The following is a 143210-nucleotide window of genomic DNA, read 5'->3' on the forward strand; positions in this document are numbered from 1 at the left end:
ATGAACATGGTGTGCAAATTTGAGCACCTCACTTTCTCTTCATCCATGTAAACCATCAGTTTTTCCCTTTCCCCCTCTGCCTGCTTTTGATATATTGCAGTGTGAAGGTATTTTTTCTGAGCATTTATTTCTGTGTTGGAGAAATAGTCAAATCTCCTCCCCAGAAACACCCAGAAAGAGGAAGAAGGAATTTCTTGAGGGAAAAAAACAAGAGGGGGAAACATCTAGATGGGCAAGTAGTAAAGACTTATTATTCATCCTGGCAAAATGCCAACAGCAACACTTAAAGATGCCTGTTTTTCTACAGTCTGTACAATTGATAAATGGGTCTAATCTTTGCTCAGGTGCAGTCAATCATCCCAGATAGTCTTTAGGGTAAATAATCTATTGAAAGTGCACATCAAACATTGTGCCTTAGACATCTTTAATGCCAGGTCTCTGTTTACAATGATTACTTCATTTTTAGTCCCCCCTGGCAAATATATGTTAATAGTCTGAGTCACACCTGGATTAACTTGCACTGTCCTCTCAGCTCTCTTCTTTCTCCCTGACTATAACAGCCAAGTTTTACCCTTAGGGCCAAAACCTCCTGCTGCTTTACATTTAGTGTCAACAGTTGTGCAACTCAGGCGACATAAATGCTATACAAAGTTCTCTGGTAGATTGTTGTTATCAGGGAAACACAGGCAGGCTTTCTGCAGAAAGTGTTTACGAATTTGTGTTTATTACCCAGTAAGTACAGCTGGAAAAGAACTGGTTTGGTGATGCCCCCCCCAACACACACACACACACACACACACACACACACACACACACACACACACACACACACACACACACACACACACACACACACACACACACACACACACACACACACACACACACAAACACAAAAACAGAATTTCTTTTTGTGAGCTCCACACATTTATTTTTGGCATAGTACAGTATAGTGCCTATAAACCTCACTAGACATCCTTCCTCTAAGTCTATGCTGCTTTTCCGGCCTCTCTGGCCTGCATTAGGGGGCAGGGAGCTTGGCTACAGACATATTCTGTTACAGAACTGCTGTTTGACTCATAGAGTACATGCAGGCAGTTTACAGGTCTCAGTAGTCTTTTATCAAATGATGAATCACTGTCTAACGCCTGCACACTGATAGCTACAAGGGCTGTTTTACTAAAGAGCAACGAAAATGCACAGATAAACTGCATGCACTTCAACATGCTCCTATCATTTCATGCTCACTCTGTCAGCCTCTTAGACATGTATGAGTTTATGTATATTTCTGTATAATTTCTATTATTATTATTCCCAATGATCACTACTCTTTTGGGTTTTGTTTTGTATATTTTTACAAATATTTTTATATGATAATATTTTCCAGCAACCAATCAAAGCAATATTTTTTTTCTTCTTAAATGTCATCTATACTGTATTTTAGACAGCGTGACGCCAAAAAAGATGAAAGGTGGGCTTGTTTGCACAGGCTTCTGAACCGTTAAGGCTTGTTGCTCCCACATGCTAAGAAAGCATGGTGGTGCAGTGGTAAACAATGCCAACTCATAGTAAGAAAGGTGTGGGTTGTCTGAGGAATTTGCAGCAGTGCTGAGGACGAAGAGTGTGCTTTCACTTTTCCACCAAAAAAAGAGGGCATGTTTTTCTGTTTGTCCAAGTCTTTTTTTTTTTCATCAACCTGAAAATTTTTATCTTTTGTTTTTAACAAAATCTCAACTGCATTTAGCCATTTGGCAAAATTGTCTTTTAAGCAGTTTTGCTGGATGGGTAAAATCTAAGGGAAAATGACTGGTCATCAGCTCACATCTGTCTTACAATCACAAGTAGTTTCATAGCAAAGTGACTCTATTCCCTGATTATTCCATAACAAACTTTGCAGTCAGTGATTCCCAGTGAGTGTTGAACTTGCATTTGGGAGCATGTTCAATTCTTGGAACTCTCATATGAGGCTCAAAGAGATGTTGATGCAAGTGATGGAATTGGTATTTAGACTGAAAAATCCAAACGAATATACAGCAAAAACTTTAGGACTTAGGATTGGCCAAATAATTCTCAAACAGAATTAAGATCAGTTAGACCAAAACTCCTAGAAGAAAAAGGAAGATAGCTAAAGTGAATGATCGCCAAATTTGTTCTTTAAGAAAACCACTTTACAATATGTCAAAACAAGTTGAGGACAGTCTCAGTGAACTGTTATTGTTAAAGTCTACAATGAAGAGACACCTTTATGAATTGAAATAAAAGTTTATACAATATTTGGTTTACAACAAGGTCCAAACCACTGCTTACATTCAAGTACAGAAAGACCAGATTAGACTTTGTCAGAACAAATCTAAAAGAGGTTGTACTGGCTCTTCTTTGGACAGAAGAAACTAAGATTAACCACATTATCAAACATGTTGGAGGAGGCGTTACGGCATTGGTATGTGTGGCTGCAAGTAGAACAGGATCTCTGGTATTTACTATTATGTGACTGCTAATAGAAGTAGAAAGATAAAATTCGGAAGTGTACAGGGTTATACTCTCTGCTCAGATTTAGCTAAATGCTCCAAAAAGCGATTAGCTAACACTTCACTGGGCAAATCAATAATGAACCAAAGCAAAGACCAAAAGCAACCGATGAGTTTCTTGAGGGAAAGAAATTGGATATTATTCAATGGTCAACACAGTCACCTGACTGCAGCCCAACAGAGCATGCTTTGCAGTTACTGAAGACAAAAATTAAAGGTGGGCGGTAGAGATCCACAAGCGAGCAGCAACTGATGGTTGCTGTAGTAAAGACCTAGCAGAACATATTTGGTGAAGTGCACAGATTCTAGACTTCAGGCAGTCATTGACTGAGTATTAAAAGCAATCCTCATGTCTGAAAATTTAATCCACTGTGATTACAAAATTGGAAAAATTATGCCATTCTCCAAGTACTTACAACCTAATATGCATACCTGTATGTTGGCTGTGAGGTTCAGGCGGGGAAGTATCTCTAGAACAGCTTTTGTATCTGTCAGACAGGACTTTCTTGCTTACCGTATCACACCTCCGTAACTGAATCTCTGTCTTGTGATCTGTCATGTGCCTCCGGCTGTATGCATTGTGCTTCCTTTTGTGCAAAAAATAAATATTCTTAACTGGTATCTCCTACCTTTGTTATGCAGGAAATATTTAATTGCACACCTCAGACAAGCCTCTGATGATCTGTATTAACTCTATATAAGATGGTAAATACTTTTCTTACACCTAAAAATTTTCAAGACATTGTTTTAAACATGATGAAAACTACTGTCTCTTTATCTTCTTTCATTAAACTTACCCAGGCTTTGAATTTCAACAATCTTGTGAATTGCTTATTCCCTTCTATTTCTGCCAGGAAAGGGATATTGCTAAATTCACACTCTTTATCTAAAGGTGAGATAACTTTATATGCGTTTTATTTTATTGTTTAACCTATTCTCATACAGGCAATTCCATTGAGACTCAATGTCTCATTTACAATAGAGGCCTGTTTTAGACAAGTTTTACTCCAAGTTTGCAATACCCTGTCCTCTGCCTTGGCAATGCTTTGTCCAGATTCTGCTGCCAAGCTTTTGGCTACATCATCCAAGAGGTCTCATGTAACACAGGTTTAGACTGTCGGTTAAAGATGGTCTTCATTTGTTTGGAGCCTTGTGTGGCAAAAAACACTGGCTACAAAGCAGCAGAATTCAAATTTTGCATTAAAAAAAAAAAGTCACTCTCTGCTCTAGTAGCCTTGTAGTAGCTCTCATAGCTGCATCTAACTTTAGCTTTAGAAAGCCGATACCCTTCCCATCTTTTCCTTGTACGCATGCACACAAACATGGTGTCATGTCTCTGAAACTCCGGGCTTTCCTGCACAAGGTTATTAACAGACAGACGTGCAGAAAACAAGTCACATAAAGATAAAACATAACTTTAAGAAGGTTGATGTGTCATCCTGTCTCTTCCTGTTGTTTGGAATCCACTTTGGAGTCAGTGTAGAGCAACACCACCCTCTACAGGTTCTTTAACCTCGATTTCATCTCTCCGCATCTAAGAGTAACATTTTTATGAACTATAAGTTCATCCAGTTCTTTTAATCATCTGAGTCTCATATGCATCATTTATTCTATTGTTATTATATATTATTGTGATTTCTTTTAACTGAAAAAAAATAAATCATTCTACATCTGATTTAATGATCACATAGTTTGTTGTGTATGAGCCACTTTCTAAAATGCAAATATTTTCACCTTCTCTCTAAATCCAAAGAAGAAACTAAGGTTTAACTAACCAACCAACAAACAAAGGATATTTAAGCTCAAATGTAATTTTTAAAAACATTCATACTTTTGTGTAGCCAGAGCGCAGACTCAAAACAGACTTAATGGCTCCGAATTAGTCTTGAAACCAGACATAATGGAGTCAGATAAGACCACTTTTACAGTATGTTCTTCAACAGTTTGCATCAAAACACAATTAAATCCAAATGACCAGCTGTGACCTTTCCATTAGTTTAATAAGAGGATATTTTTGTTTGTTTATGAACAAGAAGCATGTTGAGTGTTTTTTAAACAACTCACGTCTTAACAAGTGCCATTACTTTAACAGTTAGAGTCAGTTATGAAGATGATTTTATTTATTTCAAACTGTTTGACACATACTACGTGGTACATATTACTATTTATTCAGAAATGATGGGGATATATGTTGAAGAAAGTGTGTGGGAAAACAGTTTCATTGAACTGCTGGGTATGTAAATAAAGAAAATCGGAACCCTTTACCCTCCATGAATCAAGGGTCCAGTTTACTTCTCGGGTGGGCAAGGATCTGGAGCTGGTGTATGAGGTTGAGAAATAGTGGCTAAATATAGTTGTCCTCGCCTCAGTGCAGAGCTTAGGCTCTGGAACCAGTTTCCTGTAGAGGGGCTGAATTCTGTTCCATTCTGGAGTTGGTTTAGGTAGTGGAGGTAATCCCACAACCAGACTGTGGACATCAGAGGTGAAGGGAGCTGTCAGGCTTATTGGGCTTATTGAACCCCAGGGGCAGCTGACAGGTACTGGCACAACAAGTGGAGTGCACCTTTAGTCGTAGCTGGGGCGAAAATTCAGGTGCATGAGAAATTCAGTAAGACAAAGGAACAAGACTTGCAAGACAAGATTCAGCCTCATTCTGACGATCTGTCAGATGATTCAGAATGGGAAAGTGGTGCTCTACTCACACTGTATATAATGGTGATAGTGAGGATAGCCTCAATCTTCCTTTCACTCTTTCCTTAATGGAAGCAGAGTCTGGGGATGAGGGAGAATGACTTGTCCATCACTGAGGACGAGGTCATTGATGTAGTTTGGTGGCAGGGCAACTTGGGTGGACGAGATTTGCCCTGAGTTCCTTAAAGCTCTGGATGTTACGGAGTTTTCCTGGCTGACACGTCTCTGCAACATTGCCTGATGAACTGGGGTGGTGATTCTGGATTGGGAGAATGGGGTGATAGTTGCTTTCTTCAAGTAGAGGGACCAGAGGGGGGATATAGGGGGATCACACTCATATATAGGGGGATCAATATAGGGGGGATCACACTCATCATTTTCTCCAAGGAAGTCGATCCCAAGGGAGCCAAGGTACTGCAAGGGAGACTCAGGAGGAGCAATTCGGTTTGAGCCCTGGATGAGGAACACTGGACCAGGTCTTAATCATCTTGAGGATATTTAAAGGTGCTTTGAAGTTTGCCCATCCAGTCTACATGTGTTTTATGAACTTGGAGAAGGCTTTTAACTGAGTCCCTCTGGGTATCCCGTGAGAACTGCTTTGGAAGTTTTGGGTTTCTGTGCTCTTGTTACGGGTCATTATGGGCCATTATGGGCCATTCACTGCAGTTGTAAAACTGCAGTGAGAGCTTGGTCCAACTTTCCAGCATGAACTCATTCCCAGTGGGTGTTGGACTTCTCCAGGGCTGCCCTATGTCACCTATTCTGTTCATACTACACCATCAGACGTAGCCAGGTGGTATAGGCTCTAAACTTTTGGTGGCCTCAGGATTTCATCTTTGCTTTTTGTGGATGATATGGTTCTGTTGGCTTCATCGAGCGATGACCTCCAGCTTGCAGTGGAGTGGTTCATGGCCAAGTTTGAAGTGTCAGAAATTCAAATCACCAATTCCAAAAAAATGGAAAAACTCAAAGTGGAGAAGTTTGAGTATGTCTGGGTACTGTCCATGATTGAGGGGAGAGTGGAGCATGAAAAGAGAGACATGCACTTCAAAGTGTTGCTAAAAGTGGTTGAAATTAGTTTCTTTCAATAGGTGGCTTGGTTCTTCTTTAAAGATATCAGAATCAGAATACTTTATTGATCCCTAGGGGAAATTATTTTTCGTTACAGTGCTCCATTATAAACAAACATTAACAAAGACAGACAATACACTAACTAAGAATAGCACAATATATACAGGCATATATATATACATAAAAGGTAATAGAATGAGGAGCTCAGTTATCTGACAGGGACTGTCAGATAACTGGAGTAGAGAGTAGGTGGTTCAGGCATCTGGCTAGGATACCTTCTGGGCAAGGTTTTTTGTCGTACTGGGAAGAAGTCCTGGGGCAGACCTAGGACTCACTTGAGAAATTTTATCTCTCAGCTGGCTTGGGAATGACTTATCGTCCTCCCAGATGAGGTGAAAAAGGTGGTTGGGGTGAGGCTTCTCTGCTGAAGCTGCCTCCACGACATGAACGCAGGTAAGTGGTAGAAAATGGATGGATGGATGGAATGCTTTCAGGACACTGATAGATATTGGTATTGGTAGTATTTTCAGGTATTGTAAGGTGAATGCAACTTTTTAAACGTCACTTTTCCACTTCTCACTGAACCCCAGCAACTCAATCACAATGAAATTACACAAAGACATATGTCAAACAGTACTGACCTTCACTTTGGCTGGCTGCTCAATTAACCCCCTCTGCTTTGGTCTTTCCACCTGCATAGTTACAAGTACACACTTGCTCATAAACATTCACACACAGCCACATAAAGGAAGTCATAACTGTTTTGAATAATTGATTGCTAGTGAAATTGTGTGGCTCTAGGGTTTCCAGGCTATCAATGTCCCTGTTTCGGGTCAGTGGGTGGCAAGGAAAAAGTAAACTTCTCATGCGAATTACTCATCATGTACCAGCCCTAAACACTCACCCCCCCCCCCCCCCACACACACACACACACACACACACACACACACACACACACACACACACACACACACACACACACACACACATTTGGATAAGTTGCATCCTCACCTGAGATGCAGAAGATGTAAAAGAAGGGAGACCAGCGTAAGACCACTGAAACACTGTAGCTTTACTCTTTTTCTAGCTTACATGACCTCTGGATGGTGGAGAAATTCTTCCAGGACCATGAGAGGAAGATGCCTCGGGACAGTCTGATCACCTCTGAGAATGACAGTAAGCCCATGAGCATGCTTTTATATATTCTTTAGAGTTGTTATGACAGCAGTACATTAATTCTTTGTGGCTGGGATGATACAGGTCGATTAGATTTACTTAATTTACTGGGAAAAAAAAATCTAATTTCTACACAAATATCAACATGTTTATTAGAGAAAATGCTGATATTGGTAAATACTCATTAGCTAAATAGAGGAAGACTTTTGGTCTTTGTGGTAGTTGTAGCTGTGATAACTGATTTGAGGGTATTTTTCTGACAAAAAACATTCTAATTTGTTGAGGCTTATGTTCAGTAAGATAAAGTACAGTTACTTGATGTCTGCCTCTAATTAATAAAATCATTAAAACGCCAGCTATTGCCCAGCACAAAGATGTTTAATCACCCAGTTCTTGCCTCCTGTTCACTCTGCTGCATATTTGGGAGCTGGCCTCTTGCCCTTGGCTGTCTCCCCCATCCTTGTGGGCTTAGTCATCCCGTCTCCCTTCATTAAGCCATTGTTTGCCTCTTTTGTGCCCTTCTGCTGCACCCAGCCATAATGACCCATGTGCTGGCCACTCCGGTTACACTAAGGACACACATCAAAAGGCCGACTACATAAATATCTGTTCAGTCTGTCAGTGGTCCTCTTTGTTTTCCTCTTTATCCCCCTTTAGTGCACAATAGTTCGAGGTGCACAATGAGGTAGGTTAAGCTCCACCAGTGAAAGGGTTCACTGTGGTATTGGAGATGTGAAAAAAACAAAAGGGCTGGATTTATAAAGCGGTTATAAAGAGGTTATCAAAGGATGAAGGGTTTAGTTATGTTGTAGAGAAGTCAGATGTATTTATCTTAAAAATAACAAACGTAAAGCCGCATGAAAAACACAGCATGGTAATGTTAAAAATGTTTTATATCATAGGATACAATATTCAGAAAGAGAAAAAATAAATATTACTCATCTAGCTGCAAACCTAAAAAAGCTCTTAAAACAACATCTGGTCTGTGAAATAGCAGGAAGCCTACACGTCTTGTTTTCAGCAAATCTTTCTTTTCTTCTTTCTTTTTGTAGTTTCTGTGGTTACAATATTACTTTATACTAAATTTGCACTGTGAAACCTCATTATACTGTATCAATTATGACTTAACATGATCAATAATGATACACATTTGTCAGCTTTTAACCAGGACATCTTAAACTTTCCAGTAATCTAATTATGATCATCACTCATGTTGATTAACTTAAAAAAGTTGTCTAAGACCTAAGTTTGTCTTTTTATGTGGTCCCTTAAATTAAAGGCATCACTTAAAAAGGCACATTCTTTGCTACAAATATGCTCCCATACAACTAAACTACAGTCTTAATTTTCAAATTCATATATACTCAATGGACATGTTATGGACACTTATCCTACTGGAAACAGCCATCAGAAGATGAGTACACTGTGGTCATAAAAGGATGGACATGTTCAGCAACAATACTCAGGTAGGTTGTGGAGGGTGTTTAAAGGATGATATTTAAGGGGCCATGAAAAACCTGAACTGTCGATAAAAGGCAGGACGGATTCATGCTTTCGTGTTTTTACAACAAATTTTGACTCTACCATCCAAACATCACAGCAGAAATCAAGATGCATTAGATTAGGCAATTTTTTTTCTAGTCTTCTATTGTTTTACTTGGTTTTTGGTTTTGGTGAATTGTAGCTTCAGTTTGCTGTTCTTAGTTTACTGGAGTGGCACCGGGTGTAGCCCATCTGCTTCAAGTTTTGTTGTGTTGTATATTCAGCGATGCTATTCTGCATATCTGGGCTGTTATGAGTTTTTATTGAGTCACAGTTTCCTTGTTATCAAATTGAAGCAGTCTGGCCAATCTCCTCTCACCTCAGACATCAACAAGGCTTTTTCACCCAGAGAACTGCTGCTCACTGGATATTTTCAAACCATTCTCTGTAAACACTAAAGCGTCTCTGAAACACTCAGACCATCTGGCACCAATGACGACGACACATTCAAAGTCCCTTAGAGCAGCTTTCTTCCCCATTCTGATGCTCAGTTTAAACTTCAGCAGGTCATCTTGACCTCATCTATGTGCCTAAATGCATTGAGTTGGTGCCATATGATTTACTGATTAAGTATTGACTTTAAAAGACAGCTGAACAAGTGTAACTAATGAAGTGGCCACTGACTGTATTAAGCTGGGACTCTGTAACAGTAAATAGAGGGGAGCCTCAACGTCATTGCAAAGACTTAATGGTTTCCAATGTGATGAACCCTTGTCTACTTGTAGTGTGGTCACATCAAACTTCCCTTGATGATTAAAACAAAGTTTAGTTTGTGTGAGAACATCATTTTTAAAGGACATGATACCACAGATTATCGAATTTAAAAGCGAAGCAAAAGATAAACTGATTATGAGGCAAATGCAGTTATCATGGCTAAGATGAAAAATAACAAGGTATACTCATCTTTAATTAATTTTCATTGGTAAAATATCTCTCTCCCATTGTTCACACTGCACTGGATTTTGCAGGTACTTATGCATGGTTAGATGAATCCCTGAAAGGCCCTAGTCTTCAGCTCGTTTATAATGGTAAAGTTAAAAATACCTTGAATAAGCAAAATTACAAAAAAACCAAACCAAAACAAAACAAAACAAAAAAACTTTATGGGCAGAAAAAAAATTCCAGACACGTATTTTGTTTCTTCACACAGATGCTTCACTACTGTTGCCTTCAACACACTTTGAAAATCATTTGAAGTTCATTTGAATTTCCTCAGTCATCACAGTACTATCATGCCTTAAAACATGTGATAGCATGAGAGAGAAAAGGAAACTATTTAATTTAACACGAGCCAACTTCACAGTATCAAAAGATAACTTTCTGTGAGCATTGCAGTGAAAGGAAAGCAACAGTACTGACAGATCGACAGTGTTATGTGAGTATAAATAGTAAGAAGTTAATAAAATTAATGTTTAAATGTCAACTGCAGGTGAACAAGATGCAGGTTTGTCCTTGCAAGAGGAACATGAGAGTAAAACACACAGAACAAAAAGAAGAGATGGTGACAGACAGAAAAAGAAGAGGAGAAATGAGAGAAGAAAAGGAGGAACAAGGGCGGGAGAAGGGGAAGAGGACTTACAGGCCGTATCTGAGAAAAGAGAAAGAAGCAAGCGAAAAAGAGCTAAGAGTAAACAAGAAACAAGCAGAAGAGAGAACAATGAAGAGGAAGAAGCTCAACTAACAGGTGGCAAGGGAACAAAAGCAAGAAAGGATATCAGAAATGAAAAAACACGCAGAATGGAGAAGGAGGAAGTGCGAGAAGTTGAAGAAAATGTTGATAAGGGAAAAAAGAAACAGGGAAGTACCAAAAAGGGAGAGAAGAAAGAAGATGGAGGTAAACAGCTGGTAAAGGGAAAAGCCCGGGAAGTAAAAAAGAAAAAGCACAAGAAGGCTGAAACAAGGTAGTGTATCATCTTATAATTTCACCTTATCTATGGAAAACTCTGTCATTTAGACAAAAAAGGGCCCTAAAAGACATTAAACACAGTACTACTTAATGCTTCAGTTCAGAGCCAGAGACAAGCGAAGAGGACGATGATGAAGAAGAGGACAATGACAAGGATGTGGTGAGGCTGGAGTGTCTCTCTCCAGAGGAGCTGGAGAAGCTGAAGGAGGCAGTGGATGAGAGGAAGAAACTGATCCAAAGTCTAAGGGGAAAACCCTGGGCGATGAAAAAGAAACTTGTCACTTTAAGGTACTTCATACGGATAAATCATGTAATTCAAAATACCAGAAGTATTTTGGACTCTAATATTTGCTTTTTTATTACAGGGAGTCTCAGGAGTTTGTGGAAAAATATGAAGGCGCCTTGGGAAAAGGAAAAGGCAGGAAGCTCTATGCATACAAAGTCCTGATGACCAAGGTGAGGACTTACTTTTACTTCTTTATGTAATCATTAAATAGCATAAACAAATACACGATTCATTAAAAAAATCATTCACATCATTAGAAATGGATGAAATTCCAACGGGACTTTGAAAACTTCAAAACTGCATGCATCCCATGGGAGATGAAAATAAAGGAGATTGAAAGTAGGTGTGCTTTTATATTTTAAATAAAGGGCTGCTCAATAGTCACAGGTATCATTTCTAATTTCCAAGGCCTTATCTTTTCTGTGAGAAGCAGGATAGCTTGCATTGTGGTTTTATAGCAGATGCACATATGCACATATTTGTTCATATGTTATGTTGTACTCTGCTCTGCAGGTCATTTTGGCTCCTCAGTTGCCTCATACTTTCTCTTTCTGAGGTGGATGTACGGCATCAACATGATCTTGTTTGGCCTGACCTTTGGCCTGGTTATGGTACCGGAGGTATGCTGTCTTTTTTTTCATGCACCGCACCTGAATTTTGTCTTTTGCATTTTCCCCCAAAAACGATGTAGTCCTTCTCCATGCAATTTGCTAACAGGCATTAATGGGGCGACCTTATGGGAGCATGCCAAGAAAGACTGTCCCCAGAGCTGAGGAGGCCAGTGCGATGGACTTTGCTGTTCTTTGGGACTTTGGGGTCAGTGGGTATTATTTTATTTGTCTTTTTTGGCAATTTCTCCTCTGATGTAGTAACAAATAGTCACCCTCAATTAAAGTATTGTATCCACAGGGTTACGCACAGTACTCGGTCCTCTTCTATGGCTACTACAACAACCAGCGTACGGTTGGCTGGCTCAAGTTTCGCATGCCTCTGTCTTACTTCCTGGTTGGTGTCGGTACAGTGGCCTATAGCTACATGGTAGTCATCAGAACGTATGTTTGCTATGTCTATATACAAATAACAAATCTCTTCTATCCACAGTGTTTTAGTGAATCATGTACTCATTTTAAATTAAAGGATGGCACGTAATGCAAATGAATCAGGGGTCGGCGATGATAACAGCTTCAATTTCAGCTGGAAAATGTTCACCAGCTGGGACTACCTGATAGGAAATGCTGAAACAGCAGACAATAAGTTTGCTTCCATCACCACCAGCTTCAAGGTTAGTGCAGCTCACTGTCTGCTTTCCTGATTCATGGAAGTCAAGTATCATACAGTACATTACATTACACTCTACCACTTCTTCTACCACTATAGGAGGCAATCTTAGAGGAGCAAGAGAGCCACAAGGATGACAACATCCATCTGACTCGATTCTTGCGTGTGCTGGCCAACTTCCTGGTCTTGTGCTGCTTAGCAGGAAGTGGATACCTCATCTACTTTGTAGTGCGCCGTTCTCAGAAATTTGCCTTAGATGGACTGGAGAATCATACGTGGTGGGAAAGGAATGAGGTAGACGCGAGAGAAAGAGAGAGGGAGAATGAATGAGAAATAACATTTACAAAAGGAAGTTTATGAATAATTTTGGCAGTAAGCAAAACTTGCTGAGGTTTAAATGTTTTGAACACACCATAACATTTAGAATTTGTCCAGCAGTTCTTGTCCAAGGCCAAAATAGTGATAATAAAAAGTGCAATCCAAACCCAAAGAAAGGAGTTTTATAGTTTAACATAGTCACTAAGGAGCATTCTGGGAAAGTGATCAGGTCATTTGGAGAGGGGCGTGGTGGGTGAGTCCAGGTAAGATTCTTTACACAAGGTGAGAGCAGGTGAGAGTGCGATGAGTATTTCTGGAGGAATGGACCAGTTTGACTGTGCCAGGTAAGTTAATCTGAGAAGTGACCTGCTCTTTGGGAACTGGGGAACACTGGAAAGCATCGAAATAAAGGCATTAGACTTTAGAGTTTACAGGAGAGCATAAAGAAGCCTGCTTAGCAGTCAGGAGGAAAAAAACAGAGGACGTGCAATCTGACTGGATGTTGGAGCTGTTCCTTACCTGAGTAAACTCACCTAGACCCAGAGAGGGTTAGAGCACCAAAACAAAAGCAAACCAGTGCGAGTCCAGGGCAGTTACATTTATTTTCCAGCTTGAACACACCAAAGTATTGTGAAATAATGTTTAACCTAGGAGGAAAAAGCACAGGTGATGTTTTTGTATTGTGGAAGATTATATAATACAAGAACTCTTGCTCACAAGTGAACGGGTTGTTTTAAATTTTTAAATTATCACTTAAATTTGTGGTGTCATAAGAGATTGAAAAATCTGATAAATGTCACATTGTCATCCTACAAAATTCAAAAATAGATCTAAATGTTGAAGTTCATTAGCTGTAGCACATACCATGCGCTGCAGCTAACTACATAAAGCTGTTTGACGTGAGTTGTTAAAATATTCTCAGTTTACTCTGTGAATGACACTGAGGAAGAAATTTTAAACTAACATTTTGAGTTATGTGAAAAATAACGTTTTCACAAGACTTTATGTAGACCTGTGAAAAAAGTAAAGGCTTACTCCTTCCACAGGAATTAAGAGGGTGAGTAGAGGCCAGGTACTGCTGATCAAAAACCACCTGAATATCTGAACATCAGCAAGTGTGAACACCTCCATAAAAGGAGAGGTTTTGGTAGTAGACAGGCCTCAGGTTGCTTGTTAAATTTTAAAGTTCATGACAGTACAGTAAATGGTAAATGGTAAATGGCCTGCATTTGTATAGCGCTTTTCTAGTCCATAGGACCCCAAAGCGCTTTACACTACATTCAGTCATTCACCCATTCACACACACATTCACACACTGGCGATGGCAAGCTACATTGTAGCCACAGCTGCCCTGGGGCGCACTGACAGAGTGCGCCCCAGTACAGTGAGAAGTACAGTGAGAAGAGGACCTAATAAGTATGGCTTGTTTTGAAGACAGCAACACAGTTTACGTTTGTAAATTTCACCTGAACAAACCACAAGACAACTGGAACAATGTCCTCTGAACTGACAAGACCAAAGTGGAGATGTTTGGCCATAAGCGCCATGTTTGGGAAAAACCAAACACAGAATATCAGCACAAACACCTCATACCAACTATTAAGCATTGTGGTGGAGGGCTGATGATTTAGGGTTATTTCACAGCCACAGGAACCAGGACCTTGCAGATATTGAACTGAATAAATGCATAGCATACTGAAGTATTCTAGAGTCAAATGTTCCTCAAAAGACATCTGTCTGAACATCTGTCTGGAAAGCTAAAGACCCGCCTACAAGCTACAACTCTACAATCATGGGGTGTACTTAGTTTTCACAGGACTGCACACCATTCACGTCAATGGTAATATTCTGCCCAGATTTACAGCGATCACAGCCACCAGCTATTCAGTTGCATCAAATGTCATTTTTGTAAGGCGTTATACAAAGTTACACGCTAAACAAAAACCCATGCACTCCCAAATTGTCCTCAAAGTAATTACATTAGTTTTCTGATGTATTTCTCAGGTGAACATGGTCATGTCATTACTGGGGATGTTCTGTCCGATGCTGTTTGATGTAATCAGCACCCTGGAGAATTACCACCCGCGGGTTGCCCTGCAGTGGCAGCTCGGTCGCATCTTTGCCCTCTTCTTGGGAAATCTCTACACCTTCATTATTGCACTCATGGATGAGATCAACCTTAAAGTGAGAAGTCATTGTGTATCGATTTATGAGATTGTAATTTTACAGGATGATTAATCTGAAGTGTCTGTCTTAGAGGAAAGAAGAAAAGATAGTGAAGTTTAATATAACCACGTGGGAGGCCAGTCTTTACAATGGCACCGTTTCAGAAAACAGCACTGCTTCACCCGTCACGATCCACCCTGCTGATGTGCCCAGAGGGCCTTGCTGGGAGACAATGGTCGGCCAGGTCAGTGTGCATGTGTGTGTCTGTACTATTAACTAAGTGATGTAATTGTTGTTATGGTTTGGCTGTGGATACCAATAAATAAAGAAAGGATAACATTAATGACAATATGAAACAATCACATGAATATAGTGGGTAAAATAATTATTTGATCCCCTACTGAATTTGTAAGTTTGCTCATTTCCAAAGAAATGATGAGTTTCTATTTTTTTACGGTAGTGTCATTATAATGGCGAGAGACAACCCCCCCCCTAAAACACATCAATCAGTCAATCAATCAAGCACACCTGTCCACAGAAACAGCTTCTCCCATTCTAACCTCCACCACTGTGGGCGGGACCAAAGAGCTGCTAAAGGACATCAGTGTAGACCTGCACAAGGCTTTAATGGACTACAAGAGCATCAGCAAGAAGGTTGGTGAGAAGGTGACAACTGTTTGTGCGATTATTAGGAAATAGATGAAATATAAAAGGACTATCACTCGTTCTGGAGCTCCATGCAAGAGCTTGCCTGATGGGGTAAGCTTGATCATGAGAAAGGTAGTGGATCATCCCAAAACTACATGGGAGGAGTTACAGATCTAGGTGCAGTTGGGACCACAGTCATGAAGAACGCCATTGGGATCCCACTACACAGTAATGAAATGATTTCTTGCAGCACCCACAAGGTCCCCATGTTCAAGTAGGCACATGTACAGGTCTGTTTGAACTTTGCCAGTGAACATTTAAATGATTCAGAGAAGGCTTGGGGGGAAGTGCTGTGGTCAGATGAAAATAAAATCAGTCTTTGGCACCAACTCAACTTGCTGTGAGAAATGATTATGAACCAAAGATCACCATCCTCACAGCCAAGCACGGAGGTGGAAGGATTATGCTTTGGACCTGGTTTTCTGCTAAGGATACAGGACAATTTAACTGCAGTGAGTGGCCACTGGACGAGGCCATGAAGTATTTAGCCATGTTTTGTTTGGAGATCAAATCCTTATTTCACTCAATGACATGCAAATAAATTAATAACTTTTAAGATATTATGTCTCTCTACCATAAAAATTAGACTCTGTGCATTTCCAAAGAAATGAACAAAATTACAAATTCAAATAATTATTTCCACCGTTATTATAATGCTTCAGTTGAAAATCAAAGTTAACATTGTGGATGCAGTGTGTTTGGCTTTGTACTTTAGTTAACTTTGTATTAATGGAAGATTTCTGTTGGATTAACTAAGGAAACACACTCTGATCTTACTGTTAAAAGCGATAAACATTACAAATGTTCAGGTGTTTTTATGTTAAAATAAAACTGTTGTTTTCAGAGTGGGTGATGATGTTAATTTTGATGTTGACAAGAAATTAACGCTAAATGATTTCTTCATTTGTAGGAGTTTGTTCGCCTGATCATATCTGACACAATGACAACTTACATCACACTGCTGATCGGTGACTTCCTGAGAGCGGTTCTTGTTCGTTTTCTCAACTACTGTTGGTGTTGGGACCTAGAGGCTGGGTTTGTGAGTCATCTTTTCTATCACTTATTTGTTACTTGAATTTAAAAATGTCGCTCTTTGGAGATAAAAAAAAAAAGGGTGGCAAAAGTAATAGTTGCCTTTAATTTCTCATTTGTAAAAGCCATCCTACTCTGAGTTTGACGTCAGTGGGAACGTTTTGGGCCTGATCTTCAATCAAGGAATGATATGGTAGGAAAGCAGCAATTGTTTCACTCAGAAGATTCTTATTTTAGGATGGTGTTTTACTTTCAGCTAGCTTCAACATGGTTTTCATAATGATAAAAGCCTCTTAGTAGCTCAGCATCTGTCCTGCTTTTTCTAATCTTTGCTTTCAGGATGGGTTCCTTCTATGCACCCTGTCTGCCTGCCTTAAACGTCATCCGGCTCCATGTCTCCATGTACCTGCAGTGCTGGGCTGTTATGTGCTGTAATGTGCCACAAGAAAGGGTCTTCAAAGCCTCTGGCTCCAACAACTTCTACATGGCCATGTTGCTGGTCATCCTCTTTCTGTCCACACTGCCTGCCATCTACACCATTGTCTCCATCCCCCCTTCATTTGACTGTGGACCCTTCAGGTAATCACACTAGTTCAGGGTATCTTTCTTTTAAATATAAATGACTTGGGTTTTTATAACCACTACCATCTTTTGATAGTGGTAAGAACCGCATGTTTGATGTGATCCACGAGACTCTGGAGTCTGACTTTCCTCCATGGTTTAGTAAAGTTTTCAGCTATGCCTCTAACCCTGGTTTGGTGCTACCCTTCATACTTCTTATGGTGTGAGTTAACAGCAGACTATGTAAATCCATAAATAAATATATTTCACAATGCTGTCATCATTTTCTTTCAGTGGTAAAGTGTTAAGAACTTTGGTGGTAATCATGTGTTATTTTATCTTTCAGACTGGCCATTTATTACTTGCAATCTACATCCAAAAGCTACAGAGAAGCAAATGTGGAGCTGAAGAAAAAGCTACAAATGGTAATTTCAGTTTTGTTTTTCCTCTAATGTAGCACTTGCTAATGCAATGCTGTGGCTGTTCTGTGGTTTCTCTGACCAGAAGTTGCACCTGAATGGCATTCAGAATCAAGTGAGGAGTTTTGAGAGTAAAAAATATCCCAAGAAATTTCATGTATGTAAGTTGGATGTTCTCTAGGTTTGTTTTCATACTTAAGTTTAGCAGTTGGTATGCTTTCAAACAGCACTGAAGTTCACAAAGAGATCGCCTGAGGTCACTGTGGTGCATGACTGCTGTCACGCAGTTGTATTAGTGTTATCTCTCCAGCAGAGAGCAGCAAAGGCTGACAGTTCAGATCTATCCAAAAACCCACTACAGGGTCCACCAATAACAAATCTGCAGAAGAGATGCTGGGTAAATGTACGTGTTTGCTCTGAGTGATCTGAAAAATAACACGTTTTTTTTTTGTTTTTGTTTTTTCTGTCTCTTTTTTTTAAGCAAAATGAGGAGAACAAGAGGAAGAACAAACGAGCAGCGCTGAAAGCTCAAATGGATTTGGAGGAGGCCAGAATGACTGCACAAGAGCAACAAAGGAACAACAATGCTTCAGTACAGGATCAAGAAAGTGGGTCTTTGAATTCAAATATTAATAAAGAATATTAATAAATATTAATAAAGAAGGTAAACCTGAAGATTTAAGATGATTTAAGATAATTCACAGCTTCAGGAATCCTGAAGCTGTGAATTATGGGAAATTTAGGAAATTTGACTTTGTTCTGAAATTAACAAACGTAAAAGTAAAAGTTGGGATGTTGTAAAATGGAAATTAAAAACAAATATTAATAGCACCATCAGTGCTATATTAATATCAAATACTGGATTTTTTTTTCAGCTTATATATCAGCTGCTTATTTTGAATTTGATGACAGCAACACGTCTCAAAAACCTTGGGGCAGGGCCACGTCCCCTGTTCTTTTAACAACTGTCTGTTAACTTTGGAGAATTGATGAGTGCAGCTGCTGGGCTTTTGGGAGAGGAATGGATGCTAGCTGCTTAACAATCCTGGGTCTTCAAATGTCTTTAATGGGCAGAGGTCTGGACTGCAGGCAGAGCAGTTTAGCACCAGAATCTTCTACTATGAAACCATCCTCTCCTGATAGACTGTCATGCTGAAATATGCAAGGTTTTCCCTGTTGCACTAAAACCGGTATGTATCTTTCAGCATTGATGGTACCTTTCCTGAATATGTAAGCTGCCATTTCCATAGACAGCGATGCATCCTCATACCATCAGAGATGCAGGCTTTTGAACTCTTTAATGATTAGGGTCAGGGGCGATTCTAGGTTCAAACTTTTAGGGGGGCTCAGTTCCCAGGCATAATGTCCTGCAGAGAATGCCTTGTATTTAACATTATTGTAATATGCTGTTTACAAATATCGTCAACCCTTTTCACCTTTTCAACCCCAAGTTACCTAATTAGTTGGATGATCTATTGTTGTGTTTAAGAATAATTCAGAGTGAATAATCAGAGATTTCAATCTAATCCACCCATTTTAAAGTGGAGCCTTAAAGTGATCAAACCAGGGGCAAAGACTCAGTTTAAGAAGTAAGATGAAAAACATGCACAACATTATGTCAGTCTCTTAATTACATAGAGGCAGTCCACCAAATCATCAAGCACTTAAAGTAGCATTATTCAGTATAGACGCTGGAAAATCACCCTGCCACTCCATAGACTTGTACACGAAGCAAACTGTAATAGTTGTTTTATATTAAAGTTTTTGAATTCATATAAATACTCCCTTTGTTATGCAATCTCAGCACAGAGCAACTTGTGACCCAATTTCACGAGTGGAGAACACATTTTTATTCTGTCACATCAATGTAGTGGGAGTCATCCTGTGCGAGCCATGTTTAGAGTGGAGTGAATCCTGTAAAATGCTGCCATTCATACCGATATACTCTCTTTAGAATCTCTCTGTCTTGTCGCTCGCTCTCTCCATCCCCTTCACTCAACTAGAAAATAACAAAAATATCATCTTATAATAATTATTATAAGAGCAAGTAAGGGAACCACAATGGCCAACAGGACAGCACACAGCTGTGAAATTATCATTAATGATTGTGGGTAAAACAGAAGCTACGGCTTTATACTTTTTGATAAATTTGACCACATGTTCACTCTGACCCGCTTCTTTTTGCTCTCTCTCTCTCTTTGCTGTCATCATCCCTCTCTATCCCCTTCTCTCATTCTTTGTGCCATCACCAAAAAGTTAAATGTGAATGAAAGACATAAACTGATCCACATCGGTTTATAGCAATATTAAGACTTATTTAGGGTATTGATGACAAGCCACACTGCTGAAGCAGCAACACCTCTGTATGAGTGCGCTGTAACACCATGACAACAACAACAACACTGGATATTAAACCTGTTTTCATTCTATCCTGTACTGCTGTCAATAGAAAACTTACGAAAATATAACATCTGAAGATAATTAAAAAAAAAAGAATACTTAGATATGCTGTTATCACAGGTATTATTTTAGTTACTTTCAGGGGTGCTCTGATTAAATCTGGGGGTGCTTGAGCACCCTCAAAGGTCTAAAATTGCCATTGCAGTGCTACAGCATCCATGCTTTCAATTCATCTAAGCACAATGCTGTTGTCCACTTTGGCTCAGTCTGTTTTGAATGAGTTTTGACCCAGAGAAGACAGCATGTCGTCTTTGCATGTGCTTTCAAGTAAAAGTAAAAAGGTACTGGCTCTGAAATATAGTCAAACCAAGAAAGTAAAAAGCAGCTCTTTGGAGGAGGTTTCTATTTTTTGTGCAAAGCTAACTGAACCTTGTGCTATATTAACATAGTGATAAAATAATGTCATTAGATGTGAATACAAACTATAACTCTATTTATATAGTATATATAACATATATATATATATATCTACATGTATCTATTTTCTGTTCCCTACATTATAGAGGTTGACCTTGCTTCTAAACAGTAAAATATACACATGAAAGTGCTTGCAGTGTCATGTGAGAAATTTGGAAACACAAGTTTTTTTTGCAGATGGGTGAGCCTCTGTTTATCTTTACTTCTTTTTTTTTTTTTTTTTTTTTTAAATAATTTTCCGTTTATACAAAACAAAACAAAGATCAAAACAGAAACAATAAAAGGAAGAAAAAAACCCCCCCAAAACAAACAAAAAAAACAAAACAAAACAAAAAAACAAACAAACAAAAAAAAAAAAAACAACCTCAAAGCAGATCAAAGAAAAACCCCACAATGTGCAATCTGAGACATGTAGACGGGAAACTGATACAGTATATATAATTCGGTCTACCAATCATTTACATATATCTCCTGACAAACTCAACCCGCCAGTGAAGTGGGGTTGTGCCTATCAGTATGGTTTTCTTCAGATCATCAGGTAAGTAATCCAATAGCGGGCGCCATATATCCCAAAAAATATCATCATTGCCACTTAATTTTGCACTCAGTCTTTCCATTGGTAATACTAAAAATTTCTTTATACCACTGAGTTATTGTTGGTGGTTTTTCATTAATCCAATTAAAAGAATACATTTTCTTGCCAAAAACAGTAGTTTGCATAGAAGTATATGCTTGTTTTTATCTGGAAATTTGTTCGAAATTGGCAGCCCCAATAGATACTGAGCTGGATCTCTTTGTATTCTCCTTTTAAATATCCCTTTTAGTTCTTTAGTTACACAGAGCCAGAATTTTGAGATTTTTGAGCAAGTCCAAAGACAGTGCACGTGGGACCCCAGCGCAGATTTACATTTAATACATTGTGCAGACCTGCTCGGATCAATTTTATTCAGAAAAATAGGTGTTCTATGCTGTCTATGTAAAATTTTATATTGAATTTCTTTAAATCTGTTACTAAGAAATAAAGAATGCACAGATTGTATGGACTCACTCCAGGCATGATCATCACACTGACACTGTAGGTCACCCTCCCAGCTCCTAATCAGTTTTCCAATATTGTGTTTATTATAACCTTGTAGTGCATTATAAAACTGTCTTATAGTACTATTATCTGCACTTAAATGTAGGAAGAAATTTTCCATGGGTCCTAGTTGCATTGTATTATGCAAAGCATCATGACATGAAGTAATTAGGTGGCGAGCCTGTAAAAATGCAAAAAAATCCGTTTGATGTATAGTATATTTCTTTTGGACCTGCTCAAAAGACATACAAACATTCCCATCAAACAGATCACCCACCACACGTATTCCTGCACCAAACCATCTCTGAAATACTGCACTTTCCATTCCCGGTGTGAAGTGCTGATTATTTAAAAAAGGTGTTAGATAACTAAGTATAGGATTACTTTCAGTGTATTTACTCATATCACGCCATGTTTTTAAATAAGTATCAATCATTACTTTATTATGTTTTTTATTATATTTACTCACTAGTTCACTTAGAAGATTAAATGGCTGACATGTCCAGGCTTCAAGGGGATCATCTGTGTCTTTTAGATATGTGTGGATCCATTCATGTATAACTCTACTATGACATGACCAGTTATACAGCAAGATGTATCTTTACTTCTGAGAAACTCTACCTCTCCAAGACACTCTTAGAAAGAACCCAATCAATGTTACTGACCTGTTGCATGTTAACCTTCTGAGATATTTTCCTGTCATAAATTTGTCATCATAAATTCAAAATAAGTCAGTATTTTCCTTAAAATTGTACATCTTCTCAGTTTAAACATATGATATATTTTCTTTCTTCTATTGTCAATAAAATATGAGCTGCAAAATTGAGTGAGCTTGCAAATCATTGCATTCTGTTTTTATTTAGATTTTACATAGCATGACAACTTTTGCTGAATTAGCTAATGAGAATTTTTTTTCAAGAATAGAGATTAATCTGGACCACAGAAGCAGTATTAGTCTTTGTAATATTAGCAGTAAGGGTTTATAGTGTGAACTGTCAAATGTTATTTTCCCCACTGGATTATACTCTGTGTTGATGGTGGTTAGCAGTGTCATTGTTTTGTCCCCACACCTGAAATCATAGATTCCTCTTATTTTGATTGCAGATGATACAGATATCCATGGCAGCGGTCAGAGGCCGTATCAGGAAAAGTATGGATGCAACCCTCCTCCTCCTGTTGGAGGCAGAGGACGCCAGATGCCATCCAGCAGAGACCCTGGCTCAAGGACCTACAACCGTGGCAACCACGGGCCTTCTGGATACCTGCCTGGTTTTGCTCGGCAAAGTGAGCCCAGGATGTACAGGGTGCCGAGCCTGCAGAGACACTGACACAACGACACAAAACAAATATGGGAAAATCAAGCACTTTACTGAGAAATTCATGCTGGATTCATAGTACTTAGTGCACATTAATTGCTTCTCATGAACATATTTTTTTTTCCTTTACAGTCTGTGTATATAATGAAAATATAGATGAACTGAACTGTTTTGTTTTCTTTTTAATTTTACATTACAGTTCTCATGCAGTCCTTGTCTTAAAGCTATTAACCAAATAAAAGCACACTCTGGATCTGCAGACTTCCATCAAAGTCAACAGTCCACTTCTCTATGATGTGTAGAACCATGTTTTTAGCCTGGAAATTTCAAATGCTGCAAATATCATCTGTATTTCCTAAGAATGGCTCCAGAGTCCAGTAATCTAGTTTTGTTTTGGTAGATCACGATAAAACCATACTTTCTGTGTTGCAGCTTAAGCCAAATTTGACTGTATTCCTGTGGACTGATTTTATTGAATGTGGGGAAAAACTAGATTGTGAAAAAACCTCTTAAGCCTTTTTTAAATAAAATTTCAGATGCCTTGCTTTGAAATTATCTTGATCTGTGGAATCCAGCAATTCCTCATCTGGACATATATGAATAAAACTCAACCCTTTACTGGTGCTACAACACCAAAATATAATGGGGTCTTCCTTCATTTCTTCAGCCTTCAAAGTAACCAGCCTGGTAGTTTCTTAGACCTGTGACTGGGCCAAAGTATTAAACAATTCATTAGACATGGAGGCCATTTAACCTAGCTACCAAGGTTTAAATGAATCATTCACCTCTTGCTGGACCTAGATGCTCAGCTTGACTCTAATTTTTTATCTACATGTGGTAAATATGATACAATCAGGGAGTTTTAATAGCCACATCATAAGCCAGGTTATTAATTTTTGCCAAAGCAAAATGAACAAAACTGTGCCAAAAATTCAGATTTGACCCTCATCATGTAGCAGAGATATCTGACTCGTATCATCTGACAAATGAGCGGCCTTATCAAGTGTCCCGACAGCTAATTGCACTCTGCACTTTGCTGGACACTGAACAGTCCTGTCAGTCAACCTGACATTTAAATCAATGACGTAACACCGTTAGCCAAAACTAACAGTGATGCATCATTTATTGAACCTTAGTAACATGACAGTCTATATGTACGCTGATTCATCTCAGTTTTGTGCAGATTTGATTAAAGTTTTAGATCTGTACAATTTAAAGGTGGCTGCTGAGGAATAACTGATGTTTCTACATTATTTATGACAACAGGCTAACAAGCTCATAATGCAACAGACTTTCAGTGTCAGTCAAATCCACTTCTACTGATGCTCATGATCAATTCATGGCGAGTAAGCATTAAGTATTAATTCTGCAGTTATTTGAGATCCTGAGAATTGAGTAAGTCCCTATGCTTTGTTCTTTCACCGGCAGCCAAGGGCTGTCAATCACAATATTTAGTGAAAGCTGACGCAACTTTGATAAGCAATAAAGAATCTGCATCCTCTCTGTACACCAAGACTCAGTCATAATCTGCCCCGAACTCTATTTGTCCAGGTAACTCCAGTCCTCTGATGCCCCCTGTTTCACCCTCCTCCTGGAGCTGTGTTTTGGCTCTGTCCCAGTGTCCCTCTCTTCTGGTGTCCCTCTCTTCAATGTGGCAGAAAACTGAGCCATGACGGGTTGCACATCACCGGATATCTCAACGTCAGGTGATTGCAATGGGCATCTTTTATTCAATATTGACAGAGAAGGAAGAAGTGAGGCATTGTGGTAGTATAAGCACTGATTTGATTCCTTGGAGGGTGTCCAGTTTTGGGTTTGAGAGCAAAGGTCAGTACGGTTGTCTCTCTAGCCCTGCCTGAGTTTTCACAGAAGACTCAAATACTTCACAGAAACATGAAATTGTTGAGACCAAGCATAGGCAACGCTCAAGTGCCAAAAAACTGCACTTCCTAAAGGGGCCACTTGAGACCAGCCCTTTAAACAAAGTAAGGCCCTAATAAAGAGCAGTGTTTCACTAGAAATAAGCATATGTACAGAAATGTTTACACAGGAAGTGGAAGCTCACTTCAGCTTCACTGAATGGACCTGCTGACTGTGTTTCTGCTATCAGTGCCTTTTGGAGCATTTAATTAAATGATCAATTCTATGATTGCTTTGGGTGATAGCCTGGACTTTGAGCTTGGGTGGTTCTTTACTTGTAGATGCTGCCACAGAACCTGAACCTGGTTACATATACCTGTAATTGCTGAGAATTACCCGCTCGTGCTTTGCAGAGACCTTTACAAAATGGCGAAAAATTTCTTGGTTTAAGTTTGAGCCACATGTATCAAATGTAGGCTAACAGGAAGTTCACTATTTAGAATTAACTGAAATCTATCTGTCCGACAAACATTCAGCAGTGTCAGTTTAAGGAATTCTTTCAGGCAGTTTTATCTCAAACGACTTGTTAAAACACTGAATAAATTTAACCAATCAAAAATTGCTACTTCCTGTTAATTTAGAAGTAGGGACCCATCATTGAATTAACAGCTTGTGTCTTGCTGTTAACTAACTGATTTTTACTTCACTAGTTTGCTCGTTCTACACCCTAGAGGATATTGTGTATAGTATTTAAATACAGCGACTTGTTTCACTCAGGCTTACTTAAGCTTTCATCCAACTTTAATGTGGCCCGACCTTTATTTCTGCATTTGCTCGGGTGTCTCCTTACTGGGTGGCCAGTAAGTGAAGGCGACCATCGGTTTTCCTTTTCAAAACGGTTTTGTTGCATTGCTAGATGTTGTATATGACAGTGACTCAAGATATTGGTCATTATCCAATTCAAATAAACTTGAGTGTTAAAGCACCTAAATGTATATCTTCTTATAAGTCTCCCCTGTATAATATCAGCTAACATTTTGATAGACAAGTCCATTGTCTCTCAGATTCTGTCGTGCTCCTGATTATCATCTAAGGGCTGGGTTTCTTTGGCTGTTGTCATGGAGCCCAGCCTTTGAGCAGCATAAACAGAGGTGTGTGTGTGTGTGTGTGTGTGGTGTGTGCCTGTGCTTATGTGGTTATGTATACTGACTTTCTTTCTGTACCTTCACAGTGTACTGTGTCAGTGAACTGAGTGACTCATGGATGAAGATGAGGCTGAGTCGGAAGTGAGTAGGGGAGAAAAAGAATATATAAATAACTAAAAGCTCACAAGGATGCCTCCAAAAAGGAAAAACGATGCTATAATTCAGGCTGAAGATGGTGAGAAGATGTTTTTAATGCTATTATAGGGAAAACTGACTCATTCATTCATTGCTATATTTATTTAAACATTTGAACCTAAATGGTTGTTTTCATGCACCTGTTCAGTTGGGATGGAGGTGGATGCTACGTTGGACAGTGGGAGTGAAGGTAAGCCATATGGGACAATATTCTGTTTGTGTTTTAAAAAATAAGTGAAGTGAGAATGTTTATACTTGTAAATTGCAACAATATGATGACGTGAAGGACAAAATGATATAAATTACAGTCATCCCTGTCTTTAGTTTAATTTGTTTTTTAATGTTTATAGCTTTTAAGGCATTTTCTGTCCTTTTTGTCATCTTATTGTTGATGGTTGTATTTGTTCAGTGACATTTTATTGCATTTTCAATATCAAACCTTGTCTAAAAACATATACATATATATAAATATATATATATGTGTGTGTGTGTGTGTGTGTCTTAGATGAGGCCAGAAGGAGAAGCAAAAACAGAAGAGCCAAAGCACAGCGTAAAAAAAAACAGGTCAGTGATGATGAGGATGATGAAGAAGATGAAGATGAGGCACCAAGGAAAAGGGGACGAAGGAAGAGGACCAAGCCCCAAGACAGTGACCAAGACGATGAGGAAGACAAACGCAGTGTGAGACAGAAAGGAGCCAAAGCTTCCAGGAGAAAAGCTGCAAATGAGGAGCGTGATGAGGAGAGCGAAGAAGATCAGGGTAAAAGGAAGAAAGGAGGAAGAGCGGCTTCCAAACAGGAGAAAGAGGATCAGAATAAGGAGAAGAAGGGAAATGTTAAAGGGAAAGACGAGACAAATAAAGGCAGTGAGAAGGACAAGAAAAAGAAGAATGGAAAGCAGAGCAGGTGCAGTATTCTCTGAGAGCCGTATTTCATCTACGGTTACGTCCATAAATATTTGCAGATATAGATATAGTTTTTTTTTTCTAATTTTGGCTCTGGAAATTACCACTATGAAATTTAATTCAAACAACTCAGATGGAGTTGAAGTGCAGACTTTCAGCCTTAATTCAGTGGGTTGAACAAAATGCACAAAAATGTGAGGAACTAAATTTCTTTAAACACAATCCCTTCATTTCAGGGTCTCAAAAGTAATTGGATAAATTAAATAACTAAAAATAAAATGTTTATTTCTAATACTTGGTTGAAAACTAAGTATTAGTCTTGAACTCATCACCAGATGCTGGAGATCCTTTTTAATGCTCTGTCAGGCCTTTACTGCAGCGGTTGTATGTTTGTTGTCTTTGTTCCATTGTGAATAAAATATTGTCTTTATGAGATCTGCTACTCAATGCATTGTGTTTTTGTTTACATTTTACACAGAATCACAGCTTTTTTGGAACTGGGGTTATTAAGTGAACACTGCAGCGTGTGGAGTTAGATTTAAATCTACTAATTAACACGACCAGGAAAGCTTTTCTTGAGGTGATGAATCATGTGAGAATTACGCCTTCTCAAAGTCATTGCGGGTGACGGTTGCTTCCCTTTGGCAGCTCTCCTGTTTCTTCCTCTGAAGACGAGTCTGATGAAGAGTCGATGTCAGAGGGAGAGATCGCTGCCCTGAAAGAACAAGTAGAAGAAAAGAAGAAGCTGATTGCTACATTAAGGAACAAACCTTGGCGGATGAAGAGGAGGCTCGTACTGCTCAAGTAAAGAAACAAAAAACTCTGGCCAACTCTTAATTCTCATCTTCGGCCTGCTTTTTGTTCCAACCGTAACTTCTGTTTGTTAATGATGCCGTTTGTTTTGAGTGCATTTTTAAAATTGCTTATTACTCCATTTTTGCTCGTGCACATTTTCTTTTAATACCATGTGAAGTTGGGCATTTATTATTAAATCTTGCTTACTTCTACTTTACCTGTTTGGTACTTCCACTCATCGATGCTTTACTATACAAACAGAAAAAATACTTTAAAAAAACGAAAATGCTTTTAGACAGGGCAAAGCATATTTCTTCTTTTGAGTCTTGTTTAGATCCAGGCGTTTATTCATCTACAGTGTATCTGGAAAGTATTCACAGCACTTCGCTTGTTCCGCATTGTGTTATGTTACAGCCTTATTCCAAAATTCCACCATCATCTGTAAATGGAAGAAGTTTGGGACCACCAGGACTCTTTCTAGAGTTGACTGCCTGGCCAATCTGAGTGATCGGGATAGAAGGGCCTTAGACAGGGAGGTGACTGAGAACCCGATGGTCATTCTGACAGAGTTCCAGTATTGTTCTGTGGAGAAAGGAGAACCAGACAGAAGCCACCTGAATGTCAGCTTTTTGGCCCGTCATGTCTGCATCATCATGCAGGCACCTTTCATCACCTGGCCAATACCATCCCTACAGTGAAGCATGGTGGTGGCATCATCATGCTGAGGGCGATGTTTTTCAGCAGCAGGAACTGGGAAAAATAAATGCAGCAATGCACAGAGACATGCTTGATGATAACCTGCTCCAGAGCGTTATGGACGTCAGACTGGGGCAAAGGTTTATGTTCCAGCAAGACTACGACCCTAAACGCACAGCCAGGATAACAAGAGTGGCTTTGGGACCGCTCTGTGAATTTCCTTGAGCCCAGACATCCAACCTGATGGAGCTTAAAACGTTCTGAAAAGAAGAATGGGAGAAACTGGCCAGAAATAGGTGTTTCAAGCTTGTAGCATCATACTCAAAAAGACTTTAGGGTATAATCGTTGCTAAAGTATTGAGCAAAGTGTGAGAATACTTACATGCATGTTATATGTTACATTTTTTATTTTTAATAAATTTGCAAGAATTGTTCACTCAACATCACAATGGACCTATAGAATGCAGAAAACGAACTTAACATGACAAAATGTGAAACAAGTGAAGTGGTCTGAATACTTTCTGGATGCACTTTATGGAAATTCTGCCCTTTGTGGAATTTGTATACACGACAACAGGTTCCTATAAAATCTCAGCACAAGCCAAGCTGGCTGTATCTCAGCCTGTTAGATATGTTAGAAGACAGCAAACTGTTCTGGCTTCCCAGCCAGGGCTAAGGCTTGTGTAGGCCAGTGTGTGTTCGTGAGGTAAGTGTGTATGTTTGTTATGTATGTAGGTAAGTTTCTGGGAAGGGAACATGATAGCAGAGTTGCCTTAACTTTTCATGAGCTTGACACTGTTTAATGCATGTTGTTGTGGTGGGCTGACCTCCTGCTTGCCGTGTCTTCCTGCCAGTGCTCTTAACATATGCAGCGTGTCATCAATCAGTAAATCATTCCAAACCTGTTGTTTGTACATCCTGTTCACTAACTAAATAATTAACTGACTGAGTAGATCATGACTTTCAGTTGGATGGTATTTCATTGCTGTACATTTGTGTTCTGCCTGAAACAGGGAGGCCCAGGAGTTTGTTGAAAAATTTGAAGGTGCTCTCGGGAAAGGAAGAGGCAAGAAGTTGTATGCGTTTAAAGTCATGATGACCAAGGTAATATCCTCACTGAGCAAGATGCCATGATTTATAATTTGAGCAATATTGTTTAAGTTTGCTTCTCTGCACTCTCCCCTAGAAACTTATCAAGTTTAATCGGGACTTTGAGAACTTCAAAACAGCATGTATACCCTGGGAAAGGAAGATAAAAGAAGTAGAAAGTTGGTACCACAGAACCAAATAATCACTAAGCTATAATCTTACATTTGCTAATAAGCTGTCCTCACAATTATATATTTTCACCCCAACCCCTTCCCCCCAGGTCATTTTGGATCATCGGTGGCATCTTACTTCATTTTTCTGAGGTGGATGTATGGCCTGAACCTGATCCTGTTCGGGTTCATGTTTGGTCTGGTGGTGCTGCCAGAGGTAGGCTTTGTCTTTATATATGCTAGCAGGCGATAGCTAATGTGGCAAATGCTGAGCTCTCTCCATCCATCTCTCCATCCCTCTCCTCTGCATTTAGGTTCTCATGGGTCTCCCCTATGGCTCTATTCCCCGGAAAACTGTGCCACGATCTGAACAGGACACAGCCATGGACTTCTCAGTGCTCTTTGACTTTGGTGTGAGGATCCTAGCTTCATATATCCCTTAATTCATTTTTCCTCACACATGAGCTCTCTTTTTTTCCCCAGACTGGCTAACGGTAGTTTTTGCCCTTATACCAAAGAAAAGAAAAATACAGAATTATTTTTTTTTACTATTGATAATGTTTTGGTACAAGTTGCTTGTACATGAAGTTAACAAGGTGCTGGAAACATTCCTCACAGATTTTGGACCACATTGACATGATAGCCTCATGCAGTTGATCTCGGTTTGTCGGCTGCACACCCATGCTGCAAATCTCCCGTTCCACAACATCCCAAAGGTGCTCTATTGAACTAAGATCTGGTGACTGTGGAGGCCATAAGAGTACAGTTAACCCAGTGTCAAGTTCAAGAAACCCAGTGCTGGTAATTGCGTGTGAATGGTAGCCAACCTGAGTTTCTTGTTCTTAGATGAGAGGAGCAGCACCTGCTGTTGAGGCTCACCTGCTTCAAGGTTTAAGATGCTGTGTGTTTAGAGAGGCTTTCTGCATATCTTGGTCATAACAGGTGGTTGCCTATCAGCTTAAAACCTTCTTGCCATTCTCCTCTGACCTCTGGCATTGAAACAGCATTTTATCCCAGAAAATTACAGCTCACTGGATATTTTCTCTTTTTTGATCCATTCTCTATAAACTCTAGAGATGGTTGTGTAGGAAGGCACAAGTTGATCAGCAGTTTCTGAACTACTCAGACCGGCCTGGCTGGCACCAACAAGAATTCCAGGATCACTTAAATCACTTTCTTCTGAATTCTGATACTCAGTTTGAACTTCATGGCACCACGATGGTGGTTAGCACTGATACCTCAAGACAAGAAGGGTCATGAGTTTGACTATACCATCTGGGTGGGGTTGGGTTAGTTAGCACTTCTAAATTGCCCAAATGTGTAAGTCTGAATGGTTGTCTGTCGCTCTGTGTTAGCCCTGTGTCGGGGTGGCAGCCTGTCCAGGGTGTACCCTGCCTGTTGCCCTATGGTAGCTGGGATAGGCTCCAGCCCCCTGTGACCCTGATAAGCAGAAAAGAATGAACATTAGCATGTTAGCAACATAGATAGCAGCCTTTACACCCTCAGAGATGAGATCAGAATTTTTATATTTTCTAATGTTATTTATACACTGGTGAGGTGAGTACAGACTGTATTTGTATGTATGCATGACTATATCTTTCTCTATCTCATCAACAGGGATACTGCAAGTACTCTATTTTGTTTTATGGCTACTACAACAATGAACGAACCATTGGCGTGCTGAAGTTCAGACTCCCTCTCTCATACCTGCTCACTGGTGTTGGAATATTTGGATACAGCCTAATGGTTGTCATTAGAACGTAGGCAAGACATATGCGGGCATTCAGATTAACATCATGTAGAAGTTTTTTCTTTTGTTTTTTTTTTAGGGTTTCTTTATCATTTCTTTTTGTTTGTCTCTTCAGGATGGCTCGTAATGCAAATGAGGGAGGAGATGGGGGTGATGAAGGAGAGTTCACCTTCAGCTGGAAGATGTTCACCAGCTGGGACTACCTTATAGGAAACCCCGAAACTGCAGATAATAAGTACGCCTCCATAACCACCAGCTTTAAGGTTAGCATGTGTGTGTGTGTGTGTGTGCATGTTGGAGGATTTTAAGAAGGAAGTTTTGATATGTGGTGTAAATAAAATAAGTCCATGTTGGGCATGTCGTTCCCACTGCCAGCAAACACATCCCACTTGTTAATTTGCCACTGATCTCTCCATCCCCTATAGTCTTACAGCAGAGAGAGAGGTGCGAGCATAATGTACTCTACATTAACATTTTCATATGCTGAGCCCCAATTTAACATGGTTAATCATAAAAATCTACTTAATAAGGAAAGTGAGGAAAACTGTCCTGGCACCATCTGCTGGGAGATTTAAACTTTTTAAATGTGAAAGTGCTAAATTGTGTAACTTGAAACTGAAAGAGATCTTAAGTGCTTCTTTATTTGATTATTTATTTGTAATGCAGGAGTCCATTGTAGATGAGAAGGAGAACCAGAAGAATGAAAACATCCATCTCCGACGTTTCCTCAGGATTCTGGCAAATATTATGATCCTGTGCTGTCTCGGTGGCAGTGGTTATCTCATCTACTTTGTGGTGAAACGTTCTCAGGATTTTGCTAAGATGGATCCAGCGTCTCTCACCTGGTTTCAAAAGAACGAGGCAGGTTTACACTGAGCACATGGTGTTCTTTTACCAAATTAGGTTTCCAACACCAGGAGCAATGAAAAGTTGGGAAAGTTGAGGCTTGAAAAATAAATGTCTACATTCTCTCTTGTCTTTTGTATCAGGTGGAGTTTGTGATGTCTCTATTGGGACTAGTGTGTCCTCCACTGTTTGAAACCATCGCAGAGTTGGAAGATTATCATCCCCGTATTGCCCTTAAGTGGCAGCTGGGGAGAATTTTTGCCCTCTTCCTGGGAAATCTTTACACCTTCCTCTTTGCTCTCTTTGATGAAGTTAATGCCAAGGTATGGCTGATGTGCCTCCATGCATTACTTACAGTTGCATTTATACACTGCTGTGAAAAGTTATGTACACTGCAGATGTCTTGGTTTTTTGCATAACTGTCACACGTGTTTAGACACATTTATGAGGACAGAAAATTTGCATGCCACTATACTTGTGTTGACCAACAGTCATTTATGGGGACTAAATGTGCGTCCCCACAACGTTGAAGGCATTTTTGAGGCTCGAATTGTGGTTTTAGTGTCAGGGTTACAATTAGGTCATGGTTAGGTTTAGGCTGAGGATTAAGGTTAATCATTCATTTATTGATGATGGCGGTTAGGGTAAGTGGCTAGGGAAAGCATTATGTCAATTAGGTGTCCTCGCTAAGATATGAAAATGAGTGTGTGTGTGTGTGTGTGTGTGTGTGTGTGTGCGTGTGTGTGTGTGAAATATTGCCCCCTAAACCTCATAGCCGGTTATGCAGGTTTTGTTTTCCTCAGTCAGATCCTGGCTACTGTTTCTGTGTTTGTGCTAAATTAAGAGACAGTGGAATCGGACCTTTAACTCACATCTTAAGCAGAAAGTGAACAGTCCTTCCCAAATTCCCAATAATCAGTTATTTTTTAAATCCTGGAAACTACATTTATGTGTGTATGAAATATGCTACATGAACACTGACACCTTAATTTTTCTTTGATGCATTAAATGTTTTTCAGCTGGAAACGGAGCAGGAGCTCAAGAATGCCACTGAATGGGCTATACACGAGTACAATGCCAACTACAGCTCCTACTACAACACGACGGATGTGCCTCCACTGGTGGTGAACCCTGCAGATGCTGTCAGAGGACCCTGTTGGGAGACTGCAGTGGGAATAGTTAGTAGAAGCTTAATGTATAACAGTGCTGAGGAAAACACATTACAATGTACTGCATTACTGTAATTACACTACATTGTATGTAACGCAATGATCACATTACAGTTACTCATAAAATCAGCGGTCACAATTTGTGTTGCACAAGTTCATTAATAACCTGCAGAGTTAAAAAATAAATCTCCAAACAGGGTTAGGGTTATTTATCTATGCTAGTGCAGTAATCAGTGCAACATTGTTTAAATTTGGTAGGGGTCATAGACTCTACATATGTTCTGCCCATGATGTTGACTAATTTAATTACATGTACATGTTCCATGTAATCTTGTTACATAGGTACATTATAAAATGTGAATGTTCTGATCAAACGAAACTTATTTGATTGGTATACATTTAGTTCATACCGAGCATATTTCCTTAAAAATTAAGTATTTGAATAAATAAACATTTGATTTTAAGTATTTGGGGACATTGACAACATCACAATTCTTTCTTTTCTTTCTTTCTTTACTTTTTCCTTGCAGGAATTTGTGAAACTTATCGTGTCAGACATGCAGGTAACCTTTTTGACTATCTTGATCGGTGACTTTGGGCGAGCTATCACTGTCCGCTTCCTCAACTACTGCTGGTGCTGGGACCTGGAGGCCGGAATCGTGAGTACTCCTAATTGTGTGTCAGTGGGTCACAGTGTCCCGTGCCCTTTACATATGTTTGTCTTAGTTTGTTTGACTAAAATAATCAAGAATGTTCTTACACATATGTCCTGCTCATCACCAATGTTTGCAGGGAACAGGCCTCAAAACTGATTGTTGCTTAATTGCCGTTAACACAATTAAAATAAATAATTAAATAAAACTTGTAAGTCTGCACTTGCACCACTTGTCTCAAGTCCTGCATGGGAATTTAAGGTGAATGTGTCAGTTTAAGTAGTGGTTATGTCATTATCATTCAGGTATTAGTGAACACATGGACAGAGGAGAAGGTGCAGACTTTCTGCTTTAATTCAAGGGGTTTACCACCGCAGTTCGTAATGCATCTACATCAACCTGATACTTTGCATAGACATCTGGCAAGACAGGTGATCCTGAACATAGAGTGAAACAGGACACTACAGTGAGAACTTAATTACAGAGTGTGAGAGAGAGAGAGCAACAAATGCAAAGTGTATTGACCTGCTGTTTATTAATTCAGGAGAACATGCGAATCATCTTGTTTGTGTGTTTATTCCAGCCATCATATGCAGAGTTTGACATCAGTGGGAATGTGCTGGGGCTTATCTTCAATCAAGGAATGATATGGTGAATTACTCCATCGATGATTTTATTTTCTGACTCCTTTCTGCTTCACCGGAGATTCTCTAATGAGATGAATGGCTCACTAATAAGCTTCCCTCTGCTGAAACACATCTCATGTTTCTATCATTAATGCCGCCTATCATTAATGCAGCAATCACAAAATCTCTTATAACACTAATTACAATATTCAGTGGCTGATTAGTTTGAAATTGCATCGTGATCTTTTTTCTTTTTGAACAGTGTTGCTTAATATGTTGTTTTTCTTAGGATGGGAGCATTTTACGCTCCAGGTCTGGTGGGTCTGAACGTGCTGCGTCTCCTGACGTCTATGTACTTCCAGTGCTGGGCAGTGATGGCCTGTAACGTTCCTCACGAGCGAGTTTTCAAGGCATCGAGGTCAAACAACTTCTACATGGGCCTGCTGCTCCTCGTGCTCTTCCTTAGCTTGCTTCCTGTCGTTTACACGATAATGACCCTGCCCCCGTCCTTCGACTGCGGCCCATTCAGGTCAGTAGGAGGTTAAAATAAGAGATCTAAGGTGGTGCATGAAATATCTTTTTTCTTTTTCTGCAGATTAAAATTTTTTTATTCAGTTAATAATCTCCATGAACAAGCTTATTCAGATTCACTAGATGAACATTAAAATAATTATTAAAGAGTCAGCTTAAAGAATGAACATAATAAAAAAATTTAATCTGCAGTGTCTTGGCAGGTTTCTCAAGCATACTTCTGCATGCATATGTTTTGGGGTTTTTTTTAAAATCCAAGGATTAGTACCAATAATGATAACAGTAACAATATCCCCCCAGTGGTCAGGACAGGATGTACGATGTGGTTATGGAGACTATAACGCAGGATTTACCAGCTTTCATGGGGACCATTTTTACATACGCCACAAATCCTGGACTTATCATGCCTGCCGTCCTCCTCATGGTGTAAGTATAATTTAAATAATAAGTCAAACATTGCTTCTGTACCTGCTAAATTAAGATACATTTTTACATGTTGTGTATTTTTAAGCGTGCATGATAAATGTAAGAAAACAAATGAAACCTTTTGTGCACTGCTAATATATTTAAGGTTGCCTACACAATCTTATTATTTATTTAGAAAAACAGACTGTGTGCATTTCAGTTATCTCTATCTTAGTTAACACTGATAATGTGGTGATGTTACCCTTACACTGTCTTTTTTGACACTACCACACAGTGGCAGCAAAGTCAGCCTTTCTTGGAGGAGTATAGTAAAATGTGGGCCGTGATAATCGGAGGGTTGTCTTGGTTGGTCTCTCTGGAATGTGTTTGTCAGATACTCAACCAGATTGGGATCTGAGGAGTGGAGGGAGTTTAAGGTCTCTATCTGTTCTGCCTGATTTTGTGGTGTTGGCGGATCACATTGTCCTGACTGAGGGGCACTGCTTTTGAGGAATTCACTTTAGCCCGAACATCATAAAAAGAGTCCCCTAAGGTGCTTTATATTGGAAGGTAAAGACCCTGCAATAATACAGAGAAAATCCCAACAATCAGATGATCCTGTTTGAACAGGCACTTGGCATCAGTGGAAAGGAAAAACTCCCTTATAACAGAATGAAACCTCTGGCAGAACCAGGCTTAATGAGGGGCGGTCATCTGCTGCAACCGACTGGGGATGAGGGAGGGAAAGAGGACAGAAAGCAATACCAGTCGCATCTATAGTTGTGGTGAAGATGTGGTCAAGTAAGCAAGCACCTTTTACAGCTAGCAAAGAATCTCTTGTCTTAATAAATTCAATTACTCTGGTCAGCTGGCAGGTCTGGTTTCTGTACAGGTGCTCCTAAAGAAAGGACCAGCTTTAATCCTCCATGGGTGGCCAATTTAAATCCACAAATAAAACATGTGTGCTGTCCTGTGGATTTTTTTGTTAGTCTTTATCCTTGTTATAGCTCTTTATGGGGAAAACACATGCTTGTGAATATTTTTGTGGTAGTTTTTAATCATTTCAGGTACAAACATCTCTGTCTATTTTGTTATTTTGCCATATCTGAGTTCTTCTCACAAGCAACAAGTTTCCCTGCAGACAAACCCAACCTAGCTTTCCTGCTTTTTACACCTGGCTCAGTATTGTGAATTTTCCATTCTTCCATTTCATTTTGTGGCCTACCCCGTGGCAGGTGGCTACAGTGGATACTTTTTGTGCTATCTTTCTCATATGCGTGTAGCTGGCCTGAGCCCTGGAGTGGTATATCTAAGCAGGCAGCTTAAGTTGCAGCAGGCTATTCATTAGCTGCTTTTCAGTGTAGTGGCATTTTATTTGCTCACCCTAAGCTTTCTGGCAAGAAAACCAGTGTTTGTGAACAGTGTTTTGTTTCCACTCTGACATTATCACATTACGTTTGGGTAGATAACAAAGAGCAGATAACCTACCTGTGCAGCTTATGAATTTAACAACAGTTCTTTTAAACTTGTAACTGATGAGGCAAAGCAACACACGTCTTGGCACCCAGACAAAATATAAATTTGCCTAAAAATTCCATGATCAGTGCATGTACATAAACACAGAACAAAACGACAGAACAATATGATCTGTCACTGTGTGCAAAGCCTGACTGTAATCTAATCCATCTGCAGTGGGACAGTAAAAGACTTATACTGTGTAACAGGTTGGCCATCTACTACCTTAACACAGTGTCAAAGGGATACCAACAGGCAAACCTGGACCTTAAAAAGAAGATGAAAATGGTCAGTATGAATTTCTCTTAATTTCCCTTATTTAAGCAAAAGTTCAAGATTAGATTCAAATCAAATGACTGTCGGGTTTGTTGGTCATCGCTTTAGGCCCGAGACGAGGAGAAGAACCGCAGGAACAACAAGGACAGCACTAATCAAGTAATGAAAGACTTGGAGGACCTCCTGCCAAACAAATCTCTAATACCGCCTCCCACTGAGGAAGAGCCGCCTCATGGTACACTCACAAACATCTTCAGCTGCATATACTGTAGGGTAATTAACATCCGACTGACCTGACCACGTTTTCCAACTCTCAATCTGTCTTTTTAGATATTGTAATTGAGAAGGGAAGCAAGTCTACCAAAATGAAGCCAGGATCTGCGGGGAAAGGGGTCAACCTACAAAAGGAGGTGTCACTGGCTGCCCCAAACCCCAGAAGGCCAGTGGCCCATCCTCCTCGGGCACGGGGCGGGCCTCCTGGACATCTCAGGGGCCCTCTACCTGGGCCTGGCAGAGGGAGAGGTCGGGGCGCTCCTCCGAGGACATAAGAAGCATGATTCACAGTTACAGATATCTGCTAGGATGGCTCCAGTCTCATATGGAGGAGGAATCAATTTGGGGTTTACTGCAATGATGCAAATGAACACAAATTTCATTACATCATTTTTTATTGTAATTTTATTATATGAATGAAAAGCATTCAATTAGTATTTTCAGCATGCTAGATGAGACATCGGTCATACCTAACACTGGAAAAAGTCTGTAGTTACTGCAGCGACTCAGTTAAAAGATACAGAAATGGCATGTTATCTGTGTCAGTAGTATTACAACTGCAAAAATGTCAACAAACTCTATGGCTCAGCAACTTCTACCAAGGACTGGGCTTTTTTTCCTGTTTACTACAGTGGAATCAGTCTACAGTTTACTGCTTATCTATACAGACGACTGATTTCATGTGGAAATCCCTGTACATAGTTTTTAAAGTGACTTTCTTATTTTTTGCATGACATCTATTAAAATGTTCGATTTATGAAAAATTGCCATTTATGGTGTAACTAAACTATCAAACACACGAGAGGCAACACTTCAAAGAACAATCTGTTTACAAACCTGTACACTGGAGGACCACCATAGATAAAAGTCATGTAACCTTGGGGGTATATGATAAAAATAAAGAAGGTCTGAGCAGAAAATGGAATAAATATTCACAAAGTGGCTACAAAACATGCAGGTGCAGCATGATCTAATGATCTGACTCTGGCTGATGGTTTAAACAGGAGAAATGTAGTCTGGCAGTATCATGAGCTCTTCTGTGATATTCTGATGGTGACTGCCTTGATTTCAGTGTACTCCTGCAGTGCATATTCCCCCCTGAAATAAGAAAAAAAGCACCACTGATTAAAAAGAGAAAGAGTTTACTAGTTAAGTTGCAGTGCATTGTTACAAAGTCTCAAAGCAACGATTACACAGTTGTTTGATAGACATTAATGCAGCAAGTGTAAAGATTAATTTCCTTAGATTTCAAAATGGCAACACTCACAGTTCTCTCCCATTCCCAGACATCTTGAAGCCACCAAACGGACACTGAATACTCATGGCATTGTAGCAGTTCACCCTAGAAATAAAGCAGCATTAGTTTCACCTTATTCCTTAAAAACAGGCATACAATAGTAGTAGCTGCACTATTCCAAAGTCTAATGGGACTTTAAGAGAGGCTTCAGTTATCGTGTTCTGTGCAGAGGATGTGATCCATACCAGACCATGCCGGCTTGCAGAGCAGAGGAGACTGTAAGGGCTTTGTTGATGTCATTAGTGAAGACTCCTGCTGCCAACCCGTATTGTGTGGCATTGGCTCTCTGGATGACTTCATTGATGCTGCGGAAACACATAATCTGCTGCACCGGGCCAAATATCTGCAAGAGGATAGTAGGGAAATCTTACAAAAGGAAAAAAACTAGCGGTAGAATTAGGAGACAGACCACACATTTTAATATGTGCTCCACCGTTGGCGGTGTGAGTACCTCTTCTTTAGCGATACGCATATGGTCTCTGACATTTGAGAACACGGTGGGTTGGATGAAAAGTCCCTGCTGACCCCCCGGAGAGCCACCGCACTCCAGAGTTGCACCTTCTCTCTTCCCGCTTTCTATTAGCTCCATTATCTTATCAAACTGCTTCTGGTCGATCTGAGGAAAAAATAAACAAAGCTCATATTATTCTGACCTGTCTGACTTGTTAGTTGGTGTAACAGTATTCAGATAAAAGGTGGCCACAGTATACCTGTGGTCCCTGGTCCACGCCTGGCAAGAGTGGGTTTCCCAGGACTTTGGATCTGGCTTTCTCTACACTGCGGCGGACAAACTCCTCGTAGATTGGTTCCTCTACAAACACCCTGGATCCTGCCAGACAGCACTGGCCCTGATTGAAGAACAGCCCACTGTGGGCCTGCTCCACTGCATACTCTACTGCAAGACATATACACAGAAAAGCCACCTTTAACTGCTGGTAGTTGGCAGATTTCTTTTTAACAACAGATGCCCTTCATGACACAACCTCAAAGGGATTCTTCTCCTCCCAGGTTCAAACGAGGGATCATTCACTTGTTAGGGAAAACCACTACAGCATGACACTACTACAAGACATATCATATAAAGATATACAATCTAAAAGAAAGATTTATACATCACAAGGGTGACTTAATATGGTGCTGCACTTTATTTATTCAATTCAGAAATGGTTAGACACGGTAAAGGTATAAAAGAATAAGACATTTAAAGATAGAAATGTGACGTAATCAAGTGAAAAAAAAAAAAGGTCCCACTCACAGTCACAGTCTGCAAAGACAATATTGGGATTTTTTCCACCAAGTTCCAGTGTGACTCTCTTCAGGTTGCTTTCACCTGCAGCCTTCTGGATGAGTTTTCCAACCTGGCAACCAGTGACAACCATGTGAGCTGCATGGTTACAGTAAAGTAGTTCATTTATACATGAGCGAAATGCACAAAAACAGAAGAGAGCAAGCTGTTCACACAGACACACTGTGCTGAGATTTATACTAACAGCAGTAGATCCGGTAAAGGCTACTTTGTCTATATCCATGTGGTGAGAAATGGCACAGCCTGCTGTCTGACCATAACCAGGCAACACATTCACCACTCCTGGAGGAAACCCAGCCTGAGCACAGAGAGTTGAAAAGAGAGCTACTCAGTCATCTTCTTTAAGTAAGAAATGGACTTGCGCCAGTTTTTGCACTTATATAATTGTATATAATTGTTGTGGGTGATTAGTAATTTGAATCTAACTACCTCTTTGATGAGTGCAGCCATATGCAGAGCTGATAAAGGGGTCTGTTCAGCTGGCTTGATGACTACAGTGTTCCCACAGCACAGAGCAGGAGCAATCTTCCACACGAACATCATCAGCGGGAAGTTCCACTAAATGCCAAAGTGCAAACTCAGTTTTCAGGTTTCGCTTCATAAGGCTTTTTGGTTTAAAAGCTTTATGTGATAATGAATGTGACACAATCAGAACCAATCAACAAATTATCTTAGGTTCAGCTAAAAAACAAGTTAAAACATTTTTCACCACATTCAGGATGATTACTTTACTCACAGCTGGCTGAATGTAAACACTGAAAAAACACAAAAACTTGGTTACATAAAAGCTGAATGTTTGCCATCCTTTAGTGTCTATTTCACTTACAGGAATGATCTGACCACATACTCCAATGGGCTCATGCCGTGTGTAGGTAAAATATTCTCCATCTAAAAAACAAAAAAAGTTATCATAGCACTGAATGCATCCAATTTTTGTTGTGCTGATGGTTTCAAATTTGGAAACACGTGTAACGTCTGATCTAAATCAAAAAAATGAATTTAACTCACCTACGGGGATGGTTTTTCCATGAATCTTATCTGCCCAGCCGCTGTAATATCTCAAGGTCTTGATTGTAGCCATCAGATCTACAAAATATGCCATGAGGAAAACTTTGCCACAGTTTAGAGCTTCTAGTGTCTGGAAAAAAAGAAAAAAAGCACACACAGCGTCATAATAAGCCAGTCGTGATGTTTCGTGGAGCAACATTTACTGATGATTTACTTCAGGTACGTGTATGTGTGTTTCTCACTGCTAGCAAGAGCCGGTCTCGCTCCACCAAGTCAGCAAGTCTGTTAAGTAAATGGCCCCGGTCTGAGGCATCCATGGATCGCCATGGTGATCCCATCTGGAAAGCAGCTCTGGCACTCCTCACTGCCTTGTCTACATCGTCCTGTTATTAGCACAAGTTAAGGAGGTTGCCACCACAATCACGCCAGATCAAGTTTATGTGTTTACTTGAAAGATTTGCTTTAAGGGGATTCCCAATCTACACAGCATACAACACGTTAAACATTGTAGTGCTCACAATTTAAGTCATAATAACTCTCCATCATCATTACAATTCAAAATTATTCCTTGTAAAGCTTTAAAAGAGCACATCTAACTTACTAGCGATGTGTAAAATACTCACTGAGTCGGCCTCCTCCACTTCACACAGCAGCTTCTCAGTGGTGGGATTATACACAGGAATCTTTCTGCCACTGCATGACTCATGCCACTCGTTACCGATGAACACCTGAGGGTGAAAGAGAGGAACAAAGATTGTGTGATGTATCCCCCTCACTCTTTGACTTTACAGTGATAAGCACACAGTGCAGGGTATCATCTCTGACTACTGTTTCAGGTAATTACTGTATCCTAACTGATAAAGGACTGGTAAATATTTCCCATATTCAAATTATTTCATCTTATAAATATGCTTTGCTTCTTGCCTTGTGGCTTACCTTAGTGTAAACAATTTGTGGGTTTGCAATTGGAGTAGGCAGTGCATTTGTCTCCAACCCATCTGCATTCTGGGAATTGTGGTCCTGGTGGTTGAACCCATTGCCAGACTGATGTTCATAGCCATTGGCTGGCTGGGAGCTCAAGCTGTAATGCTTTCGCTCTGAAAAAACAAAAAACCCGAAATGGAACACAATGTTGTTCAAGTCTCTTTGTCTGATTAGGTGTGTGAATACACAGATAGACACACACACACGTGATTGCGAAAGCTAACATTTGGGTCACTGAATGAGGATAGTAACCCTGTGCACACGATGCTATCCCAACCCATTGGAGTAAATAGAAACTGTGCCAAATTAGTTATTGGCATTGTCAGCTTTTTTAAACCGGACGGTCAAGGGTCATGACCATGCACTGACATGGTTTGCTGGCTCAGAAGAATGGACTAGACCTTAATTAAACTGAGAGAATCTGAGAACATCAAGTGCTGTGCCAGGGCAAAATATGAGCAGAGGTGCATGTCACTGTAATTGCTGAAAAACCTGATCATGCATGGGCTCATATGGAAGAAACAAGTTTAATTAAGGCATTGTGGATTTCTGTGTCAGATAAAAGACAGTTTGAATATGTTACTATGTCACCTGTATAATTTTGTGCAGAAGCCAGACAACAGATTATGTATACATAACTATATGTAAATATGGCATTTATAAACTTTGAAATCTGGCAAATTACCTGTTTTATTTAAGCCTGTTATTTTTGAACATTTATGTCTGTCATGTGACATACTTATCAGCCTATCAACTTAAATCTTATCAACAATATTAGGATCAAGTAATTCTGATAATAATAATATTTATTATTCATATTTATTATTATTATCATCATTATTATTATTATTATCATCATTATTATTATTATTATTATCATTATTATTATTATCATTATTATTATTATAAAAGCACTTCTATCTGGTCTTAGAAAATGGGTGTGGAATTACATTATGTAAACATAAAAAATTGTGCTACCTGTGGGTGATGCTGATGCAGTCCCCCCAGACTGGTGCATTCCCACTCCGATCACAGGCATGTTGCAGCTGCTCTCTCCTTCCTCTCGGCGTCAGCTGACTGGAGAGTGTCCGAGCTTCTTTATATACTTTCAGCTCTCAGCGTCAGAAAGCAGAAATGTGCAGGATTGCGCGCTGTCACAGAAGGATTTCTCCTGGGTCATTTGAGGGTCTGCCTGCACGTGCAAAAAACCATTAAGATGGACCCAATCCCAGTTCACCTCATGTGTCCCGGGAGGCGGCAAGCGCACTAATCATCTGATGTGACAATGGAAGTACAGTATGGTTAGACACATTTTTAATTATTAGCCATTTTTGTTATAAGCGGGAATTTATCGACTTGACAGTGTTTTAATTAAATTTTCTACTTCACTATTTTTATTCCTTCACTACAATTTGAATCCGGCAGATTTACCATTATTGCTTATTAATATTTTACTCAGAAAGCTTCTAGTACACTGGCTATAAATAATAAATAAATAATTAGCACCATCTATATCAGAATACTGATTGGTGGTAATATAAAGGGACTTTGTGGATAATTTTAACACCCCTGAGTTACATTTTTCTGGTATTACATTTCTGCCAAGCTAAGATAATTAGATGTTATCTTACCTTGTTAAATCTTTGTTAAATCTTTCTGTGCATAAATCTTCCATTTCAAAATCTCCTTAATTTAAGCACACTTCTAAACATTTACCAAGATAATTTGACCATACAATAAACTCTTTAGATGTTAAAGAGGAAGAACCAAGCCCTAAAATCTTGAAAATCTTGAATTTGGCATCTGTATTACTTCTGTCTTCTATGAATCAGTTCAGCCCAGTTGCCTGGTTAGACCCACCTCCAAGTCAACAAGCATAATTGGGAAGATGTTTGCTTTGATAAGGGGCCTCCTGCTGCTTCACTGTCTCCCAGGAACAATGTGATCACATAATTTTGTCTGGTGTGCCCATTTTCTGTCTCGATGTACACACATCCTTTTGAGAATTATCCCCTGTGACAACACAACCTGATTTAACCCTCATTAAACAAAGAAAAGATTTGTAGAGCTGCATCTAGGGAGTGTTGAAAACATAGTGAAAACCATCCTCCCATACTAATGCGTTCACCTCTTATTTGTCACACACTTGACTTGAAGCCTTTTTCTATGAAAGCGTTTGGATTGAAAATACAGCACACTGTAAATAAGTAACCCAGATTCTGTTGGTCCATTTATCTCCAAAGGTTTTGTTCCTCATTAGGGAAGCACATAGTAAATCTTGATCAACACATACTTGATCCTAGTGTCAGGTGGGGTCTGCGTAGGTTAGCTATACATTGAGCACGTACACAAACTCATTCGGATGTTTTGAATGGAGTATTAGATCTGTAATTCGGGTCTTGTTTTAATGTTAGGACAAATGCAGCACAATTGCTTCAGAGAAATTCCACCATCCAGAGAGTCAGTATGTGTCTGCCAGAGTTAAGGACAAAACTGGACTGCCTCTGTCTACACAGGATGTGGATCACCAGGTCAAAGGAACTGTCGGTCGGCCTGAGAGCACCGTGTGTCCCACAGCTGAACTTGACCTAAATTGACAGTTTGATAGAGGGCAAGAAAAAAGAAAGGGAATAAAAAATGGAAAGTAGGAGATGGTGAGAGAACTGGAGACAGTGCAGTCATGCATAAAAAGGGAAAACAAGGAATGGAAGAATGAGAGAAAAGGTGAGTGAGCAGACACTGGAAGGAGTTAGGGCTATTTATTAGTCAAATATATTAGAAAGAGGAGTAAAAATGGAAAAATGAGAGGTAGAGGAATGCAAAGACTTGTGTTTGTAATTTACTACATTGTTCTGAAATCAGGTGTATATGTCATTATCTTAGGATTAGTAAATATTCCCAACATGAAGCACTAATGATTTAATTCACAGGTGTATGAACACTGACTTTCACAGTAGCCTAAATATATGCAGCTACATGTAGTAAGCAGCAATGATTTGGGAATGCATGTCACTGGACAATCAGATGGAGAGCGCTCCCTTGTGACACATTACAGAAATTACATTGTTCATACCAGGGGTCCAGTGCAGGCAGAACACATAGTGTCATAATTCATTCTCAGTAAAAGTCTAGAATTTGCATTTAAACGGTTGTACTGCTCACTTCAGTGTGTAAAAACAACACATGTAGTATGGGATACTGCAACCCCCACATGGCCTAGGTATAGACACTTCTCACTCTTTTAATAATGCAGATGACCAGTGATGACATAAACACAGTGAAGTACATGTCCTCTTCTATTTCTATTACCTATGGCGTGCCACAAGGTTCTGTTTTAGGCCCTTTCTGTTATATCTGATGGCTCTTCAGCACATTTTGAGCATCTTTAAGGACATTTTTTTAATCACTGCTACATTCAGATGACATTCAGTTATATATCCCTTTTAGGTCCCAAGATGTTTCTAAGCTACAGATCCTACATAGGTGCTCCGACTTAATGAAGGAAAACCAGAAGTCCTTATTTGTCCCCTGACAGATTTAAGTCTAAGATAATGGAAACTCGGTCTTGTGCCACATTTGCTAAATCTTCTCTCTGGAACTTTTGTCACGGCTGCAGTGGCAGACATGTGGAGTGGTGAACGAAGGACCCAAAAGCAGGCACTGGCTTTGATGAGAGTGAGCTTTATTTTCAAAATGGTGAGAATACAGACTGAGCTGAGATGGGAATGACAGAAACTAAGATAAACCTAAACTGGGAAAAACTTACTAAACAAACCTGAAACCATGACTCGCAGAAGAAGATCAGAAAGTCACGCAGAATGATATGCAGGATAACACCCAGTGCGAAACATGGGATGACACGCGGCGGTAACACAGACAGACCAATAACAAGCAGAAGACAACACAGGGCTTAAACACACGGTGGAGCAATCAGGGAATGGGAGACAGGAGGGAAACACAGCTGATGAGACAAGGGGAAGCAAAACCAGACACACTACACACAGGATGGGGACTATCAAAGTAAAACAGGAAATAGAAAAGGCACGCACAGACACGAGCTTAACACTAAGACATCAGACATGGCAACAGGGAGGGAACACAGAGACGTAGGACCAGGGCAGGCACAGAGACACAGAACAGAAGGAGCTCAAAATACAAAACAGAAACCAAACCATAAGAACAAGAAAATCTTAACAAGAATTAACCTGAAACATAAGATAATAATCAAAACCACTGAGTCCACAGACTCAGGACCATGACAACCTTGGTTTAACTTTTGCATGTTGGACATTCATGTCAAATTGCTTGCTTGTATTACTTAGGAAATATTTCCAAGTGAAGTCTCATTGTGTCACACTCTGAACTGGAAACTGTTATGCATGCATTTATTTCATCATGTATAAAATATTGTAATTCATTGTTTGCTTGTCAGAGCAAGTAAACAATGAATTACTGAACTGGAGATCTGTGGATCTCCTTCATAAAACAGCTTAAACCTCATCTTTTTACACTTGCATTTGGTTAACCTTTGTTTTTATTCTCTGGTATTTTGTTATAAAGAATTCTGTCATTTTTATGTAAAAATGTGCTATGCAAATACGTTCTTACACGTGAGTCCACGCCGGCACATGACCTTCACAATCTGTCCCCATGTTTAAGGTCTTCCCCTCATCAAGAACACCTCAGCTAAGTCGGGCTTGTGAGCTGTTGCTAGTTAGCTTTGTTGTCTTCCAGCTTAAAGTTAGCTTATATGACCCTGTTGGTTATAAGACTGTAGGTGATGAATATGCTGTCTGTGACACCCAAATTTTGAGGGTTTTTTTGTTTTGTTTTGTTTTTACAGTTTATAATCTTTCTGCTTTTTTATGAGCACTAACCTGAGATGGATGGTGGATAGTATTTAGACCTGACACCACTGAAAAGTCTGGCTTGATTAATTTACTGACTCTGGAGCCATCCATGGCAGCTTATCTAGCACAAGATGTGCACAGCACTGTATGTTTTATTGAAGCTTGTTTCTGCCACTGAAAAAACTTTTTGTTGGCGTGGAGTAACATCATCTTCCCTCAAGAGGGCAGTGTCATCTGCCACTGGGGAGATGACACTGCTCTCTTGTGAGACAGGAACCACTCTCTCAGTCAGAGAAACTAGTTGGCTCACTCACCTCCAGGCCTCTGGAGAGAATGTGTATTAAATATGGTTCAAGGTCACTGGGTAAATGTTAATGTTACATACTTTAAAGAAAGCATCCTGCATTTGCCTAACTCAAAAAAGATCTGAGACCTCAGGTAGAGACACGCATTCCTGGGAGTGCTGCATTAAGAAATGGTATATAATAAAATCAAAGAGACCAGGAAAGACACGGGACATTCCCATCAGGGACGCCAGAAGGCGACAGCAGAAGATTAACCTGGGGGTGCTTTCTCAGTTTGCTATTTTCTGCAAAGTTAACAAAACTTTATTTTTATTTTCTATCTGATTCTATGCATGCAGTTTTTAACTCAGCACAACTTCAGAATCACTTCTCTTGCTTGTGTTCAGTCACCTTTGCTTAGTGACCTGGAAGCTTCTGCAGCTTTTCAAATTCTCAAAAAGCTGCTTCAGCACCTCCTTTATTACTTCCTTCAGCAACAGAACTGGACTATCCTTTGTGAAAGGGAAGGAGAAAAATAAATGAGTATAACTGATGAGTGATGCAGCTTATCCATCTTATTAGTGTAATTTTACAATTTTGTGCCATCCCTCCTCCTGCCTGTAACCTGGAAATCAATCTAAGTGCACCATCTTGGAACAGGCCAGTTACTAAAATGTATCTGGAGGCCAGTGGAGGGGCAGAGTGGAGGTGAGGGGAGCTGTAATGCATACTTTGCAGAAAAGATTAACAGGATCAACAAATCTTGAGATCCTTTATGTTTGTAGATTATCTTAGTTCATTGAAACGTTCAGCTGTCTGATCATATCAGTTTTGTATTTCATCAAACTGTTATATTTATCTGACATCTGAGGTCACCAAATTCAGTAGCAGGCGGTTATAGCAAACCATAATTCTATATACTTTAAGCAAAATATCTGTTACCACCCACTCCTTTCTCTGGATGCCTCTTCCTCAGCTCCTCGGCTTGCATGGGAGGGATTAAAACGCAAAGGAAAGTAGGATGTACAAACTGAGAGATGAGGAGGGGAACGCGTCTCTGAGTAAATCTGCAGCAGCTGCTTGAGGAAACACTGTAAATAAACTGCAGAGCGAGAGCAGTGCCGGTGGCCCGTGCATCGGAGACAAATAAAGGTTGGTACAGCCGTTATTGATTGCTTCCAAGAAGTGCAGGGGAAGAGGGGTGGGCTTGGTCCAATTTTGGACCTGAGGGTATTAAAGAAATGTGAACGTATAGATTCAAAATGCTCAAACACTCTTGCAGCTTCTGAACGCAGAGACCGGTTAATAGCAACCGCTCTCAAAGATGCGTAAGGTCGTTAGCGATATATGCGCACCACAGTCAGGCTTACATTTGAGGAAACCCACACACTTTCCGCCCTGTGACCGCCAACCAGCACCTTCACCTAGTGCTTCAAAGCTCCCCTCCCAGAGAGGGGCGTCCACTCCGTAGCCTATCAGGGCGCTCGAGCTTTGATAGAAGTGCCGATGTCACATAATCAAGCAGTGGGCTTCTGAGTGAATTTTCAGGAATAAGTAAATAAATAAATGAATAACTCCCAGCAGAGGTTGGTCGCTGTTCACCGCTGAGTTTCTCAAATTCACCGAGGAGCTAATTTACACACAATGAGAGCCTAACTATCCCCGCAGTGGCCTCCAGCAGTCTGCTCTCACCGACTCTGTGCTTCTTGTCCCTTCAAGAAGTGGATGGCAATTATTAGTGGTTCCACTGACTCTATATAAAACATGGACGTAGCCACTGTGCCGTCACAAATTCATTATGGAAACAGTGGTAATTAAAAAAAAATTAAAATGCAGTAAAAAAAAAAGAAGCTTGTTTTAGATTCTTTGTCACTGTGTTGTTTTATGTTCAGGTTCGGGTTTTCTCTCCATTATTGTAGGGTCTTTAGCTTTAAATTATTAAGTGCTTTGAGATTTTGTGATTTTGATGCTATGTAAATAAAATGAAATTGATTTAAACTGAATTATGAAATCTACTTAAATATGAACACCCTTTTCTAAAGCACTTTCCCAAAATTGCAAATTGTTGTACAGCTTCATAAAAATGAGATTTGAATAAAGTCGTGTTGTGTTTAGGCATCAGCCATTAGTTTAACACATTTTTAAAAGGTTAAAACATACAAAGTTATGGCAAAGATGGAAAAGCAGTAATTTCTGATGACTGACGTCACTTGTCGTCAGTTATGTTGATCATTTGTTTTTGTTAATGGTCGGTTGCTTTTTTTCTTTATATCGTGAGACAAGAAATGATGGTCCAGTGGATCCTATGAGAGAAAGTAATAAAGGGAACACTGAAGTGGCTTTCCTCAACATTTAGGGAATTTAACCAAGAATTGGTGTTCTCAGCAAACTTAGCGGGCTGGATAAAATACAGAGACCCACATATTATAATAAGTAATATTGTAAGGCAACAAGCCTCTTGGACTGTCCATAGCACACAACACAGCATATTAGTTGTCAACTACTTTAAATCTAAATAGGTGGAAAGAAACCATTTCAGTGATTCAAATTAGTAGAGATGAGCCCTGGCGACTAGCTGCAGCTTCCTGTGTTGGGAAATCATAGTGTATCCACTATGGCTTAAAGTACACAGTGGATAGTTATTATGAAGGGAGAAACTATCCATAGAAGCCCAAACCATTTTTTTGTACTAGTCTGTAAAAAAGCTCTTTAATGATATAAAGTTAACATTTTACACTGGACTGTATGGGGACTGACTGGATTGAAGGCTGAAGCGCCTGTGTGATGGTGTGGCAGTGAGTGGGGAGGGCTAGACTTCTGGAAGCCATTTGGAGTTGCTAAATACTTTCCTAGCTCAAAAGAGTTTTTTGGGGTGGTCCAGCATGTTCTGACCAGGCAACACATAAACAGGCAGGGTGGGACACAGTCATTTCCCATTGTTAAGCTGTTTCGCTCAATGCTGCTGTGTTGCAGTCTTCATTTCCTGCCTATCAGACAGGAACAGGCAGGGCAGCCTAAATCTCACATTTTCTCCACTTATAAGTGAATGAAGATCTGTTGGTGTGGGTCAGGTATGGGATCCTTTTGGCAGGGTTGAAATCCATCTCTTTGCTTTCAGGGCATTCACCCATTACACCACTTCTCTTTTCTTCGACAGAGGTTTGGAATACATGCAGTTGCACATCCATTTCCTAATACACTCCATACATTTCACTTCACTCTGATACTACTGGTTCTGGAGAGCAGTGATCCTCAACCTGGTGGCTCCTTGGTGATGATGAAATCCTGTTATGTCTAAATAATCGGACCACAGGCAGTGGGGCCCTAATTTGTCCTCTATAGAGTGTGGGGAGGTTCAAAATTAACAGTGGAAGCTTTTCTCTCTTAGTCTGGCAGTTTATTTTCCAGTCTACAGCCTGAAACATCAAGAGAGAACTGAATCATGCACAGCGAAGAATGGCTTAGCATACAATAATTTGTAATTGGTAGACATAAGTAGTCAGATTTTAGCTGAAGAGGCAGTGCAGTATTAAATTATAAACAAATCATCCAACTAACAACTAACATTGTTTCTATAAGTGTAAAGTTTTTATTTAAAAACATCTCTGGTGGTCAGGGCCAGGAAGCTGGTAATAATACCACATAATGAGTTTGAAAAACATTTTTAGCCTATGCACTGCATCAAACAGCCTCCATGTATGAAGTGCTTTGGCTGCTCCAGTGGAGTAGGAAATGTGCTATATAAACCCATTTACAATTTACCTTTGGTAGTCAAGGTAAGAACTGGCGAGGAGGAGCCCATGCTGTGTAAGGTTCCAGTCTGTGGTTAAATGGGCTGATGCAGTCCTTCGGCTGGCTCAGTCGGACTCATCCAAAACCCTGAGCCAAGTTTCTCACTATGTGTGCCTCTCTTTTGTGAATGGGCAGCAGCTCCCTCTGCAGGGGGCCTGGCTGCTGTTGCTGCATGGGACATCCCATAATGCAAGCCACTCTCATCACAAGTTCCCAAGGGTCAGACCTCAAACCTCTGACTGCCTAATATTTTGGTGTCTGCTCTCTGCTGTCTAAATTGAGCTGCTATTTTTTTTCTCCGCCAGTTACCGAGGGCACTGTATGGTGAGTTTATCTTACTGTATGCCTTTCTTATCATTTCTTTGTTTTTTAATATTCTTTCCTTGTTTGATTTTTACAGGACACAGTATGAGACACATTTTCTTTTATTTTAATGGGATCTGTTTCCCCCCTTTCAAGGATAAAAATGGGTTTTTTTGTTTTGTTTCTTCACTTTCACCTTTCTCTCTCTTATCTCTCAGTATTTCTACTTGCAACATGAGGCCGCTGCTGTTTGGGATTCTGCCAATCAAGGAGAACTCTTGTGGCTCTCTATCTAGTGTAACTGTTGCACTCTGTCTTTTAACCCTCCTCCTGATGGTTATCTGGGGTCGAAAGAGTAAGAGATCCTTCTTCCACTTCCATCATGACTCCCAGCTGGACCACACAAAATACCCCCCACCTCCTGGCCCTAAACCCTGGCCCCTTGTCGGGAATCTGCTCCAGGTTGGGGAGCAGATTCATCTCTCTTTAACTGGGTTGAGGCTTCAGTATGGAGACATCTTCAAGGTACATATAGTTACATATAGTTATTGTATGATTAATTTCAGATGAACAGAGTGAGCATGAGTTAATTTATTTGTTTGTGTCATGAATCCAGCTCCGCCTTGGCTCTTTGACTGTTGTCGTTCTGAGTGGGTACAACACCATCAGGCAGGCTCTGGTTCGACACGGGGAAGCTTTTGCGGGGCGACCTAACCTTTTCATCTTCTCTGCTATAGCCAATGGGACCAGCATGACTTTCAATGAGAACTACGGGCCTGTGTGGCTGCTCCATAAGAAGCTGTGTAAGAATGCCCTCAGGTCTTTCTCCCAGGCTGAGCCAAGGGGTTTTGGTGCCACCTGCCTCTTAGAGGAGCACATATGTGCAGAGGCTGCAGGGATGGTGCAGGTGATTCGAGAAAAAGCTGCTAAAGAGGACATGGAGGGTATAGACCCAGCAACGACCTTGGTAACCTCAGTGGCAAATGTCGTCTGTGCGCTCTGTTTTGGGAAACGGTATGACTACAGTGATAAGGAGTTTCTCACTATTGTTGATGTCAACAACGAGGTCCTGAAGCTCTTTGCAGCGGGGAACCTGGCTGATTTCTTCCCCGTGTTTCGCTACTTTCCGAGTCCATCTCTGAGAAAGATAGTCCAGTACGTTCGCAGGATGAACAGGTTCATGGAGCGGAACATCGAGGAACACATTGACACCTTTGATAAGGTAATTAAGTATGCAGACTCACTTGTAGGCAAGAATTTAGTTTGAATGGGGAAAAATGACAGTACAGTCTGTGCCATATAATCACTGTTTGCTTAAGTTCGATTTATTTCATTTTTACACATGAACACTTAAGGACTTACTGACATAAACTTCAGTTTCATAATAATCAGCAACTAGGCTTCTTAATGATTCGTGAATATTGCAATTTATTAATATCAAATAAATTTTTAAAAAATAACATCTTAACTTTAGCTGATCTTTTGCACAGTGACCTTAAAAAAGATGTCACCACAGCCTTATGTTGTAAATAATGTGTCTGTTGGCGTTGTTTTCTTTAGATCTGTGCCACTAATTTGTATCCCGGCTCTTTAATCTGACATTGAACTCATACATTGGTAGCTATGAGCGTAACTGTAGCCAAAAAAATAACAAGTTCCATGGGATGGACCTTTTTTGTGCAGAGATGGCTAAAATGTTCGCACGAACTCTAATTAGGAATTAGCAACTCTACTGGAAGACACGCGTCTTACCGCAATTGATTACTGTCCCTTCCCCAATTACTTTAAGGTTTAAAGCAAGCTAGTAGTTAAAGTAGATAACTTTATATTTGAGCAGTGACAGCTGCATTGAAGTTGGAAGGAGTAAAGTTGTCTGTGTTTGCAGAACCGTATCCGGGACATTACAGATGCTCTAATTGCTCTTTGTGAAGAAAGAGAAGAAAGCAAGGATACTTCGATGCTCTCTAACGACCAGATCATTCACACTGTCATAGACATCTTTGGAGCAGGTTAGGGAAACTACAAATTTCACATTATGATGCGATTACGCCAGTAATCGCATCATAATGGTGATAATGAATTTTCCCCCTTTTTTGTGGTTTTCCAAAGGATTCGACACCATCATCGCTGGTTTGCAGTGGAGCCTGTTGTACCTCATCAAGTTTCCTGACATCCAGGATAAAATACAGCAGGAAATAGGTGATGCCTTATGCTCCAATAAAACAAACTCATATGCTGTACAGTGTGCTCGGTTCTTCACCAAAGTCACCCACTGTTAGAAACTGGCAAATACACTGCTTACAGAGAATTCAGGGTATGCTAAATAGGAAAGTCCTCTCTTGTTCCTGCTCTGATGACTGACTCATAATCATTCTGTTGCTCACAGACCAAAAATAGGAGGCTGCTCCTTAATCGTTTTGAGTTCCACATCACTGATGAGCATAAGTTAGTAGTAAATGTAGTTCTTATCTATTAAAATATTCACCACAAATGGGATTCACACAGTTTACAAGAAACGTGTGGAAATGCACCTCTCATTAGCAGCTATGCACAGGCCATACAGGAGCGTGCAGCCGTCTGTGATGTCTACAGTATCAGGGAGAATCCTTATTGAAAAGACTGAACAACAGCCAACCGGAGCACGCTTTCTGGAGAGACAGAATCGGACCAGAGAAACTCACAAAAGATCAGTCCAATTTGCTGACGCTTTTTAAAGTGGGCTCAGAGAACTGGTGCTGTCTGTTCTGAGGCACGTTGTATTTTCACAGAGGGCGAGATGAAGCGAGAGAGAGACAGAGAGAATTAAGAGGAGGCAGGATGAATCAGAACAGGAGAGGGGTTAGAGTTCCCGGGAGACACAAAGGCGCTGACACGCAAGGCAGTGAACAGACATAGTCTGACATTATTCCCCTTTTCATCTCTTAAATTTCATTTAATTAAGAGACTTTTATTCTGTTGTTTACAGTACCGGAAGCCTTATTAGTGGAGCAATATTTGTAAAGTAATCTAAAGGATCAGCATATTTTAAATTGTAATTTTTTTATGATGCACATGTGCATAAAGTTTTTACAAACTGAAAGAAAGCAAACCACAGCCTGGAAATAAGTTTATGTTAAGTTTTAATTAAAAAATTAATAATATGACATATTAGAATAAGAGAATAAAAATGAAAATAAAAAATGTAAATAATGTTAAAACAATTACAAGTTTATCACCACTTATGTCACATTTTTTTAGACCCAAAAGTTGAGATACAGATTATGTTTTATTATTTATCATTATTTTTTTAAGATGAGCATATCGGCAAACCCCAGCTGCCCAGGTTTTCCAACAAGGCCAAGATGCCTTTCACAGAGGCGTTCATATATGAAGTGTTTCGTCATGCTTCATATGTCCCTTTTACCATACCACACTGGTAAGACCTAAAGTTTTGATAGCAGAAAATTAGTTTTTTTCAGCATGTAGATTGTTTTTTAACACTTTCCTCTGATTTTGTTTTCCTCTCCAGTACCACGAGAGACATCACATTTAATGGGTATTTCATTCCCAAAGACACGTGTGTCTTCATTAATCAGTATCAAGTCAACCATGACATGTGAGTAGCTGAAAGCAGTTGAAATCAACGTTGTCTCTTTCTTTTTGTCTTATAAGACTGTTTGGATTTAAAAAACAATTATTTATTTGTTAACATTTTCATTCTTTCCCAGTGATCTTTGGGGCGATCCTGAGAAATTTCGTCCCCAGCGTTTCTTGAATCCATGTGGACTCCTGAACAAAGAGCTGACAGAGAAGGTCCAGATCTTCGGCATGGGAAAAAGGCGCTGTCTTGGCGATGAATTTGCACGTTTGGAGATGTTTGTGTTTCTCACCACGCTTCTTCATGGGCTGCGTATTGAAAATGTTCCAGGGCAGGAGCTGGATCTCAGCACTGATTTTGGTCTAACTATGAAACCACGTCCATACAGGATTACAATTTCCCAGAGATTTTAGACCCTCTGAAAACGCAAATGATGATCTTGCGGAAGTTTTGAAAATGTCACAGCGGAAATTAATTGTAGTTATTACTATTTTGTGCTCAGTTTGGCAAATGTGGTCAAAGCACAGACACAAAGATAAATATACACAGTGAACATAAGGTCATTTTACAGCATTCAGTCCATCTGCCTGCTACATTCAGATCTTAATTTACTGGTCACAGATGTGTCACTGATCAGTCTTTCAGGCCTCAAACTACATTCATGCAGGGTTCATCCCCATTTGAATCAGCCTTTTATCCCTCTTCTTCTTCACACCTCTGTCATGTCCTTGTCTGTTCTTTGTCCTCCATTCCTTTCCTCTTCTTCCTCCTCTTAATATAGCTTTAGCTCACACCCTGTTAAGCTAACTCATCTACTCTCAGTACTCCTCCAGTACTGATTCACAAATTAACTACACGTCCTTCTCTTTACCATCACTGCAACCTGCCACACAGCCAGATTAGAAACAGTACCCCAAATATATGAGAAGCAAAGAGTATGAAATTGAGCAGTGCTAATTTCATGAGCTAAATGTGATGTAGCATGGCAGCAGGGTAAGTCACAACTTTTAGCTGTTGGTAAACTTTTGTTTGTGAACATTTGATGAGTGCCTTCCTTTGGAAACTATGAAATACAGACTTCAGCTGTTAGCTCTTACTGAACTGTTTCACCTGAATATTACAAGATGAATCACTTAATCTTACGCTAAATATCCGACCTATATACGCAATGTTGAGGTAAATTAATATTACATAAAAAATGTGTGCTATAAAAACTCCAAACATATTAACAAATATTGACATTATCTCAAAGCACTAATACCACTGAGTTTAATGCCATTATTGTTTATAATGTATGCATAAAATGTTAACTTTCGTACTATTTTTGAAAGAAAAAGTAGAGCTGATGTTGGGAATTGTTTTTTGTTTTTTAAAAAAAGCATATACAGCCTAGAGTTTGTGGTGATTAAAGCTGATAATTATAAAAAGAGTAAAACTGAGTCACATAAAACAGCTGCAGACAGTGGCTTTGTATAAAACATGCAATTTGAAAATAAATAAATGCTCAATCTTTGTGTCAACTTTTTATGAATGAATGCATTACAATTTATGGGTGCCACACACACAAATGAACCGACAGATCTCCCAGAGTCTGAACAATACAAAGTATGAGTTTGTACTGCACACATGCCAAAGTCATTATAAGAGATCCAATACACTGTGTAGAAAACTGAGCTATGGGAATGTATTAAGGAAAGTAGAATGACAGACAATCTTTTAACCCTATTTAATTTTTTATTTTAATTATAAATATTAACTAAGGATACATATTAAATAATAAATATTGTTTTCCTCATGAGACCTGTGTCACAGTGCCGTATTTAGTATGAAATCTTATATTCTATAGATTTTTGTGTACAAGTGGACAAATTTTCTTTGATACATTAGCAGATTTGAACCTTTCCTAAAATTCCCCTGACCTTTGAACTAAAGCTTTTATTTTACAAACTCATCTGTATGACTCTTGTCAACAACAGTGTAACATTGCGTGCTATTGCATGTCTATTCACAGCCACTGAACTCACTGCCACACGCATGTTAGCTTTTACCACACGCAAAAACGTGCAAACTGAATGACCTACAGACTATTCACATCTTCATTTACACATGGAGCCTCTTATTGTGGGGGCCTCTTTCTATACATTTAGGCGGCAGCATTCATTAAGAAACCACACGCAATCCTCACAGCAACTGTCACCGCATTGTGATGTCACCCTTTCTTCTGTCCAACTAATTAAGTAATGGCTAAATTAATATGTGAACATCTCTAACAATCTTTACTCATAACTTTATTCACTATTACGACGCAGAACGGTTCAAACATCTTCCTCTTCCACGCTCTGCCCAGATCTCAATTTCATGATCACCTGGAAAAAAATACATTCACATTATTTTATGGTTTAATTCTAAATAGAAATGTATATATTTGAATAGCTGGCTGTGAAAGTGGCATGCACCTCTTTCAGCTGGGCAATCTCTTTGCTTTCCACATTTCTCTGAGCGTTGTTGGTTATGGCCTTCACTCTTGTTGCATAACTGCAAAGTTCAGAGAGTTCAAGTGTTATTCTGTTGAGTTTTTTTAGTGCTAAAATAAAATAAAACACTGTTTTTTTTCTCTCTGTTACATAAGAGATGTGAGCGTCTCGTCAAGATTGTATTCTGTAGGAGAGATGTTGACGATCATCAGAGTTTTGGCATTTCCACCCAAAGAGTCCTGCATCACCTGAAAGAGATGAAACACATTTTGGTTGACCTGCTTGTCTACGTTGGAGTTCAGAACTGAAAAACTAGAATACTGCCTTTTTAATTTATTACCTGTGTCAGCTTGCTATTCCTGTATGGCACATGGGGCAGTTCAGCAGATAAAGCTGAGATCACATCACCCAGTGCACTCAAAGACTTGTTGATGGAGTTTGCCTCCTGCACAGAGGAGAACATGGAAGAATTTAAAGAAGTCATGACAAACCACTCTGACCCATTAAAACATAAGATAGGAGCAGACCTTCAGCTGGTGGTCCTTGGCACCTGTTTTGGCTGCTCGCTCACTGCCTGCCAGGTCTACAAGGCTCAGCTTCCCACTGCTTACACTCCCGTTTGTCAGATTCCTGCTCTCCACCATGATGCCAACAATAAGATGAGAGCGGGAACTCTCCATGTTCATCTCTTAAAAAATGACAAAATACAACAGGATAAAGAAAGATGGATTTTTATATATTTCTGGTATTTTAAGAAGTGTGACTTCAGAAGATGTTGATTAATAATCAGTCCTCAGATTCTCTCTCTCTCTATATATATATATAACAAAGGTTTAGCATCAGCGTATTATTGTTCTGCTGCTTTCCAGATCTGTAATGATGTACCTAAATGCCACCCCACTGCTATAACTGTAACTAACACGATTAATCCAAATCAATTAGCAGAACCCTATTTGAACCAGGTGGCTTTTGCACGGCATTGAGAGCTCACTGGTGGCAGAGATGTGTCGGTTTGCGCAGGCCTGCTGGAACAGAGCGTAGAGCTCCTGGGCACTGGAAGCCTCTTTTGTCTCTGCTCCTTGGGCGAACACAACCCCCTTTCTGTTCCTCTTGATCTCCACCCGCCTGGCCTGGCCATGGGATTGAGTGTGTCCGTGGGCCTCACCAGCCTGGCTCGCAAAGAGGTCCTGCAGCCTGTCATTGTACAGCTCCAGCATATAGGCTGAAACCTAAAAGGAAGCACAGTAACCAGGAAGAGAGGAACAAGGGGCAGTGACGTCTTTTCTCTCCCAAACATGGTTTGTTTATATGCTCGTGAAATAATGTCTGCTACCTTGAAGCTGAATTTAGAGTTGTTCTTGCGCATGATATCAAACATGGCATTGAAAGCTCTCGGGATGATCCCTGGATTCTTCTGTTCCTTGTCCCCAACCATAGTGAAGGTCTTCCCTGAGCCCGTCTGGCCATACGCAAAGACGCAAACGTTGTAACCATCAATAGCTAACTGGATGAGCCTGTGGGAAACACATTTTCTTCAGTTGAAAGCATCAAAATATATGGAAGTCTTGATGTTAAGTTACCTCAGGAGCAAGAGGTAACATAAATTGGGTTTCACTGTTTCTACTTTTCCATCAACTCTTGAAATCTGCTTTTGAACATAATTTGCTCCCTTTTAACGTTACTAAATAGCCATAACATTGCACAGCAGCAGAATCCCAAACTGAGATAAACAGTCTACAGAGGTGGCACAGCAGCATGAGCGAATGCAGCATGAGCAAATGCAGCATCAGCTGTCGTCTGTGTACTGGCAATGAAGGAATTTTATCTTCTCTAACGGAGAAGAGCCCCCACTCATCACAAATCCCAATTTAACCCAAGCTTGAGTGCCTCCATGCAGCACACGTTAGGTAACTGTAGCTTTGGTTAGGCTGAGCTGGTACCTTAAAGTTACTTTTTAGATTCACAGCAGTTGCTATGATAGAAATTTGGGACTCCCTGTGTCTGTTATGTTACATTGAATAAACAGGGCTGGGCCTCTCACCTGCTGGTGTCATGAAACAAGTCTTCCTGAGAGGCTTCAGCACTGAACACCTTGTCAAACTGAAACTCCCTTGGTCCACGAGGGGTTTCTACGGTGACAGAGTATTCGTCTATTTTTTCCACAACGATGGCCCCACCCTGCGCAGCTTCGGCTCGGCTCACAGGGCGAATCCGACAAAACACTCTAATTTTACCTGAAGAAACAAGTTGTTTTTGTTGTTAGTTTCGTCAGGTCGAAACTAAAATGCACTACATACAGTACACATGCATACCTTTCATGTCTTCAACCATATTGTAATATTTTTTCCTCAGGGTCCTTTCTGAAGTGTAGTTCTCAATTATTATCTTTTTCTCTTCTTTTTCTTGCTTCAGCTTGAAAAAAACACAATGATAAGGAAAGCGTTATCGGAATGCATTAAATAAAATCATGTATTTACAGCACTTTGTGTTAAAATATTCTATAATCAGTGTTTAGAATAACAGTGGTGCTGCTTTGGTACCCTGCTGGACTGTTGATTTATAATATAAGTGATACCTAATGAGCAGCATGTATCTGTAAAAGCTCACTGTAGACAGATTCATGCCTCTGTCTGTGGTTTCTGTAGTGTTTGGGTGGACAGATCTGACCTAAGACATTCACCCATGTGGTAAAAAAAACAAAACAAAACTAACCTGATCCTGCAGCAACAGAAGCTGCTGACCGGCACTCTTAACTCCACCCGTGGATTGGCTTGCTTCCTGACCCAGGATATCCTCCAGTTCTGAAACTGCACAGTCTGAGCGGAGATGGAGTGATGTGTAAAGGACTGTTACTTATATATCATGACAATAAGAGGTAAATAAGAAATAATGTTTTGTTATATAAAAGAAGTGAAGAATGTATGTGATGTGACTACATGAATTCACTTACGATTACTGGATGGAGCCAACATATTCAGGAAATATAAGATGTACTTACCATTCATCACGGGGCTCTCTCCATTTTTAATGCAGCCTAAAGCAATTTGACAGACCTCAAATTCCCTTACTGTTCCTTGCAATAGAGACAGATTTGTCTTGTATTTCTCTGACCTGTGAAATATAAGAAAAACTCTAATGTAAGTGTGTCTTAGTTTAACCTGATATTTTAATATTAAGGAGTTATTGCAACCATTAAGAAACCATATGTTTTTTTTCTCCCTTTTTTCATTTTTTTACCCCTCCCAGTCAGTGGCATCCTCTCTGTCATTGCTTTCTTCTTGAACATTCTTGAGTTGGTCCAGTTTGTTTCTGGCTTCAGCCAGAGCAACCCGATTGTCCTCAATCATCTGGTCTAACAGGGCTCTGGTTTCAGGCACTGCACTGCAGATTTCACGAGCCTAAAGGAAGAGAAATCGATGCGACAGCCTTAATAAATCAGGGAGGAAAAGAGAATTTGCTTTGATTTTGTAGCTGGCAGTTGGTTTTACACATAGTTTAATATTAACTAATGTGTGAGTAGCACCTTGTGTATGACGGTGGAAAGCAGAACGCTGCAGGGTGGCTGAGGCACCGGAGGAATGGGGCTCCTCTCTGCCTCCAGCAGTTCAGTGATCTCCCTCTCCCTCTGGTACAGGCTCTCCTTTAGCTCCTCTAGGCGAGCTTTAGCGCCCTCCAGTGGTTGATCAGAATCACTGCAGTCCTTCATTAAAAAAGGGGCCTTAGTCCACCAGAAATAAACCAAAACAAAACAGAAAAAACACCACTCTAAACTTTTCTTCTTATTGTCCTTTTCTTGTTTTTGTTTTTTTATTTTAATGCTGTCACAATAACTAATTCAAACCCACCCCTGTCTGTTGCTGTGCTGACAGTCCTTCATTCTCCAGGTTTTCACCTTCCCCTGTGGTTTCCTGCTGCTCCTGTGTGGAGACCACCAACATTTCTTGGACGTTTCCTATTTCTTGTCGGGCCATCTGTAGCTCCTGCAATGCTGCTCAATGCAAAATGGCATGAATAATTTGTTAGGCACAAAAATTAGTTGTTTCACAGACTTTAACATCATGGCAGCTAAACTCACTGGAGGCCTGGTGGCTGTGCAGGACATCCAGCCTGTTGGAGAACAGTTCCAACATTTTGCTCTAATTGAAAGTAAAGAAGAAAATCTATGTGATTATATTGTTAAAATAGACTCAATGTTCTTCTCAAATATAGCCACAAGAGTGTGCTCTCATTCAGAAGATGGATAACTGATGTAAGAGGTCATGAATTCTGCCAAACTGCTATGCAACCTTTTCTCTGTGCCACTGCAGGGCCTCTTCCACGCTCCTCTTCCTCTCAGCTCTCTGCTCCTTCAGCAACAGCTCGTTTTGAGCTTTCAAGCTCTGCAGGAAACAGGACCACGAATGCATGTAAATATGCATCCGGCCACTCAATATTTCAGATGTGGATTACAAGGAATATGAACTGGAAAATTAAAAGTAGAAATGCACCATAACAAATTTGCAGTAAAATGAGCAAGATTAAACTAATAGAGGTGAACATGTATGACAAATAGGAGGACTCTGACCTCAACTTTAGCCTCCCAGTCGGCTTTCTTCTTCTCCACTTTCTCCTGGTAGACATCCAGGATTTTTCGCAGACTGTTTAACTTGTTCTGATAGTGAGATCTGATCTTCTGTACGGTACAGTTCTGATAAGAGAGGACCGTTGGCAGTACTGTTTTGTTTTAGTAGAGACCCTCACACAGACACTCACACACATCATCACCTGGTTCTCCCGCACTGTCATCTGGAAGTTCTCTTCCAGCTCCTGGACCATTTCCAGGTGCCTTTTACTCATGGTTTCCATGTCCTTGGCTATCTGTTTTTACAGCACATAGTCACTAACAGATATTAGATAAACAGAAAAATGCATCCTGGTATCACGATCCTGATCAAATGCCTTCGAGGGCAACAGTGGCACTATCAAGGCACCCATGTGAGTGTGAGTGAGAGCAAAACAGCAGTGTTTGACAGTGTATTCATTGTGTGTCTGTATGCCTGCAAACAGGCAAAGCACTAAGTAAAAGGTCTGAAGAAATATTTATTGTCCACTGAGAAAGAAGAATGAGCTACTTTGTCTGCTTTGACCATGCTAACATGCATCATAGGCTGGTTGAGATTATGATGTTAATTCTTTGTTTATCTTCTTCTTTTTGCTATTTCATGTTGGAGTCACTGCAGCAGGTCATATGTTTCCATCTGCAAGTTCAAAGAAACTAATTATCTCCCTTCTTACTTTGTCCCTGAATCATCCAACCTGCGCAGTCTCTCTAACATATTAATCTGTGATACGGTACCTCCACTAGTGTAAAACTGGTTCTACTTTAAATAAAACTACATTGGTCTGCACGACTGTCCTGTGATGATCCTCATTATTTTACCTGAGCAATGCAGAGTTCAGCAGACTCATAGGGGATGTAGATCTTGCCACCTGGTGACTGCTCAGCTTGATCTGCATCACTCCTGCCTGGCAGCTGAGATTCAGATGAGCCTGCAGAAAGAGCACACTGCAAATGACTGTTTATTACAGAGAATGGGGCTTAGTTAAAGTGATAATTAGTAGCAAACCTATCTCTAGTGCCATGCACAAGGAGCATGATTTTAAATCTGTACACAGGTAAAGTTCTCAAAGTATACTCGGAAATCATGTTAAAATGATGACTAAGCTTGTAAAAGCAAACGCACATAGACTTAAACTAGATAGACTGCACTGATCTACCTGTCTGCCAGTTCATGTTGGGCAATCAGTATGTGGCACATAAAACTTCACTGAAACAGTTTCTAAAAAGGGATCAACAATGCAGCCATGAATAATCTCCTAGTAGTCCTATGTTAACTTATGCTCTGTTTGTCCATTTATGTATATTCTATAGATAGTCAATTTAAGGTCTGCCTAGAGAATGAATTACAAATCAAATTATGACATGAATGCAGGGGTGTGTCGTAAGATTCACATTTCATACTCCTCCCTGTATTAAAACGAACAATAATAAAAAGTAACTTTTTCACATTCCACCACATCCACTGTCACACTCGTCTCACAGCAGAGACAGAAACTAAATTGCAAATTTAAAGTACTATAAAATTAACATTTCAGCATATGTTTTTGCTCTGAATCTGTGGTTCCCAACCATTTTGTCCATGAACTCCTTAAAATGAAATTGTTTTTTGTATTTTTCGCATGTATTTCTTTTTTTTTTTTGTACTTTGATGTTTTTTTTATTATTATTCCTGTCTCAGCATATCAGATATGATTTAGCTTTTGAGGTTTGCTGGCCTTAGTTTGGGATTTATTAAACCTAGCTACTCTTCATCCAAATGCAACAGTGAGATACTGCTTTAACACCGATGCTTTAAAAATGTAATAATGTCGTGCACTATAAAACACGGTCACCATCACCAGTGCTTTTATTATTGCTACTTTAAGTATTTTTTATTTTTTCTTGATTTGTCACAGACTGTTTTACATTGTTGCATTTTTTACTTCAACACAATTACTGTGTAAGCAGAAACTGAACACCCATACTGCAGGGAAACACGCACACACTATAACCCCCATTTCCTCTTTTTTTTTTTTTTACAGCACCTTGGTTGACCTCTTGTCCATTGTGTTTCCTTCGGTCGGCAGTGATCCAGCGCCTGAACGCAGCCCACCTCTTCATCCAAAGAGTTTGTGGATAAGCAACAGCTTAAACAGTTAAGCAAAAGAGTTTGGAGAGTTGGAATCAAAACTGAATAGATATGAAAAAGCAGAAGGCACAGGTTCTGTAAGCACATATTGTCTATTGGAAGCTTTTTTTTGTAATCCCTGTGTAAACATAAATAGTGTCCCTAATTTTTTAAGTCGCTTAAGTGAAGAAAATTGTAAATTTTCACCCAATTATCTAATTATATTTATATAATATATATATTTATATATACAATTTTCTTTGGATACACCTTCTCATTTAATGGTTATACTTTATTTTCATGACTCTTTATGTTACATTTCTCACTGAAGGTACAAAAACTGTGAATGAACACATATGGAAATATGTAGTAAACAAAAACATGTGAAATAACTGAAAACAAGTTTTATATTCACTCTGCAGTCCATCTCATCCCGAACCATCTCCACTGGGTTTAGGTCAGGGGACTGTGGAGGCCAAGCCATCTTTTGCAGCACTCCATCACTCTCCTTCTTGGTCAAATAGGCCTTACACTGCCTGGAGGTGTGTTTGGGGTCTTTTTCCTGCTGAAAAATAATTGATGATCCAACTAAATGCAAAGTTCTGCAGGATGCAGTGGTAGCCATCCTGGTTCAGTGTGCCATCAAGTTTGAATAAATCCCCAACAGTGTCACCAGCAAATCACCACCACACTATCACACCTCCTCCTCTATGCTTCATGGTGGGAACTAGAGACTATCCATTCACCTTTTCTGCCTCGCACAAAGACATGGCAGGACACTTTTCCTTAGTAGTGGTTTCTTAGCAGCTATTTGACCATAAGGGCCTCATTCACACAGTCTCGTCTGAACAGTTGATGTAGAGATGTTTTGCAATTTCGGAGACTGGTAACTCGGATGAATTTATCTTCACCAGAAGAGGTGACCCTTGGTCTTCCTTTTTTGGGGTGGTCCTTGTGTGAGCCAGTTTCGTTGTAGCCCTTGATAGTTTTTGCAGCTGCAATGGGGACACATTCAAAGTTTTAGCAATTTTCCAGACTGACCGACCTTCAGTTCTTAAAGTAATGATGGACTGTCGTTTCTCTATACTTAGCTGATTGGTTCTTGTTATTATATGAATTCTAAGAGTTGTCAAATAGGACTGTCAGCTGTGTACTAACCTGACTTCTGCACTACACAACTGATTTCCCAACCGAAATTAAGAGGGCAAGAAATTCCACAAATGAACCCTGACAAGGCACACCTGTGAAGTGAAAACCATTTCAGGTGACTACATCATGAAGCTCACTGAGAGAAGGCCAAGGGTTTGCAGAGCTGTCAGCAAAGCAAAGAGTGGCGACTTTCAGAAATATAAAATTTAAAACATATTTAGAGTTATTAATCAGATTTCTTTCCGACTAGTTTCATAGATCTTGCTTCATGTATTTGATGTCTATAGTTAGTATATACAATTTAGAAAGTAGTAAAAAATAAAGAAAAAACATTCAATGACAAGGTGTGTCCAGATTTTTGACTGGTATTGTATGTATATATAGAATTAAATAGTCATGATACTTTACAGGTGGAAGCTTGTGACATACTTTCATTGTTTGCTTGTGTAGTTTTTTTTTTTTTTTTTTTTTTACCCAGCATGCTTGTAGACCCACATAGCAAGCAGGTCTGGCCCAGATCAAGCTGGCACTGCTGGCTGACTTCTGGCATGATAAGACGTATGCCACCCACATATGGGCCAGGCCTGCCATAGATGGCACTGTCCATGTGATGGCATGCCACATCTGGCTCGATTGTGGTTTGGTTTATGTGGCCCGGGCCCATAGAAAACAGGTCTTCCCCGGATCCGGCATCAAGCTGGCACTTCTGACTGACCGGTGTCATGGCAGAGTGTATGTCAACCAGATGTGGGCCAGGTCTGGCAATGATGGCACTATCTATGTTCCTATTTTCCTATTTTAGTTAGAAGAAGCAAATGCCATGTTGCAATATTATACTGCTATGGTAGCCAACGTTTCAAATGCAGATTTGACAGGTTTGTGAGTGTACACTATATCCAAAACCTAGTGACGGTTTACTTGTTGCTGCCAGTAGGTGGCTGTAGCTCAGGAGGTAGAGCAGGTCACCTACTGATCGGAATGTTAGTGGTTCGATCCCTGGTTCTTCCAGTCTGCATGTCAAGAGTATGAATGTAATTAGGAAGCACTCAGTTTAGAGAAAGTGGGTGAATGTGGCATGTTGTATAAAACACATTAAGTAAACTGGGAGCATAGAAAAGTGGTATAAAAGCATCAGGCCATTCACTGTCCGAACGGAGTTTCGTCATGTTACTGTTGCACTATTATGTTCCGGCACATGTTGTTATTACATGGCTTGCAGCTCGTGGCTGCACACAACTTACACATGGCCCACATACCGCAAAGAATGACGGCCATTTGGTGGCCCAGATCAGGTTTGCCAGAGGTAATCCACACATGGGCCAGCACAGGACCACCAGTGTGCCTGCAATTGGCCTTGTGCTGGCCCATGTGCGAGCCACCTCTGGCAAACCAGATCTGGGCCGCCAAAGGGCCGTCATTCTTTGCGGTATGTGGGCCATGTGTAAGCACATTGTGTGGGCCAGATCCGAGCCATACCAATTTTGCTATGTGGGGAACTGAGTTGAAATGCTAGATTTTAACAATGAAATGAATCATATAAACTAAAAAAAACTGCTCCAAAAGTCCATCCATCCATCCATTCGCTTCCGCTTATCCTTTTCAGGGTCGCGGGGGGCGCTGGAGCCTATCCCAGCTGTCATAGGGCGAGAGGCGGGGTACACCCTGGACAGGTCGCCAGTCTGTCGCAGGGCCAACACACAGGGACAGACAACCATTCACACTCACATTCACTCGCACATTCACACCTAGTGGCAATTTGGATTATCCAATTAACCTATCCCCTCAAACTGCATGTCTTTGGACGGTGGGAGGAAGCCGGAGTACCCGGAGGGAACCCACGCAAACATGGGGAGAACATGCAAACTCCACACAGAAAGACCCCGGCCTGATGTTGGAATTGAACTCCAAATAAATTCATTTAGCTTCTTTCCACGTGGATGGAAACTGTATTTTTGTTACCTTCACCCAGGAGGTTATGTTTTGGTAGTGTTTGTATGTGTGCTGTCATTCTGTCTGAATAACATGGTAACTCGAAAAGTTTAAATGAATTCTGATAATTCTGATCTTTGTAGGGGTGTCGAGTGGAGTCATGTTAACAATCCATTAAAATCTGGCTTACATCTACAAAGGTTTTCAAGGTCAATGCAATGATTCATTGGTCAAAAATTGACAAAAAGCCTTATAACTGAAAAACTAAGATTCTTACAAGCATGGTGCCTACTGTTAACATATATATATATATATATATATATATATATATATATATATATATATATATATATATATATATATATATATATATATATATATATATATATATATATATATATATATATATAAAGTAGCATAGAAAGGTTTAAAATATTATGTCACATTTGAACTCTGACCTCTCGTTCAAGCTCAATGCATTGATCTCAAGGTCAAAGTGATAATACAGTAATGCCATAAAGAGCATTTAAAAATGTTTCTTACTGTCATTTTTTGCATTGACAGCATATATGCATTAATGGAATAATATATGGGGATTCTTAATATAACATTACTTTGGACCGTTGACCTTTTCTTCAAGGTCAAATAAGGTTAAACCTCAATAAAATGTCTTTTATCGTTTTCATGAATGCTTAAAATTCTACTGCATCGGTTTGTATTGGGAGCATTCAGATTATGATACTGATATATGGGGATTCTTACTGTCACATTTAAGCTGGTATTCAAATATCATGTGAAATTGGACCTCTGACCTCACTTTTGAATTTCACATCTGCCTTTTTTTCAAGTTGGGCCCAACATGTTTTCTATCTTTACACAAAGTTGTGTCAAGAGAATGAGCTGCCTAGATAGAAAAAAACTGTAGGCCTCCCGGTCTCCAGCCACCTCCTCCAGCTTATCCCGGGGAACACCAAGGCGTTCCCAGGCCAGCCAAGAGTTATAATCTCTCCAGTGTGTCCTGGGTCTGCCGCGGGGTCATTCCGGTGGGACATGCCCAGAACTTCTCACCCAGGAGGCATCCTTTTCAGATGCTCAAACCTCCACAACTGGCTCCTTTCCATGTGGAGGAGTAGTGACTCTACTCTAAGGGAGCGTCCACCCATACAATACTATTCTCCTACAAGTAAATACTGCTCAGAGTGAGCTAACCTGGTTAAGGTTTGTACTCTCATGGCGCCTCTTTTTATAACGCATTTATGATCATTTTATTGCACTTACATGGAAGGACTCTTGGGGAAAAGAAAACACATAAATCACTTGGAAACATTTCCATTTTATTTCTAAGATTTCAAACATGCCTTACATTTTTTTTTTAGCGATTCATGGCATTCAGTTTAATGTCTATTTACATTTCTGAAGGCTGCAATCAAAAAGTAGATTATAACACAATTAATATGTTCTAGTTAACTAAAAAGTTAGTTCTGGCTTACTTTCTCTTTCAGTTCGAAGCTTTACCACTCTCAGCCTTATCTAAAATATTCCACAAGTTGGCCCTGTTTGACAACTTCATCATTCTCCGTGTCATGCAGAACCCATCCCACCCTCTCCTCTCTTTTATTCCTCGTACAGGAATGTGGGTGTGTTGTCATGTTGTAACTTTCCTCACAGAAACACCTTTCAGCAGAGAAACAGAAATTATGTCAGGAACTGGAGAGAAAGTTACTGGAATAAAAGCACAGTTATCCAGTTGAATGAGTCTAAAAGCAGGTTGTAGAAGAGCCCAAAGGCAAAAGACAGAAAACAGGGCAAAACTAAAAGTCAGCTGTTCTGACCTGCTGTGGTTTTCTCAAACTGGTCAAGCTGTGTGTTGTGAATAATCGGGCATGGCCTTTCATCTTGAAGCTCTGGTACACTGCCTGGTAGCTCTTCCAGCGTCTGCGCTGCCACAGGGACTTTAGCAGCCCTCGAGGACACCACGCGGTCCTCGGGGCAAGCAGACCTGACAGTCGTCTCCCAGGCAACTGAGAGAAACATATTACATATGAACTATAAATACAGACAGTGAAATGAAAAGATGAGGTATGATCCTTCCCTCCACTGCCATTACTTTGGATAGACTTTTGACGGTTGTGGACAGAGAAAAGGTGAAAGAACAAAAAGGAGGTGCAGCATGAGGACAGGCAGCTTTAAGGTACTGATAACATCTTCATGGGACATAAGGACCTTTAAAGCCATGAGAATTCAAATGCACATAAAAAATAACTGTGAAAAACACACCTGGTGTATTTTCTATTCAGATGTAGTGGCTACCAGTTATTAATGCCGCTGCCATATAAGTCTGTGCACTTGTCAGTCAGTATGTGAGCTTGCATGTGCTTCAATCTGGTTCCACAGGTTCTCATATCTAGATTTTCAACCAGGTTCTTTTAGGAACAATGCGTTCTGTTTTTTTCAATGCACTGGCTGCTTCAATGCTTCACAAAGGAGGCAGCCAAGCAGCTGAAATATTTAACCCATGTCCAACTTCATCTGTCTGCCCACAATCCCCTCTGTCAGCTCTATTCTTACATGATATCAGATACAACAAAAAGATGGGGATGCTGTTTTCACCATGCATATGAATAAAAGCCATTAGTTATGGGACTTTGTTTTTAAACTCACATTGCTTGCCTGCAGGAGCTACAGATCGATGTCTTCCTACTTTCTTTCCCAGGAAGGTCAGTGAATAGGATCCACTCTCAGCTCCGGGAGAGTTCACGTACATTGTGTATATAAATATGCGGTGCAGGTCACTGCTATTCTTTAGGTTGATCTCTGTTAAGTTGACACATGAGAGTGGACACGTCTGAAACACACAAAAAGGAAAGATCATGTTGAGTTTTGAAAGCTAAAAAAAATGAACTTACAAACTGAAAATCCTCAAATATTTTAATCTATATCTTGAACTTTCTATTGCGCCCTCAAACTATGTGCAGATGTCAAAATGCCCACTCAGCAGTTTCACTCAAGGAGTGTAATCCTTCAGTCAGCCTCTCCAAGCTACTATAAGCTGCAAGCTTCAGAACAGGAAAAACTGAAAATCCCAAACTTTCAGTGTGGACCTATTTTTATTTTCAGATTCTCTCATTTCACAGTGCCGTATCAGAACAAATCTTCAGCTTCCTTTACTAAACTTGTGCAAATTTACTATAACAGCATCCACTAAAGTGTAAAAATATGCAAATGAATGTATATTTAAATACAAAAATGTAAAAAAAGAGAGAAAAAAAAGCAGAACTACCTGTTTGTCAGAGCAGCTCAGATCCCTTCGATGTGATTCAGGCCAGGATGCTGCTGTGCTGATCAGGAGGAAGAGATGACCCTGATCTCTTATGGGAACCAAACTCTAAACAGTCTTTAAATATTAAACCTGCAGAGATGGAGTTTCACTGGGTACCATCTTAAACTCTGCACAGCCAGAGGGTAAAAAGATGCCATAAACAGTCCTCAGGTTTCCCGTGTGTGAGATAGAGATTGTAACTGGATGCTTCCTCATACTAACACACACATATATAGTTTACACACACACACACACACACACACACACACACACACACACACACACTTCACTTGGGCTCTGTTTTTTCTCTTTCTTTTCTTGGAAACCTACAATTTCCCAAATAAAGTTAATAAAACTAAAACATACCACCTACATCCAGAAAACAAGAAGAGAATGAAGAGAACATCAGAAAGTCTTGCTAATAAAATTTATTTTGTAATAAAATCATATCAGTTGCAGCTGCTACTGCTGTCCTGAGGGTCTCTGTTACAGTTTCCTTTTCTTTTTTGTCTTTCTTAGACTGAGAAACTCATTTGGAACATTTGGTCCACAGCTTGAGCATCTGTTTAACACACCTTACTTAGAGGTAAATCCACCCGTGATACCACTTTAATGAAAATGCAGCTTTGCCTGCCGTTTCCCTTTATTTCTCCACATTCGCAACCCTAACCCTGGATATCAAACTGACCCTTTTTCTCCAATCTGGAAACTCCAACCAATTAATCACACAAGTCTTTCATCACCGGAAAATATCAGGACATCTCGTATATGTGACGGAGCTTTTATTGCATGTCGCCACTAGCCTCTGGGAATTCAATTGTTCCGTCTGATTACAAAGTCTGACGGGGTTAAAATATTGTAATCACTGACAGCATTAACACTCTGTTGAGACATGCAGACTGCAAGGAGTATGACAACCTGGCCCTGCTGTCATGACAACACAACACACCTCAGAGACACGCATTATCTCATCACTCCAACGCTTAGACCTTGGAGGAATTTTGAGGTGTTGGTTAGCTTGGTTATTCATACAGACAATGTAATGCTGGACTCCCACATAAACAGAGATGGGCAGTAACGCGTTACAAGTAACGCGTTACTGTAATCTGATTACTTTTTTCAAGTAACGAGTAATGTAAGGGATTACTATTGCAAAAACGGTAATTAGATTACCGTTACTTTCACGTAGGAACGCTGCGTTACTGCGTTACTAAAACCGTGATTTTTTGCGAGAATGTCTCATGACAGTGACGTAAGCGAGTGCGACGTTCGTGACAACAGCTGTGTGCAGATCATAATATATCAAGTGCGAGAGAGTATGAGCATGCAGCGTTCAAAGCGTGGAAGTACTGACCTTATTTTGAGTTTGATTCCATAAAAAGTAACAAAAACATTAGTGTCCATTGTGCGTGGGAAGAAAACTTCTTTTTACAGCGAAAAAAACCCCTAAACTTCCAAGCAAGCACCGAGTGCGCTACGACTGTAATGGGAAATTCACAGAGAAACTCGCGGATTCTTCCACTGACCGCTGCGGCACACCTGCACCAGGGTAAACCTCCGCCTAACCCAGTCCTGCTTTACAGGTGAAAATAGAGCAACAGGACCGCTAGTCTTTGATTTTATTTATTTTCTGCTGTGTTTTACTTTCATCTATTTGAAAGAGTGAGTGTAAACACAAAAAAATATTTTATTTTATGTGCTGGAATGTGCAGAAAATAGGTTTAATTGTTAAACAAATTTCTTCCAGTCAGAGAATGTTGCATATAATTAAGTTTTTGCTTGATGCATAATGTTAAAAGATTTAAAGTTTAAAGTTTTAAAAAGAGACGTTTCCATTTGATTACATTTTGTATGATGGATTATGCAGAAAAAGTAGAATTGGGCTGAAAGATCTATCGCTTTATCACCTATTCAGGTTGTAAATCGTGTTTTTAAAAAGTAACTAAGTAACTAAGTAATTGATTACTTTTGAAAATAAGTAATCAGTAAAGTAACGGGATTACTTTTTTGGGGAAGTAATCAGTAATTAGTAACTGATTACTTTTTTCAAGTAACTTGACCAACACTGCACATAAATACATGACAGTAGTGCTGTCATGCTGTTTAACATCACCGTGGATAACCTTGTTGCAAAGACAACAGAAAACAGCAGGAACGTCAAAGACAGATATTGATCTACCAACCAGTAAGACCAGTGGCGGTCATAGCCTGTTTGGTGCCCCGGACAAACAGTCCCTTTGGCGAAACACACACACACATATATATGAAGAGAGAGAGAGTACGCATAGTATGCAAACACTTAACAAACAGCCATTATAATTTGTCATACAATGAGAATAGGACAAATCAACAACTGACAATGACTAATTAATATTGTGCTGAACAAAGTCCAAAAGATTCAGTAAGCTACATCAGTGTCTACAGTACAATCATGGATAATACCTCCCACCCACTCCATGACATGCTGGCTACTAACAGGAGCACGTTCAGTGAGAGACTGAGATGACCAAAAAGCACCACTGAACGACACAGGAAATCATTCCTGCACGTGGCCATCTCCCTGTACAACTCCTCCATCTAATACACTGTAAACACTGCAATAGTTACAGCCTTTTTACACATACTCTTTTCTACTCTGTAATATTCTTGTCCATTTTCTTGATATTTATTTATAATCACCTCTGTTAATCCTTGATATTTATAATTGAGTGATCTGTATATATTAGTGCTATTTCTTAAATGGGTAAAATCTGTAACATAATGTATTGTTTGGAGTTTAGTCTGTTACTGTTGCTATTTTTACAATTTCTTCTTGGAGCAACTGTAACCCACATTATTTCCTTAGGGATTAATAAAGTATTCTGATTCTGATTGTTTCAGGATACATGACCTGCCATTATCCAATGACACATCTGCTTACCTGTATCTTTTGCTCGTTTCTCCTCCTCTTCTTTTCTCTTTTTTCTAAACTGAGCACCTGATGGCTTTGACCTTTTCTTGTCCATCTTCCATTGGTTTTAATTTTGCACTCCAGTATGAACACCCATCCCCCAACCAAAGGATCACCACAACATAACCTAATAGACCTACACCTTAGTTCACAGATTCACTTTGTCTAAGGTTTATTTCTGGGATTTCGCACAACCCAAGAGTCAAATTATAATTATAATGGGCTTGGATTCACAACATTATGAATGAAATGTGCTCTTTTTGGACCCCCCCCCCCCTACCGACAGGTTGTGTGAGACTTTAAATCATCAAACTGTAAATTATAAATTTTAAATTGTTATTGATCCCTTTACCCCTGGTCCTAAAGTGTATATTTATTTTCTTACTCTTCTTATATTTATTGTTTGTTTACTTGCACTGTTGTAACTGGAGCCTCGTCGTCTCGTCTCTGCACTGTATATTGCGGAGATGACAATGAAGTTTACTTTGACTTCAGCACAGCAGCAAGCAGGCGCACCGAGGGCTCTCGCGCTCACGAAATTTTATAGAATTTCGAAAAAACATCGGTGCAAATTATAAGTCTGTATCATTATGTCTCGTGTTTGTTGGTTTGTTTTTATTTTGTTTTATTTTGCGGGTTGGTTATTAGATGCTGCTCCAGCCAGCCAGAGAATCCCCCGCCGCCCCGCCCTCTCCTCCCTGTGCCGCAAGCAGCAGGCGCAGCTCTCAAACGGAGGGCGCCCTTACTCCCCGCAAATGGGCTATAGAAAACCGATCGGTGCCTATGCCATCCCCAAAATGCGCTGGCATGAGTACGAGCAACCTTTTTTGCCGATACCCGTGATGCCGCCCCCCACCACGATGCCGCCCTGGGCAACCGCCCATATCGCCCATATCAAAAACCGCTACTGAGTGAGACAACTGTGAGAGAAAACTATTGGTTTGTCTGCCGATCCCAGCAGTGATACCAGGTGCTTTAAAAATCGGGAGCTTACTTGTTGTGGGTTTTAAAAACAATAAAAGACTACGGGTAAAGGATACTAAGTAGCATTTATTGGAAATAAACCCTTAAAAAAGCTGTACACAAATAGAATAAAGTATACAAACTGTACACTGAACACACCACTCCCAGATGTCCCAGATGTCCACGAGATCACAATTTTTATTAACATTTTTTTATACCTGGCACGTGATCCGCAGATGTTTTCAAGTAAGCAACGGGACTGTTTTAAATCTGCAGGAGTATCTGTTGCCAACTCTTACACTGAATCCGGATGTTGCGTTAGGATTGCAGCTGCCGAGGACACACAGCAGAAGTTCAGCCCAATGGTAGCCGCGGAGGGCGGCGTGGGCTGGACCCGTCACTAGGAGTGGTTTGTGCTCGAGTATAAATACACGCTTTCTGTTGCTACAATGCCCCTGGAAACTCGGTGAGACAAACTTCTTCTCTTTAAGACAACACGGTAAGTCTTTTGACTCTCAGAGGAAATCTTTGGCGTTTTAGATTCTGAACTCAACTGAGTTTGGAGCGAGATTTGATGGCTTTCGGTCTCCTCTCCCCGATGAGATCTAAAGTTGCAGCAAGGTATATTGATTGGTGCAACTTATGAGGCGGCGGGGAGTGTGAGCTTAAAGTTTGTCTTGAAGTGCTCGGCTGTCCCAACTACGTAGAGAAAGCAAATTCTATCATAAAATCAATCGAACGGATGATATAAATAGATGCATTATAATGTGGGATAGAATATATGTCCGTATCAGAGATGAGTGGGTGTGGCCAGGGTGTTTGCTACAGATGCTTGTCATTATAGAAAACTGCTTATTGTAAATCCAGAGTAGATATCTGGACTTTCACTTGACCTCTCCAACAGCAGATAAAAGAAAACACTTTTTTTTTTTTTTTTTTTTTTTTTTTTTGTTAGTTTAATACTTTAAAACTTCACTTAGAAGATTGCCAAAAGAGTCACTACTTTGAGCAACATTTACAAAAAACTTTATTTTTAGATGCTCAACTGTTTCTCACAAGGAGAAACAATACTTTAAATGCTACGATAAATGTTCATATTTGGATCAAACACTGCTGACATTCTCCTTCTCCTCCTCTCTTACAGACAGACTCCACTCCCCACCATGTCTTTCATCCAAGCCTTCTTGGAGCAGAGCGTCTACTTGGGCATGCCCGATGATTCAGTACGTAACACTGTGTTTCTGTTCCAGTTGCTAAGGCCAAACACCCTGTTTTTCCTTTTTTTCGTCTCTTCCTGTGGTATGCTAGGGTGGAAAAAGTGATCTGGCAGTAGAGCAGAGTAGAAAAACGCTGCGTAGGAGGTGTCGATATAAAAAGAATGAATGAGTTTAGATGTTGAAGAGAGGAAGGAAATTAACTAAAACAATGGTGGTAGATTAATTATAGAGACATCATTAAAGTAAAAAGGGGCCTGAACTGTAAAGATTATATGCACAGAGAAGGATAACCATAGAGAGTCTTGGGAATGTGTATGAGTCACTGAAGCCGGAATTTGAGCTCCTCCCTTTATAAACTCTGCAAACAGAACAAAATGGTACTTCTCCTTTCCCCGATTTCTTAAAGTAAGCGTAGAAAAAGTTGCACAAGTTGTAGGATAACAGTTTGGACTCTTTTATTGTTCACTTCAGTCCAAACAGGGCATCTGCCAACATTTTAAAAGCTTTGTGTTGGCATCTGAAATAATAAGGGAGGAACTGTAGGGGCTCCTTTTTTCTATCTTAATTTCAAGGATACAGTCACTGGGTTTCAACACTTTTGTAGTTAAAACATTTGAAAAATGCACCTCTGAATCCCACCTTGTACATTGCACTAAACTGCAGACAAGTATTTACCAAACACAATAATCTGACATGTTTCAGATTTTAAAGAATGAAGGAACGGTGAAGCCAGCGCTCAATTTCAACCCTAGTGGAGATGCAGCAGTCTTGGACAAGGCCATCAAGACAAAAGGTGAAGCTGAAATGCATGAGGGACACTTTGGAGCGTGTGCGAGCATGCTTTGGTGTTGCAATGTGTCTCAAGTGTTAAGTACAGGCTTTCTTGGCTTCCTTGTCAAGAATCTTAACGCCCTCTGCTGGCCATCATATGTGATCACCTTCCGTATCTCTGTGGGATCACACACACCAAACAATGAATCCTGAACAGTCATACTGCTGCAGAATGACAGGAATGCTTGTTTTACTCGCTTGTGCAGGTGTGGATGAGAACACCATTATTGAAGTTCTGGTCAAAAGGAGCAACGAGCAGAGGCAGCAGATCAAAGAGGCTTACCAGAAGGCCAACGGCAAGGTAATGACCATTAGACAAACACGATCAGAGCAAGAAGTTCCAAAACTGACAGGAAACATTACTTCCTCTGGATCATACATTTAATCATCCGTTGATACCTCATAGCCTCTGGAAACGGCCCTGAAAAATGCTCTGAATGGAGATCTGGAGGATGTCGTGTTGGCTCTGTTGAAAACTCCTGCCCAGTATGATGCCCAGCAGCTAAAACAGGCAATGAAGGTACACAAACACACGTCACTAAGACGAGCACATTGACAGAAAAAGCTATTAGAAAGTACTTGACTACATTTGTGCGAAATGCTTTCTCTGGTTTCACCATGATCTCTTATTGTTGGCACATGATGATATCCACCCACTTAAACATATTAATCCTTTGTTTTTCTAAAGGGAGGTGGCTAAAAGGTGTTTAACTGGTTTTGTGAAGCATTAAGAGTCTTTCTGTCTCCATCCTTCTATCTGTGTATCTCTACCTTAGGGTCTGGGAACAGACGAGGACACCCTGATTGAGATTTTAGCTTCCCGAACCAACAGGCAGATTGTAGACCTAAAGAAAGTCTACAAGGAAGGTTTGTGACAAAGTTTAAGCAACAATCTTCAGTTTCTAGAAGCTAAAATATGAACAACAACACAAGTGCCAGTGGGAAAACTAATTCCACTTTTGCGATTACTTTGCCAAGAATACAAGAAAGAGCTGGAAGAGGACCTCAAGTCTGACACTAGTGGAAACTTCAGGACGGCCCTCATTGCACTCTGCAAGGTACTTTAGTGTGTTTTATTTACTGCTCTGTTGCAGGATCTTTACCAAAATCATTTATTCTGTCATAGCACCAGGATGCTCTAAGTTCTGAAACAACACAACACTCCCCACTGAAGCTGGAACACAGAGCTGTTTATAAAAAGCAAACTTACTCCCTAGACCAGGGGCGTCGAACTCCAGGCCTCAAGGGCCGGTGTCCTGCAGGTTTTAGAGCTCACCCTGGGCCAACACACCTGAATCAAATTATTAGTTTATTACCAGGCCTCTGGAGAACATCAAGACATGTTTAGGAGGTCATTTAGCCATTTAAATCAGCTGTGTTGGATCAAGGATACATCTAAAACCTGCAGGACACTGGCCCTCGAGGCCTGGAGTTCGACACCTGTGCCCTAGACACACACATACAGACATGTGTACTCACATTTGGATATCTTACAAACTCAGTTCACATTTTAAAGTTAAAAGCCACATTTTAATTAAATTTTGAGAAATGTGAAGCTTTCTTGGTGAATTCAGTGGCATTAAATAGAAAATTGTTTGTGCTTACTGTGCTTTTTAAACTTGCCAACTCTTAAAAATATCCATGATTTATTAATTTAGCTAATTAGCTAGTTTGATTGCTGTGCTGATGGAATCAATCTGTTTCTTCATATCACAGGCTGCCAGGACTGAAGGAGTTTGTGAGCAGCTGGTTGACAGTGATGCCAGGGCTCTGTATGAGGCTGGAGAGGCCAGGAAGGGCACGGACTGCGCTGTCTTCATCGACATCCTAACCAGCAGGAGTGCCATTCATCTCCGTCAAGGTTGGTTTGATTCTTGTTAAGTATATTTTATAAGTCTTATCTTTAACATCTCCTTCTTAGGAATAGCACCTAATCTGTCTTCTGCTTCAGTGTTTGATAGGTACAAAAAGTACAGCAAAGTGGATGTGGCCAAAGCCCTCGACCTCGAACTGAAGGGAGATATTGAGAATTGCCTCACAGCAGTTGGTAAAGTCATAAACCTCTGTTTATGAAACCTCTAAACTCTATTACTTTAGCATTAAATCAGCATATTCTGGATGGACTGGATTAAAACTTAAAAAAATGTATATTTACAGTGAAGTGTGCTGGAAGCAGAACTGCCTTCTTTGCAGAGAAACTCTACTTGGCCATGAAGGTACAGTATATGTAGACTGCTACAGTTATAACTAAATATTACAGGGAAATGATTCACAAGCGGATACATGTAGAAGTACTCTTTAATTTGGATGATGCCAATTGCCATTTGAAAAAACTGATTGGCTGTCAATGTGGCTCAGGTTTTAGAGCTGGTTATCTGCTATTTAGTAGATTAGATGTTCAGTCCCCAGTTTCTGCATCCGTATATTGACGTGTCCTTGGGCAAGCTGTTGAACCCCAAATACCTCCTTCTCACAGAAGATAATTAGACACTGGTGAACAATGCTGGGCTGCTTTGGTTTAGAATTTGCTAACTTTGGCTAATTCACATAAATAAACTGCTCAGTCAGTGTCGGAAATAGGCTCCCATGAACTGGAGAAGTGTCCCAGCATGAGAAACCTGAGCCATGGACAAAGGAGTATTCATGCATTTAATACATTTATCACTGGGTGAATGTCTGAATATAGTAACATCATAATGCTGAAAAAGGGTATTCCTTTGCCCACTGAAGCAACTTTTAACATGTTTGATCTCAGTTTTTACAAAACAAGATAACTAGGTGGATGTTTTTAAGTTACAAACTGACTTACATTTAGTCAGTTGTATAGATCTAAAGAGTATAATTTGTCCAGTTCTTGAAGTTCTGTAGCAAAACAGCTCTTCGCTAAATACAAATAATAGTCAAATCTTTTACTTTTAAAAATTCCCATTAATGGCATGCAATATTTCTGTCTCTTCCACATATAATATAATCAATGGTATGTTATAATATAAATGTTTCGTGACTGGCTCTTTTCTGCCCTTCAGGGTAAAGGTACCCGCAAGCATATCTTGACCCGCATCATGGTGAGCCGCTCTGAAATTGACATGAAGCGGATCAAGGAAGACTACAAGAAGAATTATGGCAAAACACTCTACCAGGACATTCTGGTGAGCAAACATCTAAAAGTTAAACCCATTCCAGATGTTCAGTTTTGAATGGATTGTGCATATAACAGTACAAAAATGTCAAAAGAAAACATGTAAAGATTTATGGATTTAAAAAAATAAAAATTACTTGTATTTTCCCCCATTTAGGATGACACCGCAGGTGACTACGAGAAGATTCTGCTCGCTCTTTGTGGGGGTGAAAACTAAGAGCCTATCACTGGGATCAAAGCTCATACAGCAGAATATCCATGCCAGTGTACAACTGTGGAAAATCGCTTGTTATCTCTTAAATACATAATGTGCCTTTTGTGCTTGTGGAGACCTGACAAGACTGTCTTTCTTTGCAAGACGTCATGATAGTTAGATGATATTGGCAATGAGCGAATACTAACCTGGAGTTGGCAGAGCAGTGCAGATAGGCCGTTTCCTTTCTGAGAAATTCTTTTTATTTTAGCGCAGATCTCATAGCATTATGCCAGAAGATCTATGCTCTAGACAGACTTTGCTTGCACTTACTAGGTTCTATAACTAAAGTCCAAAGAGAAACTGATGTGATCACAGTGCAGCGCATGTATCCAGATCACCACTTGCCAATTGTTTAATGTTACCATTACTCTTGAAGGAGATTTGATGTTCTGCAAATAAAAGCTTTTTTTTTTTTTTTTTAATGAAGGTTAGTCTGAGTGGTCTTGATTCTTTACAAATTCATACAACACATATCAGACATGAGAACAAACAAGTGGTCAAGGTTTACATACATACATTATGGGTGTGAATGTCTTTGAATTGTTGTTTTTCCAGGGTGAAAGGAGTGGTGCTGAAGGTTCTACAATGTCTTCAACTGGACAAAGCCAAGGCCTATTGACTTGTTAGTGATTAATTGACAACTGGTAGTTTCTTTTTGCCAGTATAAACAGGATTTGTTAGAGCTATTTCTAAAGGGGGGGGGACCCTGCTAATTTATCATTAGTTCTGAAAATTATACATAAGTACAAGTTATTTGGATATATAAACACTTTACCAAGGTCCGGAAGAAGACCCAAACTGTCACCCACAGAGGAACTTGGTTAGGATGTTCAGGAACCACCAAGCAGTGTTGCCAACTTAGCGACTTTGTCGCTATATTTAGCGAGTTTTCAGACCCCCTAGCGACTTTTTTTCTATAAAAAGTCGCTAAAAAAAGACGTGAAAGCGCGTATCGCTTTTACTCTCAACAAGCAGCGGGTGCTGTAACGCAGTCAGTTCTTCTTTTAATCTTTTACTCTTATGCTGTTTTGTGGATCACAAGGTTTAAAACTACTTATAAACACACACACACAAAGTAACTCCACCAGAGTGCCTATTTCGGGTCACTTTTGCCGGTCCAAGCCCGGGTAAAGGAGCAGGGTTGGAATTGTGACATTAAAAAAACAATAATTGCTAAAAGAAATTTAATTTATAGTTCTAAATAAATTCTAAATGCATGTAGGACGTTTTTTACTCACTTTAGGTCTCTTCCACGATGTTATTTCTCTCTCCAACAACATAGGTTACAATTACATTAGCGTGACCAATTATGCAAATTAGGTGATGACGTCATTTAGCGACTTCTAGCGACTTTTAGGACAGCCAATAGCGATTTTCCTTACTGAGGAGTTGGCAACACTGCCACCAAGGTTCAAGCTTGTCATGAAATGGAAACTGCTGGAACACCAGCGTCACAGTCCTCAGTGAAGTGAGTTTTACATCACCATGAACTACAAGGGTGCCCACCAAAACAACCCTTGTTCCAGAATTGACAACTTCGAATGAAATTTGCAGCTTCCCACATGGACAAGGCAAATGTCTTTTGGAGAAGTTTTATGATCAGATGAGAAATGAACTTTCAGGCCATAATTACAAGATACCTGTTTGGAGGAGTAAATGTGAGGATTTCAAACCTAAGAGCATGATGGTGGTGGTGGCATCATGCTCTGATCTAAGTCATTAAATATGTATTCTGTGCAATAAATCCACTTTGGAGAAAGAACAGTCCAAAGAAATTATTAAAAGCCCAAATTACCATGACATTCATGTCCATGATTAACATTTTATATGATGCTGCCAAATATTTACACGTTGGTAGTATGAGCACATGAGTACGTTTTAAATGAGCCTCTTTAATGCATATAACATGTTTTGCCATCATGTGGTATATAAAAATGCTGGTGTTGATGTGAACACCGAGTCAGATGCAGAAAGCGTGCTCAGCCGTTATGTGGTTACTAGACTAAGCTGCCAACATGGGTCGTAATAAAAAAAAAAATCTTGCGTGGTAATTGTAAAAAAAAAGAAAGAAGAAAAGTCCGTATACATAATTTCACGTGAAAAAAAAAAGTTTAACTGATAGAACGAACTATTCTTGGTGTAGCATTGCAGAAAGGGGGATTGTTTGGCCAGAATCTGGCAACCTCATAGCTCATCCCGACAACAACTATAAACAAGCGGAGCACCCTCTCCGGTTAGCTGACACAAAGCTAACCAACTTTCCTTTAAGTATGTATTAAGATTTTGCTTAGAACAGACGCCGATATTTTTCTAGTTACTTCCCGGTCAAAATAAAACTCCAAATAATACTTGAATTCTGATGAAATATGTTTTAGGCTAATCGCTTGAGTACGTTTAGCTTGAGAGCAAGCTAGCTTGCTAACGGTAGCTAGGCAACAAACTTAAATTCTGCACCAGTAGTAAAATGTAAACGACCCAAAGTCATGTTTGAGTTGTGATGCAGGGTAAACGATGAACCAGATGTAATGACAACAGTACTGAACATGATGATGAGCACGAGTCATTGACTTTGAGGGGGCCCTCGTTAGCTGGGGCAACGTTGCTGGTAACTGAGCTGGGCAGAGAAGCAATAAAGCTGCAGTGAAGACCCAGCCTTTTAAGGCTGCCTGTATGAGCTGTGGACGTGTTTAGCAAGTTCACTGTAACAACCTTTAATTTCACAATCTGTCTTTTATTTCAGGCCCTGCGCACCTGGATCAACCAGTCCATTTGAGGGAGTCCCCTTTAATCAAAACAATGACGGTGACCTGACCAATGGACCAAGCCAGTGTCTGCTCAACCACAGGGTCACGTCTGGGGATAGATCATGAATGACAAACTAGTCTTCTTGGGCCTGCTGTACTTTGTCCAGGGCATTCCCTATGGTCTCCAGTCATCGTTGCTTCCTGTATACCTGCGAGGAGCTGGGCACTCCCTCACCCGCATTGGTTTTACCAAGATCCTTTACTTCCCCTGGGTACTCAAAGTCCTCTGGGCGCCTTTGGTGGATCGAGTTGGTACTAAGCGTCGCTGGCTGGTGGGGACAGTCTCCGGCCTGGCTCTAACATGCCTCTCCAGTGCTGCCCTGGCCCCAGAGGCACATATTTGGGGTGTAGCTGGGACCCTGCTGGCAATGAACACCTTGGCCTCTGTTCAGGACATTGCTGTAGATGGAGCTGCAGTGGGGTTGTTAAAAGGACGTGGGGAGCTGGGCCTGGGGAACACAGCACAAGTCGTAGGATATAAAGCTGGGTCGGTGTTTGCCGGAGGTGGGCTGCTAGCTGTGATTGACGTTGCTGGATGGAGCTGGATGTTTATGCTGCTGACATTTGTGTATGCAGGCGTAGCTCTGTTTGTGTGGGGGGCCCCTGTGTTGGATGAAGAGACTGTGAGGGGCCAACAGGCAGACGGCAGCAAAAAGGGAGGGCAGGGAGCAGATGCTGTACGGCCATGGAGGGTGTGGAGGAAGCTGCTGGCAGTGCCTGGCACACCTTGGACAGTTCTCTATGTGCTCACATACAAACTGGGTAAGTCTCATTATTATTTAAGCACTGGTTTAAGTTTGGGTAAAGTGATCTGTCGTGATAAATGTTCACTTATTTTCCAGAAGGGCAATATTGTTCAGTATTTGTTTAAAAGTAGTTATAGGCTCTATAAGGGCCTGATATCCATTTACGAGGACATTATACTGCCACTGTTCTATCAAAATTTAAAACGAATGTCCCCATATGTGGATGTAATTTTTCTCAGAAACAAAAAACAGGTAAAAAAAAAAAAAAAAAATCAGGTAATTCTTTGTTTTTACAGTCATCAGGTCCCAATCAGCCCAAATAGCAAAGAGAAATTAATTCTTCATGGAATTGGTTCATTAAGCTGCTGGAAATAATCCTCAGAGATTTTGGTCCATATTATCTTAGTAGCATCACACAGTTGCTGCAGATTTGTCAGCTGGACATCCATGATGTGAATCTTCTGTTCCACTACATCCCAAAGGTGCTCGTTGGACTGTGATCTGGTGACTCTGGAGGGCACTTGAGTACAAAGAACTCATTGTCATGTTCAAGAAACCAGTGTACCAAAAAGATGAGTTTGCTATGGTCATACAGGTATTGACATGGTCAGCGTCAAGGTATTTTAGCCCAGAGAAGTGCTGCTCATTGGATATTTTCCCTTTTCAGACCATTCTCTGCAACTTTAGAGATGATTATGTGGAAAAATCCCTATAAATTAGTAGCTCCTGAAATACTCGGACCAGCCAGTCGGCCACCAACAACCATGACACATTCAAAGACCCTTAAATTATCTTCTTTCTATTCACTTAAACTTTAGTAGGCTGACTTGATTGTGTCTAGCCTAAGTTTATCAAGTTGCTGCCATGTGATGTCTGATTAGATATGTGCTAATAGACAATTGAATAGGTATATCTAACAAAGTGGCCAGCGAGTCTATACTATTGCAGTGCGGGATTATCATATCAAAAAGTCTATGTATGATTGTATGAGTTTAGCAGTTTTGTCAGCTTCTGTATCATGTCAAAGACAGGAAATATGCGTTTAACATGATTTAACAGGGTCAAGGCTGCGAGTACAGGAACCCCACCCACCTGCTGCTCAACCTTCTGTTTGTGACGAGAAGCCCATAAGAGCAAAGCTTAAAGGGAGGCTTGTTTAAGAGAATGATGAATTGAGAGGCTCTACCAAGCCCCAGTGTAGGATAAATAAGTATTAATTCAAGCTGCGAATCCGGCAGACTCACTCAGAGAACCCAAGACTAAATACATAGAGCTGGATTTGATTATAATACAAATTTTAGAAAGAAAAACACTTGATTTGTTTTTATTTATTTTCTGTTCAGTCGAGTCTAACTTTCCAGAAGCAATAAAATGCAGAAAGTTTTAGAAACAAACCCTTTTTCGTCCAACTTTGAGCCTCTAAAGTTGCCACTGTGTTTATGTAGGGCCCAAAGATCACCACTAGATGTCTCTGGTGGTGTTTCTGTGAGTACTGCACTCACAAGCGCATTGAAGAAGTTAGAGAAGTGATCCTTGCAAGGCAGGTTCTGCGCTCACATTGGGAAATGGAGACGTTAGATAGATAAAGCAGTTGTTTTTAAAGTCACAGTGACACACATACAGAGTTGAGATGAAAATGCAATTTTAATTTGAATGCACAGAGTTTTGAATGTGAACGAGTTTGTTCCAACAAAAAGCAAAAAGCAAAAAAAAATTAAAGTAGTTTTGAAATAGTTGAGCTTGTGTGTATGGGGGGGAGAGAGTTGATGTGACCAGAGTTTGGTGTTTGGTAGCAGAAGGGGATTATGTAAGGATTAGAGTGTCTTTGTGTCTGTGGCATTCAGAAACTGAAATGGAAGATGGCGCATCCTGGTGATGTGTGTTTCTGTGTGTGTGTTTACGTGGGTGGTGGGAATATAATTGTCTCCTCATATTTGCATAGTCTTGAGTTGTATGCGTGTGTCTGTGTATGTGTGTGAATATATATGTAGTTGTTTTTTTAAATTGCATGCATGTGTGTGTATATATATCTATATATATATATATATAGATATATATATAGATGTGTGTGTGTGTGTGTGTGTGTCTGTGTGTGTTTTGGGAGAGTGTTAAGGGTGGCTCAGTAATCGGATAAGCCCCAGCAGACGACACTACTAGACAAAATATGAAGGCTGGCTGGACCCCCTAATCTGTCTCGGGAGTACACCCAACACTCTCTCCTTTACATAGCATGCATATACACACATGCCCATGCACGCCATTGGCTGATGCTAATGATAACAGCAATATATGCCTTTAATATACATTTAAAGTCCTCTCACTTGCTAGCTTTTCATATTTGTTTGATTTAAATGTCCCCCTCCTTTGCATTACAAAAAAAATGGTTGTGTAATATTTTAGATTAGGCCTAGATGTGCCAGCATAATTGCCTATGTGAGACAGTATTGTTTTTGTTCAAGGGCTATGTGGGTATGTTTCTGTGAGACCGGTAATCTGCCTGTCTGAACCCCCCTATTCTCACACTTGCACACACCAACACGCACATACAAACATACACCCCTCTCCCTCATCTATCCCTAATGAACTCTGAGTTTGCGCTGCGTCCAACACTGTGGCCAATCATTGGCAGCCTTGTGTATGAACTGTGACCCCTGTGCCATCTGAGGCTACAGGCATGATGGGAGAACTGTCTGGGTAGAGCGATGGATGGAGGGTGCAAGTGGGAGGGAAGCAGACGGAGAAATGGGAAAAAAGCCCAAAAAAAAAAAGAGACAAACAATGGTGGGTACGAGTTGCAAATAAGCTCAATGTTGGACACAAACATTTTGATGTCCTGCTGTCATCCAATATTCCCATGGCGCATTTGGTCACTTTTGATTGTTAGCAAACTTCCATGAGGTTCCTTTAAATCAGTTCATTAAATATCGAATAAGCTGGAATTTGATCCATAGGAAAACACATTTAGCACAACGCTAAGTCACGAGAGTACGAGTGCACGTGTCTAAACAAAAGAGTGTTTGGACATCAGTGTGGCTATAAGGCTAACTGACACTGACACTAAAAGTCAGCTTTCTATCCTTGGGAATACAGATGCTTTACTGTGTATGAACTGATAAATATATAGGAAGTTAAAATCTGATCTATGTGTCCATATACGCACTTTTTGCTGTACAAGTGTTCCTCTGCCACCTTTCTTTATAATAAGTAGACTTTGTGTGACAATTTTTAAATACTAAATAAATGCATCAGAGCAGCAATTTGCAGTCCACCACTTGTCAAACACAGGGCCTGTATGCTTGACAAGTGGTGAACCCTGATGGTGACTTTCTCCAGGGAGCAACTCCGGTATAAGGATGAGGAACAGAAAAAGATAGCTTTGAGGATATATAATTTTAGGAAACATAATATGAGAAACTGCAGCACTGTACGGTGATACCGCTCATTGGCACCATCAACTGATGTCTCCAGGATAACCACAAAGTTGCATCAATGCCTCAGCAATTTAAAAAATATATAAGGTTTGCAAGGAAAGGATTTAATGCAGCACTGCTGCATTAGACTGCATTAGATTTAGCTAGCAGATTTAGAGAAAAACTTGGAGAGAGAGTGGGGGTTATTTTCCAGAGGGAAAAGGAAGGCCTGCAGGAAGGGAGGCTGAAGGAGGGGATGAATTAATGAACAACCGCCACATGGTGCCCTGAGAGACGAAGACCAAAATGGAAAGAGAAATAAACATATTTATCCATGGGTGCATGATCATTTTAGACATTTAACGATATAAATCCTGTCTTTTTACCACATTAACCACAGGTATTTATGATTCATTTGCCTTAATGATCCGAAATCAACATCAGCTGCCTTCATTAATTGACGACTATTGAGGATATTGTCCTGATTGCTTGAAATGCTTTAAAATCCTAAATGGAAACTGTGCAGCTGCCTTAAGATGGAAAGGATGTGCATTGCAATACTGCACTCAGAAAATAAACACAGGTGACAAACATAAGCAGCCCAGTAACGCAGCAGGTTTGAGTTGGAGTGATGATGTATCGTTCAGTGTTCATGAGACCTGCGGGCCATGGGGAACATCTGCATCGATCTGCAGGGACTGCAAGTGTGTTTGTTTGTGTCAATAGCCTAATATACACAGGATTATATGTAATTGTGTTCAGAGAGGGTTCTGTTTACTCTTTTGTCCTGAGGGAACCCAAAGAGCTGAAAGGTGTATGTGTGTTTCTACCTATGTTTATGTGTGTGACTGTGTGAGAGAGTGTGTGTAGTGCTTTGCTGAGACATGTAGTATGTATGAACCTGTCTCCGTTTACCTTGCTTTCTACAGGGAGTGATAAAGGGTCACTAAATGTTGACTGTGTGTCCTCGGTGATCTCTCCTGGACCTGCTCTGCCAGCTCTTTTGTCTAAGGTGCAGCATGAATGTCAGCTTTTCACCCCAATGTCCTCGTTGACCTTTTCCCCTCAGCTCAAGCTTATCTGTCTGTGATCCTTATACGTATAACCAGTTATCCCCCGTCTGCTGCAAACACGCTTATACAGACAGGCGAGAGGCTTAACTCTTTCCCCCATAAAGGCGACATTTGATGACCTGCCCTATACCCTTAATGACGCTTTTTGACATTTCAGTATATCTCAATAAATATGTTGTTTAATGACCAATAGTTTTCAGGTTTTTCCAAGGCTAGCCGATGCACTTCTCATGGACACACAGTCATTTTCTATAAGCAGGCCTGACATGTGACAGAAACCTCTCAGTTCAGAAGAGAGCTTCACAGGTTATTCCTAGTAGACTTTCAAGGGGTAAAGAGTTAAGGCAAAGTTGACCAGTTCAGTGAGAAAATCTCTGTTATGCATATTTTGGACCCACTTGTCCTCCTTGATCTGAGTGATCACTGTTATCCTATGATGGCATGTTTTTATCATCTGTTCTCCATCCATAGGGCACGTGGGTTCACTGAATGGTTTTGATATCCATCAGAATGATGTGAATCATCAGTGCCATCAATCAATGACAGGTTTTGTATTTTTGTTATTAGTTTGTGCACTGGCACTTGCTATCCACCTACCCACATACTGTGTGGCCCAAAAAACAACAGTGTTACTGCTCCTGATGAGAGAGAGGAAAAGACACACCGGGGAGCTTATTTCCCTCTTCCAGGACAAAGAGAAATAACAGAGTATACCAGCGGGAGAGCCTCGTTGTCTGCTGTAATTAACAGAAGTGGACAGATATCAGCTGGACAGTTAAAACAGTATTATGTCATAACATTTGCCTGGCTCTTTTTGATTTCTTCCAACTTCTTTATGTATGTTTAAAGAAGCTCATCTGTCTGTCCTCTACTTTTCACCAACAGTTTTTCTCTCACAGCCACTCACACCAAGAGCAAAAAAGTGACAAAAAAGTGACATGATAAACTGTCATGTCTACAAACACTGTTACATTAGGCTAAATATAAATGACTAAACTAACAGACAGGAACACCCTTCTTCTTCTTTTTTTTTTTTTTTCTCACATTTTATGGTGATGATGATGGATCATTGTGGCTTTCCCCCACACAGCATATTCTTTCCAAAGAGGTCTGAGGCGCAGGCAATGAGGGTGTCCACACATGTCTGTGTTGCATGTGTTGGTTATATGTAGAGGCATATTAAATTTATTATGAATGTAATATTGATGGTAATAATTTTATGCTTTGATGAGAAAACAAAACATTCTCTTGTTGTCAAGAGATTGTCGCTTATCCCAGAGATCATTGTCCATCTGCACCACCCTACTATTGGGCGCTTTTAAAATGACTAGAATAAACAGAGCCTCCTTCATGCTGTCACTCTTAATGTTAAATAATGCTGTCTTTCTTCTCTCTCTGTAAACACTTTTCTTTGAGCCTGCCATTCCTCCTCTGTTTCCTCTTCACTAACCTCCTAACATTGTCTCTGTTCATCTGCCCCTCCTCCTCATCCTCTGTCTCTAGCAGTCTCCATCCCTGTCCTATCTCTCCAGTCATGTTTAACTCATATCATTTTATGTATGATTTCATGATTGTCGTCTCTTGCACCGCATCACTTTCCCCCCTGCTTTTCTTGCCCTTTTCACCTATTGCTGTTTCTTCGTCCCTGTCCTTTTTTCTTTGTTTTTTCTGTTCCTGTTTTCTCTTCATTTTTCACCTTTGCTTTATTTCTCCATCCTCACTTTCTTCTTCTCTTGCCATCTCACTCCTTCAGTCTTGTTCCATTCGTTCTGATTTTCCCTCCACTCTGTTTAATCTTAGCGGATGTTTAATGAAATCCCTGCTGAAATGGACAATTGTTGCTTTGAGAATATTTATAGAAAGGAATAATCAGCCTGGGTTTATGTATGTGTGTGTGTGCGCGCGCCTGCATGTTACCACCCCTTCCCCCCCTTTAAAGAAATAATTAGTTGAAGGCAGGACTGTGAAAGCTCTGAGCTTTGAGCTAAACAACAGACAGACAGGCACAGGAGCGCAGAACCATGGGTAAACAACTCTGGCATCATGGGTACTGCTGCTGCCAGTGTTTACTTTATTATGACTAACATGGTTATTGCTCAGTTGATGCAACTCAGAACAGTTCAGCACAGAGGATGACAGAGATTAAAATGTGAGTAATGCACAGACATCAGTGCAACACCCACGGAGTGCGTGGACTGAAGGGATTTTACTGTTTTCTGTAGAAATTTACTGCTATACGTTTAAGTTGCGCTTGACCGCTGAAATTGTTCATCTCTATAAGATACAGATGGTCAAAATTAATATGAACTCCAGTGTTTTTTTTTTTCCCCACGAGGTGCATTAAAGTTCAAGGATTTTAATTCAAGTCTGCAGCATTGTTGTTACCACTCGTTTACTAAGATTTTCCCTTTTCCCCAGTTACACCATTTAATTGCTTTGACTGCGGTAAAATATGGCTTGTTTTATTTTTTTATTTTTTTTTACAACCAGAACTTAAAAATATTTACTTTATCAGGATGTAGAAAAAAGGAAAGCATCATGTCCTTACATTTATATCGCTGGAAGCCAAAAACATTCTGCTCTGAATCTGAATTTGCTGCTAGAGGAATTCTCAAAATTGTTCCGAATCCATTCTACAATTAGTCAAACTTCGTTAGATTTTTTTTATAAAAGTATTTTTTCAAATAGTGAGACATTGATGCATTACTAAAAATCAATCAGTGTATGATTTTTTTTTTTCCTTAATTATTATTATTTATGCACAAGTTCTGGATATCCTTTGTGAAATTTAAACTTCTGGTTTTATGTGTTGTTAGTACATGTGACTTATTCATTTCAAATTAGCAATATAAATCAACACCTATTAAAATCTGCACATTTTATGGGGTTTCCCTCCTTTTGTGTGATGTAAGAAACCTTTTTAGATTTGTTGCAGTGGCAGTTCTTGTGTCATTTTTGCATCTTTTCTGAAGCATTAAACAACAAATATTTCACAGTCAAACAATTTTGTTTTAGAAGTAATCCTTTCTAACTGACTAAATGACCTTTCAGGACAAGCTCGAGCATGGTCATTCCCATCTCTGATAACCATATGCAAATTTCCAGCAGTAAAATATGAGTGACAGAGGAGGGAGACGTGGAGAATCCACGTTTCCTTCCCTGAATTTCCACAGGCTTGTCACACCGCTGTTTCGGCAGTGACACTCTAATTCCGCTGCTGCACTCCCTATCTAGCTTCTCGGCTTTCTCTTATTATTTTTTTCATTTCAGTCTGTTTCATCTGTCTTTTTTTTTCCCCCCTCGTTCTCTATTTTTGTTTGTCTCCTGGCTGACTGAGTGAGTGAGTCGTCGGTTGTGTTGTGTCGTATTTGACAGCAGTCTGGGAGCCAAGCTGTCACTCATATAGCTCCTTGGTCCCACTGTCTTTCTGAAGTCATTCTCCATTAATATAATAATGGCGTATAGTCGGCACCACTGAATATTTTACTGTAATGTTCAGCAGAACATTACCCCCACACTCAATACCACACAGAGAAAGTCTTACTGCCTGACAGAAACTTTTTATTTTGACTGAAAGGTCTTTGTGCGGTCTGTTTCATCTGTGGAAGTTTCTGTGTTTTTGTTGTGTTTTCCTTTTTGTGCTTTAGGAAAAGTGCTAGGCCCCCGTTTGATAAAGTGACTGAGGGTATTCTTTTTCTTGTCAGGCATCTATTATTGACACTTTCCAGGAATAGGCCTGGGTGCGCCACATGTTCCGCATTTGATTCTGCAGTCGTCATCTCAGGAAAACTGTTTTTTTTTTTTTCTTTTCAGTGTTGCAGGCTAAACAGTTTGATACAGCACCCTCATAATATTTGACTGTGATTGGAATAGGCATGTGTATTCAGAAAGTGTCTCATATATTTACCGTTGGTGAAAATAGCAATGCTTAGTCAGATGTATACGGTAGGTAATGCGTCTTTTACTGATTGTATCCTACAACCCCTTTACCACCACCCTGACCCTTCACCCATTTTAATTCATCATTCATTTGGACTTCTTCTTTTTGTCCACCTCTGTCTACTGTCACTGTGTATGCAGGTGAGCAGGGTGCGGTAACCATGTTTCCTCTGTTCCTGTTGGATCATCACATGACTGCCAGGGAGCTCGGCTTCTGGAATGGTGTCATCGCCATGGGCTTCTCCATCTGCGGATCGTCCCTGGGAGGCCTGCTGCTCGCTCAGTTTAGGTAGCCTTCATCAGCACCATCATTTATCACTGGTTTCACCACGGCTCTTTTCTGTGGCAGAAGTATTTTGTGACTCTTTTCAGTGGTGTCACTTTGCAAAACCCTTCAATTTAAGTGGCGTCTTTGGGGGGTGTTTGCCCTTGAAAAATGTGTGAAATGCCTGTGAAAAACTTTAAATTGCATGTCACTAAATCCACATTCTTCATCAAACTGTGTAATAGTCACCTGGGCTGAAACTAAGATATTTAATCATGAACTAACCTGGCAGGTAGGTTTCTTCAGTTAATCGATCATTTCATATATCAGTGCTAAAAAGTACTGAAAAACGTCCATCATCATCAATCCAAGAAGACATTGCAAAATCACTTTCTTTTTTTAGCTTTTGTCTTATAGGTCTATCTATTTCTGTTATATAGTACTGTGCACTTTTTAAAGTGGTCTTGAGCAATAGTTCTTTGGGTTTTCTGAAGGTCTATCAAAATTTTTGGGGGGACATTGACTGCTTTGTCATTCATTTTCAGTCTAGTCCTTGAACCTGATCATTTTCAGAGTAATGTTGTTGTTTTTTTGTTTTTTTTGTTTAGTTGTTTTTTGTTAAGCCACATAACACTGTCCCCTGAATCATTCAAGCATAAAAAGACTCCTAACTCAAGAGATGAACCTGTAATTTTTCTATCCATAACAGACAACTGTAGCAAAGAACCAATTTTAAATTGTATCTTTAGGCACTTTGTTACGAGCAGTCTGTGCCAATAACACATCATTTTAACCCATTTTTTTTAGTTGAATCAAAGGATAAACTGCAGAGATAACAGTTTGATAGGCACCAACAAGGCTATTCCATTGTTTCAAAAATTGGAGGTGAAGATCAGATTTACTCTCTAAACCAAAATCTTAAACTGTTACTAATGTAGTGAGAAAATACACAAAAACCACTGTAGATTCAAGTTTAAATTGCATAAAAGAGTTTATTGAAAAGCACTTCCAATAAACCCAAAGCTCAGACAAAAAAAAAAAACAGACAAAAATGCCCTGGGGGATGCAAACAGTAGACAAACAAAATCAAACCCTATTAAAGACAGACACACCGGGCGGTAGGAGGGGGGGTCTTAATTTATAGAGAATGGCCTACTGTGCCCTCCCCCTATTGCCTCCATTCTGGCAGGTATTCAGCTCTAATAAAATGGTACTCTCTAGTTTGTAGTTTATTACTTTTAGCTAGGTCACGCTGGCCTGCCAGACTTCAACGTCATACTATTTGTCAAAACATTCCCCTTTGAAGAACCCATTCCCTTTTGATGTAGCCATGTGTTCTCATGATCACCATCCGATGAGCCCAGGTGTTAGTCTTGTTGGATGGGTTTCACATCTGGTGTCCAAACATAACGCACACACAAAACAATCACCTCTTTAGTGCAGATACTTCAGCACAACATGTCGCTAACTTGTGCTCTGAACATTATGCATGTTGTGAGATAAGTACAGTACTTCTAAGCAACTGGGCCATTATATGGAAATTAAAATAAAGTGTCCTATAGTGCTAATCTTTTATAATACTCCAGTATTTATTAGCATTTATTAGAAATTTATAATGACTTTGAGTATTTCCAGTGTTAATTACTTTCTAGTGTTTACTTTGGTAAAACTTGGGCATAATAATAGTCCAGTAAACACACTGATTAACTAAGGATGATAAAATAAACAGTAATAATACTTTTCACAGTATGGAATTTTGCATAGGCCAGAGTGGTTTCATAATGTGAAACATCAAACAATTCTCAAAGAGCTATTAGCCCCAAAATTGGGCTATGTATGTATGTAGTGAGTCCTTAGAAATTTGAGGAAACTGGTGAAATAGTTCACTTCACTTGTTTCACCGACTGTTCACTGAGGCTTTATCAGAAAGGGTCTAAGTGGAAGAGTGGCTGTCAAGAAATTATTTACCCACCATTATTTTCATCTGTGATTTTGTGCGCACTGACTGTCTCCTTCTCTGTCTCATGTTTTAAGCATCTTATCACTCTTTGTATGGTTAGCTTCTGCTAGTGTGTGTACAGTAATTTAAGTAAACATTGCCTTGTTTGAGAGCATGGGAACCTCCTCTGTGGAGCGTGGATATGAGCAACAAATCCATCAGACAAACACTGATGTGTGCAAAGACACAATACAAACACACACATGCACCCCTCAAGTTTGACACAATATCCACCTAGTTATTTTTAATTGTCACCTTTGCAAACAGGTATAAGATAGTAGACTTTCTGCTACAGGCGACAGACAGGTACCTGTTACAACATTCAATTGTAAATTACAACAGTTTGAGATGAATAAACATTGTCAGGGGTGGGATTACATCAGGGATCTGCTCTGAGCCCTTACTTGTTTCCATTAGTGATGAATGGGTTAACAGAGGAGTCAGGAAAGAAGACTATGCGCTATGGTATTTATAGATGGTAGTGGTGATCTGTAGTTAGAGTAGGGAAGAGGTGGAAGATAGACTTCAGAAGTAAAAGTATGCTCTGGAGAAAAGAAGAATGAAAGTCAGAAGCAAAACAGAATGCTTATGGAATGGAGAAGGGGTAGTAAAGGAGTTTGAATACTTGGACTCAACCGTCCAAAGCAATGGACAGTGCAACAGAGAGGTGAAGAAGAGAGTGCAGGAAAGGTGGGGTGGGTGGGGACGAGTGTCAGGGGTGATTTATGACAGAAGGAAAGCAGCAAGAGAAAAAGGGAAGGTTTGCAAGATGGTAGCAAGACCATCTATGATGTATGGATTGGAGATGGTGACACTGACAAAAAGAAAGGTGGTAGAGTTGAAGATACTCAGATTTTCACTGGGAGGGACCAGAATGGATAGGATTAGAAGCAAGTGCATCAGAGGGACAGCTCAGGTTGTGCAGTTTGGAGACAAAAAGGGGCAAGGCTGAGATGGTTTAGGCATGTATAGAGTACAGATACTGGATAAGACTAAGCTGCCTGGCAGGAGGAAAAGAGGAAGACCACATAGAAGATTTGTGGCTGTGGTGAAGGAGGACATGCGGAGGGTTGGTGTGACAGAAGAGGATGCTAGGGATGGGGTGAGATCAGGGAAGATGATCCACTCTGGTGACTCTTGAAGGGAGGAGCCAAAAAAGTAATTTATAAAACTTTTTAAAGATTCATAAAGTTATGAAATTTGTTAATTACTGTTTATACCAAAAACCTTTTCAGGAAAAAAAAAACCCCTATCAAGCCTACAATAATAAAAAAAGAGAAATTTCCATAGATCCTGGTGTATTTGGATCAAGGTTTGAATAAACATCTTTTGTGTTTATAATATGATTTTTAAACATTTTCCATGTTAAATACAGACATCATAAAATTGTGCCATTTGCACCTGACCGCAGTTATGTAAGATTTTTCCATCTGCCTATAGAATCACTTTGTAGGACGGCCCTGCCTATGGCCATTGTGATGTGATGGGAACTGTGGCTTACAACAATGCCTGGACAGAGGATATTGTGCTAGTTCTCACTCCATGCATTGATGTAGTCTTAATATAAATCCCTATTCTTGCTATTAATTCACATCTTTGCTGATTAGAATATTCTGCACCTATGTGCATAAAGTAATTAGCATATGTTAGATGTACATGGTATAATGACGAGCTAATGGATAAGCAAAGTCTCTGTTGCCCTGTTTTGTTATCTGTGTCAGAGCTGTATGAGTGTGTTTGCTTGCCTGTTTGTTGACATGTATCAGTTGCCTTGTGCTCTCTCTTATGTCAGTCTGTTTGTCCTTTTTCTTCCACTTGGATTCCAGGCTTTCTCCCCTTGTCAGGTGACACTAGCAAACACAAAGGAAGCCTCCAAAGGCAAAAGTTTGGGTTTTTTATAGGGAAAGTGCTTTCAAAAGATGTCATTGTCATACTTTGGCTTTTGATCTTTCACTCTCCCTCTCCATTTCACACCTATGTAACTTGTAAAGGCGGTAAAATCTTCACACCCTCACAACACAGAGAATACTCTCTAAATGTGTTATTTTGCACAAGATAGACAGATTTAGCCTGGAAATTATACCTTTAAATTTGTACAAGCCATCAATTTCATTACCAATCTTTTAGTTTTGCAAGGTTTTGCACTGACCCAAAATATACTTAGTAAGTATTCTTGGTGATGTTTTAGGCTTAAAACCATTGTACAATAAAATTCAAAGATTGTACATTGGGAAATAAATCACTGGCTTCATCCAGTCTCAAACTGTCTTCCCCTGAAATTTATAGTAGCAATTTATTTGAACTGTGTGTTAAGCTCTGGGTTTGAGCATGGAGGTTGCACATTCTCCCTGTGCCTATGTGGGTTCTTTGCACGTACTGTGGTTCTAGTTTTGTCTCATCCAACCAAAGGATGGCCTCCAGTCTGCATAATCTTTTTCCGGGTTGTCCTTGACATGCTTCACTCTGGCTTGAAGGTATCTCTTCTGCAAAAGTGACGTTTTTACTGGTCTGCATTCTCGCAGTCCATACCCATACAGGTTTCCACTGATTGTCTTCTTTGAGACTACAATTCCTGACTTGGCTAATTCATTCACTGGAGTCTTGGCACATGTTCTGGGGTCACTAGTTTTATTTCCAGGTTCTTCGAAATCTTTTGGTTCCCACCACTGCTAGGCTTATTCTGTATTGTGTGGCTCTCTTTAAATTTCTTGATACTTCTCGATCCAGCTCTTGACACTTGTGGTGTGATAATTTTGTATAATCATCTTCTGCTTTGTAAGCATCACAAATTCTTTTTCTCAAGTATGAACTTCATTTATCTTTGGCATGATGCTTTCCCATGTGACTGTCATTGCACAGCAGTGGTTTGTGCTATGGGTCCACAAATGTGTAGCAGATTTGGTGTTAAAACTAGTTTCTGATTGTACGTACACTGAGCTCCTCCGCTTGGTTACTACTTCTCATCACCTGCACGTACACACACATACACACACACAGAAAGGGCTGTTAGTTAGGCTGGGCTGTTGTTCCTCCTCTAAAAGCTCCGTTGGAAGGTATATCCTCACTACCATCAGAAACGGCTGAGTGGTCAGTGAGTGACCCCCTTTACAACTGCCCCTGGCAACCTGAGAACGTAGTTATTCTTATCTGGGCCTGGCCCGTGTGAGGTGGCAGCCAGGGAGGTTTCTTTTTCTCACACACACACATCCCTCAGCATCTCTTGAGAGTGCGTGATATGAAAGGCTGTCATTGAGAAGGGAGGCAAAGGAGCAGCAGAGAGAAGAATGTCTTTAGCATGTGAATGATGCAGGATTGGTTTTCCAGTAGAGAGGTAAGGAAACGCTGGGTGGAGGGGGAAGAGAGAGCCAGATAAAGATACAGGGAAGAGTGAAAGAAGAAAGGGGGGGGTCGGTCTTGAACAGAAAAAAAAAAAAATACATTTAAATTAATAGAGCTTATGGGTTTTAGGTTTTGAGATGTTTTGAAACACACAGGTTTTAATCCATTAATCAAGTAATCAAATAACTTATCAATATAGTTGATAGCTGCGCTGGAACATATAATCACGACAGCCCTGGTACAGATCTATTTGGGAACCATTATTTCTCCTCATTTCCTGTCACATTTATACTGGCAGACATGTTTAAAGAGTCTGTCTGAATATGAAAGATAAATTCAGATTTTCTTACCTAACTAAATCAGATAACCTGTCTTGTGTGTCCCTTTCTTTCTCACAACCTTTTTTTTTTAAACACATAAATAATTACATGCAAAAAAAACCCATAAACAAACACACACAGTCCCTTGAGTGGCAGGCATCCTCTGAGTGATTGGCATTGTTAATCCCTGATGTCACACAACAGTGTGAGTGCGTGTGTGTGTTTTTATGTATGTTAACAGTGATTAATTATCTTTCTCATGCTGGGGATCTCCTTAGGTTATTGATTACGTCATGAACCAGACCCACAGGGGGATGATTTTCTTGCACTAACAGGGAATCAATTAGTGTCTGGGGACTTGTTTACTTATGCACGTGCACGTATGTAACTGTGTGCGCGCGTGCGTGCGTGCGTCTGTGAAATGCGAAGAAACAAACAAAGTGTCTCTAAATTTAATGATACTAGCCCGGAGTGGCTTTCATCAGGTATCACACTGCTCATCAATACAACTAAAAGTTAGTTAACAGCTCTCTGATGCTCTTCTTGTTTGCTGTTTTTTCCTCAGCATCGGGGCCCTGATGCGGCGCGTGTTTGTGTTGCGAACAATCAGCATGGTCTTCCAGAGTTCTCTGCTCACTGTCCTCGAACCATCGCCGCTCATGAAAGGTAAGAAGCAAACCCATGATAAGACAATGGTCACAAAGTAAAGGATTTTAAAATATTTTAACAAATGCTACAATTCTGGATTATTTAGTCCGGTTTATGTTTGGTGCTCTGATGTAAATATGACAGAAGCGGGCAATGAAAGGACAAAATATAAATCCAATCTTTTTCTTTACCACTTATCGTATCCACGGCTGCAGGAGGGCTGTAGGCTGTCCCAACTGTAACTGGGCAACAACAGGAAAACAAAGAGCTACATGTTTGGTCATCATGTCAATGAGCATATATACAATAATCAAATAAACAAGTGTTAATACTCACTGAACCGTATTAACCTACAATTTCTATATTCTTTTTTTTTTTTTTTTAAATTGTGAATGGCGGTGAATAATAACACACACACACACACACACACACACCAAACACAGTGAAGCTACAAAGCCCAACAGTGGCCACAATTACAGTTTTATCAGCACGGAATGAAGTCAGCAAAAATAATGCTGTTGAGTGCTTATGGCAGGCTCAGCAAGACACAAGCAGTGATAGTCCCCAGGTTTACTGCAATGCTATTGTTTCATGGTATTTCTGCTAGTGCATTTAGGTTCTGGATATGTGTAAAATGAGGTTCCTAGTGTTTGTTCTGTGGTTAAGGAGCTGATATTTATTTATTTATTTGTTTCTTTGTTTGTTTATAGTGACAGTGACAGGAAAGTAACTTGATATTGAGGTTAAGTAAGACTTTGGCAGCAGGGTTTTACATTAGACATTTGTTGTGACAGGATAAGATGTAAATCTTTCAGTAGATTCATTCAGATTTAATACATTTCCATGTGCACTTGAAGCTGACCTGTAGACATCCAAATCATTGGCCTAACATGTCATCGCTCCAGTCGGAGACTTTTCTTCTTTAATTATTGCTTTGGACCTCTTCGACGGAGTTTGCATGTTCTTCCTGTGTCAACAGTGTCTTGCAGATGCTCCAGCTTCTTCGTACACTCCAAAGATGTGCATGGGGCCTATCCTGTTTGCAGCCACTCAGTCAGTGCTTAGGATGCCACAGTGTGTGGTGAAGCACATTTTGGAGCATTCCAGGAATGGCTTGTGTCCTCCGTGTCATTAAAAATACATGCCAAAGAAAGCCATGTCAGGCTTCAGAGCAGATGGGGCAGGAAGTTAGACACAGGAATGATACAGACCAACCACTGCCACACAAAGAACCAAGCAAAACCTCATCCAAGATACAGCATCACAGACTCTCACATGGCATATCCACACTGTTGAGGATAGGTGTTTTCTGCATTTTGCCCAGTGTCAGCTGGAATAGACTCCACCCACTGCAACTCTGGTTGGACAAGTGCTTAAGAAGATGGATGGATTTCTCAGTGCAATATTGTAATAATTTGGGGATTTCATCTGTGGTACATAATGTAATTTAAAAACTCAGAGAAAACAGGAAAAAACTCTGAACACTAAAAACCAGAACTGTGTGACAGAGATCTCAGCATGCCATCAGGGGACACTGTACTAAATATGGATGAAAGATGCAACATCACAGACCCCTAGCTGGTGTATCTCTAATGACTTATCAATTATGTTTTTTGAATCAATGATGTTCCACCTTTCTTAATTATTTTTTTATTCTTTAAAATTTGTTTGAATGTTGTATCAAATTAAACTGATGGTGTGAAACTGGAGTGACAGCTGGGTCTAAAGTGGGGGTGGGATTACATCAGGGATGGGCCCTGAACCCCTTCTTGTTTGCAGTGGTGATGGACAGGCTGACAGATGAAGTTAGCTGGAGCCTATGGAGAGACTGTGATGTCTCCAAATAACATTGTGATCTGTAGTGAGAGTAGAGAGCTGATGGAGAGCCTGGTTAGGTGGAAGTGTGCTCTGAAGAGAAGAGGAGTGAAAGTCAGCAGAAGTAAGACAGAATAAATGTGTATGAATGAGAGAGAGAGAGAGGTATAATGAGTTTAAATGGCTCAAGTCAACCCTCCAAAGCAACAGACAGTACAGAAGAAAGGTGAACAAGAGGGTGCAGGCAGGGTGGAGTGGGTGGGGGAAAGTGTCAGGGGTGATTTGTGACAGGTGAGGGCAGCAAGAGGGAAAGGAAAGGCTTGCAAGATGGTAGTGAGTCCTTCTATGATGTAGTTTGGAGATGGTGGCCCTGACAAACAGACAGGTGCCAGAGTTGAAGGTGCTTGGTGACCAGGATGGACAAGATTAGAAATGAGGATATCAGAGGAACAAGTCAGAGAGGCAGCGTCAGAGAGACAAGGCTGAGATGGTTTTGGCATGTGCAGAGGAGGGATAGTGGGATTTATTAGACAAAGGATGTTGAACATGGAGCTGCCAGGTGGGAAGAAAAGAGGAAGATTCATGATGTAGTGAAGGAGGACATGCAGAGTGTCGGATTGACGGACAAGAATGCAAGGGGTTAGATGGAGGCGCACGATCCTATTGGGATCCCTTAATGGGAGCAACTGAAATAGGAAGATTGTGAAAATGAGAGTTGTTGAAATCATGAATGACTACAATATCAAATGTTTGAGATTTTGAACACTTTTTGTGTCAGCTGTATGACAAGTGAAGAACCCTTAAAAGGAAAAGAGGGTCAAGTTTGAAAGGTTATATGTGGGATGTGAAGCCTGGTACTAATGTCACTGGCAGTTTCAAATGCTATTAGACCTTGTTTTAACCAGTGGCCTGTAGTACAGTCTTAATGCATGATGTGGAGGACGTCTGTAGGTGAGGTCTCCCTCCAGACAGATATTCATTCGTTAATGTCTCAATGACACATCTGATTGCGCTGAACAGCCGGTCGGGATTCACATTCACACCATTCATCTCCTCCTGAGCCCGTCTCTTACCCTATCAAGCTTCCCCAACTCAAAGTGGAGGCATCTCCCGCCTCCATTTTAAACCCAGAACAAAGATTTCAGGAAAACTCAACTAAAAACCCTCAAAACAGAAAAAAAACATTCAGTTTCAGATTTTTCAATATTACATGATAACCCTCCGCTTCCCGTTCTTCCAGTCTGATCAGTCGGTGTATCTTTTTGACTCCACCAGCTTTATGTCGCTGACTGAAGAGTCTTGCTCGGCAAAAACTCTGGCGGCTTGAGTGAATAATTCAGTGTTAGTGGGAGCAGAGACAGATAGGCTCTGTGGTTCCTCTGTGTTTCCCCACTAACACTGCTCTGCCACTTCCCCTCAGAGGATACACTACATGTGTTTTGGGGACTGGGACTGGGGGGGGGGGGCTGCACTTCAGCAGATTACCGTTTCTCGCTGCTTTGTCTCCCTGCTTTCACTTTAACATAGAATTGTAAAGTGAGTAGTGTAGCAGAGAAAACGACGGTGTAAAGCTGCTAGATTTCTGCCTGCTTTCAGAAAAGGAACTGCTGGGTTTTCTGTTGTCTTATTGTAGTTAGACTCAGATGTGTCAAGGCTGGTTTTGATTCATTTTACTTGCACGTGTGTGTGCTTTCTCAGGTATGGCAGTCCTGAGCATGAGTGTTCAACACTTCCTGGGTGGTCTCATCACCACGCTCACCTTCACTACCATGATGCATTGCACTCAGAGGGCCGAGGAAAGCATTCAGGTAAAAAGGAGTTCTGTCCATTCCCGCCAACAAGCTCATTATCTAGCCCAGGGCTGCTTTCATGTACAAGTTTTGCTCTGTTGTCATCATCTTTTTTAGTGTTAATTGTGTTGTGCTTTACTGTTAGGTCTCCTGTGGCTCAACAAGCCAACAATACAGTCTTTTCATTCTTTTCACCCTCTTTCTTTCTCCCCCCCACCACCTCTGTTTAGGTTAAATTGTGTAATGTTAGCTCATTTCCTTTGGTTGTCAAAGTGATGGCGGAGAGGGAAATCTTTCAGCATTAAGTGCCATACCTTTTGTCACCTGTACCTGTCAGTTGTCATCAGCTGTTTCCACCTGGAAAATGTCAAAAGTTTCAGCAGCCCCAGTTTCCTTGCATTGCGGCCCCCCTTGCTGACATTGTCCCTCCTACTGCCTGTCTCTTTGTCGTTCTCTAGTCTTTTAAACGCTCTCTTTTCCGACTCCGACTTTTTTCGCTCATTTTCTCCTCTTTGACATAACTCCTTTTGTCCCCGTCGTATCTGGGCCAGCGTTGCCTGGAGGTGATCGTTGTTCACACAGCCATTCAGACGTCACTCAGTCAATCTCTGAAGGTGACAAATTATCATTTAAATTGCTGTCAGTCCTAAAGTGACAAAGAAAGATGGAGGAAAAAAGCTGCAGCACAGACACCAGGATCCAGTTATGAAATTAAACTTAATGAAAGGAGAGAGAACAATTACAGCATTTCACGAGGAGAGGCGAGGTTAATCGGAGAGATTCTCATGACACAGACTGACTGTTTTGCTTTTTTGGTGTCGGTGTGGGATTTTGGTTTGTGTGCACATACATGAGAGGAGAGCATTAGCTCACCTGCGCTTGTTGTGTGTAAATGTGTGCGTTACTGAAGGTAGTGCTATCCAGTAACAGAAAGCTGATAGTGTGAGTGCTTGTTAACGATCCCCAGGAGAAAGAAACCGAATCTGTTAAACAAGTTGCTCAGAATAAAGGCACTCCACTTAACTGTGGTTACACAGGCTCTCAGAGCGCTCTACCTCGGCCTGCAGACCACAGACCCCACTCACCACTCATCAGATTCTGATGTGATTTTCAGTCTTTGTTTTTTCCAGTGAGAAATGACCTCAGCTGATTTAGTGAGCATGGTCCTGTCCCCAAAATTAAAAAAAAATTGTCATAAATAAGAAAAGGAAATGTTACAGACGTGAACTGCAGAGAATATTAAATGTTTTTGCTTAAACAAAAAGCATAAATCAAAGTGATCCCAGTTAAGAGTTAATCTGCTGATAAATTATTGGACTAACGGTCGCAGCTCTGTTCTTACAGTAATACAAATAATATGCAGGAAACACTTAGGAGTATTTCTTGCAGCCCGGGACATTTAAGGGAATGTAATGTTACCCTTGTTTATCTCGTCGACAGTGTGCAAACAAAAGCACAATTCTGAACCCGACAAAGTTGTAAAAACGTCCTATAAAGTTAAGTGTGTTATCTTTTTCCTTTCGCAACACAAAAACAAATTTGTGGATGAAATATTTCCTTGTCAGATAAGATGAGATTTCTTTATTAGCCCCAGAGTTGGGAAATTCACAATTAACAGTGCAGGCTTCTTGTAAATGTAATCTGATTGTAGGACTCGAAGCATTTGTTCTAATGAATTCTGCTTTTCTTAATTTTAATTAATGTGTTCAGGTAATGGTCTAGGTGTCACTAGAGTCCCACGTTTGTCAGAGCTACCTGCTGCTCTTGGGCAGAGGGAGGAGGCTCTGAGAGATTAGGTAATCTCTGTCCTTCTTGTTCTCCCTCTCTCACTCCGCTCTTGAAAGCCTTAAGGCTGAGATCAGATAGCCTGCTTCGCTTGGCCTCTTTCCATCATCTCAGGCCATGATCTCACGCTTTCTCTTCCAGTATTCCAGCATTTCGTATTTTTCTCTTCTTTTGCAGTTTGTTTTTCCTAGACGTTTTCAGATCTAATCTCTCGCCCCGTTTCTCCCTCTGTAGTGGTTAATTGTGTTAACCATGTTTATGCCTAAGAGACAGAAGGTGATAAGCTGTGCTGGTGGATAGGATGAAGTCTCACTTTTTTGTTTTTTTTTGTAACGGTGTTGCACTCTACTCTCAATACTGGTATCTCTTTTTACTCACAATGTGTCTTTCTTTCCCAAACTCTCCATTTCCCCTTCTCTCCTCTCACTTCCTTCTACTTTACCTTTCCCTTTTAATCTCTTTTCCCCTCATCCTACCTCTCGGCTGCCCCTTCTCCCTGTAGGCGACCCACTACAGTTTCTTGGCTACTCTCGAGGTGCTGGGGAAGCTGATGTTCAGCGCTCTGGCCGGAGGCTTGGTGGATTGGTTTGGTTTCCAAGTTGCCTTCCTCTTCTTCCTCACCCTCTCTGCCGGAACGGCCCTGCACGTGTGGACAGCTACCTTCACCGGTGCTCTTAGGGAACACCAGCAGCCCAAATGAGATCAGGGTGAAACATCCTGGCTTAGGTGCTGAAACAGTGGTGAAATAATTTGAGTATTTGGACTCATTAAAAAGCTCTTGAATCCTGTTAAATGTAACTCACGACTTCAGAAACTCATTTCAGTTTACAAGATCTTGAATAAGTTTATCTCAGCCATTTTTAATGGAAAATCAGCCATGCTTTTTAAGTACTCTGTCACAGAGTTTTTTTCTTGTTGTGTTTTTTTTAATTGCACATCATAGCTCTGGCAGATTTGCCTTATTTTATTTTATTTTTTGCATATATAAAGTCTTAAATATACTGGAGCACAGCAAGGCTTGCAGATACTGGGTAGGTAAGGATTAGTGTGTAGAGTTTTCTGAAGGGCAGGTGATGAGGTGTGGATATTGTTGGGCAGTTTGGAATCTAAAAAAATCACTTGGAAGCAAAGGGAAAAAAAAATCAAAGCTTTTTATAAAATCATCTGAGCCATTTTAATATTGTCATAAGACAGCAATAAGAGCTGTAGCCAAAAGCAATATTGCTTCTTTGTTATGCTTGTTCTGTCATAATGTACTGTATGTAAATTTGTTAGTCATTATCCTGGGTTGTATGGTTTACAGCTGTAAATGGAAAAAAAATTACTACCTCGTATCAACGCTGTATGGTACGATGCACAGGAGGCAAATACAGAGTAGCCACACTGAGTAGAGCAGCAACACATACAACATGCTATCTAACAATTAGCCAACGTAGAGTCATATTTACTGGGACTTTCTCATTAAAAAAAGAGAATTAAGAGTTACAGATTTAGTATTTACAGTCAGGGTCGTATATTAGGGGGCAATAATGAGGACCATACAGCTCAAGTGGATAAACTATTTGTTACATGGCTGTAATACCTAAACACTTAATATTTTATCGTTTATTTATCCTAAAACTTGGGAAAATACTGTGTCACAGCAGCCAAAACATTAAGCACAACATAGCTTAAATAAAGTAGAATAGCTCTGTGAATAGCACAGTAAGGTAAAACTTTGAATTAAAGCTGAAAGTCTAAAATCAAATCTTTACTGCTTCGTTAAAAAAAAAAAAAATCCATTGTGGACTTTCAGAGTAAAACTGCAAACAAACAACAAAGGGCGTCTCTGTCCAAACACAAGCCGACTGGACTGGACCTGACTGTATTCTGTTTCATTTCTTTGCAGAGTACAATACTCCTTAATACTTCTTTTCTTTTGTTACCGAATAGATCCATCCTTCACTTGGCTTCTTGTAGGAAACCTCAGCCTTACACACTGCATGGTGCCATCTCGTCTCACCTTTGAATCGAACTTGTTATTAAAGAAAACTTGAATGACCAACATCACTGGGAAACTGCAGTTCTTGACAACATTGTACTTCTTTTGTGTTTTTTCATGTTAAAAAAAATATCAAATGCACAATATTACACGCTCTATATAGTGTAACTCTTTATGGTACTGTATCCTATAGAAGATAATTTTCTCCAGTTATAATATATGAATGAAACAGCAATGTAGAATGTTTTTCTTACAAGGCTTGGTGAGAATAAAAGTAAAATCCTTCACATAGCTGAATGTAATAATAGAAATTAAGTCTTAAAATTCATTGTTGGACAACGATGGACTGGTTTTAAATAAAGGCGGTAACCTCAGCACGTTTATCTAAATAAAAAAGCCTGCTTTCACTCACATGGCACATAAAGGGATGCCATAGCACATCTGTACTCTTTTATTCATGTAGCCAGGTCCGATGACTTGTGGCACGTATAAGCAAAGCATATCTCTTGTCTCTCAGCTACTGTGTTGCCTGAGATTTGCACAAAAATAAAGCTGCTGAGTAAAACTTTGTCTTTTTTTTTCTTCCTGTTATTGAATTTTATCACATTTTTACTCTAGGAAAAAAAGGTCCTGTGTGGTCTTTGGGGGTACACCTACCTTTGAAAATCCACTCTTGACTTGTGGCAACCCTGAACACCACACTGGCTCTCTGTTGTGTCCTAGCTAAGGGCTACAGGAGTCAATAGGCCCCATGTCACACGATCCCCAACCCCATACAGCTTTAATGAAACAACAAATGCTATGAAGGAGGATTAGACCAGCTTACATGGCACCTCAATACACCTCCACTTTACACTTCTTCACCTACTGTCATTATCTGGGCATTTTGTTGTCTCGCGAGATAAAGGGGAGAGTTTGAAGTGAGCCTTATATGGATCTGTTTAGTTTGGTCTCCATAAGCCTTTCCATATATGTGAGTTTGGAAAGTTTGTGCTTCTCTCCATAAAACAATCCCTTCTTTCCTTTATTTTTTCCTCAGAGATCACTGTAAATGATTTCTTATGAAGAAAGCGGTTTCAAACATATGCAGGCAAATCATTTGTGAGCTCTATTTTAAAGCCTGTGCAGATGAGAGTAAAGAAAGGTAAGGAAGTGGTCTTGATCCAGCAGTGCTGATGAGAGTGAGACCACCTACTGCAGTTGCCAGATTGCCACAAACCCCCCCGTGGTGAGAGTGAGCGTCTGGGGGCCGACCTCCCTGCCTCAGTTGCCCATTGTAGTGACAGACTAGTGGATTTGATGTGCGTGTTGGTGCACATGTCAACTCCAAACTTTGTGGAATAACAATCCTGGGAATTGCGTAAGAGCTGTTGCCAACTTGACGACAAGATGGCTCAATTTATCAGGCATTTGCTGCAGACACAGAGCTGTACCTATTCTTTGAATCAGCAGTGCACACGGCTTTGTGCTAGTTCATGTGTGGATTTTTTTGAGCTGCTATCACCAGAGATGCATTCCCTATATGGGAAGGTAAGGGTGTTTTTTTTTTTTGTTGTTTTTATTTTTTTTCCTTTGCTTTTTATCAGCTGCGATTGTGTTTCATTCATTAACAATTGGGTTGGGGCACAAGTCTGGTCACATCACCAACTTTATACCTGTATCACACAGGAGGCACAGCAAAAGGAGATGCCCCATTCACCCTGTGCCAAGCCTGATCAGCTAATCACAGTGTCACAAGACTCGCCACAATGACACAGAGACAATAGGAAACACGGAAATAATAAGGCGGATTTTATGCGCTGCCTAGAACGGAGAGAGTTCACTGACAGTCACATCTCCTGCCTGGTAGAGTTACCTCTGGGGAGAGAGGGAGGGAGGCAGAGAATGCAACATGTTTTAATCTCGGCAAACAAAGGTGTTGTATCGCTTTTTTCTCCCTTGCTTTTGTGTCCGAGCGCTTCAGGGGGAGAGAGGTGTTGGCTTTTGGTGCTGCTTTTGTCCTGCGGTTGGCAGAATGGTCTTCTGGGAAACCTGAGTGGGCAGGTGGAGGAGCGATCAGCAGCATCAAGTGTCACAGTGTTTCCTCCACCGGTGTTTACTTTTTGTTTATTTGGAGAAAGAGAGTCACGGACACCTCTCTCTCTCTCTCTGTCTCCTTCTCCTCTCACTTCCAAGCTCATCTCTCCTTCCCACCGCTTTGTCTTTAGTCTTTGTATTCCTCCTCTGCCATCTCGACTAACTTCACTCTAGGACATTTTTTGATGGGATACACAAAGATTTCAGACACTTCCTGTTACCTGAAATAACCAGAGAAAGATTAGGGAAATAAATACAATCTGACCATTCAAAATGCATCTAATGTTGATGGTACAACCAAAATGTCAGCGTTCAAGGTATTATATGTGTTACAGAATACTATGTTTGCCTTCTGTCCCTAAGCATTTATAGGTAAGCTTTTATTCTAATGGTTATGGATGTGAAGGCCAGTTACTGTCCTGTTGGAACACTTTTAAAACATATCATATTATCATATGGATATCTATACTAATGGAAATTAAACTTATCAACCCAAACAGTGTGAAAAAATGATGTGGCAGCCTAGTCTATTTTCATTCAATTTCATTGCAGCAGTTCAAAATGGTGCTCAGTAGTTTGTATGTCCCCCTCATGCTTCAGTGCATGCCTAAAAACATCTGAGCATGACCCTAATGAGACGACGGATGGTGTCCTGGGTGATCTCCTCTCAGGTCTCGACCAGATCATCACTTTCGGACAGTCTGATGTGCAACCTGGAGGTGCTGGATGGATCAAAACATAATGTCCCGGAGGTGTTTTGTTGGATTTAGGTCAGGTGAGCGTGGGGACCATTCTGTGATATCAAATCCTTCATCCTCCAGGAACTGCCTGCGTATTCTAGCCACATGAGGCCATGTATTGTTGTCCACCAAGAGGAACCCAGGCCCCACTGCACCAGTGTAGGGTCTGACAGTGGGTCCAAGGATTTCATCCTGATACCTGATGGCAGTCATGGTGCTGTTACCTAACCTGTAGAGGTCTGTGTGCCCCTCCATGGATATACCTCCCCAGATCATCACTGACCCAACACCCATGGCTGAACGATCTTACAGGCAGCTTAACCTTTTCGACAGCTTCTCCAGACCCTTTGGCATCTGTCACATGCTAGGTTCAACTTGCTCACATCTGTGAAATGCATAAGGTGCCAGTAGTGGACCTGCCAATTGTGGTATTCTATGGCAAATGCCAGTCAGGCAGCGAGCACAGGGACCACTAAAGTATGTCGGGCCCTCGGGCCAACCTGAGGTGCCTAGCAGGCTCTGGATGTGCTCACTCTGTTTCTCCATGCACAAAGGAGCAGATGCCAGTCTTGCTGATGGAAAGTCTGAATCCAGCTCTCCTAGAGAAACTACCTGTCTGCTAGAATCTCCTCTATGTTTGTGAGACTGTGCTGGGAGATACAGCAGACCTGGCGATCATTTGTATTGCTGTCCCATCCTGGAGGAGTTGAACTACATGTGCAACCTCTGTAGGGTCCAGGTATCGCCTCATTTTACCAGTAGTGACACTGACACTAGCCAAATGCAAAAATAGTGAAAAACAGTCAGAAAAGGTGAAGTAGGCAAGAATGTCCAAAGCACCTGAAACTGATCAACAACTCACTCTGCTACTTAACAGACCAGATCAACATCCCAAAGGTTTAACTGACTCGATGCTGCACTCTGATTAAAAAGAGTCTGATAGCAGACTCTGTGTTGATGCACCAAAGCTGCTCTGAAGACATTAGCTGACTGCGCGTGACCAAAGACCATATTTCCCATCTTTGACACACCCAATTCAAAGGCAAGTTTGCAAATTCATAATTTTTAATGTCCCCTGCTCTATTGTCACTGCACCAAAAACAATACAACAATAAAATTCTCTGTAAAGAACCCAGACAGATGAGACCAGCAGTCATTAAAATCAACCTTCAATAGTATATAATAAAAACAACCTGGTATGCAATGTCCTCTGTTTGCCTAAAACACTGCTGTTCCAGCAATTCAAAGCAAAAAACCCTAACACACTCAAAGGGTTTTACAGGTTTAAGCACATTAGATATATTGCAGTATTAATATTCACACTTCCAGGTGAAAGGCAATAGAAAAAAATCGTAGAAGTGGAGCAGAAAGAGATTATCTGAAATGAGATATCCAGTGACTGAAGTGCTAAGAATGTGCAACAAATTAGTCTGATAATGCTGGCATAATATTACCTTATCACCTTACCCGAAAACAAACATTCAACAAAAACTTTTGCCTATGAAATGGCAAATGATCCATCCTTACTCTTTATTCTGTCTAATAAAGAGGTATTGTTTATTTTGGTGGGGTTTTTTTTAGCACATAGACATATTCAGTGTGAGTTCAGTAATTTAGGTCAAAAGGAATCCAGTGATCTTCGTTCAGATGGTGCTACTGTGGGTTCCTTTTTGCTTTAACTTGCGCTTGCTGTGTTTAACGTCATAAATTCTCCTTCAGTTCTATTGAAAACTATTATTTTATGTTTTCAATATTGAAACAATTTGACTCATACATATACCAGATTTGTAAAACACAGCCAGCACATGACCATCTATCCTGTTCTGTCATTTCAGGGTGTCTTATAATCGTGTTTTGGAGAATTTTCTTTTTGGGGAATTAACAGAAATTCAATGCAATTCATCAAAACACACACGCACATGCACATAGACACACACATAATCCCCTTAACTTAATTGAGAAACAGCCATTTTCCATTTTAATGAAAGCCTGAGTAGAGTTTTCAATTAGTTTCTTCTGAAGTGCTATGAGTTCACCTTCTGAACAGCCGTCTGAGCAGTTACAACAAGCCCAACCTAAATGAATAACTTAATGTTGGGATAAACTGTATGTTCTGCTCTCATCTTATTATTAATACACAGCTAATTTTCATACAGGATCTCTGCTCCCTGCCAACATAATCATAGTAGTCTATTTTTAGGAGCAGGGTTTTAATTGGCATGAATATTCCGATGAGAGACAATGAAGCGCGTGCTGAAGACGGCAGTGTAAACAGTGTGTGCTTGTCTTAAAAGCCGGCAGAAAGAGGCATTGAAAGCACAAGACACCAAATTTCACAGACAACATTAGCAAGCCACCCACCAAGTGTGTGTTACTCAAAGGGTGAGAGGTCAAGTAAAGCCTGATTGGGTTGTGAGTCTGTCGCAACGATACTCAGTTGGGTTGGTTAACCCAAGAAAATATCCCCAACACCATTACACCACCAGCCGTTGAACCCTTGATAGAAGGCAGGATGGACCCGTGCCTTTGTGTTGTTTACAATAAACTCTGACCCCACTATCTGAATGTGATGGCAGAATTTGAGACTCATCAGATCAGGCAGCTTTTATTTAAACTTCTATTATCCAAGTATGGTCAGCCGGTTTGAATTGTAGCCTGAGTTTCCTGTTCTTAGCTGACATGAGTGGTACTCGGTGTGGTCTTCTGCTGTTGTAGCCCAAGCTCTTACATGTTGTGCATTCAGAGATGCTCTCCTGTATATTTGGTTGTAACATGTGGGTATTGGAGTTATTCCTGCCTTCCTATCAACTTGAAGCCATCCAGCCTGTGACCTCTGACATTAATAAAGGATTTTCCCCCAGAGAACTACCGCTCACTGGATATTTTGTCTTTCTGGATCATTATCTGTAAACCCTAGAGATGGATGTGTGGGTATATCAGCAGTTTACTCAGAGCATCTTGTCTGATACTAACAACCATGCCCCATTCAAAGTCCCTTAAATCACCTTTCTTTCTAGTTCCAAGTTTAAAATTCATGTAATCGTTTTGATCAGATCTACATGTCTAAATCTATGTTGATGCTGCAATGTGGTTATTATTATTCATTAGCGCAAATGAACAGAAGAACAGGTATTATTATTAAAAAGTAAAAATGTTTGAGGACACCTATTAATACAAACCAACTGAGACACTGTCTTAAACTTCAGGTAACTGAAAGACTAAATTGCTATGTCCTATGGTGAGAAGGTACTGATCGTAGTGTATTTATCGAGACATCAGACACATCCTGCTTCTTGTTGATGTTCTTCCTGTCCTTTCTCCCGATCCTGATCAGACTGGCACTCAAACATGTATTGATGGATTTGAAAAGTTTATATTTTCAGTCAAGAACAAAAAAATTATATCTTTTGGTAAGTTTGGCTGACATTTTACCTTTGGAGCCTGCTTGGTTTTAAGCATCTGGTCCTGTTTGTGGAAGCCAGGTGAGCTGCAGCCAACCAGAGGAAACTGATGTTACAGCAAAGGGGGTGGTATAAAAAGTCATGAGCTCACTTTTTTTCTCAAAGTTTGATGTGCATGTGTTTTATCACAGCCGTATTTCCATATTAACACACACACACACACACACACACACACACACACACACACACACACACACACACACACACACACACACACATATGCAGCTTTGAAGTTTAACAAATGAAAGATTTGCTCAGACTCAGAATAATTTCTCCTCAATTGAATCCAGTGATTGTGGCATTTCCTCCACACTATTCTGATTTTACCGTGATTCTTTTTTAATTAAAAAACCCTAAATAAATAAATGAAAAAATAACATTTAAAAATGAAATAATCTAAACCACATGCGTGAGAGTTTGAAGTGATTGGAGCTGCTCTGTGGCGAAACAGCTTCTGCTATCCAGTCACTCGGTGACGGGCTGGGATGTGACAAGCTGCCAGCTCATATGGTGCCTAGCCTGAGTCACTTAGCTCTGGTCTGCCTAGACCCCTTCATCCTATACTCTCCCACGTCTTCACTATCTCTATCTCTCCCACCACACACACACATACACAGCATCCTCTCCCCCAGCCTCATTTGAACCATTAGGGCCAGGACAGGAGAAGCCTCATTCTTGTGCACACACCCCACTTTTTCTCTTTCATTTTCTGTCATTTATTTTCTGACGCCTTTGGTACACTCCACCATCTCACTACCCTCACATGTGGACAACCCATGGAGACTAACTCCTGACCTGATGATGGAGCCTTTCTAGGTCGTCTGTCTGTCCATCCGTCCATCCGTCCAAATGTTGTCTCTACAACATCGTGGTGAGTGATGGCCTAGGAGCATCACTGTAACTGCCCAGTTATTTGTGATGTTTTTACCTTCAGGGCTTTCTGGCAGAAAGCCAAACTAGTAGCGCTTTTTAAATATATGATTAAAAGAAGGGTTTATGTTGATGGAAACGTAAAGTTGAACTGAGCCAAAATTGAAGGCAAAACTTTTCAAGGCTTCTATTGTCTAGCTTTGGTGAACCTGTTAAAATCATAGTCTCAGTTTCCCATTCTTAACTGACAGGAGTCACTCGGTGTGGTCTTCTACTGCTGCAGCACATCTGCTTTAAGGTTTCACGTGTTGTGTGTTCAGAGATGCTCTTCTGCATACCTTGGCTGTAATGAATTTGAGTGACCAGTGACATCAACAAGGCATTTTCACCTTTGAGATGGTTGTGTGGGAAAATCTCAGCAGATCAGCAGTTTCCGAAATACTCAGACCAGCCCATCTCCCCACCAAAAACCATGCCATGTTCAAATTCGCTTGACTCACCTTTCTTCCTCATTTTGCTGATTCGGCTCAGTGTGAACTTCAGCAAGTGAGCTTTGTCATGTCTACATGCCTAAATGCATTTAAATGCAGCTATATCAGCTGATTCTGTTATTTGTTTTCAGTGGCTGCTGAAAACTTATTTTACAGGTTAGCTTTTCCTCTTTATTTTTGGCCATAGTTTGCAACTATTTGCCTGTATGTGTGCTTGTATGTTGTAATGAATGTCTGACTGTATGGTTGATTATGTGTCTGTATGTACAAACGTGTATTTATCTCTAATGTGTGGGAAACACCTTGTAGTTATTTTTTTTTTTTAGAAATCCTATACAATGAAAGTTATTGTTATTATGCGATTGGCTGATTAGATATTTATGTTAACGAGCAGCTAAAATTTGAAAATATTTGTCCCCATCCTGAAAACGTGGCACGATGAAAGAAGCTGGTTAGGGCATCTGGTTAAGATGCCTCCTGGGTGCCTCCCTTTGGAAATTTTCCAGGCACGCCTAACTAGTATGAAAGCCCGCAGTAGACCCAGAACGGGAGGGAGATATATATCTGATCTGGCCTAGGAATGCTTTGGGATCCTCCCCTAGAGGAACTGGAAAGTGTAACCGACAAGAAGGACATGTGGAATACCCTGCTTAGCCTGCTGCCACTGTGGCTTCACTTTGAATAAATGGAAGACAATGCATGGATAAAATGTCCATTCATTCTTAAAATAATATTCCACATTTCCTTTTGGTATCGTATTGGACAGAATTCCAAGTCTTTTTGATGAACATCCTGTGTTTGATCTGTTCATCCACCACAACATCGCCTTTATTTGTCACTCTATACTTTTTGCACTGCAGGACAAGCTGCACTTGACTGTTTTTCCTCCACCTGTTAGCTGCAATGACACAACATTAACACTATTGTGTGAACAACAGCAACAAGGCAAAATCAGACACACAAAATACAGTTAACTCTTGTTTTCTTTAAATGGATTTTATGCTTCTATCTATTTGCTCTAAGATATAACCACTAACAATCTGAAGCATTGACAAATTAAGACAAATTAACAGCATGAGTCAGATATGTGTAATTTTTAAATAAGCACAATTAACCATAACACCTCCTCCAGCTTGTCCGGGGGAACGCCAAGGCATACCCTGGCCAGGCGAGAGATATAATCTCTCCAGTGTGTTCCCCCGGACAAGCTGATGAATCGATGGAAGGATGGATGGATGGATAACTGTAACACTGAACACTGAGCCTATTTTTAATCAACTAGGATAGGCCATTTAACATATTTTTAATCGTAGACATTAATATCTGCATCTTCATCTTTTTTCAGCTCTTAATAAATAGAAATGATTAAATACCTGCTATTTCCTGCACATGACGTGGATAGAGCATGATGTGATAAAGTGATAGAGTGAAAGATTGGTGGAGAACCATGGATTAGAAAAAGGAAAAAAAAAAGGATAAAGAATAGAGGGGGAGATACAGGACCATTACTGGACTCTCTGACATCATCAGGGATTCAGCCTTGGGTCAGAGCTACTAATGAGTGTCTCTCTGCCATGCTCTCAATCTTCCCCAATCTCACATACACAACAATCATATTCAAAATGCACACTACATGTACAGTGACGCATTCATGCACGCTTGAGTGCTTTGAGCCATACAAGCAGACACATGTGAAAACCCAAGTGCACAACTACGCACACAGACACACTCACAGCTGAGCCGCCATGTCCAATCCAATAAGGTTTTCACACAGTGCTGAAAAAACAAATAGCTGAATTTATGCTTCCTTCTGGGGTCTCAAACTGTTTCCATCTTAATTCTGGTGCAAAGCCATTTGTTGCATACATGTTATTTTCTTGCATCAAAATCTCTTCAGTAACACAGCATGGGCCTGTTCATCCTATTTTCCTGTTGCTTCGTGGAGAAACTAATCTTGTATTATCATTCATGTAAGTCTCAATGTGTCATCTGCAAGACAAAAGAAAAAACGTTTAGTCACCTATATCTCCATGTACCTTGAAAGCCACACCACTTGTGCATCTCTGCAGTCTTTCAGGGAAAAAAGGCTTACAGTGCCACGCTGCTGAGAAAAGCCAACTCATCCCCACCAGCATTTGTTGTGCTCCCCTTAATCTAATTCAACAGCTAGAACCACTGTGACAGCAGCTCCTTGCTTCAAGCACTAAATTATAGTCTTGCAGGGAAACGGCAGCAAAAATAAAGATGATAGGGAGAATGAGCAAGAGTGGAGACAGAGCAACAGAGAAGATAATGCACGCGGATAAATTAAGATGGATGTGGGATAGAGAGAAACAGGGGCAAGGATACAACAGAGCAGGGGTGTATCTGGTGGGACCGTCAGAGAGACAGTGCGTGGATTGATGTAGACAGCTGGACATGGGGTTTTTAATCTGTCTAAATAGGATCTGCCCAATGCAGGTTTTTCTCCCAAACAGCAGGCCCAGCACTGGGTTTGCGACAGCCAGACAACAGCAACTCTCAGAAATGACACCACTGTTCTGCGTGTATGTATGTGTGTGGTTGTGAGAGTGTGTTTGAAAGTAAACAAAATATATTTATGTGAAGAAGATGAGGGAGAGAAGCAAACGGTAAGACAGGCAGTCGAAATGCCTGCAAGTCTTGCTGACAAAAGTGTCACATAAACTTTGTAATTTTCATTTTAAGTTTCTACCTGATGCCAAACATTTGGTGATGCAGATTCATGGAGCTAATTTCAGTTGATGTCTGTGATGTAACGTAGACACAGCAGTGAAGATTCCAACTAAAAGCAAAACAAATATGAGTTGAGTTTCCAGAAAGTCTGCAAAAGAAACTGTGCATTAATGTGTGATTCCATCTACTGTCATTATGCATATAATTTGTCTAACTCACTAGAATTATAGAAATAACACTCGAGCCAGGAGACAATACTAAGGAATAAGAGAGTGAAAGAAGATGCAATAATGACACGATGTAATAGGTATGTAAAGTTACAAAGGTCAATAGCCATGCTATTATTTTCCCAAAGAAAACTCTGCTTCCAAACCTCCAAGTTTTTCATAGGTGTGCTCAGACTGCAGAAAATGGAAATCATCATACTTCGTAGATATCTGTACTTGGAATCTTTTTTAGGATGGACAGAAACTGGAAGAGATAACTGTGGCCACCATGATTTCATCCTCTGGTTAGTTCTGTTGTGAAACCTCAAGCTAAGAATCAAATTCTGGTTAAATTCTAAACACACTGGCTGGTGACTTGTCAGTTGAGCATACCCTGCTTTATCCTTTTTTATGACTATAGTGGGGAGTATAATTTATAAACATAAATTCAGTTTTCATTTAATTAGACTTGAAACAAGTTGCTGAGATAAAGAAAACCAACGGCTTTTTAGAAGCTTGACCCATTGTTCATATACAGTAGTAGTGTTCTGTCAGGGGAAGCAAGGCAGCAGTGCTTGTCCAGTGAGATCAAAAAATAGGCATCGAGTAAAACATGCCAGCGTTCTGTCATAAAGCTTCTTGCTTGTTTGCATCAATCCTTTAAATTACTGCCATCTTAAGGCTCCAGTTGTCTGTAGAAGCAGGTTTGCCACTGGAATCTACAGTTTCTGTCATTTTCATGGGCGTGTCCCTGTCCTATTACCAGAGGCTGGAGCTTGTCAAACTGAGAGGCCAGCTGCTGTTTCTGGCTGTTTGCATACACACGTGAAACCAGTACAGGAGTTATGTTGCCAGTGGTACAGTTCTATGGGTAGTGAGTTGTTTTCATAATGTGGCACTGCTGCTATTGCTAAAGTATCACTTCAAAAAGAAGAAAAAATAAATGGAGATTTTGTACTGCAAGTCTATGCTGGTTGGTGAAACACATTATTACAGCACTGTAAGCTACTCTTAATCGTTATTGTATACAACCACAAAAACAAAATACAAGTTGACATTGCATTACCAGCTGCTGTTTTGTCCAAAAGTGGCTTATTAGTCCTGTGCAGGGCTTTTTGCAGCCCAGCCAAAAAATACAACAACAACAAAACAGAGAGAAATCATAAAAAGAAAAAACCTTGGGAAAAGGGGGGGGATTGAAAAAGGAAACCATAAAGAAAACAGAACCAGAAATCGCATATACTTGCTAATTTTGTAGAAAAAGAATACAAATATCAGTCAAGAGTTTATTAGAGATTTCTGCCAGCGAATATATAGCTGAGGTTTAATGTGGGTACACTGGTATGTGTGGCACATAGTCGACTGGGTGTGTCAGCCTGCTCTACTGTCAACTCTTTCAGACAGGCTAACAGGCTCTTGGGTCCCGGGACCCAGAAATTGTGATGGGAACACAATTTAATTGGGGTAATCGGCGCGCTTTTAGGGACCTGCTTATTAAGGGAAACCCCTCACACAGACGGGCGCCTCAGCAAAGGCAGACAGGCAAGCAAAGTGACAGCTCTGCTTCACCATCCAGTGTCTTTGCCCACATCCCTGCGTCAAAGACCCCAAATCAGCGGGCAGGGATGCAGTGTATGATCGCTGATGTGTGTGCCGATGTGTGTATGTGACATCTCTGTAACACTAACAATGTTTAACAGTACTTAAATGTGTCAGTGATACAGTGCCTATGCCTGGAGATGAGAGGGCATAAAAGGTGTGGCGGTCACAGTAAATACAGACCTCCATGACACGTCCCAACCAAAAAACAAATTTAATTTTTCTGAACATTTTATTTGGGATTTTGATGCAATAGTTAAAATCAAAAATCAACTCAGAGGTTAAAAAAAAATTTTCTTTTTAAATCACAACCTACTAATTAACTTTTGAAACATGTCAGTGACAGTGTCTATGGGAAATGACATTTCCCATAGACTGAATATGCTTTGGTTTAGTTTTACTAAAATAAAAATCTCACTGAGCATGCTCAGTTTGACTGAAGCCCAACTGAATCAACAGACAACAGTTTAATTCATTGTTTAAGGTAACAATAACTGAGACTGTTTTATCTCGTCTCATCCGCATTAACATAGTCATAAGAGAAAGAGCTGTGAGGATGACTCTGCCCCCAACACACACTCACCTACAAACTCATGCAGCTCACGCAATCCTTTCCCAACACCCCACTAAGGTCTTTTTTCCCCTCCAATATGAACGAATCAGCCTCCATGTTGAAAAGTGTCGATACAGTAATCACATTTAGCATTATTTCAGTCTCCTCATTAGGGCCAAACCTTCCTTTTAGTTTTTCATTTCTCTCTCCACATTAAATGTTTCTTTGTTTTTCCTCCCTCCCCGCTCTTCTCCCATTATCCATGCATTCATAACTTCATGAAACTCCACATTAAAACCCTTTTGCGAGGTGGGAATCCAGTTTTCTGAATCCCATTTCCTGTCCTCACTCCCTCAACCCAAGACAAAAGGGCTTTTATTTTATGCTGTGTTTTCTGGTGGTCTTAGAGATGTTGCCCCATCCTGACTGAGGGTCAACACATATTGTTTATGAAAAACAAAAGGATGATGACGTGATGTCATGTCTAGACTCAATGCAAATGAACAAGGTTCTTAAAAAAAAAATCTTGCAAGCTTGCGTACAGTATTTTCAAACCCATGTGATCACACACACACACACACACGGATATCTAATAAACCACACGCACACACACATACACACAGTGGCAGACAAAGTGGGAATGATTATGGTAATGATAATAATCATGGCTGTCATCACCGTCTCCTCCACCATGTTAAAAATTAATCTGAGTTAACGGTAATCCATGTCTCCTCATTAGATTACTGGTGTGGGGAGTGGAGACTCACAGGCCATCTGTACATCATTAACAGAGTCTCAGTGACAGCTCTCTCCTCTACTATTACCTTCCTCCATCTCTCCATCCCTCTGCCCTCTCATCCATCCCGTCATCTCAGTCTACGTTCCTGTTTATCCATCTCATCCTGTACCACTGTCACTCAGTCTCTTCTTCCACTCCCTCATTATTCAGTGTGTCAGCCTATATGTGCGTCACATTCACAAACCAAACCCAGTGACAGAGAGGATTTAAAAACCACACTGATGTGAGACTGTTTCTCGATCTCGCAGGGGTGTCATCATCAGCCAGCCTCATTATCAGCCCATGATGATGATGATGATGATTATTTTCATTAATATTATTATTAAAACACATTTCTGTTAAGTCATTGGACACTGTTGCATCTGATGCTCCTGCTCTTACTCTCCTTCCTACACGCATCACTGGTGAAGCAAGTCCAAGCAAAGCTTTGATTCATGATAAAGGTCAAAGGTCAGGGCCGGCGCTGTTTGGAAGTGGACAGGGGTTTTTCTCAGAGACAATTTACTGATGACTTTAATCTCCAGGAAAAGGTGATCTTTTTACATAACCGACTGGCTCCTCAGCTGCAAAAAAAAAAGAGAAAAATTTTGACACATCCATCATCGAATGGTGTTGCTCATGTCACCGGAACAAGTACAGACAGGCAGAAAAAGAGAAACAGAGGAAGATGCTGCGAGACATATACAAAAAATGTCATTGACATTGAAAATGACATTTGATGGTGTTGAAATATAGGCAGGCAAATACACCCCATTCGCTTATATTTTATTTATTTTTGTAATGTTTGGCTGACCACATCATGCCAGCAGAATTACCATATATATATGTAAAATCCCCAAATCAGCTACAATGTCATGATGATTTGTCTTTTATGAGCTTTTATGGCCAGTGCACAGAATAAGAAGTTTTTGGCCGGATAGCGGTTGACTACCCTGGAAGCTTCAAAGTATTGAACATTTCCCCAGAGGCTAACTCATCAGTAATGGGCTCCCAGATCAATCTCTCATGATAAATGCAAAACAACCATCATTTGCTAGTTAACTTGTGTGACTGTCTCTCTTTAAAGGCAGACATCTGCTGTGTAGCAACTATGAAATTACTGTAGCTAGCCAAGATCAAGTAAAAACCCCTTAACAGCAGTGTATCTTTAAAATATAGTTAAATGCATTAAAAAACACGATGAGTGTTGTTACATACAAGGAAGACTGAAGCAGCTGTTTCCCATGTATTCCCTCACAAAATGGAGGTGATTGAAGTATCTTTAGGCTTTATAACACCTAAAATATTGTTAAATTCTTTAACAGAATTAATGACTGCAGACTAGACAGATTTATAATTAAGCAAAAGAAAGTGGTGATGGGGATACACAGTGCAGTAAATGACTCCAAGGCTCTTGATAATTGATAACATCTGTACTGTAATTTCATTGCGGGGCAAGTCTCCTCTGAGGTCTGTCCTGCTGTGGGCAAACATTCTCCACAGTCTACTTATTTCCACTCAGACATGCTTACTACAGGACAATACCGAGGTTACACCACTGAAGTGTTTTCTGTGAAGACTCATGGAAATCACTCCCCCGGTTGTTTCCTGCCTGAGCTTTTGAACTGTCAAGACTCCCAAATCAAAGCATAATCTCACACAGCACAATGTGAAGCAGCCACTGAATGAAATCGACAGCAGAGTCCGTAAGACTCAGGTGTGGTTTCACATCGCTTTAACCTCAGCCGGTTCCCCGGCTATCTCATCTCGACAGGCGTGTGGGACGAGAAGCTCATCAACTTTTCCTGTGACATCTGCCAGTGAGGAAAGTGTGAAAACAAACGGAGAAGTTCAGCTGCTTCTGCTGCAAGATCTTTTGTCTCTGTCAGCACAAATCTGCGGATTTTTTTTCTGCTAACTTTATGTTCAGCTTTTATTCTTGTTTGAAGGCGGAGCTCACAGCATTTGTGAGTGTGCACTCATGAGTGCGTGTTTGTGTATGTGTGTGTGTGTATTGACAGATGGCTGTCATTGTGTGAGACCCGGTGTGCACATTCATATAATAGAGGCAGAGAAACATAGTAAACATATGTAGTGGACAGCAGGGTTCGCTGACTGGAACTAAAGGATGCACGTTCAAAACACACACCACACACACTTTGATTGCATCAATTATATCCACGCTCTGCAATACTTGAGCTGCGTGTGCAATGCAGGTTGTGTGGCTTGTGTGTAACATGAGTAGCAGATAATTTTTATTTTTTGTAGGCTTTGTTTGGTAAATGAAAACGAGATGAAGAGAATATCAGGAAAAAGACTGATACACCACTGGTAAATGTCAAAAAGTAGCACAGCTGAGGAAATCTTTAAAACCAGGAGGAGAGGAAACAAACCGAGAAGTCTCTGGACCAACTGGCTTTTTGTATTTGTGTATGTGCGTATGCGTGTGGAGGCCTCACCACTCCACTGGCCCTGCGCAGCAGCCTAACCGTTCCTGACAGCCAGTGGCTCATTAGAGCTGCTGTTCTGTGGTCCTACCTCCATCCGCCTGCTCCCAGTTTCCTGGACCCAGCCCGCAAAAAAACAATAGAGGTGTGTGTGTGTGTGTGCGTGCGTGTGTGTGTCAGCTGGCTGTGCTCAAGCTTGAACCGGGACAGGCACAGGGGGCAGTGGGGAAGAGCGAGAGAGAGGGGGAGTCAAGGCCTATTCACGGGCACAAAGACATAATTAACCAAATTGGCAAATGGTTCGAGAAACCGTCTCTTGAACATTGTGTGCTAGCCTTCTGTTGCTATAGCAACTCTAAATTTGCGTCTACATTTGTGTGTGTGTGTGCACGCGTGGGAGTTTTGTTCAATGTCCACATTAAAAGTCACAAATGATTATCAATCACGTCTTCCAAGACCACACACGCATATTAATCATCCAAAAATGCTTCGGTTTAATGCTGCAAAATTATTTTTCTGACAAAAATCTAATATGTTTTATAAAGATGTCCCTCGTAAAGATTTCGAAAGATTACCCGATAAAGAATAAGTATTGCATGAACAAACAGATGTGCTGAAAGCGTGTCTGTTTTTCTGTCTGCCTGCTTCATCCCTGTCATTAGAATGATGACGGAAAAGGCGGCAGCATCACTCACACTCTCACACATCTTCATCACAGGTGTGTGCATGCGCGTCTGTGTGTCAGTCAGCTGACTCTCCCCCCATTCGTCAATAAAACATTGATCACAATGACAGTGGGGCAGACATCAAGGACAAACTGTTCGCTGATCAATGGATGCACGGCTGCTCTGTGCGTTTGTGTGTGTAAGTGCGTGCTGAAAGCTTTCCTACCATAGAAGATAACATTTCATATTCACACTGAAGCTGCATAAGAAGCTGCATATCTATCAAATATAAATTTCACGGCTGTACAAAAGTTGGAAGTTGAGGATTTGTTCTTCAGAGCTGCACTAAATTTAATCCATAGAAAGTTGCTCTTCTTCAGAGTTACAGTAAGGTTGCAAGGTTTGTTTGTTTGTTTTTGTAAACTTGTCTTCCTCCCGACGACTCCAGCCCCGTTTTGAGGTTAGTTTCTGTAAAGTTGTGCCTTTTGGCACCAAGCAGCATTGTGGTTTGGGAGCTCGAAGCTTGGTTAAAGATAAACTTCAGGTCTGACTGAAGAGTTCACTCTTTCTCGCTCTCTTCCCCTCCCCTCTGTCTCTCTCCCTCTCTGTTTCTTCCCCTCCCATCCCTCGTTCGGCCCCCAGAGTCACAACAAGAAGCAGCAAACAGCTTGTGCATCCCTCGTACCAGGAGAAAATGCCCCATTTTCGTCTGTTTGAATCTGACATTTTTGGCACATTAAATATTGGACATTAATAAATTAAACGTAATGAACTTACATGAAAGAAGAAAAAAGTCCGTTGGTACAATGCAAGAAAGTATAAAAGGCAAGAGTGCAAAAGAAAGAAGCACAACAACAACAAAAAAGAAGGCTCAAACTTTTTTCTTTAATTCCAATTAGCTATTGCCTTCTGCAGCCATTGGAGATTATTTTTCATGTTCATTTATTCAAACAAATATTGAATAATTTATCGTGGAGGGAATAACAACATGAGAAATCACAAGCACTCAGTGCCAATGTAGGGAAAGAGGTCTGTCTATGAGGAGTGTGGTTGATGAGCGCGCTTAATAAGTGCAACTTATTGGTCATTTAATCTAATTAGACCTCCGCTGGGTGTTTTGTAACATTGAAATAATCATAACTGCTTGAAGATGCAGCTGATGCAGCTGATCCGTGACCAGCAACAGCATCGATTTACTGTTTAATTAAACTTATTGGAAATTATGAACTACTGTACTTTGATCAGTCATTACAGACAATTACCTTCCTTATAACTGATGGCATATTTACTGTAACGTTGACAGACTGCAGCCCATTATGTGCGGCAAGGGGCATGTGTTTCTAACACCTGTGTCTACTTTCTGGTGCGTGGTTCGGTCTCATTTGCGTCAGTGTGCGGATGTGTGTCAGTGGTCGGTACACAGTATCTAGGTCAGGGTAAGTGAAACCGGGGTCACACCCGACTATTTTGTTGCATAATACATTGACTTCCAAAGATCCCATAGCACTGGTCTCTGTGTTGCCTGCCCGGTCCAGCTGCTGGGATCCCTGCAAAACTCCTACGCTGTTGTTGTTTCATCCCTCGTGACTAACAAGGACTTAATCATTGAAATTATTCAGCAAAAATGATGCTTTCAATTACCAGTTTTTACTACTACTACTTATTACTTCACTGTTTCCAAGTTTATAACCAAACGGATTGTTTTCTGATGACCGCCTCACACACTGCAGCACTCTGCACACTGCAGCTTGAATGGTGATTTTTGCATCACCAAAATTTTAGGGGGTGTTTGGTATATAATGGTAAATTGAGAAGTTCAGGCAAGATTGTGCTTAAGCCGTAGGTAGGATTAGCATATGGCATACAGTTAAAGCGCCTGGTCTTGGACACCAACCACTTATTAAACCCAAAAATTAGTCATTAAGACTAAAAAGTGCCAGTGTGGCTAATCTGAATAGCCACTTTGCATTAGTTTTTTGTAATGTACAGTGCTTGTAAGAGAAAAAAAAAAGTACAGTTTTTTTTTAAAAATGTGCAAGGATGTAAAAAGACAGTAAAAAAAGACAGTTGCAGATCAGCTTTTTTTTTTTTCCATAGAACCTGTTTTAGGAGTTTGAAGCACTAACAGACTGGCCAAAAACTCAAAGAAAATCAATAAATACTGACATGGAGGGTGACCTGCTCTTGCTGTTGCACATTGCAAATTGTATGCTCAAAGTATATTTGAATTGGGGTACTAAAGCCCCAATTTTTACCTTTTGCATTGGCAATGAAGGTTTAAGTCATGTGGTATAAATCTTCCAATGTTGTTCCCAGGACACTGCTTATTTTCACGCCCAGTGTTCTGCTTACATTTGTTGATCATTCGCAGGTGTAAAGAATCTAGAATCTGTTTCTAGTTCCCACAAAATAAACGGCACATAGAGTCATTATTTGTTACCACAACACATTGTCATTTAACAATGAATAAAAACAGTAGAGCCCCTCTATTTTGCATCTGATTTTTTTTTATGACCGGTGTTTTCCCAAATGAGTATGCAGTACCATGATTTACAGCACCTTGTTAAAGTGAATAGGTGTGAGCTTCTTGGGTAATTTGTGAATTGTACATAGCAGCACCTATGAGCCTGTGTAGGCACCTCAGGACCAATTATCTCTTCCTCTCATCGTCCCCTCTAAGCAAAAGGCCCCATTAGAGGTCCATAAAGATATCACAGATAGACTAGAGACCAATTATGAGTCCCTGAACTAATAACAGGTACACCAAGTGACAACATGGACATCCAGTCTACATCTTTCTCTCATAACAGCTTGTGAGAGAGTAAGAAATTGTGACCAACAAATTCCCACGGCTCTTTCTGCACTGCTACACTTAGAAACCTGTAGAAAGGCATAGATAGTTTGACTGACAGATCAATAGTGTTTCTGTGCATTTCCCTGTGATTAAAGAACATTTTATCATCATTAAACACTAACATTTCTCAGATTTTTATATGAAAGAAATGCTGTGAAATAATTTTCTCCTGATGTTTTTTGAAGTTTTAGATGCATCCCATGAATTTAGTCACATTCCCAAAGCCTGCTGTGAGTGATTTTTATTTATGCTTAAGCATATCTGCGCCAAAAAGTGGATGCCAAAAGTGGCACCAGTATCCTGAATCTCCTACCCGCACCCAGTCGCTCTGTCCAAACCTCCCTCTCACCCTCTGATGGATTGGCCATCTAGAGAGGGTAAGTCCAGGTCGGGTAGGCATCAATGAAAGAGCCATGAGACTCCGGTACAGCGATGAAACCAGAGGGGAGGAGAACGGAGGGAGACGAATGGCAGCAATGGAGAGGAGGAGGAGACGGAGGGGGGGAATGGACTTCAAAAACAACAACGGCAAGAAAACAAACAACAGGGAAAAAAAACAAGTGAGAGAAAAGAGAGAGGCGCAGAAGAAGCTCAGAAGCACCCAAGGTCCTTGAACTAATTAAGATGATTTGCATTTATTTATGAGGTTTAATGAGCAGCTTTTCAATGGTTTGTTTTCCCCTAATATGAATATTTCCTTTTCATTATGTTACATAGATGGAAAAACTCATTCTTTCCAATAATCACATCCTGCCCTTTCAGTATCTGTAGATACCGTAGCCATTAAATGTGTGTGCATTTATTTGCTACTCATAAACTTCTATCTATCTATCTTGTAAGTAAATAAAACCTTGGAAGAATAACAACACAGGACATAGCACCAATGTTACATGTCACTATTTAGTACACTTTTACTTGTTCCATCAGAATTCAGAGGGTAAGTACCAGCCAGGTGCTGCTAAATCAAATGCACTGAATTAACTAATGATCACCATAAAAGCAGATAACTGGACTTTAAAGTTTGTTACTCTGGAGCCAAAATTTCTTCACAATGATGTGAGAGACGGATAAAGTCATACAGAAAATAACAACTTCAAGTTATTGTTATTTTCTTATTAAATTTCCACAAGCTCCTGGGGTGTAATAACGCAGTGCTTCTCCTTGTCATCTCTTTGTTCCACAATGAAATATCTGGATACTACAATTACCAATAGGTTGTGTGCACAAACTCATATTTTTCATGGTATAGACACAATGTGATTATGTACAGCTGTGGGCAAAAGTTTGCATACACTCAATGTTGGCATGAATTGGCATGATTTCTTTGAGGTATTAGTTTGTACAGTTTGTTTTAAGTATAGTCCAAAAAATGCCAATAGGGTTGAGGTCAGAGTTTTGGGAACTCCATTCCAGAAGCTTAATCTGCCATTTCTAAACAATTGCAGATTCCAGGACCATGAGTTTAAATAATTGTACATAAGTAAAGGTTATTCAGATGTGTCACAACGTTTCCAAAGTCCGAAAGAAGATCCAAGATGTGTGAATGTTGGTTACGATGTTCAGTAGCAGCCCAGGAACCATCAAGGCTCAGGTCTGCCACGAACTGGACACTGCTGGAACACCAACACCGTTGTCCACAGTGAAGCCAGTTTTACAACGCCATGGACTGAGAGGGTACCAAGCAAGCATGAAGACCCTGCTCCAAAATCAACACCTTCAAGCTTGACTGAAATTTGCAGCTCTCCACAAGTTTTATTGTCAGATGAAACAAAGCCGTTTGTTTGGAAGAGTAAAGGTGAGGTTTTCAAAACTAAGAAAACTGTACCAGCTGTCAAGCATGGTGGTGGTAGCATCATGCTCTGGGACTATTTTACTCCCAGTGGTACTTGTTGCACAAAGTGGCTGGAATAATGAAGAAGGAGGACTGCCTCCAAATTCTTCAACTTCACCTTAAATCTAGCTTAAACTTGGACAGATGGGTGTTTCAGCAGGACAATGATCCAAAACACATCAAAGCTTGTTTTGGATAAAGCATGCTAACATTAACCTTCTGGAATAGTGTTAAGAAGGCCCTGACCTCAACCCCATAGAAACTTTGTGGACAGTGCTAAAAAAACTGGGTCTGTACCAATTGAAATGAACAAAGGAAAATTTAATTAAATATTAACTGGTCTGTATGTGTATATTTAAACATGTACTTATACTTTATTTCTGTGTGGATAAAGAATTTTAACTCTTTTTGTGTGGTCTACAATCATTCAATCATCACTGGAAAAGAATATTTCAAAGAAATCATTAAAGCCCCAAGACTACAATGACATCCACGCCAGTGATGGGTTCATGTAAACTGTAAGGTGCCACCAACAGTTAAAAGTTTCACTCTGGTTTGTTTTGTATAGATGTAAGAACAAAATTTTGTATCGACACCAACTTTTCCATTAATCCAAAATGTATTGAATCTGGATCTCCTACTGTACACTGTTTGAATATGCCTTGTTGATTTTTGATGAAATGTTAACAAAAACAACTGTACTTACATTCATGGTCTCTGCCATCACGCTGATGAGTTATTGACTTTTCATCCAGGACCATCATCAGAGTGATACGACTGCTATCTGCAGAACTAATAACATTAGTGCCACTCTTCTGTCTATTTTGTGTTTATTGCCTGTCAGTAAATGGTCAGCACACTGAAAAGAATCCTGCAGCTCATTTACATCCTGTACTCTTTTTATTTCACTTTTTGGGTTTACATATAGGACACTGGCTCCACAAATTCATCTGACTCTTTATGTCAGGACGGATTGATCGTTTCCAACAACATTATAATCACCACAAAAACAAGAGACAAAATCAATGAGCAATTCCCATCAGATGTTAATCAGAATCCTGTTTACTTCCTGCCGTACAGAGGCACAAATTTCTGATTTTCATTAACAAAAGTCACATTATCTAGCCATACTGACCTGTACACCGGATTTCACTGGGAGACCCTGTGGCGGCGCTCGGGAATATGAATCAATGAATGAGAATTAATCCACAGTAACACTGCTGAATGTGTATTCTGCAGCATGGTTGTGCATGCATGTGTCTTCTCCTCAGAGCTCAACCCTGCTGGCCTGCCCAGCAGTCCCCATGACCATATGGCTGACTGTAATTATACATAATGTACTTCTCCATCAGGTTGGGCCTGATCTGGAGACTATATGTTGGTGAATGTGAGCTGATACCGTGTGTCTGTTTTAGTGGGTATGGTTATACAGGTGATCCCCTCAGTTCAAATACGTGGATGCATAAATGTGATTTGTGCTGTTTCTTATGATTTATATTCTGTGTAGGGGTTAATTAAAGAGAAAAACATAGCTACTATATAACCTAATCTTAACTGCTGTCAGTACTCTCATAAATGATTAGGGTGGAGAATTGTTGTCTGATGTTACAAAAACATGTCGTATTCCATGTTTGCACTTTTAGAAAGATTTATGGAAAATACTTTATTTGACAGTCATTAGTTACTTAACTGCAAGGTAACGTTATTGTTTTGTGCATGTCAGAACAAATCTCATGAAAATCCAGAGACTTGCTCAGTGAGTTTGGGTGTTTTTCTCAATCCTGACAGTTTTTGTTCAGGAAGTTAAAATAGGTGCATCTGGTGAGTTCACACATTGTGAATTTTAAATTATAACCGTCTCTGAATGTTTGACGGGATCCCTACCAATATTCCTCCTTTTCCAGCACTCTACTGTAATCTTATGAATAAAATGTTGATATGAATAAAATTAAGAAAATAAGATTCAGTTATTAGGGAAAATATATTTTTTTCAAAAACTCAGTCATAACACTTTCTAGTTACCACTTTTCTTATGTCACTTGTGAGAGTCATATGCATTAAATGAATAGCTTAGTTGTAAGGAAGTGGTCTGATGAGTCAAAAAATGTTTTATGTGAGGATAAAACCAAACTGGCCATATTTAAAACAGTTTGGATCGCTGGATTTTATTATATCTGTCAGTTATAACTGTTAGAAACTAACAAAAAATCTTAAATCTATAGGTTATTGTTGTAATTAAACAATTATTTTTGTTAACTGTCACTTAATCAGCCTTGTATCAGTGCATTTTTTATTTTTATTTTTATTTTTTGAATTAATGTTGGTACTTTAAGGCCGTCACATTTACCTAGACTGGACAGCAGCTACCTTACGTTGGAGAAAAGACTAATGCATAAATAGAAAGGAGAAGGAGGCTCCTAAGGACGAAGGGGCGGCCTAAGAAGACAACTGAGTTGTGGAGACTAATTTGAAAACCGCCCCTGCTTTCTAAAACACACCCACCTCACACACCGTGCTCTTATACTGCTCTCCTGTGTGTTTTATCAACATATTTGTGTGCACAAGCAAGTATGAGTGTCTCTGTGTTATGTATGAGTGCATAAATTTCATAAGACTCTGCATGTGTCCATACTGCGTCTATGCCTTTGATGTGATTTATTCTGTAGCCTCGTCTTTCTGTGTGTGTGCGTGTGTGTGTGTTTGTGTGTGTGTGTGAGGGTGATGAGTTGTGACAGGTGTTGTGGCCGCTAGTGCTGCAGGAGAAGGCGGAGGAGGAAGAGGGGAGGGAGTAAACGAGAGCAACACAGATGATTATTTAATTACCGTCTAATACTGTGTACCCCCTCCTCCTCCTGCTCCTCCTCTCTCCCTCTCTCTCTCTCTTCCCTTTTCTTTCTCTCCCCATTCTCCTTGTCCCCCTCTCCCTAACCCACCCACACACACACACACACACACACCACTTCATCCACTCCCCCTTTTCATCCTTTCTTTATTAATGAACAATCCGGGCCTTTCTACAAATCCACTAGGGCTTACTGTACCCCCACCCCCCAGATACTCTGTGTATGTGTGTGTGAGAGAGTTGGCTTCTCCCTTTGGAGGATACCCCCCCACAACACACACACACACACACACATCCCCCACAACATGCGCAAATACACAACACGCACAAATGCACACACAAATTTCCAAACTAATCAACGCATTCATTGATTCTAACTCTTTGTGTGTGTGTGTGTGTGTGTGTGTGTGTGTGTGTGTGTGTGTGTGTGTGTGTGTGTGTGTGTGTGTGTGTGTGTGTGTGCGGGTTTAGGGCATTAACATATTTTATTCATTCATTTGTAAAAGAAAGCATTTGCATGTACAGTATGGCTGTGTGCATGTTGTTATCTGCAGGTTCAGTATAATGCTCTTTTGCGTGTGTGTGTGTGTGTGTGTGTGTGTGTGTGTGTGTGTGTGTGTGTGTGTGTGTGTGTGTGTGTGTGTGCGCACTTTACATGCTCAGGTCCCCGTCTAATGACTGTATGATGATAGTGACCTGAGTACCTAATGTTACGTGTGTGTTGTGTCTCTACAGCCCAATTATGTGCTCCTTATAGCACACAGACATCCAGTACAATAGTCTGGTGAGCGTGTCCTGTGGTAGCAGGTCCTGCCAGTCTCCACAGTAACAACAGGGATGTGAGTCACTGTGAGAGCAGAAAGGAAAAGACAGTAGGTCACGAAAGAGAAGAGTATCACCTTTCAAACACATTGATACACTATACTGCAGCATAAAACAGATAAACATGGAATATGGAAACTTGTAAACACACTACCAGCAACATATTAAACATATCATGCAGTTGTTTCAATATTCATCTCAACAATGATTTGAATATTCTCCTCCTACTCTGGCCTAAATTTCAGGAAATCTCTGTCTCTGTTGATATGAGTTCAACAAGAATGGCATCTATTCATATTTTAAAAATAATAAATAATAAAAATGATAAAGAATTTAGCCTAGAGTAACACAGACACCACCAAATATACCTACTTTTTTAAAAATAATAGAAATCACATCAGATAACGATGAAAACAAAGGTCATGTTGTTTTGATTGTGGATTATCTTTTTGTATTATCGATCATTTGGGCAAACTGCTTTTATAAAACAATATAACTGTTATTATTTCTTCTTGTAATGGAATGGCTAAATGACTGAAAACCACATTAATCTGAACTTTTATGGGTTGATAACAGGTCAGTTTATTTTAACCCCAGTTATTCGTTAATAAAATGTGGACCATATAATTCCTTTATAAGCATATAATGTGTTTAGAAAACATAAAAAGTTTAATTGTGGTGTTGCATTTCACCCTTCAGAGGAGAGGGTTTGTCAGAAGAAAAAAGGGTCACTTTATCCTTTGATAAAACATCTTGATGGGAGTAGTCTCCTCTAGGATGTCAACGCCCCCGTCCTTAGGGCTGAATGGTTTGATGGGTATGAGAATGATGTGAATCATATGCTGCAGCCTTCACAGGCAGATCTCAGTGTAAATGAATAGCTGCAGGTATTCATTTACACTGAGATCTGACAATTTGAAGATTCTGGGTTGATTTCTTTTGGCAGACCGATGTTCATCACTCCAGCTCCAGAGACTTAAAGAATCAATGCCAAGCTTCACCGAAGCTGTCCTGACAGTAGATGATGGCACAATATGTTGGGTTTCTTTTTTCCTTTAATTTGTCACCTGTCTTTATATTAGGCAGAGGCATTAATATGTGGTAGCCAGTTGAGTCGCGCTGTTATATAATAATAATGCCAGACAATGTTAAAGTATTTTAAAGCTGTTTCTTATATCTAGTCTAAAGTAGCAGTGCTAGTATTCGATCAGTGCTAGTACTTTAAAGGTTTGCATTAAAACCCTTTTGCTGTCCAGTGCTCATCCTCTGCCTCTTCTCACCCTTCCACCATCTTTCTCCCACCTCTCCTCACTCTTTTCACTTCACTTTTCTGACCCCTGTCTTCCTCACCTCACCTCTCACCTCCCTGCTACATCTCCACACCTCTCCTCCTCACCGCAGCACTCTGAGCGTGCCTCTCACTTCCCCTCACCTCCCTCCCTCCCCTGCACTTCCTCTTCATCTCACCTCCTCTCTTCTCTATCTTCCCATCTACTTCTTCCCTTATCTTCCTCGTTAATAATTCAACAGCAGTGCACACATGAGTGGTCATCGCCCAAACTTCACAAGGGGGATCTGGAGGACAAATGAACCATAAGGGTGGAGGAATTAAAAACTTCCCCACGGCTCCACTACAGGGCCAGAGGAATCTGCCGCCTGCCTGGCTAACGCCCGTCTGTGCATCCTTTCCCTCTCTTCCCCCCACTAAATGTTAGCGCTCCCCTTTCAGCGTGGGGTGGGAGAGGAGGACGCGGCGGGCTTTAAATGCTAAGTATGCCCTGAGTTTGGAGTTTGGGAGCGGGGACCGCCCAGTGACATTTTGTCTTTTCACACAGCTTGTTCTCCCATTAGAAACCTGCAGATGCACGACTTTGTGTTGATGAGGATGCGCCCATTTGTGGTTCTCAACAGACATTCGCATGCAAGCATATAAAAAGAAAATGTAAATTATAGATAACACATTCCACGGCACGTATTCATGTGAATATAGCAGCTAATGAATACGTGAGATATCCTTTATACCTTCCAACCCACAGGGAATAAAAGAGAGGAACATTTCCTTTATTTATTAGTTATTTCATTTTATTTCCTAGCATATGGCTGTATTATAAATCTGGATAAGCCAGGTTTTGATAGGCTCCTTTACCACAAATTCAGATAAATAAAAACTATAAATATAAAGCTTTATGTTGATGAACTGGTGGTTAGATCAAACACTTTATGCTATTAATATTCAGTGAAAACTATTAGCTGATAAATGCTGTGATGACTGATGTCTTTATTAGTCATACAGAAAAGCACTGATTTGCACATTTTGAATTAAATGACATGGTACAGGTGAAGATTTGCCATGTTGCTGTGGGTCAGTATACGCGATCACTGAGGATTCTGAGGATTTGCTGAAAAAGATACTTTTTGTTTGATGAGATAAAAAAAAGGTGCAGAAAACCTTCTGAAAGGCCATGGATGTGTGCTTGTTTAAACACAAAACATGTTTAAGAGGTGAGTCTTTTGTCCTTTCTCCCTCCCTCCCTCCTTTCTCTCACCCCCAACTGCTAGTGGTAGATGACTACCCCTCCCTGAAACTGGTTCTGCCAGATTCTTCCTGTTAAAAGGGAGTTTTTCCTTCCCACTGTTGTAAAGTGCTTGCTTACATGGCATCATCTGACTGTTTCTGTTAATGTTGGGCCTTTACCTTACAATATAAAGGTGACTGTTGCTGTGAACTGGTGCTATATAAATAAAACTGAATTCATTTAAACTGAATAGTCTTCAAATTCCTTACTACACACACAAATCATTACCAGTATAGTAAAACATAAGGTAATGTATTACACATTAGTCATTACTCTTTGAAAGTAATGCCTTGTTTCACTTAAGGCCATTACACATTGGGCTTGTTGTGGAAAAGTGACATGAAATTCAGAACTTTCCAGATCCATGTAACATATAAATAAACCAAACGTGTTGTGTTTTTGTGGAAAATGTCCTTAAAAAATGTACCGTTAAAATGTGATGGTTTGATTCGGGAGTGGAATCTATATCACGCCTGCTTGAGTACATATTACAGGATGTCAGTGGGGAAGTTTGAGCTGTTGTTTGCAACGATTGGACCACATCTGAGGAGTCATTTCCGAGATTTCCAAATGACCCGGAGCAGCTTGTAGCTGTGCGTCTGACATAAAATAGTATAATTTTACTATTTCCATGTCAATTTATATTCAGCACGAGCACATTTTGAACTTTAAGTTGTAGTTGTTGTTTGTTGTCAAACAAAGTAGTCTGATTGGTCAGATCTGTTTGTTGAAAAAAATCCCAAAAATTGAGCTTGGTCTGAAAAACTAAATGCTGTAAATTTGTTCCACACAATTACACAGTTAGTGTGAACAATGTCAGAAAAATATTTTTAACTCATGAAATATTTGCACGGATTTTACGAGTCTGGTGTGTAAAGGCCTTTTTTTACACCCTTGAGAAGATGATTTGTTATACTCCTCCTCATTCCATTGCTTTACTCTAACAAAGCCTGACATGCTCTGTCAAATAATTACCAATTAACAATAGAAACCTTAGGCTAGAGTCCCACGAACCAACACAAATCCCTATCCTAATGAGGACACATAGAAGCTCTTTTGTTTAGTCTTTAAGTACTAACTCAAAGCCAACAGCACAGTTAAAGCCCAGCCCAAACGGAACTTTACTGCAGCTCTGTTTGCAGAAAGAGATACAGGTAGAAATGAAGACTTCAGCATCACAAGCATGGCTTCTCATTGCTGCGTCTGTCACCTGTGGAGGATCAGGATCTGGCTGGCTGTGGTCGGCATACACTCAGCTTGAAAGCTTTGGGGAGTTTTTCCACCAGCAGCTTTGTGTTAGCATGCTGTCTTTGCTTGGAAAGAGTCAGTGTCAGCAGTCGATTCTGTGAGTGCAGTTTTCAGTTTAAAGTAACATCTTACTTACATTTCTCAAAAGTTGTAGCTCTCCCCTGCCATTATCTTCCCTGCTCTACAGGAACAAGAATCAGCTGATCTTAACTTTACCAGTTTTTGTTCAAATTTCATCTTATCCTTCATCTTGTGCAAAAGTCAATTCTCAATATATCCTGAATTTATCAGCTGAAGAACGCATGTATGTGAGCTATATACGCAGAACAACAGACAAGGAAACAGTTACTATCTTTTTATTTATGTATCTGTCTGATCTGTGCCCTTTTGTTCAGTCCTGACTAAACTCACTCTAACATAGCAATGCTACCTGACACCTTTAGTAAACCTTCACCACACTAATCCAACAGCTTCTTTCCAGTTTCATTTCCACACTCAGCCGGCGAATGATTCATCTTTACTGGTAGAACAAACAGACTCGACACATATCTAAAAAGTTGCTAGAAACGCCAAGCAGAAACATGTCCACCTCACCTCATTCTGATGAAGGCATGTTCTCAGATGTAAGATCTCAACAGCTTACATCTGCAACAGAGCTAGAGCTTAAACAAGATCCTGACAAGCATTTTTATGGCAGTGAGAGCTGTGCTAGAGGCGTTATGTTTCCTGGTTGTTCATCCATCCATCACATTCTCTTGAACATGATATCGCATTAATGCCTAGAGGGAATGTGACCAAATGTGGCGCCAAATTAACCTGAACTCGGGGATGACTAATTTGAATTTGGTCAAAGGTCAAGGTCAGTGACCCCCCTCCAACTCTTGAGTTAAGGCCAAAAACAATGAAAGGAGTAAAGATGATTAAAAGTGATGACATTTGGTTCCAGAAAGTCCAAAGTCATTTTTACTCTATCAGGGCCACTTCAGTCCAGTAGAATTATTCCATCTGCAGATATATTTTTCCACATACATGTGGAAAGTCTGAGGTGGTGGAGAGCACCCCCCACTCCCCACCCCACCCCCAACATGCACATACATCACAAGCCTGAGGCAAGGAGAACAGCAGCTAGACCACCCTTGGGAGGTCTAGCAGGCATCAGTGACAGCAGACATGACACTGATTAGGTGGACACAGCATGAAAAGAGGAGCTGGGGTAAAGACAGGTTTCAAAGTGGCTTGCAGAGAAAGCAGCAAGCATAAACAGGCTAAACTGGCATAAATAGCACCCCCTGTTTGCCAATTGCCAACTGAATGCTTACACTATGCTTCATTTCTCAGATATACCCCCCACACATGCATGTCATTGTATTTCCCAGAGTTCAGCTCTGTCTTCTTAATAGATCTGCTGTTTTCTTTTTCTAGAGGAGTTTTTTTGTTTTGTTTTTTTGAAAATCAGTGTGTAATCATTTGTGTTGGTTTTATCATCTCAGGTCATTTTCTTTCAGTGAGCAGGATCATGGATATTACACAGGAATAAGCCCGTGTTTTCTTTTTGCGGGGGCTTGTTGTACATAAACAGAACAAGTAAGGGGGAAAAAATGAGTGACACACTGAATGTCACTTGAGGAAGGAAGAGGAAGAGGTGTGACTTGTCCCAACATCCTTTGCATTTTACCACTGCAACAGTCTTGTCAGTCACGGAGTGAACAAGGAGGCATATGTCACCGCATTGTCGCTATGGCAATGACAAGCGCACTGATGACTCACTGTGACACATGGAAATACAACAAACAGACTGCTGGCCTACAGACACATACAAACTAAGTCAGTGTAGCGAGGCAAGATCACGGCAGACAACACACACAAAAACAACACTGTAGCTTCTGCACAACAAAAGGTGTGCACATACACAGACCTATACTTGTACACATTAGTGAGACATAACAACAAACCAATGATGCGTTCGGCCTTGTTATACAAAACTGACAATGTTACGATGGTCTTGAACTGGTGACATCGGGAACTGTTGTGTGACATCATATAATGGTGTAGACTGAAAAAGTGACATATCACCGGGGAAACTGCACACAAATCCACACACACACTTTCTGAAAGTAGATCATTTTTAATGCTACTGTTAGTCTTTTTCTAACAGTGGCATGCGTGTGTATTATATTACATCAAGTATTTATATTTTTGCAATTTTTGTTTAACTTCTGGATTTTTGTTTCCATCACTCACATTTTTTTCCAGTTCACCCCATGTGACATGCACTGAGCTGCCTCAACACAACGAGAAATCAGCGCAATTTGTTTGACATTTAAGGAAATGTGCTTGTTTGCTTCTTGCTTCCAAGCTGTGAGAAAATGAATTCCACTATAGCTAAAATAGCACATTAATAGAGCCAAGCTGTCATTCCACAAGCTTTAAATCAACACTCATGATTCTGATTCCTGAGAAGTCTGCTCTATGCCACCCAAATGACCGCCACCCCAGAGCATTCGCTCCTTTCATCATAAGTTCTGGTCCTGCAAAACATTACGTGCAGCTATGCCGTCCCACTTGATCACTTGTTTACCACAGTGTAAACTGAGCGGGTGGATGGCATACTTACATCTGCCATCGCACACTTACGTCACGATGCTGTTCGCTGATTTTTGCTCGACCTGATTGTTGAGCTGATACAGCTCGATCGCGGCAAACCCCGCTGAAATTGACACTTCCCGAGTGTATAGTTCGGTATGACTGCACTGAGTCATCTAGCTCCAGTTGCATCATCATATTTTCTGATGACAGAACATTGGTGGGCCGCAACAAAGATCAAAAAGGTTACAAAGACTACTACTATACATACGTCAATACTAAATGTGAAGCAAGTTTTTACCTTGCTTTACTCATGTGAATTCAGCTGTCACAGTCTATGGGGGAATTCAGCTGACGGGGTTTTTGCAATGCAGCCTGAAGCACAATTTTCACCAAAACTGAAACATTTTAACCCACATAAATGCAGATTTGTGTTAACTTAACTTTATGCTGCACACAAACTTCACATCATATTTGCTGTGAGAGCACCCTAATCAGTTTTCTCTAACCCAAGGGAAAATGGGGCCATCCGTGCCCCATAAATGATGATGATTGGCATTTCTAAGATGGGCAAAGACACAAAAGAGGTTAGTGGATATGCACCAGTTTCCCTACATAAAGTCAAAAAAGGTATTGGATAAAACCTTTGCCAAGTTAATATTCATTTTATTTTATCAGAACCTCACTGTAATCTGTTACTTTTTGTACTTCACAATGAATACTCGCACATCTGTGCACGTTTAATATCTACCTGTAATATACCAGAAACATTAGTGTTAATATTTATGTCATTTTATATTTATATTTATGTTTGTATTTATATCTCTATATTTATCTATTTATATCTCTATTCCTGCACTTCGTTTATTGTGATTGCTTTGTTGTCTATTCTATGTATGCTGCTTTGACAACTCAGTTTCCCTCTGGGATTAATAAAGTTTCTCTGATTTTCATTCTGAAACCAGACTGGTGCCGCTCATTTGGACAAATTTAAACCAAAACAACTGCGCCAAGATCCTCTAAAGTGGGTGATCTTTGTCCTGCGCCATAGTCCATGGAAATCATGTGAGTGTAATCCAACCTTAGTGTAACCCAGCCACCAGTTTTACTCCACAAGTTTGACTCAAACAGCTCCTGTAGACAGGTGTGTTTTCTTATTCTCTGAGACAGCTGACCAATAAGCAGTGCAAGTTATCATGTGGGTTTATACTAATGCATTTTACTCTGCTTGGATTTTTCTGCATGTGAAAGGAAACAAAACCAATGAGACAAGACTTCAACATTGAAAAGTCATGAACTGATCTGGATCGAATAACTGTTGGTGGGAAAACACCCATAGTATAAATTTAAGGATTGACAGTCAAACAGTTTTTACTCCTCTTGTATAATCCGAGACATATGGTTAATATAATGCACCTTACTAATTCCAGTCTAAACAATCTGATTTCAGAGTGTGCTTTACAGTCTACCGTGCTGTGCAGAGTTCATCACTTACACTAATGCTTACATAAACATCTTGTGCAACCTATTTACAACTGTCTGTCCTATATTGCAATGTGGCCCATGAGGAATCACATACACGTGGGAAAAAAAAGTTGAATTTTACTTTGATTTGCAGCAAATTTGGATGAACGGTAGTATGACAAACAGAAAGTCTCTGCACCTGGCCAAGAAATAGTCCAGTGCATTGCTACCACAAGTAGCTACCTGGCTATTACGGGCTACTGTAGGTGTTTTCTTCTGTTTACAATCTTTATTGCTAAGATAAGCTAACTCTCCTTGTTGTAGCTATTGAACAGACATATACACTATTAGTGTTAAGCTGGGATCTCTAGCAAGAACACAAAGAATCTTAATTTGTGCAATATCTGTTCAAGTACTCAGTTAATCATGTTTGATTTGGCAAAGTTAGCTTTACATGAATAAAACAATTTCCCAAAATGAACACTGTTTATCTGCAACAAATAGATATGCAGCTGTTTAATAACCAAAGCCTTGATAGGTTGATAAAAACTTCTTATCTAGGTCCTATTTTATTCTCTACAAAAGACCTCTGTTGACACAAATTAGCTGAATATAAAGCATTTTTAAGAGAAAGGATGGGAAACACAAGCAAATGTCTGATACTGCTTCCTTTACACAAACAAAAATCAGCACTGGCTAAGAGAGATTATAGTGAATCAATAAAACCACGATTTTCCTCGTTTTTGTCCCTGTAAAAAACAGTGTATGTAACAGCAATGCCAGCCTGTGTGCATGGAAACAATTTTTCACAATATTTGGCAGCTGCAGGTCTGACAATAATCACAGGGGTAATCTAAGACAAGACACCTGCCCTATTGTGAGTCAGGTGTAGAAGAGCAAAATTACTGCTAGTTTTCACCACTTCCTTAGTGGAAGTACACTGACAAAAAAAATCACTTCATTGTCCATTTGGATGGAAAATAACTCTTTTGTAATCTTTTCTCAGAAAAGGTGTTTTTACTGTACATGAGTAAATCAGGCATGAGAACTGCTCAGGCGAGAGGGGAAGAGTCAGGGTTACAGCTGCTAAGGAGCTGTTTTCCAGGTTCATTTCAAATATGTACTTCATGTTTGCATCCATGGGTGAGCGTGTGTGGTCTGGGAGCCCAGCTGTAGCGCGACTAGACACTCGTAAAGCGTTGCCTTCTGCCCTGAAGCTACACAGCACCATCTAAAATGAGCAACCAGACTGAAGTAGGAGGGAAGGATAGAGAAGAGAGAAAACACAGAAAAACAAGCATCTGAAATCTTATGTTTTTGAATTACAAATTGTGATGATAAGACCATGATATTTACAATCTACTTTACTTTTATTGTCACAATTGTAGTTCTGACATGCTTTTTCTACAATATTTCTCATGTCCTTACACTCTCTGTGTGTTTATGCCACTCTGAATTTAATCCTTAGTTCATGATCACCCCAAACCGGTTGCGGCAGGAGCCTGCGCCTCCCTGAGCCTGGTTCTGCTGGAGGTTTCTTCCTGTTAAAAGGGAAATTTTCCTTCCCACTGTCGCCAAGTGCTTGCTTATAGGGGGCAGTCTGACAGTTGGGGTATTATTCCAGCGTCTTGCAGTGACTGCTGTTGTGATTTTGTGTTATACAATTAAGACTAAATTGAATTGAATTAAATGTTTGGTTTAGAGTTTGTACTTTTGACCTCAAACATAAAGATCTAGAGAAATCAGGAGTCGCACAAATCTGGATAACTGTGACATTCATCTGTGCCCACACTACTATTCTTTTTTTTATGGGCATGAAGCTTAATTTTACTGTGTCCACACTGTCAGAAGTGTTCTGAGGAAACTCAAGAGCTAGATGCAATGCTCATGATTACCCTCTCTAGCATTACGAGGACTTTAGTAGGTCATTTCAGTTTGATGGTCAGCTGTATTAGTGTAACCCACAGAGAAGGAGCTAAATCAAATTGACAAAAAGATTCGAGTACTGAGGCAGAGACAGAAGGGGAAATGCATCATCTTGAAAGGCAACCCAACTAGGGAAACTGTGGTGTTCCTGTGGTGTCTGCTCTGTTGTTAACTGAAGCAACCTGGTCTGAAAATAAATGCAACGTCCACATGGTGTTTGCTCATTGTGCATCCAAAGTAAACCATGAACAATGTCGGCAGAGGGTCATTTAAGACGTCTGCCTCGGTGGACATGCCAAATAGTAGTATGGTAGCTGCTCTAAACACCAGTGAAGTCTGTTGTAGTCTGTAATGGTGTGGTGGTGAAGTGTGAAGTCTTCTACCTTTTCAGTGGAGGTGGAGACATTCATTCATAAATCATAGCCATGCTGGCAGAAAAGACTAAAAGTGGCTGGACCAAATGCTTACCTCTTAATACTATAAGAAGAAGTTGTTACAAGGTAACATGTAACAAAAACTTGCATCCAGACGTGAAATGAACATACAATGTTGTTGAATTTTGTAAAGACAAACCCACAACTGAGAATTTAAAAGATATTAAAAAGTTACTAGTAACACACAGACAGAAATGTAACAGGCTGGTCTTGTGATTTCTCATCACTAGCTGATGCTAGCCCTTAAATGGCTAGTCTAGCAAGCCATTAAATTAAACAAAACATGATTTTTTTTTTTTTTTTTTTTTTTTTTTGCTACTTTTTGAAACACACAAAACATTTTTCCGCAAGCTGGCGCTGCCTTTTCTGCAGGAACATATTCAATAGAAAGTTATCTACAGTCTCACAACTAATCAGTCTGTGCAGATGAATGGTGAAGGTGATTAGGTCATCTTGCACAGTAGCCCAGATTTGTTTGATTCCTGATTTTCTTCCAAATCTCTTCTTGTAGAGATTTATACAACAGAGTTAACATGACTTTTAATCACCTTTTAGATACACACTCCTTTGCATTAATCAGCATTTTGGCTTCATGTCTGAATAAGCAATCTGATCAAAGAACTCTGAGCAACCTATTAAACATTAATTGAAGATCATATTTAATTTATTTTTAATTTATCTAATAATGTTTAAGGCACTGAGGGTGAGGGACTGTGTTAAAAAAACAAATCAGTAGCTAAAATAATATTTTTGTTCATTCCAGATCTTTAGTGCCATGGTGTACATTATGAAAGGTTTGCCATGGTTTAAACATTTCTAGACCTAGCTATGCGTCTGAATGAGAGGAACATCAATTTAAAAGTGACTATGATATAAGGCATTACTTTAAGCCAGCAATACATCCACGCCTGAAAGGGGCTTTAGAGCCACAATAGGTGCATTTATGGGAAATATGTCGGTTTGAAATAAAACTGTAATTCCACTTTAACTTTCAGCATCGAGCAGACAAATATACTGTGGTTCAAAGGGAAGCCTCATTTAAATTGTATGATGTCTAAGTACAGTAAGACCTACTGTGGCTCAGAGAGACATGATGATGGCGGGAGAGTAGTGAGGGTGCAAGGGAGGTTCACATACTATAAGAGCATATGAATGAGCTTTATGTGTAGGTTTGTCTAGACACTCAGGACATCCCTGTACACAAATGGAGCACTTTACACAAAAGACCACACATCTCATCTAAAATAAAAAGGCTTTCTAACAAGAAGGAAGAGGAGAGAAACCACAGTAGCTTTTGTTTGATAAACTCTTAGATCCTCTTTATATTACTGACATCTCTGGTGTTAATACAGTAGTAATTTCATGGCCATAACAGCTCAGTCATTTATTACTCACATGACTGCTGCTCTGAACCTCTGAAGTCACCAAGGCATTAGCAGTAGATCTTCAAGTAGATCAGAGATGCTCAGTCAATTGAGAAGTAGGGATTGCAAAGATCAAGTCAACACCTTAAACTCTCGTCATGTTACACAGTTTTTGCATTTGTCAGATGGCACACATTTTTTTACAAATGAAGCCACAGCCACCATGAAAAGTTATGGCTGGTCTGCTGTTATGTTGAAGTAAGTGGTGCGAGACAACATAATGTCCACATGAATGCCAAAACCCTGGGTTACTCCCAGCAGCAGAAAAGTGCAGTAGTGCAAGCTGCTTTTATCACTTGCGCTGTTGTCGTTTCAGATGTTGTCTTTTCCTAATCACTGCATACAGGGAGATGTCCTGACCTGGTCTGACACAGTCATCATGTCATCACAATTTGTCCCTTGTCAACATGTCTCAGATCCTAACCCATTGTAATTTTTCCTACCTCCAGCACATCAGCTTCAAGAACTGCCTGTTTATTCAATACATAATGTACCCTGCTCCTTGGCAGACACGATTGCAATGAGG

General features: G+C 40.2%; 7 protein-coding genes across 10 annotated transcripts; 5 read left to right on the forward strand and 2 right to left on the reverse strand.

Annotated features, from left to right (window-relative positions):
- Nucleotides 1-7346: 7346 nt before the first annotated feature.
- Nucleotides 7347-23194, forward strand: tmc1 (transmembrane channel-like 1). The gene is made up of 18 exons (XM_039621064.1): nt 7347-7466; nt 10438-10909; nt 11014-11202; nt 11280-11370; nt 11458-11539; nt 11714-11820; nt 11918-12016; nt 12110-12252; nt 12338-12482; nt 12578-12772; nt 14801-14980; nt 15054-15206; nt 16581-16709; nt 16828-16895; nt 17042-17281; nt 17610-17688; nt 18164-18290; nt 22742-23194. Exons 1-18 carry the CDS (start codon nt 7394-7396, stop codon nt 22963-22965), a joined length of 2796 nt encoding a protein of 931 aa, XP_039476998.1. The 5' UTR covers nt 7347-7393; the 3' UTR covers nt 22966-23194.
- Nucleotides 23195-24637: 1443 nt separating this feature from the next.
- Nucleotides 24638-38150, forward strand: tmc2b (transmembrane channel-like 2b). The gene is made up of 21 exons (XM_039620401.1): nt 24638-24659; nt 26045-26193; nt 26302-26343; nt 26659-27058; nt 27706-27861; nt 29562-29652; nt 29735-29816; nt 29918-30024; nt 30122-30220; nt 31425-31567; nt 31673-31820; nt 32224-32418; nt 32547-32726; nt 33423-33581; nt 34103-34231; nt 34809-34876; nt 35141-35380; nt 35683-35808; nt 37512-37590; nt 37687-37813; nt 37909-38150. Exons 2-21 carry the CDS (start codon nt 26148-26150, stop codon nt 38124-38126), a joined length of 2835 nt encoding a protein of 944 aa, XP_039476335.1. The 5' UTR covers nt 24638-24659; nt 26045-26147; the 3' UTR covers nt 38127-38150.
- A 15-nt stretch (nt 38151-38165) lies between these two features.
- On the reverse strand, nt 38166-43460 carry LOC116323019 (retinal dehydrogenase 1-like). The gene is made up of 14 exons (XM_031743283.2): nt 43425-43460; nt 42399-42559; nt 42086-42190; nt 41705-41845; nt 41463-41592; nt 41281-41342; nt 40884-41012; nt 40639-40752; nt 40404-40506; nt 39859-40043; nt 39600-39764; nt 39334-39491; nt 39119-39193; nt 38166-38949 (listed from the first exon to the last, which is right to left on the reverse strand). The coding sequence occupies exons 4-14, from the start codon at nt 41798-41800 to the stop codon at nt 38877-38879; spliced, it is 1290 nt and encodes a 429-aa protein (XP_031599143.1). The 5' UTR covers nt 41801-41845; nt 42086-42190; nt 42399-42559; nt 43425-43460; the 3' UTR covers nt 38166-38876.
- A 5144-nt stretch (nt 43461-48604) lies between these two features.
- On the forward strand, nt 48605-56761 carry LOC116323009 (cytochrome P450 1A1). Of its 2 annotated transcripts, XM_039620762.1 has the most exons (9): nt 48626-48732; nt 51678-51696; nt 51894-52200; nt 52292-52897; nt 53561-53684; nt 53785-53874; nt 54967-55090; nt 55184-55270; nt 55383-56761. In XM_039620762.1, the coding sequence occupies exons 3-9, from the start codon at nt 51910-51912 to the stop codon at nt 55663-55665; spliced, it is 1605 nt and encodes a 534-aa protein (XP_039476696.1). In that variant the 5' UTR covers nt 48626-48732; nt 51678-51696; nt 51894-51909; the 3' UTR covers nt 55666-56761. The 2 variants fall into 2 exon arrangements, with proteins under 2 accessions (XP_031599132.1, XP_039476696.1); XM_031743272.2 differs by lacking the exon at nt 51678-51696 and having other exon boundaries at nt 48605-48732.
- A 1-nt stretch (nt 56762) lies between these two features.
- Nucleotides 56763-64879, reverse strand: si:dkey-96l17.6 (kinesin-like protein KIN-14E). Its single transcript, XM_039620763.1, has 21 exons — nt 64849-64879; nt 64351-64452; nt 63146-63255; nt 62491-62583; nt 62291-62413; nt 62013-62105; nt 61802-61862; nt 61572-61714; nt 61250-61426; nt 60964-61124; nt 60725-60837; nt 60439-60542; nt 60039-60138; nt 59768-59960; nt 59060-59240; nt 58718-58955; nt 58254-58414; nt 58067-58171; nt 57877-57974; nt 57709-57787; nt 56763-57618 (listed from the first exon to the last, which is right to left on the reverse strand). The coding sequence occupies exons 2-21, from the start codon at nt 64424-64426 to the stop codon at nt 57568-57570; spliced, it is 2460 nt and encodes an 819-aa protein (XP_039476697.1). The 5' UTR covers nt 64427-64452; nt 64849-64879; the 3' UTR covers nt 56763-57567.
- A 10211-nt stretch (nt 64880-75090) lies between these two features.
- anxa1a (annexin A1a) lies at nt 75091-80612 on the forward strand. Its single transcript, XM_031744287.2, has 12 exons — nt 75091-75242; nt 75888-75966; nt 76663-76753; nt 76998-77092; nt 77198-77311; nt 77568-77658; nt 77770-77849; nt 78508-78652; nt 78743-78838; nt 78949-79007; nt 79818-79940; nt 80088-80612. Exons 2-12 carry the CDS (start codon nt 75907-75909, stop codon nt 80145-80147), a joined length of 1014 nt encoding a protein of 337 aa, XP_031600147.1. The 5' UTR covers nt 75091-75242; nt 75888-75906; the 3' UTR covers nt 80148-80612.
- Nucleotides 80613-82149: 1537 nt separating this feature from the next.
- mfsd3 (major facilitator superfamily domain containing 3) lies at nt 82150-106665 on the forward strand. 3 transcript variants are annotated; one of them, XM_031744268.2, is made up of 7 exons: nt 82150-82454; nt 82927-83752; nt 92300-92447; nt 98647-98747; nt 102243-102352; nt 104622-104845; nt 106052-106665. In XM_031744268.2, exons 2-6 carry the CDS (start codon nt 83053-83055, stop codon nt 104817-104819), a joined length of 1257 nt encoding a protein of 418 aa, XP_031600128.1. In that variant the 5' UTR covers nt 82150-82454; nt 82927-83052; the 3' UTR covers nt 104820-104845; nt 106052-106665. The 3 variants fall into 3 exon arrangements, with proteins under 3 accessions (XP_031600128.1, XP_031600136.1, XP_031600120.1); XM_031744276.2 differs by having other exon boundaries at nt 82927-83494; nt 83567-83752; nt 104622-106665; XM_031744260.2 differs by having other exon boundaries at nt 104622-106665.
- The last annotated feature ends 36545 nt before the right edge of the window (nt 106666-143210 follow it).

The sequence above is a fragment of the Oreochromis aureus genome, linkage group 12, assembly GCF_013358895.1.
Source record: "Oreochromis aureus strain Israel breed Guangdong linkage group 12, ZZ_aureus, whole genome shotgun sequence".
NCBI classification, from domain to species: domain Eukaryota; kingdom Metazoa; phylum Chordata; class Actinopteri; order Cichliformes; family Cichlidae; genus Oreochromis; species Oreochromis aureus.

Excerpts from the sequence above, each read along its gene's own strand:
- tmc1 (XM_039621064.1), top strand. The coding sequence starts at position 7,394 with ATGGTGGAGAAATTCTTCCAGGACCATGAGAGGAAGATGCCTCGGGAC. Across the intron at positions 16,896-17,041 it reads TTCAATCAAGGAATGATATG|GATGGGTTCCTTCTATGCAC; the intron begins GTAGGAAAGCAG and ends CTTTGCTTTCAG. Across the intron at positions 18,291-22,741 it reads TTCAGTACAGGATCAAGAAA|ATGATACAGATATCCATGGC; the intron begins GTGGGTCTTTGA and ends TTTTGATTGCAG.
- tmc2b (XM_039620401.1), top strand. The coding sequence starts at position 26,148 with ATGCCTCCAAAAAGGAAAAACGATGCTATAATTCAGGCTGAAGATG. Across the intron at positions 31,821-32,223 it reads CCATAACCACCAGCTTTAAG|GAGTCCATTGTAGATGAGAA; the intron begins GTTAGCATGTGT and ends TTTGTAATGCAG. Across the intron at positions 32,727-33,422 it reads TTGATGAAGTTAATGCCAAG|CTGGAAACGGAGCAGGAGCT; the intron begins GTATGGCTGATG and ends AATGTTTTTCAG.
- LOC116323019 (XM_031743283.2), bottom strand. The coding sequence starts at position 41,800 with ATGGGATCACCATGGCGATCCATGGATGCCTCAGACCGGGGCCATTTA. Across the intron at positions 41,343-41,462 it reads TGGAAAAACCATCCCCGTAG|ATGGAGAATATTTTACCTAC; the intron begins GTGAGTTAAATT and ends TTTGTTTTTTAG. Across the intron at positions 40,044-40,403 it reads TGTCTTTGCAGACTGTGACT|TAGAGTATGCAGTGGAGCAG; the intron begins GTGAGTGGGACC and ends TATGTCTTGCAG.
- LOC116323009 (XM_031743272.2), top strand. The coding sequence starts at position 51,910 with ATGAGGCCGCTGCTGTTTGGGATTCTGCCAATCAAGGAGAACTCTTGT. Across the intron at positions 52,898-53,560 it reads ACATTGACACCTTTGATAAG|AACCGTATCCGGGACATTAC; the intron begins GTAATTAAGTAT and ends CTGTGTTTGCAG. Across the intron at positions 55,091-55,183 it reads CCTTTTACCATACCACACTG|TACCACGAGAGACATCACAT; the intron begins GTAAGACCTAAA and ends TTTCCTCTCCAG.
- si:dkey-96l17.6 (XM_039620763.1), bottom strand. The coding sequence starts at position 64,426 with ATGAAGAGGTGGGCTGCGTTCAGGCGCTGGATCACTGCCGACCGAAGG. Across the intron at positions 59,241-59,767 it reads TTGTTTCATGACACCAGCAG|GCTCATCCAGTTAGCTATTG; the intron begins GTGAGAGGCCCA and ends TGTTTCCCACAG. Across the intron at positions 58,956-59,059 it reads ACTCTAAATTCAGCTTCAAG|GTTTCAGCCTATATGCTGGA; the intron begins GTAGCAGACATT and ends GCTTCCTTTTAG.
- anxa1a (XM_031744287.2), top strand. The coding sequence starts at position 75,907 with ATGTCTTTCATCCAAGCCTTCTTGGAGCAGAGCGTCTACTTGGGCATG. Across the intron at positions 77,312-77,567 it reads AGCTAAAACAGGCAATGAAG|GGTCTGGGAACAGACGAGGA; the intron begins GTACACAAACAC and ends TCTCTACCTTAG. Across the intron at positions 77,659-77,769 it reads AAAGAAAGTCTACAAGGAAG|AATACAAGAAAGAGCTGGAA; the intron begins GTTTGTGACAAA and ends TACTTTGCCAAG.
- mfsd3 (XM_031744260.2), top strand. The coding sequence starts at position 83,053 with ATGAATGACAAACTAGTCTTCTTGGGCCTGCTGTACTTTGTCCAGGGC. Across the intron at positions 92,448-98,646 it reads CTGCTGCTCGCTCAGTTTAG|CATCGGGGCCCTGATGCGGC; the intron begins GTAGCCTTCATC and ends TTTTTTCCTCAG. Across the intron at positions 98,748-102,242 it reads ACCATCGCCGCTCATGAAAG|GTATGGCAGTCCTGAGCATG; the intron begins GTAAGAAGCAAA and ends GTGCTTTCTCAG.